Source organism: Hyla sarda, chromosome 9 (assembly GCF_029499605.1).
Source record: "Hyla sarda isolate aHylSar1 chromosome 9, aHylSar1.hap1, whole genome shotgun sequence".
Classification (NCBI taxonomy): domain Eukaryota; kingdom Metazoa; phylum Chordata; class Amphibia; order Anura; family Hylidae; genus Hyla; species Hyla sarda.
Window position 1 is genome coordinate 18,914,150 of NC_079197.1, and position 144,179 is coordinate 19,058,328.

The 144,179-nt window shown below is 44.2% G+C and overlaps 3 protein-coding genes across 17 annotated transcripts in view; 2 read left to right on the plus strand and 1 right to left on the minus strand.

The window, feature by feature from the left end:
- Positions 1-7,748: 7,748 nt before the first annotated feature.
- CAMSAP1 (calmodulin regulated spectrin associated protein 1) lies at positions 7,749-86,687 on the plus strand. Of its 5 annotated transcripts, none has more exons than XM_056541290.1 (19): positions 7,749-8,050; positions 16,474-16,636; positions 29,619-29,881; positions 35,632-35,793; positions 38,868-38,948; positions 44,145-44,177; positions 50,614-50,755; positions 60,005-60,144; positions 60,230-60,326; positions 60,669-60,834; positions 62,330-62,421; positions 64,189-64,273; positions 66,550-68,890; positions 71,680-71,852; positions 74,770-74,984; positions 82,603-82,705; positions 82,788-82,903; positions 83,538-83,656; positions 84,425-86,687. In XM_056541290.1, exons 2-19 carry the CDS (start codon positions 16,474-16,476, stop codon positions 84,725-84,727), a joined length of 4,794 nt encoding a protein of 1,597 aa, XP_056397265.1. In that variant the 5' UTR covers positions 7,749-8,050; the 3' UTR covers positions 84,728-86,687. The 5 variants fall into 5 exon arrangements, with proteins under 5 accessions (XP_056397265.1, XP_056397268.1, XP_056397266.1 ...); XM_056541293.1 differs by having other exon boundaries at positions 71,716-71,852; XM_056541291.1 differs by having other exon boundaries at positions 7,749-8,004.
- Positions 86,688-97,846: 11,159 nt separating this feature from the next.
- On the plus strand, positions 97,847-129,013 carry LOC130291873 (uncharacterized). Of its 5 annotated transcripts, none has more exons than XM_056541295.1 (8): positions 97,847-97,944; positions 100,262-100,466; positions 103,918-104,022; positions 105,293-105,814; positions 109,874-110,053; positions 117,839-118,372; positions 122,566-123,294; positions 125,452-129,013. In XM_056541295.1, exons 2-8 carry the CDS (start codon positions 100,460-100,462, stop codon positions 128,736-128,738), a joined length of 5,364 nt encoding a protein of 1,787 aa, XP_056397270.1. In that variant the 5' UTR covers positions 97,847-97,944; positions 100,262-100,459; the 3' UTR covers positions 128,739-129,013. The 5 variants fall into 5 exon arrangements, with proteins under 5 accessions (XP_056397270.1, XP_056397272.1, XP_056397273.1 ...); XM_056541297.1 differs by having other exon boundaries at positions 125,455-129,013; XM_056541298.1 differs by lacking the exon at positions 100,262-100,466 and having other exon boundaries at positions 97,870-97,944; positions 103,918-104,066.
- Positions 129,014-140,209: 11,196 nt separating this feature from the next.
- The window catches only part of KCNT1 (potassium sodium-activated channel subfamily T member 1), a 343,981-nt gene continuing 340,011 nt past the window's right edge, over positions 140,210-144,179 (minus strand). For all 7 annotated transcript variants that reach the window (XM_056540054.1, XM_056540052.1, XM_056540058.1 and 4 more), the window contains one exon: positions 140,210-141,637. In XM_056540054.1, coding sequence (XP_056396029.1) covers positions 141,514-141,637 — 124 coding nt within the window. In that variant the 3' untranslated portion in view covers positions 140,210-141,513. The remainder of the gene's footprint in view (positions 141,638-144,179) is intronic.

Genomic DNA, 144,179 nt, shown 5'->3' on the forward strand with positions numbered 1-144,179 from the left:
TCTGCTATTGCAATTCTGCCGCAGAAATTCAGCATTTCGCCGATTTTGGAGACCTGTCTTTAACTTTGCGTGAATTCCGCTGTGGAATCCCATTAAAGTCAAAGGGGCTTTGAATTTCAGCAGAACTCTGTGTTTTGAGAACACAGAAATTCTGCCCAAATTCCAGCTTTGTTGAATGGAATTTGCAAGGAATTGCGCCGTGTGAACATAGCCTTATAGCGATAAGGCTTAAAGAGTACATGTCATGATCTTGTAGAATTTTATAACCCCCCCCCCCCCCCCCGCCTTTATTTTATTTATTTTTTCACAGACTGGGAAGGGGCGTTACCCAGCAGGTGTGACATCATCTGAAGCCATACAGGGGAGAACTTCCTCCATCACTCTGCTACACACAGCCCAGAGCAGTTCACTGTGAGATGAGCTATGACTGGCTAAGACTGCACACACTCCCCTCAGCACTCCAGACTGCATTTCCTGATTTTTGGACTTCTGCCAGGCCAGCAGGAGTCCGAAGTCTGTGCAAGAGAAATGTGCTCTGGACAAGTAGGGAGACACCTAGTGGCAGCTTTTCTAAACACAAATAAAGCAAGGAAAACTTCATTCTAACTTTTTTTTTTTAACAAAGTACATTAAAGATTTAGTATTTATCATAAGGAGTGCAGTAGCAAAAAATAGTTTTAACCCCTTAAGGACCAAGGGCGTACAGGTACGCCCTTGGACCTGCTCTCCTGATATAACGCGGGGTTACACAGTAACCCCGCGTCATATCACGGCGGGCCCGGCGTCATAGTGAAGCCGGGACCCGCCTCTAATAGCGCGCAGTGCCGATCGCGGCACCGCGCGCTATTAACCCTTTAGCCGCGCGCTCAGAGCTGAGCCGCGCGGCTAAAAGTGAAACCGAAGGTGGCCGGCTAGCTCAGTCGGGCTGTTCGGGATAGCCGCGGCTAATCGCGGCATCCCGAACAGCTGACAGGACAGCGGGAGGGCCCCTACCTGCCTCCTCGCTGTCCGATCGCCGAATGACTGCTCAGTGCCTGAGATCCAGGCCTGAGCAGTCATGCGGCAGAATCGTTGATCACTGGTTTCTTATGAGAAACCAGTGATCAATAATGAAGATCAGTGTGTGCAGTGTTATAGGTCCCTATGGGATAACAATGATCAGTGTGTGCAGTGTTATAGGTCCCTATGGGACCTATAACACTGCAAAAAAAAAAGTGAAAAAAATAAGTGAATAAAGATCATTTAACTCCTCCCCTATTAAAAGTTTGAATCACCCCCCTTTTCCAATAAAAAAAAAACACAGTGTAAATAAAAAGAAAAATGAACATATATGGTATCACCACGTGCGGAAATGTCCGAATTATAAAAATATATCATTAATTAAACCGCTCGGTCAATGGCGTGCGCGCAAAAAAATTCCAAAGTCCAAAATAGTGCATTTTTGGTCACTTTTTATATCATTTAAAAATGAATAAAAAGCGATCAATAAGTCCTATCAATGCAAAAATTGTACCGTTAAAAACTTCAGATCACGGCGCAAAAAATGAGCCCTCATACCGCCCCATACACGGAAAAATAAAAAAGTTATAGGGGTCAGAAGATGACAATTTTAAACGTATTAATTTTCCTGCATGTAGTTATGATTTTTTCCAGAAGTCCGAAAAAATCAAATCTATATAAGTAGGGTATCATTTTAATCGTATGGACCTACAGAATAAAGATAAGGTGTCATTTTTACCGAAAAATGTACTACGTAGAAACGTAAGCCCCCAAAAGTTACAAAACTGCGTTTTTTTTTCAATTTTGTCGCACAATGATTTTTTTTTCCGTTTCACCGTAGATTTTTGGGCAAAATGACTGACGTCATTACAAATTAGAATTGGTGGCGCAAAAAATAAGCCATCATATGGATTTTTAGGTGCAAAATTGAAAGAGTTATGATTTTTTAAAGGCAAGGAGCAAAAAACGAAAATGCAAAAACGGAAAACCCCCCGGTCCTTAAGGGGTTAATGACAGTGCCCATTTAATATGTGGAAGTGTCGGACAAGTAGAAGGACGAACTCAGAAAACAAGGATTCCTTTTTGGAGGCAAAAACATAAATCCTGGAGACCTACAGTAAAGGGAGCAATTCCCCCGGTGAGAGACACAGAATTCAGATGAGCGAGGCCGATGAATATTTGATAAGCGGCACCGTTATGCCGTAATATCATGGTTTCTCAGGTGAAGAGTCCTAACTGGTAAGGGAGCTTGCTGGTCTCAGGTGGGCCAGTGGTTATGTGTAACGTGACTATTTTGGATAGATTTTCATAGTCTGATCCAGTGGTCTCCAACCGGGTGCGGTAAAACTACAATGCCCAGACCACTGGGCTAATCCCTACCGTTTGTGGAGATAAGTAGCAACATGGGCATCTGGTGGCAGCTTCTCGTTGTCCTCGCCATAGGCATTATGTGCCAGTCTATCCGATCGGAACAGAGCTGGTGGGAGACGTCTGTTGCCATGTTTAGTCTTAGGGTAATGTGGTAACCTGGGGTTGTAGGGAATATGGGGTGTAGCTGTGTAGTAACTAAAGGGTGTCTGGTTAACCCTTTCTATTCGTGACACCAGGGTGAGGGCTTCTCTGTAATGCTTGTCCTACCGCCACCCGTCCCAAGAGCGGTAGGGAGGTGTTAAATAAGTGAATGTCCACAACCGGAGAGTTTGTTGAAAACGGTTGAAACCTTTACTGAAGATTTTATGCAGGCTTTATAACAGGAACAGTCTCTTTACAAGCAAAGTCTCTTAGAGATTGACAGTGGTTGGGACCTTGAGCGTTTTAAAGCCCAGAGACCGATATGTGCTCTTCCACTGGATTTCGGGGATTTAGTTTCGGTCCAGTAGTCACGCTAGCTTTAGCGGGGATTTACGGTTTAGTTCAGGCTGAGGCCGGCAGGCTTCAGGCCTAGGGTTGTCTTTGCAAGTTACGCAGATCTCGACTCTCCGATGATCCGGAACCCTAGATAGCGATCATTGGCTGTAGCTCCCTTATATGGGCAGGGGCTGGCCTTATGCTGATTGGTCCAAAACTTCTGTCAATTATCTGTACAAAGGATCATGGTCTGACATGTGACCTCTGAAAAGTCCTAAAGCATAACCCAAAGGAATTAACATAGTCACATGACTGAAGGTCCTGCGATGCTATAAAGGTAATTATATTAATATACATTATTAAATATATACACATAAACACTATAAAATTAGAGAAGGAGGCGACTAGGGGCTGTCCCTACCTGAACATAGTAACTCTGACTTTGGGGACCACCATACAAGGTACGGTATGCAATACGGTACCGGGACACCACAGTAAGGTCACACATACCGTATTTGCTGCTGCGTATTTTCCTGGGTGGCAAAATTGGCTGCAGAAAATATGCAGCAAAATACGGCACGTGTGACCCTACCCTTACAGTGCCATGTCTCCTCAGGATCCTGTAGATCAGTGTTCGCCCAGCCTGAAGCTTTTCAGCTGTTGCAAAACTACAACTCCGGCTGTCCGGGGGATGATGGGAGTTGTAGTTTTGCAACAGCTAAAGAGCCACAGGATGAGGAACGCTACTGTAGATCAATAGCTTAGATATCTACATCTGAATTGATAATAAACACGTTTTTATACACGTCGTGTGCACGTGGTTCTTCCTATAAGTCACCAGGAAGGTAGCGACGCCCTGATGTAACTTCTGACGTCACGACCAGGGATTTAGTGGTGACTCAAACATTGAATTCATAGACAGCCGGCCTGATAATGTTGTCTGGATGGGGATCTGTTGTGCACCGGAATCTGAGCACGCTGTGTTTCCTGCCATTAGGCCTAACTACATTATACTACAGTGGTCTTCAACCTGCGGACCTCCAGATGTTGCAAAACTACAACTCCCAGCATGCCCGGACAGCCGTTGGCTGTCCGGGCATGCTGGGAATTGTAGTTTAGCAACATCTGGAGGTCCGCAGGTTGAAGACCACTGTTATAGTACATTCCCTTCGCAGTAATGTTGCTGCAGCAGTCAGGCCTTCACGTGAGCCATAAAACAATAGGAACGTAGGCCGGATTCCTGATGGAGCCTCGGGCCAACATGCTGGGGTCCAGGAGGAGGAGGAGGATATATGAGGAGCTGTATTATTCCTAGGGAGATTATCTAAGAATCTGGAGAGAATAATATATGGGGGACACTATTGTGTAAGGGAAGGGGGGCCATGATTGATGGGTACAATAATGTATGGGGGGATAGAGGGGCCAATAATATATGGGGAAAACTAATGTATTAGGGGAGGGGACAATGCTAGATGGGGACACTAATGTATGGGGGGGGGCAGTAATATATTGGAGACACTAATGTATGGGGGGCAGTAATATATGGGGAAACTGATGTATTAGGGGAGGGGACAATGCTAGATGGGGACACTAATGTATGGGGGGGGCAGTAATATATGGGGAAACTGATGTATTAGGGGAGGGGACAATGCTAGATGGGGACACTAATGTATGAGGGGGGCAGTAATATATTGGAGACACTAATGTATTAGGGGAGGGAACAATGCTAGATGGGGACACTAATGTATGGAGGGGGGCTGTAATATATTGGAGACACTAATGTATGGGTGAGGGGACAATAATATATGGAGGACAGTGATGTATGGGTGAGGGGACAATAATATATGGAGGACAGTGATGTATGGGTGAGGGGCCATAATGGATGGGGGACACGTATGGGGGGAATAGAGTGGCCAATAATATATGGGGGACACTAATGTATCGGAGGGACAGTAATATATGGGGAAACTAATGTATTAGGGGAGGGGACAATGCTAGATGGGGACACCAATGTATGTGGGGGGGGGCAGTAATATATTGGAGACACTAATGTATGGGTGAGGGGATGATAATATATGGAGGACAGTGATGTATGGGTGAGGGGGCAGTGATAAATGGGGGACACTAATGTATGGTTGAGAGGTCAATAATATTTGGGGAACTCTAATGTATGGGTGAGGGGGCAATAGTATATGGGGGACACTGATGTATTGGGGAGGGAACAATGGGGGACACTGTGTGGAGGGGGCAATGTTATATGAGGAAATTATTCTATGGATGAGGGGGCAATGATATATAAGGAACACTAATGTCTGGGGGAGGGGCAATGATGGGGACACTAATCAATGAAGGGACATTATGTATGGGGGAGTAGGCAAAAATTATGGGGAAATTAATGTATGGGTGAGGGGGCAATAATATATGGGGACACTATTGTATGGGAGAGGTGGCAATGATAGATGGGGGGGGCAATAATATATGGGGGACACTATTTTATGGGAGAGGTGGCAATGATAGATAGGGGGAAATAATATATGGGGGACACTATTTTATGGGAGAGGTGGCAATGATAGATGGGGGGGCAATAATATATGGGGGACACTATTGTATGGGAGAGGTGGCAATGATAGATAGGGGGGAAATAATATATGGGGGACACTATTTTATGGGAGAGGTGGCAATGATAGATGGGGGGGCAATAATATATGGGGGACACTATTGTATGGGAGAGGTGGCAATGATAGATGGGGGAGGGAGCAATGATAGATGGGGACATTAATGTATGGGGGGGGGCACTGTGTGGGGGAGGGGCAATGATAAATGTAGGGATCACTATCTCAGCTTATTAAATCATCACATGACATGCCCAAGGCCGGACAGGGCATGCTGGGAGTTGTAGCTTTGCAACTGCTGGAGGCACCCTGGTTGTGAAGCACTGACTGGACGGTCACTTAGACTTCACCGCTGTTGTTAGGTTTGAAGAAAAATTGGGCTTCTAAAGGGTCAGACACCTATATGTATACACATCTCTCTCTTTCTCTCTCTCTCTCTCTCTCTCTCTCTCTCTCTTTTTCTTATTTATAAATCTGCACAGATAAAGTTATTGTGATTGTTTTCTCCCTTCACTAATCTTTTGTAGTTTTTGATTAAACAGGACTTTTTTTTTTTGTGTATAAGGGTACATTCACACGTACAGTATATACTGCATATTTTTGCTGCATATTTTGTACAGCTGATTTTTCTACCCATTGAAGTTAATAGGAAGTAAAAACAGCTGTAGAAAATATGCATCAGATCCTGTATATGGGAATGTACCCTGAGGGTGTGTTCACATCTACAGTATCTTGCACAGATTTGATGCGCAGGATTTGAAGTTGTATTCAGTCATTTATTTTATATTGAAATCTGCAGCATAAAATCCTGCACAGGATACTGTACGTGTGAATAGACCCTAAGGGTAGGGTCACACGTAATGGATCCACTGAGACCTGACCCCTATTGTGCCTTGTGCTGAAGCAGAGCGTCCACATTGGAGGCCTGCGGTTCGCCGAGTGCACTCAGACATCGTGGTGTAGCCGCAATGTCTGAGTACCCTGCGCATGTGCACGCGGTGTGGACACTCATCGCGGCTGCTCCGGGTTGTCTCTGAGTGCACTCGGCGACCCCCAGGCCCCCGGTGTGGCTGCTCAGAGTGGCAGATTGCGGGGATGGGGCATTCAGAGAAGTGGGTCAGGCGGGTGGGTTCGGCAACAGCAGGAGGCGCAATATGGGTTGGGTCACCGGCGAATCCGCAGCGTAAAATACTCTGCGGATCCGTTACGTCTGACCCTACCCTTCACACATACGTATTTTTGCTGCAGATTTTGCTGCCCACTGACTTCAATGAACATCAAATCTGCAGCAAAAATATACACGTGTGAACGTACCCATAGGGTACGTTCACACGCACGGATTTTTTAGCGGGTTTTCCGCTGCGTATTTAAAAGTGGGCGGGCTCTTCTCAGCTGTCCGCAGCAGATTTTCCGTGGCACAGTCCCTACTGACTTCAATGGGGCTTGCGGCAGATTTTCCGCAGTGTACATCCCGCCGCGGAAAATCTGCTGCGGACAGCCGAGAAGAGCCCGCCCACTTACAAATACGCAGCGGAAAACCCGCTAAAAAAATCCACACGTGTGAACGTACCCATAGGGTTAACACATACAGGATCTGCTGCATATTTTGTGCAGCTGATTTAGCTACCTATTATCTTCAATGGGCAACAAAATCAGCTGCACAAAATATGCAGCAAAAATATGCAGTAGATCCTGTACATGTGAACGTACCCTTAGGGCGTATTCATACCACGATTCATGAATATGGCGACCGCATAATATTTTATATTATAGAACCGTATTTCCATAGACCGGCATTGGGAAACCATATTAAAAAAAAAAGAAAGCAAATCTGTTTTGTACAGTTTGGCGTGGTTGCGGTTCAGTCTGATTTTTGGTGAACAAAAAAAAAATGGGTCCTACCATGGTTTTGTCTATTGTCTCAAAACCGTGCATTCACTTTTTGTGGTATTGTCAGTACCGTGTAGGGTTTTTGTCCCTTATTTGGGCAGGCTGCTGTGATGGAGATGCTGGCTTCCTGCACACAGTCTGGGTACCACACAAGGCTCTGACAGCGAGGGCGTGGCCTATGCCCTTAAAAGGCACAATAGAGACTGACAATAACCTGAGTGGAAGGACGCATGCGCACACGGGCATCGCATTCCTAGATGTTTCGCTAGCAACCCTCCGCGCTTGCGCAGTCGACAGCGGCAGGCTCGCGGTCTTTAGCAACAGTCGGTTTCTTGCGCATGCGTCCCTTAACAGCAGTCGCTTGTTCCCAGGTTGAGCGCTAGCAACCAGGTACGCATGCGCAGTGGCATCCCCCGGGCAACCCAACGGATCTGTCAGTGTCTGCGGCACCGAGCGACCCCCGGGGGGGAGGGAAGGGAAGGGGGCGCCGGGATCAGACGGGAGGACGACGGGCGGACTGTGAAGAAGACGCAGGAGGAAGGCTCGGCGGTGTGCTGACAGGAGGGAGGGGTCTCCGGCTCCGCCTCCTTCTCCTCAGTGAGGGAGCCCCCGGCCCGGTGACATGTAGGCCTCGGCGCTGGCCCGGGTCTGTGAGGTGAGAGGGGGCAGCGACCGGTGATCATTGCCCGGAGCCCAGAGAGGTAAGAACCGTCTCCTCCTCCTCAGGGGGTATGGAGCCTGTTCAGACCGGTACAGGGAGGTGTATGGGCTGTGTGAACAGGTGACATGATCATGGAGGCGGCTCCGGAGCTCCTCACAGACATCTATGGGGGAATGATAGAGGAGGGGGCAATAATGTATAAAGGGAGGGGGCACTAATGTATAAAGGGAGGGGGCAGTAATGTATGGGGGGCAATAATGTATAAAGGGAGGGGGCACTAATGTATGGGGGGCAATAATGTATAAAGGGAGGGGGCACTAATGTATAAAGGGAGGGGGCACTAATGTATGGGGGCAATAATGTATGGGGGAACAGGGCACTAATGTATGGGGGCAATAATGTATGGGGGAACAGGGCACTAATGTATGGGGGAACAGGGCACTAATGTATGGGGGGAGCACTTATGGGGGAATGGGGCAGTAATATATGGGGGTACTAATGTATGGGGGAATAGGACAGTAATATATGGGGGGCACTAATGTATGGAGGAATAGGACAGTAATATATGGGGGGCACTAATGTATGGGGGAATAGGACAGTAATATATGGGGGGCACTAATGTATGGGGGAATAGGACACAAATGCATGGGGGGCAATAATGTATGGGGGCAATAATGTATGGGGAACAGGGCACTAATGTATGGGGGGAGCACTTATGGGGGAATGGGGCAGTAATATATGGGGGTACTAATGTACGGGGGAATAGGACAGTAATATATGGGGGGCACTAATGTATGGGGGAATAGGACAGTAATATCTGGGGGGGTACTAATGTATGGGGGGAATAGGACAGTAATATCTGGGGGGGTACTAATGTATGGGGGAATAGGACAGTAATATATGGGGGGTACTAATGTATGGGGGAATAGGACAGTAATATATGGGGGGCACTAATGTGTGGAGGGGCAATAATAGTTGGAAAATACTACTGTATAGGGTCTAAGAGGGGTCATTAATATATAGGGACACAAATGTTTTGGGGGGAGGGGGTGAGAAGGGTCAGGAATATATGGAGGGCACTAATCTATGGTGGAGGGGAACAATAATATATGGGGGACACTACTGTACTGTGGGGCTGAGAGGGGTCAGTAGTAAATGGGGGGGATGAGAGCACTAATATGGGGAAAAGGGACATTACTACATGGGAGGCTGGTGAAAGGGGCACCAATGTATAGGGGTAGTAATATATAAAGGGTCTGGGGCAGGGGACACATATATAGGGGCACTAATGTATTCGGGTACATCGGGTGTAATCGGGTGCTAATGATTGGGGGTCACTACTATATTGGGAGGCTGTTAGAAGGGGCACTAATGTATGGGGGTAGTAATATATAAAGGGTCTGGGGCAGGGGACACGTATATAGGGGAACTAATGTATTGGTCACTACTATTTTGGGAGGCTGTTAGAAGGGGCACTAATGTATGGGGGTTAGTAATATATGGGGTAGGGGGAGGAGATGCTAAAATATAGGGGGTACAATGGTGTCCTGGCCAGGGGCAGGGCCACTAGTGTGTAAAGTTTTTAGTATTAGGGGCTGGTGTGGGGCACTAATTTATAGGGAGGGGCTGGGGGAAGAGGCAGCAACGTATGGTGAGGGGGCTGAAAGGACAGGTGCATATAGAATAATGAAGCTTTATTGATTTGTCTGCCAGACACAGTGATGTAGGGGTTACACAGTATTGGCACTCTAAGTGGGCGGTGCACAATGATGTCATCACCCTGGGCGGAGCATGGAAAGTCTATAAATTATATATCCTGATATAGACTTCAGTCAGGTAAAGTTGTATATCCTTGTATTGGTCTGTTCAGACGGAGGGACGAAACATTCGCAGCAGATTTTGCGACCATTGACTTGAAAATCTGCAAAAGTGGCAGATATGCGGATTTTCTGCGCACCCATTGAAGTCAGTGGTAACACAATACGCTGTGGAAAATCTGTGCTTGTGTTTTTTTTTGTAATAAGTATCTTTTTTATTTTATATTTTAAATGAGTATCTTTTTTGAAAGTGAGGTCTCCAGAACTGGGCACATTATTACAGATGTGCCCTCCTAGATCTCTATACAGCAGTGTTTCCCAACCAGTGTGCCTCCAGCTGTTGCAAAACTACAACTCCCAGCATGCCCGGACAGCCCTTGGCTGTCCGGGCATGCTAGGAGTTGTAGTTTTGCAACAGCTGGAGGCACACTGGTTGGGAAACACTGTTCTAAACAAAGGTGCAAAGGAAATCTCCCCCCAACATGTCACTCTATACTCACTCTAGGCCAGTGTTTCCTAACCAGTGTGCCTCCAGCTGTTGCAAAACTGCAACTCCCAGCAACAACACACCGAGCAGCTGCCCATAGGTACATGGAATGAATGGGAATGAATGGGTGGATGTGTTCAGTAGGGGGGGGGGGGGGGGACGGGTGTGATCAGATGGTGTGCAGCGGAGTAGTAGAGAGGTGTTAGTCTTAATGATCCGAGCCCTATAGACTCTATATGGCCTATGCTAACTCTATGGCTGTGATGTCACTGTGTGTTGTTGGTAACCACAGACATAAAAGAGGCTCCCAAAGCTCATGTGTTCGTCTATTAAAATGCAGTTTACTAATACACAGGCTATGTATGGTGCCGGACAGGATGAGATCATGACATATTAGGGGTTATTGTTCTGGAAGTAGTGGTCTGTGTAGACTGATGACTAAGGTGGGGCCTGCAGCCTCGGCTCCACTGGTAGAGCGAGAGGTGCGGGCTGTGCACGGGGTGGGAATTGTCTGTTTTGGCCCTGTCAGCAGCTGCCTTTGTATTCTTGACGTGTGTAAAAAATCTGCTCCCAAAACACACAATTACCTCACACCGCGAGCCCCGCACAGTCACAAATCCCCCCCCCCCCAATCCCCATACAAAGCATCAGTCTTTCCGTTCAATCAGTTTTGCATATTATGTGATCCCTTCAACCTGGAGCTCAGGCAACAAAGAATCGGGCCCCGGTGCGATCAGCTACTTCCCTCTTTGTTGTTCACGGGTAATGGGATGAGTGGGTGAAGTTTAATGAAGACGTCTTGTGTCGTCCTTTGTGTTGTGTGATGTGTCCAGGTAGATCTGTAGATCCTGTGTACTGCACTGTTTTTGGCATTACCTCCCAATATTGTGAGAAACAAAATAGGTGTGGAGGTCGGAGTCAGGGGTGATGGTGAATGGGAGGTACAGTTGTATACTCTCGGAATTATTATAATCCACTTGGAGCGGTGCTCAATCAAAAAATGCTGGCAGCAAAGTCCAAATGATCCCAACGAGAATAGAAATGATGGCACTTCGCAATGTGGATACGAAATGGAAAATGTATTCACTCACATGAATCAGGCTGGTAACATAGGTTCCGATCTGTCAGCTCCCTCCTTGTACCTATATGTTACCAGCCCAATTCATGTAGAAAATGTATTCACTCACAACAGTAGAAAGGAGATGAGGAGCACTCACCAGGTGTTTCGAACAGGGACTTGTTTATTTCATACTGAAGACAGTAGTGGGTTCATTTGCAGGGGAGCAGGATGGAATAAATGCGGGGGGGGGGGGGGGGGGGGGGGGTATTCAAGCTGGTGACGGACCGTTTGCGCGCCGAAGCGCTTCGTCAGGCTGGTACTGACGAAGCACTTTGGTGCGCAAACGGCCCGTCGATAGCTTTAATACCCCCCCCCCCCCCCCCCCCCCCCCGCATTTATTCCATCCTGCTCCCCTGCAAATGAACCCGCTACTGTCTTCAGTATGAAATAAATAAGTCCCTGTTCGAAACACCTGGTGAGTGCTCCGCATCTACTTTCTACTGTTGTCGATTATACTGTATTGCATCGCGTGTTAAAGGAGTACTCCGGTGCTTACACATCTTATCCGATATCCAAAAGATAGGGGGATAAGATGCCTGATCGTGGGAGTCCCGCCGCTGGGGACCCTCGTGATCTTGCACGCAGCACCCCAGTTAAAATCAGTCCCCGGAGCATGTTTGCTCCGGGTCTGATTACCGGCGACCACGTGGCCGGCGGCGTGTGACGTCACGCCTCCGCCCCCGTGTGACGTCACGCTTCGCCCCTCAATGCAAGCCTATGGGAGGGGGCGTGACAGCTGTCATGCCCCCTCCCATAGGCTTGCATTGAGGGGCGGAGCGTGATGTCACACGCAGCCGGCCCCATGGTCGCCGGTAATCAGACCCGGAGCGAACACGCTCCGGGGACTGATTTTAACTGGGGTGCTGCGTGCAAGATCACGGGGTCCCCAGCGGCGGGACCCCCGCGATCAGGCATCTTCCTATCCTTTGGATAGGGGATAAGATGTCTAAGCGCCGGAGTACCCCTTTAAGCACCGGACAGGTTGCAGGTGTGACTTCCAGGGTTCACGTTAGACGATCGGGAGAGTGTCTTGTTCTGAACAGCAGCAGGTGGTTGGTGCTGAGACCACGCTCTTTTCTTGTGTGTCATTTTGAATACATTTTCTATTTTGCATCCATATTGTGAAGTGCCATCATTTCTATTCTCGTTGGGATCATTTGGACTTTGAAATACATTGGTGACCAGACAACCTCCTATGAAGTTACCCTTGGGGTCACTGGAGTTTTGCTGGTCCAGGTTTTCCAAATTTTTTAAAAACGTTCAAATATATACCATAAAGAATATAATGAATCGTTACTATTTTCTTTGAGAATTCATGGACTGCTATACAGTGGTCCCTCAACATACGATGGTAATCCGTTCCAAAAGAACCATCGTTTGTTGAAACCATTGTATGTTGAGGGATCCGTGCAATGTAAAGTATAGGACAGTGGTCTACAACCTGCGGACCTCCAGATGTTGCAAAAGTACAACACCCAGCCGTTGGCTGTCCGGGCATGCTGGGAGTTGTAGTTTTGCAACATCTGGAGGTCCTCAGGTTGAAGACCACTGGTATTGGAGGTTATACTCGCGTGTCCCCGCCCCACTCCGGACCGTCACCGCTGCCCGGGATGTCGCCTTCCATCGCTGTCCCGCGTCCCTGGGGTGTTCCCGACGCTCCGGCAAGGCCTCTGCTTCCCCGGGATCCTCGCTCTCCGTTGCTGCCATCACGTTGCTACGCACGCCGCTCCTATTGGATGACGGTACGGCGTGCGCAGCGACGTGATGAAGACGATGGAGAGCGCCGACTATGCAGGGGATCCCGAAGAGGACGCGCCGGAGCCCCGAGGACAGGTAAGTGATCGTCAGCGGACCACACGGGGCACCGTAAACGGCTATCCAGTGGCAGGTGAAGCAGTCTGCGCTGCAGGATAGCCATTTATGCGATGGCCCCGACATGCAAAAGCATCGTATGTTGATGCTGCCTTCAATCAATGGCCTCTGAGAGACCATCGTATGTTGAAATTATCGTATGTCGGGGCCATCGTAGCGGGGGGTTACTGTACTCTCCTGGTGGACACGGTGCACACATCCATTCCGGATTTTCCTATAACTGCCCTGTACTTTGTACGTATTGGGTCATATGACCCACTTTTTCATGTATTTTAACCTGTGTGGTTTGTATAGTGTGTTAGTCTACGATTAAGCACCCAGGTGCGAAACGCCTGTAAGTGACTTCTGCTGGATTATTCTAATAAAAGCAAGATTTTACCTGCACACCTTGCGCTGGACGATCTTTCCTTTTCAAGTGTATATCCACTAGGGTATTTCATTTTGTAAGGCAAACAATAAAATGTAAAATTTTTTGCAGACTTTGCTTACGCCCTGAGTCTCAGTGATGTAAAAGATTTATATAGAAGGCAAATTTCAAGAAGATTGGATAATATTTAGAGGTTGCACACGTTGATCAGTTTTGGAAAAGTAGGCAACAAATATGATTTTTTTCAAAGTTAATTACTTTTATTGGGAAAATTAGAAATCACAAACTTAAAATAATATAAAAACTAGACACTAAGATTAATAGGTAGTATGAACGTGTTATATTAACTTTGAACAATGCCGTCCCTTCTTTTGTTTGCTTGGTGATTACTTTTCTGTGATGCTCGACTGCCCTCAACAAGAATTGTTTTTGTTCGTCCCTGACCGATGCGTTAAACTTTTTTTATCAGAGCAATTCCTATTTCCGCGGTATCATTGACCACCTTAAGGGTATGTTCACACGGGTGGATTACCTGCGGAATTACCTGCGGGCCCCGAGAACTTTCTATACTTTGATTGAGGGATGTTGTGACTATCAATGTTTCCATTTTGGAAGGGGGGGGGGGGGGGCTCATGGGTATCTTGACGAAGTTTCAAGAGTTAGGCTTTGTCTCCATTCACAGGTTCCATTCAGATGATAGGAGTCTAGCAGAGAAATAAAAAAAAAAAAAAAACTGCAGGTCCATTTTTTATTCTCCGTACAACTTTTGCAAAATGGACACCAGACGGAAACTCAAAGGACCCATTTTGAAGTCAATGGGACCCATTGGTGTCTGTTATGCAATGGATTGTCCGCGTCAGGTCTTATGCGTCTGTGACGGAGCTCTGACCACAGTTGTGAACTTAGCCTTACCTGTAGCTGCGGAATTTATGTGATTTTATTTGCCCAACTTTTTATCCAAAAGGATGGCTATGATATCATTTTACAATATTATTTGGGCAAACAACTATCGCAGGCGGCCAAGTATGATTGTGTTTTCCACACACGTGCTGGGTCCTCTGGAGATTGGGAGATGCTCCATACGCACTCCCCACTCCGGCTTATACATAGTCGCCCTCTATTAAAGGGTTTTTCGAATGTAGACGTCCGCTGTCAATATACCATATTAGACCGTATAGGCATCATGGAGGATCTATTTTCAGAATGGAGAGCAGATCTGTATGAGCCTCCCCTCTCCTTGTGTTACAGATACCGCTGTTTATTTAAAGGGCCACCACTTAAAGGACATCTATAGGGGAAAATAACTTATCCCCTATCCGAAGGATAGGGGATAAGTTATAGATCGCGGGGGGGGGGGGGGGTCTGAGCGCTGGGGCCCCCCACGATCTTCGGTACGGGGCCCTGGCAATATACAGGAAAGGGGGCGTTCCGTCCCCGCATGACGTGGCGGCCGACAAGCCCCCTCCATGAATCCCATAGAGATACATGGAGGGGGAGTGTCTGCCGCGGCTTTCTGCTGGGGACGAAACTTTACTTCCGGCAGACTGCCGCGGCCCCGTCCAGGAGATCCCGGGAGGCCCCATAGCTCGGACCCCCGCGATCTATAACTTATCCCCTATCCTTTGGAGTGCGCTGGAGTACTCCTTTAACACTATGCATTGGCCGTTGCAAGGAAAATACATGGCTGTCTGCATCTTTACCCAGGAAAATCATTCATCTACATGCTTAGGTGTGCCAGGAAGGAATCCTAAACCTATTAGCAGATTGCCCCAGGGCCATTCCTCATGTCACAAACCTTCACCTCTTCAGATGAATGTTGGAAGGCTACCTGATTTGTTGGAATAATTATTGTGAAGTATTCTTAACAATGCAAACAAGTAGGGGGAAATGGATTTTCTCTATATACCCCTTAACAATTGTACAGTTGGAAAAATTATCTGAATACTTTGATCAGTGCCAAACTATCCCATACGGAGAAACATATTTAAGAGGACAACCCGAAAATGTCATTGAAAGTGATTTCCTATGGGAGTGGTGTACTCAAAGAAAAGGGCCTTTATGCATAATGAATGGGGGACTAAAAATCTGTCAAATGAAATGGCGTGGATAAGGGGTTGGCCTTTAAAGGGAGGTGGTCTTCTGGAGAGGTTTCACTGTATATGAATGGCCAGCTTTAGGGTGGGTTCACACTATGTTTGTAGTGTACGGGTGCCGGATCTGGTTGGGAGGAGCGAAAACCGTCCACTCCCATATCCCAGCCAGATCCTGCTCGAACCCCATTCACTTCAATGAGCCGACTGGAGTCAAAGGCCGACTCCGGTCAACTCTTTTTTGCCCCGTATAAGTTTTTCTGACCGTACCAAAAACCGTGGTATACCACGGTTTTTGGTCCGGTCAGAAAACTGTATGCGGGACAAAAATGAGCCGACCGGAGTCGGCCTTTGACTCCGGTCGGCTCATTGAAATGAATGGGGTTCGGGACGGATCCGTAGTGTGAACCCACCCTTAGCCATACAACAAAATAGGGTGATGATCAATATGGCCACCTCTACTCAATATGGCCACCTTTACTGCAACCCTTGGGGGGGTTGTCACCCAGTTATAGGCTGATTTGCTTAGTGATAGAACAATAGAGCAACAACCTTTGTACAAGCAGAAATGCTGGCCATATTGGTAATTCTGACCCGAACGTTCACGATAACAGATGTAGTTCAGAAGGTTATTACTGTACTACTCATAGACTTTCTTGTTCAGGATATCGGACTTTCTTAATTAATGTGTTTCTTTTTCTTTGAACTAGATGGTGGATATTGGCGTCTGTGCCTCTGGAGAAAGCACTAGAAGAAAAATGGATTCTTTTGCAGACTGTCCAGTGGAGGTGGTACCTCCAGACATGTACGACTCCTTCAGGGCAAAAATTGCTGCTAATTTACAGTGGATTTGTGCTAAAGCTTATGGAATAGGTAAGAAACTTTTTTTTTTTTTCTTTTTACTGATATTCGTGCATTGTGTGTAGTGAAATCTTGAGTTGCTGTGACCTTTTTGTTGATCTTAAAACTTTCTTGCCTCTGGTCCTCAAAGGGGCATTTGCTTTTGTGTAATGCAACTTAGATGCCCTCAGTATAGTGGGAAAACTCCTTTACACGGATCCTAAATTTGGCTAAAGCTGAGAGCCGTGCCCAGCTCATCCCTCAGCACCACAGAGAATCCTACAAGGGATGGTCTGGAACCAGGAAAACATTGGAAAATTCATTGCATTATCGAGCACTCCTGAAGAGAAATAATGTGCATTATTTATTTATTATTTAGTAAAGTTTAGACCCTCACTTTAGATCCTTCTGTAGTCTCTCTTTAAGTCTTTAGGTTTGCAGAAAGGTTGTCTGTAACGGCACCATTCTTGACCATTGGCTGTTTGTCTTTTTACTTGAATGTACCGAAGATGTACCGTATATACTCGAGTATAAGGCGAGGCCCCTTATTTCTCCCCAAAAACCCAGGGAAGAAGGGAGAGGAAAAAAAAAAAAAAAAAAAGGTTTTCTGTGCTGCAGGGACCGTCCGGTGGGGAGGTATAGTCGTTCTGGGCTGTCCATCTTCACCAGGGGGGGCCTCTTCTCTGCGCGTTGGGCCCGGAATAGAGACATTGCCTTGACGACGACGCACAGGGATGTTGGTCATGAACGTCCCTGTGCGTCGTCGTCAAGGCAACGTGACTATTCCGGGGCCGGGCCCCGGTGAAGATGGACAGCCCGGAACGACTATCCCTCCCCACCGGACGGTCCCTGCAGCACAGATGGTGCGGACCAGCTCACCCGAACGTCCCGCCGAGCGGAGGTGAGTGCAAAACTAAAGGGGGGGGGGTCTGGATGATGTTGAAGGCTGCAGTGGTCTTCAATCTGCAGACCTCCAGATGTTTCAAAATTACAACTCCCAGCATGCCCGGACAGCCGATGGCTGCCCGGGCTTGCTGGGAGTTGTAGTTTTGAAACATCTGGAGGTCCGCAGGTTGAAGACCACTGAGGGCGGAGAGTTCACTCGAGTATAAGCCGATTTGGGGTTTGGGTGTTTTCAGCACAAAAAATCGTGCCGAAAAACTCGGCTTATACTCGAGTATATACGGAAATACTAGACACAGGGTGTCATAGGCTCTGCGATCAGCAGACAGATCAGTAAACACTAGTTCGTCGACTTGTCCTATAGTTATGACGGGTAAAAAATTCTTGTTCGTTGACTACGTATTGTCCTGCTGTGTAATAGTTGATAGATGATGAAACTTAAGGACCCAGTGCATATGGCAAGGAGACTCCGCTAAATGCTTATTGTTCTGGATATTTGTAAAGTGAGTTATAGAAATATGTAAAGACATGCCTGACTATTGCAGATTAGCCATTAGAACATCCCACCTTATAGTATGACTTCATTTTCAGGGATTTGGCTTCTAGCATTGATGGGGTTTTGCCCATTCCAGCCGATCTTAGGCTTCTTTCACACTATGAAAGTGCCTCCGTTAGAAATGGATGTTAAAGGGGTACTCCGGTGGAATTTTTTTTTTTTTAATGAACCGGTGCCAGAAAGTTAAACAGATTTGTAAATTACTTCTATTAAAAAATATTTAATCCTCCAGTACTTATTAGCAGCTGTATGCTACAGAGGAAATTCTATTCTTTTTTTTTTATTTCTTTTTTTGTCTTGTCCACAGTGCTCTCTGCTGACACCTCTGTCCGTGTCAGGAATTGTCCAGAGCAGCATAGGTTTGCTATGGGGATTTTCTCCTGCTCTGGACAGTTCCTGATACGGGCATCAGGTGTCAGCAGAGAGCACTGTGGACAAGACAAAAACAAAATTCAAAAAGAACAGAATTTCCTCTGTAGCATACAGCTGCTAAGAACTACTGGAAGGGTAAAGATTTTTTTAATAAAAAATAGTAATTTACAAATCTGTAAAATTTTCTGGCACCAGTTGATTAAAAAAACGGAGCCTAATGGGAGTCACAACGGGCAAAGAGGATCCCATTCACTTGAGTGGGATTCCCCTAATGTCCGTTATAGCTCCCGTTATTGCGGCCGAAGATAGCCGGAGAAAAAGACGGCACATGCTCAAATTTTTCTCCCGCTATCTTCCTAACGGAGGTCACCTACCGGGCACAGACGGTAGTGTGAAAGAAGCCTTAGTGGAGATTATCATTATGTTGAAGTTTTAGGGTACATGCATTGTCTTTGAGAATGATGGCGATAGCTGAGTGCTGTACTCGATATATTTGGCACTCAGATGGATAGTGCATGGAGCACGAGCCATCTACCGCTCCAGGATGCAGAGAGAGGTTGGACCCCCCCCCCAAAAAAAGACTCTTATTTCCTGTCCTGTGGTTAGGGAATAAGTTAAGTGTGGATAACCCTTTTTATAATGTGAACCAGTGCGTGCGGTTCTTAGGTATTATTGGAGTTGTCACCTAGCTTTACCAGGCTCCGGAATTACAAATGTGCCTCTGCAGCGATAAAGGAAAATATTGTAACATAACTATGCAGGATTTCTAATTGTTCTAATTCACTTTTCTTCTTTACTTTTTAATTGAACAAAAATAGAAGTGATGTCATGTTCTGCACCATCATGGCTGTGCTGGACTGACCTTTCTTTATGCTGCAGCTGAGACTTTGTTGTGGCCGGGATTGTTTTCAGTGTAAACCGGTTATAGCAGAATGTAGTGTTGGGATCCTTTTCTGCATACTTTTGAGTGGTTGTAGCTATGGCGTTGTTTTTTCATACATTTTTTATTAGCTATAAGCAAGTTTGGATCTTGAAGGGAGGAAATCCCTTTTTAGTGTGGAAATTTGCTAAGAAAATTTATAACAATTCCTCCCTGTTAAAATATGGCCATATACTTTTCTCTGTTTTGATATATCCTTGGTTTTGGCTCCTATGGGAGAGTTCTGGGTATAGTGTGGTGGATGATGCTGCTGTTGTAGTCAGCCATTGGAGTCTGTGTTATTCTGCTATCTTTGTGTTCCCCAAATTATAGCTTCTAAACCTTTCTCTGTAATTCTTCTTCTTCTTGTGGTTGTATTTTACTTGGCTTTCTTGTACCAATAGACATGTGTGAGCAACGCATGCGGCCGCTCTGTTGTTTCTTATTTGTAGGGAGATTCTATAATTTTAAAGGAACCGGTCATCTTATTCATGCTGCAGTTCTCGGGACTGTCCCCGGTGGATTCTGTTGGCCTTGATTTATAAAGCGCTTTCTATACCCAAACAAGGAGAGAGATCTATCAATCAGAGTAGGTGGGGAGAAGCCCCTGGGGACTGCACTGATGACTTGTGGTTCAGGCAGCATAAGGCTGGATTCACATCACGTTTTTGCCATACTGTTTTCAATCTGTTTTTCTAAAGAAAACTGTATGGCAAAAAAACGGATGGAACAGTGTGGGAAAAAGCAAACCTTATGCGTTTTTTAGAAAAACTCATTGAAAACAGTATAGCAAAAACGTGATGTGAACCCAGCCTTAGAGTGAAGATAGGCTCCCTAGAAGGTTGTTGTCTGACATTAGAGAGTACCTTTAAATTTGCCTTAAATGGGTTCTCTTGGCGTATAAAATTCTAAAATAAAGGGTAACTGACCGCAGGGTCACCCCTATTGTGGGTGACCCAGTTTTGAACGCTTCTTAACGGGTGAAAAAATCGGTGCTGCCGTTCAGAAGATATTCATAATTTATCTACACTGGAGGTGGCTGGTGCTTTATGTGCAATGCGATCTCCTGCCCACTCCAGACAATAACCCCGCCCCTTCTAACAATTACTCCTCCCCCTTCATGGACATGCTTAGAAAGAGGGGATGACTATTTGTGGTGTGGGCAGAGTTATCAGTAGAAAGGGGTTGGGGTTTATTCCGGAGCAGGTAGGAGAAAGCATTTCACATACAGCGGCCCATCTCTAGTGCACATAAGAAGAAATGACCACTTTAGCAACAAGACGAATATCTCCTGAACGGCTGCACTGATTTTCACCATGTTAGTTCAGGTGACCCTGTTTGTGCAGGTGACCCTGTTTCAATCTACATGTATATTCAGTTTAGTGTGGGTGACCCTACCAGTTTTCCTTTAATCTATTTGATCAGCTATAACATTGAAATCACTGACAGAGGAAGTAACATGTGTTATCTTATGATATTGGCACCTGTCGAGGAGTAGGATACATAATGAACCCACAGTCAGTACCTCAAGTTGATATGTTGAAAGCAGGAAATAGTGAACATCAGAACTGGTCCTGGGAGCAATGTAATAAGGCGGCCTGGTTTGACGTATCACAGTTTCCTTTGATATCATGGGGATGGCTGAGTGAGTATTTGTCACTACCTGTGGAAAAGATGGCACCAGGATCCACTAAGAATAGAAGCCTGTGGAGGCAGTGTGATGGTTTGCTGGAAACCTTGGGTCCTAGCGTCATATTGTACCTAAATATTGTACAGACCAAGTCTCCCTTGGCATCCTACAATGGCAGTGATCTATTTCAGCAGGATAATACCCCAGATGCACTGTAGATACTATTCAGGAATGAGGAATGTGACAAAAAGATCAAGGTGGTGACTTGGCCTCCAAATTGCCCTGATTTCAACTCTGATCGATTTATCTTTGGGATATGCTGGAGAAACAAATCTGGTCCCTGGTGGCCATACACTTAAAGGACAACTGTAGTGGAACACTTCTATATATGCCCGTGCCCGGGCCTCAAAAATAAACAAAATAAGCTTATACATACCTTCCTACGAGCCCCCGTTGGTCCGGCACAGGCCTCACGGTCCGGCAGTGCTGACCTCATTCCACCTCCTGGGGACGGGGACGCCGCAGAGCCATCGGCGTATCACCAGCCGCAGCGATGTCCTGTCCTGGCCGGTGATAAGCTGAGCCCACTGTCATGTAAGAAGCCGGCCAGAGCTCCTTACATGACAGTGGGCTCAGCCTATCACCGTTTATGGTTTATAGTTTGGAATTCCAGGACAAAAAAAGGGAATTTATTATTGATTACATTAGATATATGGTATAAAAAGGCAACATTTTGTGCAAAACGCAAGTTAAAGTCACAATTTTTTTACTTTATTATTATTATTTTTTTCTTTATACCAGAAACTCTCTACTAAGTGTTCAGGAAATATAGAGAAGGTATAGTCACCTTTTTAAATTACGTCTGAGAAGCTCGAACCACCAGGAACAATGGTGGTTTAAATAGAACCGTAGGTTTCAGTATCGGGGTTTCAGGTGAAATCATTGGGACTGCTGCCTGTATTCTTGTGGTCTGCAGGTGTCCTAGGTCAGTGGTCTTCAACCTGCGGACCTCCAGATGTTGCAAAACTACAACTCCCAGCATGCCCGGACAGCCAACGGCTGTCCGGGCATGCTGGGAGTTGTAGTTTTGCAACATCTGGAGGTCCGCAGGTTAAAGACCACTGTCCTAGGCCATGGACTACCACGATGGTCTTTTCCTAATGCATCTCAAGGACATGGCAAAAAGACAGAGGTGCAGGTCGCCTTGAAATCCAGGTGTATAGTATGATAGAGACAAGTTGTGTGTTCTACTATATACAAAGTCCATAGAAAATGTCTTGTTTAAACTTGACCTTTGCTGTGTAATGATTACCTATGGCCATAGTATTCCTGCACGTGTACATTCATACACATTGACCTGTGTGGACACAAGGCATTGTGGGTAGATTCCCTTTTTTCAGGGCACTTTTACCTGTCTCCTCTTTGACCTTGAGGCTCACACAGGGTGTTAGTGTGCGGAGCGTGGCCTGTTTGCTTGTGTGTAATGTATGGCGTTATGGTAGATAACATGTCTGGGGTCCCTGATTCTCTAGTGCTGTTAGTTCTGTTCACTTCTCGTATGGACGCTGAGCGCCCTACATTCTGCCAATGTAAATTAGGTAGTAAGTGAAGCTCATGGTAATGTGATCTGAGCTTAGCTTTGGATTGTACAGCCAAGTCTCAGGTTTATGATCGTCATTTTCTGTATTAGAATTGAGCAAGTGAAAGAAAAGTTCAATATACTTTCCAAATAAATTGCTTATGATTAACTGTAGTCATTGAATAAGAACCTTCATTGTTCACTTCGAGTGGATACAAATCTGACTTGGTCATGTTATTACTAGGACAGCTTGTTATGGGACAAAAAGCTCTCATAGAGTGGTCTGTGGTTTCAGCAACGCACTTGTATAGGTGAAGGGCATTGAAATACTAGCGATCCTAGGCTATATGGCACAAACGGCTACCTGTACGAGCACTTTAAAGGGTGCCTCTCATCAAATAAACTTTTGATATATTTTAGATTAATGAATGTCGAATAACTTTCCAATAGCATGTTAATGAAAAATACGCTTCTTTCTATTGTATTTTTCCCCGATCAGTCCTGTCAGCAAGCATTTCTGACTCATGCTGGAGTCCTAAACACTCAGAGCTGCCAGCCTGCTTTGTTCACAGCCAAACAGGCTGTGAACAAAGCAGGCTGGCAGCTCTGAGTGTTCTCCTTTGTGAACAAAGCAGACTGGCAGCTCGTAGTGTTTAGGACTCCAGCATGAGTCTGAAATGCTTGCTGCCAGGACTGGTAGGGAGACCCCTAGTGGTCATTTCTTCAAAGTGGAAAATTAAATAGAAAGAAGCATATTTTTTAATAACATGCAATTGTGAAGTTATTCTGCATACATTAATCTATAATATATCAAAAGTATTTTTTTGATGAGAGGTACCCTTTAAAGGGAATGTGTCATCAGAAAATAACCTACAACCAGTATCCCACTCAGTTCATTAAAGCCGTACTCCACCCCTAGACATCTTATTCCCTAATACAAAGTATAAGGGGATAAGATGTCTGATCGCGGGAGTCCTGCCACTGGGAACCCCCACGATCTTTCCTGCAGCACCCTGTCATCTGCTGCATCGGGTCTAGGGGTCCCGTCCCGGCGTCTATCTGTATGGATCCTCCGTCTGTGGCTGCTGTATCTTGGTGATATTATTTCTTCTGCTGGCACCTTACTTATTTTTGATATTTTGTGATAGATTTGTATATGAATTGATTACATTGTAAAGCTATAAGGTGTTCAAGCAGTACATGTGTATATATAATCTCTATTTGTATTAGCAGCCACATTGAGTGTATACATCACTGGGACGGGACATTGGTGAGAGGGGGGGGTTCATGGCCCCTCTCCCATGTTGGGTTATGCTCTGTTGAGCTTTTTAATTGATTTTAGCCCTCTCTTTTTTTGGTCTTATTGTCATGTGAAATAAATAAAGCATTATTTGTACAATATTTTCACTGTTGTGTGCACTCTATGCAGTATTCTCTTGTTCTGGTATAGTGTAGGTTCTAAATATACTGAGCAGTAGCACCCACTCTATATTTATTGATGTTGTGAGCCCTCCCATTTTTTCTATAGTAGTATCTGCTGCATCGAGTGAATTTTGCTCCGTGCCTGATGACGGGGACGATACAGGGTCCGGAGTATTGTGACGTCACAGCTCTACCCCCTCATAATGTCACACCCCGCCCCCCTCTATACAAGTTTATGAGAGTGGGCGTGATGGTTGCCATGCCCCCTCCCACAGACTTGCATCGAGGGGCGGATCATGACTTCATTAGGGGGCGGAGCCGGGATGTCACGATACTCCGGCCCCTTTCTCCCTGTCATCAGGCACGGAGCGAAATTGACTCCGTGCAGCAGATGACACAGGGTGCTGCAGAAAAGATCGTAGAGGTTCTCGGCGGCAGGATCCCCACGATCAGACATCTTATACCCTATCATTTGGATAGGCGATAAGATGTCTAGGGGCGGAGTACCCCTTTAAAATAAATAAATAAATAAATAAATATAGGTGACACTTAGTATAATGTCACAAGGGATGTGCTGTAGATTTTCCTCTGCAGAATTTCCAGGCAAGAAAACCACGTGGGGAGATTCATGAAAACCTGTACAGAGGTAAAGTTAAGCAGTTGCCCATAGCAACAAATCAGATTACTTCTTTAATTTTTCAGAGGCTAAAAAAAAAGAAAAGAAGCTATCTAATTGGTTGCTATGGGCAACTAGTCAACTTTTCCTGTGCACATTTTTTTAATTTTTTTTATTTATTATAAATCTGCTCCACAGTGCATTACAATAGCAGCAAAGTGGACTGGATTTGTAGAAATTCTTTACACATATTACATACAAAACCAGAAGAAAATCCCTGTATAAATTTGCCTGATATGCAGATTTTAAATGCCAGTATGTGCTGTAGATTTATTATGGAATCTTCCCATTGACTTTGGGGAAGTCTCATTCAGTACGATGTCTCCAGTTGTTGCAGATACACAACTTGAGACTCCTGTCGGCTCATTTTTGCCCCGTGTCCGGTTTTCTGACGGACCTAAAACCGTGGTATGCCGTGGTTTTAGGTCTGGTCACAAAACCAGATACAGGGCAAAAATGAGCCGACCGGAGTCACCGTCGGCTCATTGAAATGCATTAGATATGGGCTGGGTCCGGCTGGGATATGGGAGCGCCCGGTTTTCGCTCCTCCTAACCGGATCCGGCAGCCGTAGAGTGAAATCGTAGTGTGAACCCGCCCTAAAACAGCCTTCTTTACTGACCATGTCCGACCACCACAAGCTGCCATATGGGCCTGGAGATAAGTGCAGGTCCCAGACAATTATTTCATATCCTGTACCTCCTTTAATGATCAGGCCTGTTTGGGCTTTAGAAAGCAATTTGTTCTCGCCCTTGCGCCTCTGTATTTCTTTAGCCATATCTTCTCTTTTTTTCCACTAATTTTAGCTGTTTACTGAAGAGAAAAAAGCAAAATCTTTCCGGTCTTAAAAGGATTGATATGTTTAGAAAAAAGGTTCTAAATTGATACAAAAAAAAGTGCATGACATAACTTTTATTATGTAATGAATAGGCCACATTTGCCAACACCATAACACATCGCTTTTTATGGAGCCCTAAAGATGTTTCTAAAGGGTTTTATGGGCTGTCTGGCGGTTGTCATATTAGGAAACATCTATGAATGTACAGTCATCTCACATACTTAGCAAAGCCAGATCAGACTATTCTGCTGGTGACACAATGTTTACATCCTTTTGAAAAATCACTGTATGTATTATGAAGTCCACCATATTCCCATGCACTGGATCTATAGCCCGTCTGTACAGTACACAGAACAATAGAACCAGTCTGACAACAGATTTCTAACCTGATTCTTATCAGTCACTGTGGTAGCGATTATTGATGACTGGAAACATTCTCCTGACTGCTCTTAAAGGGGTACTCCGGCCCCAAGACAACTTATCCCCTATCCAAAGGATAGGGGATAAGATGTCTGATCGCGAGGGTTCCGCCGCTGGGGACCCCCGCAATCTAACATTTAGCACCCACCTGTAAGTACTGCCGGAAGCGCTGGAGAGTCTGTCTTTTGCCTCCCGACCACGGGGATGGAGTATCGTGATGTCACAACTCCGCCATCACGCCCCGTCCCATAGACTTGCATTGAGGGGGCGGGGTGTGACGTCACACGGGGCCGAGATGTGACGTCACGATACTCCGTCCCCGTGGTTGGGAGGCAAAAGACTGAGAATCTCCAGCGCTTCCAGCAGTACTTACAGGTGGGTGCTGCATGCTAGATTGCAGGGTCCCCAGCGGTGGGACCCCCGTGATCACACATCTTATCCCCTATTCTTTGGAAATACGGATAAGATGTCTTGGGGCCGGAGTACCCCTTTAAACAGCTCAATCCACTGATACTTTTGCTCGTTTTCTTAGACGACTGTTTTCCAGTTCTGTCCATTGAAGTATAGGAATTTTTAGGCCTGATTTTTTTTAATCTAATTATTGTAGACAGTACAATGCATTAGATTCTTTTATAACAGTGATAGTGATCAGAGTTGGACATTGTCATTCATTCTTATATAAACCTAAAGCGCCAAAATTAAAAGGAAGGGTCCTGCTATGCTCCTATCCACGGTCACAGAAAAGGCCTTTGATGGAGTTGACCTGTCAGGGCTGCCCCCTGTCCCCTTGCTATTTATACTTATGCTCAAACCTTTTTTACGACTGGTCCGTCAGAATGTAGACCTCTCAGGGATTCAGCTTGGGCCTGTGGAACATAGTGGCAGCATATGCTCATGATCTTTTTACTTAAAGGAGTAGTCCAGTGGTGAACCCAGTGGTGAACAACTTATCCCCTATACTAAGGATAGGGGATAAGTTTGAGATCACGGGGGGTCCGACCGCTGGGGCCCCATGCGATCTCCTGTACGGAGCCCCGACAGCCTGCGGGAAGGGGGCGTGTCGACCTCCGCACGAAGCGGCGGCCGACACGCCCCTTCAATACAACTCTATGGCAGAGCCGAAGCGCTGCCTTCGGCAATCTCCGGCTCTGCCATAGAGATGTATTGAGGGGGCGTGTCGGCCGCCGCTTCGTGCGGAGGTCGACACCCGCTATCTGGCCGGAGAGCCTGGCCCCCGTACAGAGAGATCGCAGGGGGCCCCAGCGGTCGGACCCCCCCCCCCCCCCCCCCGCGATCTCAAACTTATCCCCTATCCTTAGGATAGGGGATACGTTTTTCACCACTGGACTACCCCTTTTAAAATGCCCCTCACCAATTATAAGATCAATCCCCAGATGTCTGAGGCCTTGAATGTAGCCTCTACCCTCCCTAAGTTTTTGGGGCTGGTTTTGGCAATTCATTGAGAGCTGCATATGGAGCTCAGTGAATGTGAGTCTTGGGCCGGTGTAGTGCCATGTTTTGTGTTTTGTCATGGATTGTGTTACATGGCTCAGCGGCACTTCATATACTACACCGGCACTAGACATGTTAGGAGGACATTCTGAGAAAGAATCAAAAGAACTCCAGGGGGCACTATACAAAGTCTACTCACTACTGTTTGTTTTTAATAACTTACATTTTCGCCTGATGTAGTAGAGTAAATTGATATTTAAACATGGCATAGCCCCTTTAAATGGGAGTTGTTGGGGGGGGAGAAAAAAACTTGATATGTTGTAGAGACATATCAAAAATTTTGATCCCATTTTCCACCATGTATAACTATGCTTCTGGCGCCATCTCCACATCACCTGTCTCCAGAGCAGTGTTTCCCAACCAGGGTGCCTCCAGCTGTTGCAAAACTAGAACTTCCAGCATGCCCGGACAGCCTTTGGCTTTCCGGGCATGCTGGGGGTTGTAGTTTTGCAACAGCTGGAGGCACACTGATTAGTGGGAAACATTGGACTAGACCAATATTCCCCAACCTTAGGCTGTCCAGGCATGCTGGGAGTTGTAGTTTTGCAACAGCTTGAGGCACACTGATTGGGAAACACTGCAGTAGGGCAATATTCCCCAACCTTAGGCTGTCCAGGCATGCTGGTAGTTGTACTTTTGCAACAGCTGGAGGCACACAGATTGGGAAACACTGCTCCAGAGAGTCCCAGCTCCATAGAATCACATTACATTTGGTCTGGTGCTGTAGAGGGGCCTTGTGGAGATGGAGCAGGAAGCATCTCCTGCTGCATAGCCGAGAACGACGTCTCTATTAAAGTAAATTGGGCACTGAAATTAAAATGAATCCGGTGCATTTTAAAGGGGTTGTGTGAGATTAGAGAAAACATGGCCCTCTTTCTGGAAATGGTCACATACAGTCATTCTTAAAGGAGAACTCCGGTATGGGTGGGAAAAAACAACTTATCCCCTATCCTAAGCATAGGGGATAAGTGTTAGATCGCGGGGGGTCCGACAACTGGGGCCCCCCGCGATCTCCTGTACGGGGACCCGGCTCGCTCCTGCTCAATGCAGGAGCCGAGCGTTTTCGACCACAGCCGAAGCTGCGGCCGACATGCCCCCTCCATTCACTTCTATGGCAAGGCTGGAGATTGCCAAAGGCAGCACTCCGGCCCTGCCATAGAAGTGTATGGGGGGGGGGGGCGTGTCGGCCGCAGCTTCGGCCCCAGTTGTCGGACCCCCCGCGATTTAACACTTATCCCCCTATGCTTAGGATAGGGGATAAGTTGTTTTTTCCCACCCATACCGGAGTTCTCCTTTAAACAGATTATATCTATATAAATGTGCATTGTCATATTATGCAGTTTGCGATCTCTATTGTATACTAATAAAGACTAGTTGATAAGTAGATATGGCTTTTTGAAGATGGACAGACGGCCGCAGGTTTAACATTGAGGTCTGGCTCTCCTTCCATCTGTCCGGGACTGTTTTTTTAAATCCGAGTATAGCTGGAGCCTATTCACCCAGAATAAATTTTCGATACCTCAGGTCATAGAGGGGCGAGCCTGTGTAGTCTAGGTCCCATCTGATGACATCAGGGCAGATGGGCTGACACAATGTGATGAAAATGTGGGCAAAGAACCTTTAAATTTACCTGTGTATGAATGAATATAGCAGTAATGCCATTAAAAATAGTCCATATATACAGTGTCTATGTACGTCTTGACACCTACAGAGTGCTGCTGTATAATCTGTGTTTGCTAACATGCTGCCACCATAGAAGCGTGCACCAATACAATGTTGTTAGGCTACGGCAGCCAGTTGCTGTCTTTCACATTGAGGCAGTGGTCCTGTATGTGCCATAGTCCTGTTTGTTTTGTGTTTATTCATCTGTAGACTAGTAGGCCAAATGCAGCCTGGAAGTGTCACTGGGACCAAATAAATGCTTCATCATGTATGAATGGAACCTTTCTCTGCTCAGCCCTCGCTGAGATCCTCAGTTATGATAAGCTTATGAATCTCCTTTTTGTTCTTCTGCATTTGTCACTGACCACAGCTTTATCTCCGTGTGCTTTTTATGGTGAATTAGTTTAAATAAAAATAAATGTCGCTAATTGCAAAAGTGCTAATTGAATTTCTAATGGGGATGATTTGCGTAGTTTGATCAGACGATTAGATGTGTATTAATCTCCACTGTGTTTTGCTTTGTTCCAGACAATGTTCCGGAGGAGCTGAAGGACCCCTTTTACATAGATCAGTATGAGCAGGAGCACATCAAGCCACCAGTCATCAAGCTGCTACTCTCCAGTGAGCTGTACTGCCGCGCCTGTAGCCTGATTCTCAAGGGGGACCAGGTGGCAGCATTGCAGGGGCACCAGCCCGTGATCGAGGCTTTGTCACAGAAAGGGATTTACGTCATGGAGAGCGAAGATGTACCGGTGTCTGAAGGAGACCTCAGCTGCGCTCCGATCAAAATGGTCTGTATGAGGAGATAGGATAAAACTTTTAGAGGTGCATTGTGAATAAAGTTATACATCTGCAGGCGGTGTATGCAGTCCTGTCAGTACAATCTATACATCATGGTTTTTATACCCAGCAGTCTAGTAAAACCAGGCCATAGGGTGTCCTAAATACTGAATAAAGCAATTTATTTTAAGAGGTTTGTTTCTCAAAGCTGGTAATATCCATTCTGTTAACGATGCTGAGCTTTAGTCAGTTATGAATGAAAATAAGTTTTGGAAGACAGATATCTAAAAAAAATAAAAAATGATAAATAAATAAAAAATCAGGTTTGTTATTTATTATTATTATTATTATTATTATTATTATATATATATATTTTTTTTTAAAGAATGGCAGTCTCCAATTTCAGTAGTTGTGCTGTGTACTAAGGATTACTGGATGAGGACGATCATGTGTAAAGACTTAGATTTTTGGGTTTTACTAAATTTCTATATGTATAAGCGCTCATGCACACTACGCAATTACCGCAAAGAAATTCTAGGCAGAGATTCCTTGTGCATCAAGCACCACTGGAATGAACTGGCACTATGACTATAGAATTCCACAGAAAGAATAAAAGAAAATTCCATGGTGTCAACAATGCAGCAGAATCCTATTGAAGGCAATGGGAGGCTGCTGCACAGGAATGTCCGCTAGTGATTTCTTCAAGCAGAAATTCCATAGTGTGCATGGGCTCTTAGGGTTTTCTGTTCTTATTCAGTCACACTAAAGCAAGAAACCCTACAAAGCGTTGGCAGTAAATCTGGCCCACGGAGCGCGGTCATACTTTTTCCACCTTGGGTCCTGGTTTCCAGAAGGAAAACTGTAGATCCAGTACACTGGAAAAGGCATAGTAGGAGCTCCTGGGGGCACCTGTGGGGGTCTCGGCCTCTAGGAGAGGTACACAGTGCCATCTGTTAGGCATCAGGGTGGGTCAGAGAAGGAGAAGTTATACATTCTGACGCTTGTCTGGAACAGGATAAGGCTGCCTGCTGTTTTGTACTTACGGTTCCCGTATACTGCAGGGAGGGGGGGGGGGTGGCGTTTTCGGTCGTATGCGGTTTCCCGACCGCAGGCAAAAACGTTGTCGACCACGTTTTTGCCTACGGTCGGGAAACCTCATACGGCCGAAAATGCAGCCAACCGGAAGCTGTGGTTCACTCCGGTCGGCTCATAGACATGCATTAAATACGGTTCCCGAATACGGCTGAGTGCGGGCGCCGCGATTAAGCCCCGCCCCCTCCTCCCAGCCGTATACGGGAACCCTAAGTACAAAACGTAGTGTGAACGTAGCTTAAGGCTGGGTTCACACCACGTTTTTGCCATACTGTTTTCAGTTTTTCAAAAGAAAACTGTATGACAAAAAAACTGGATGGATCCGTATGGAAATGTATGGGAAAAAGTAAACCGTATGCGTTTTTAAACCATATACTGTTTTTAAAAGAGCATACAGTTCCGTCAGTTTGTATTTAAAAAAAAAAAATAATAATAATTTTTGAAAATTTTATAAAAAAAAAAAAAAAAAAAATGTTTACTTTAGGATGCAAATGCACATGTAAAGTAAAAACCGTATACGGTTTCCCGTATGGAACCGTGTACATGTGCGTTTCCCATTAACGTCCAGGTTAAAAAAAATAAATAAATAAATAAAAGTGTGCAGTTGCAATACGGTTTTTAAGCCGGAGACAAAACCGTGGTCAACCACTGTTTTGAGTACGGGAAAAAAACCTATTGCATGCAAACCGTACACATCCGGGTGCATAGGGTTTTTAATTGTTTGTCTTTTGTCTATATATACAGTTTTCAATACGGTTCCATACGTTTTCTATAGTGAAAATGTATACAGGAACCGTACTTTGAAAAACGTGGTGTGAACCCACCCTAAGGGCATCACTTTTATACCTTGCAGCTGTTGATCTGGCAGACTGAGAATCTCTACTGTCCCAGGACCAATTGCTAGATCAGTGTCTTCCAAACAGTGTGTCTCCAGCTGTTGCAAAACTACAACTCCCAGTTGTAGTTTTGCAACAGCTGGAAATACACTGTTCTAGAGTACTGCCTCCCATAAAATATAATCTGTTCCTGATTGAATCCACTACCTTCTCTGTGCAGATTTGGCATGGTGGCAGGCAATACCATTTAAAGGGGTACTCAGGCCCTAAGACATCTTATCCCCTATCCAAAGGATAGGGGATAAGATGTCTGACCGTGGGGGTCCCGCCGCTGGGGACCCTCGCAATCTTGCATTTGGCAGCCACCTCTTTGAGCTGCATGCCGCTCTGCCAGGTCACGAACTGCCGGGTGCCAACCACGGGGCCGGAGTATCGTGGTGTCACGACTCCGCCCCCATGTGACATCACACCCTGCCCCTCGCTATGCAAGTCTATGGGAGGGGGCGTGACTGCCACGATACTCTGGCCCCGCGGTCGCCACCCAGGAGTTTGTGCGCTGGCAGTGTGGCGTGCATCTCAAAGAGGTGGGTGCCGAATGCAAGATTGCGGCGGGACCCCCGCGGTCAGACATCTTATCCCCTATCCTTTGGATGGGGGATAAGATGTCTTGGGGCCAGAGTACCCCTTTAACAAATCTCATGATACCATTGGGAATGTCTGGTAAATCTTGTCACTGCTGCTTGTGTAACCACATGACCAGTTTATCAGCTTTCTATAAACGCACATACCTGTGCTCCCTTTATTGTGACATGTGGGTGTATTCAGTACTCCCCAAGTGATCTGCAGGATAGCATTGACCTGCCCAAGTAAAGACGCAAAGCCGGTTTACTTATTGCCACATCCTGATGGGTCGGGTTCCTCCTCTTGTCAGTTAATGGGTTTACATTAGATTTTATGTCCTATTTGTTTTCGGGGTCAAAGCAGGTGCTCAAACTTGCAGGTTTCCCACTTTTAGTAATGGGTTAAGCTTGTATGTAGGAATTATGGCCCATATTTATCAATCTACCTGAAAACAAAACTCTGTGGTTTTGCCTATAACAACCAATCACAGCTCAGCTTTCATTTCTTAATGTTCTCTGGTGAAATGAAAGCTGAGCTATGATTGGTTATTGGAAAAACCTGACCGTTTTGGTTTTGGGCATATTGATAGATCTGATAGATCCAACTTTTAGGCAGGGACTATATGGTAACCTTGGCATAGTTAACACAAGCATACATCTGGGCTTCAGTGATGTGTCTGGACTGAGCACAGATAGAGATGCCACAGCGCTATTTTTATTCTTGCACACTAAGTATTCAGAGTAGAATTTGCTTGCAGCACAATCCCATTGATTTCAATGGGATCCTGCACAGTACAGACGTTCCGTAGTGGATCTGGATTCTGCGGAAAGTATGAACATGTTCATTCTTTTAGCTGAATTTTGCCCATAAAAGCCCATCAATGGGACTAAATGCAAGGGTTAATTTCTGCTGCAAAATTAACACTGATACACTGAGCCCCCTCAATATGCAGGAGGTGTCATCTGTATCTTACAGCTGACCCTTGACTCCAATTTTAGTCCAATCCCAGCAGTTTAACCCTCTAGACCAGTGGTCTTCAACCTGCGGACCTCCAGATGTTGCAAAACTACAACTCCCAGCATGCCCGGACAGCCGTTGGCTGTCCGGGCATGCTTGGAGCTGTAGTTTGGCAACAGCTGGAGGCATCCTGGTTGGGAAACACTGCTGTATTTACTTGTTTAGGACACAGATCAGGTTGTGGCAGCTGCCCCCTAGCTGAGAAACGTGGTACTGTGGACTAAGCACACGCTGCCTGGACTACTGTCTTTATAGGTCACTCCTTATACTAAACGTCCCCCAGGGATGGTGAGGATAAAGATTTGACCATATGTTACATGTTGCCACGCGTTTTATGTGGTAATATCTGCTGCATGGTTTCCTTTAGCGGGAACCTTCCACTAGTTTTACGCTGCACAAACTATGGGCAGCATAAAACTGGTGCAGGCAGCGTGAACCTAAAACACTATGATTTATTCTGAAATGCTCCGGCGTAAAAATGCCGCCGGGACCAAAGTAACTAGTCATTGGGGTGGGACCCAGCAACTGCTCTCTGCACTACTGAGTGAGTGACAGATAAGAAGAGGGATGTCACTCAGTGCTTGCAGGGTTTAAAACAGCCGCCAGGATTTCCCCTGTGACTCCTTATGCAGGTCCGGTTGCCTTTTTTTTTAAATATGATTTCTCAGCAATGCCCGAGCATTTTGGAGTTAAAGGGGTACTCCGGTCCTAAGACATCTTAAAGGGGTTCTCCGGTGCTTAGACACCTTATCCCCTATCCAAAGGATAGGGGATAAGATGCCTGATCGCAGGAGTTCCGCTGCTGGGGACCCCCGTGATCTTGCATGCGGCACCCTGTTTGTAATCAGTCTGATTACCAACGACCACAAGGCCGGCGGCGTGTGACGTCACGCCTCTGCCCCCATGTGACGTCACGCTCCGCCCCTCAATGCAAGCCTACGGGAGGGAGCGTGATGGTTATCACGCTCCCTCCCGTAGGCTTACATTGAGGGGCGGAGCGTGACGTCACACGGGGGACGGAGGCGTGACGTCATATGCCGCCGGCCTTGTGGTCGTCGGTAATCAGACCTGGAGCGAACACGCTCCAGGGACTGATTACAAACGGGGTGCCGCGTGCAAGATCCCGGGGGTCCTCAGCGGCGGGATTCCCGCGATCGGGCATCTTATCCCCTATCCTTTGGATAGGGGATAAGATGTCTAAGCACCGGAGAACCCCTTTAACCCCTATCCAAAGGATAGCTATCCAAAGGATAGGGGATAAGATGTCTGACTGCGGGGGTCCCGCCGCTGGGGACCCCTGCAATCTTGCATTCGGCACCCACCTCTTTGACCTGCATGCTGCGCTGCCAGCTCACAAACTGCCGGGTGCTGACCACGGGGCTGGAGTATCGTGACGTCACGACTCTGCCCTCGCTATGCAAGTCTATGGGAAGGGGCGTGTCGGCACCCGACAGTTTGTGAGCTGGCAGTGCGGTGTGCAGCTCAAAGAGATGGGTGCCGAATGCAAGATTGTGGGGGTCCCCAGTGGCGGGACCCCCGCGGTCAGACATCTAATCCCGTATCGTTTGGATAGGGGATAAGATGTCTTGGGGCCGGAGTACCGCTTTAATCATAGTGTATCAGACTTGCATTTCCTTCACTAGTTTTATGCTGCCTGCGGTTTAGGCAGCATAAAGCTGGTGAGAGTTTCCCTTTTAAAGAAAAACATTTTTATTGCTTTATTTCAGTATAACTTGTGGTATGTTTGTCAGGGGAGAAAGTATAACGTCACTGACCAAAAGATTACATCAGGTGATGGTTTAAAGGGGTTCTCCACTGCCCTGCCTCCCGGAGCTCCGCTCGCAGCCTCTGGAAGTTTATTACTCTGAACATTGTGTGCGGGCTTCAGTGTTCGAGGCCGCCCCCTTGTGACGTCACGCCCGCCCCCCGCAACAAAAGTCTATGGGAAGGGGGCGTGACAGCGGTCACGAGGGGGCGGCCTCGAACACGGAAGCCCGCACACAGCGTTCGGAGTTATAAACTTCAGGACGCTGCGAGCCGAGCTCCGTAAGGCAGGGCAGTGGAGAACCCCTTTAAATCTATAAAAGAATTCCAAAGCCCCCATATGTTCTTAGTGCTGTTTGTCATGCGTTCTTCAAGAACAGGGCAAATAATCCTTTTAACATTGTATTCTTGGTTTTGTGTTTCTTTTCCAGAGTGCACACATGTCTATGATCGATGCGCTGATGATGGCGTATACTGTAGAGATGATGAGCATCGAAAAGGTTGTGTCCAGTGTCAAGCGGTTCTCAACATTCAGTGCCTCCAAAGAGCTGCCGTACGATCTTGAGGATGCCATGGTTTTCTGGATCAATAAGGTAGAGTCTGAACGGTGCTGTACTTATCGTTGTCTTCCACCAGGCTTTGGATTGGGTTTTGTAGTCAGCCTAAGGTATTTTGTCTATGAAAAGCAACATACCGTGAACTTTTTATTTTTTAATTTTTTTTATTTATTTTTTCATTTAATTTTTTTTTTTTAAACTAAGGCAGACTGTATAAGAAGTCCTCCCTATGGTAGGCACAGAGACCTCCCAAAGGCCTCCGGCTGCCATAGCAACTATTCACTACCCCCACAAATGCGTTGCAAGGATGCCAAAGGTGTGGAACCTGTCAAGTAACCCTCTACATGCTGAGATCATCATTGACTGCTGAATGCAGAGGGTTAAACTGCTGGATTGGACTGAATTAAAGATGATACCTGCTGCATATGGAGTGATCTCAGCTTTTGAGCCCGCTCTATATGCAGTGAGCGCCCATGTAGCGTAAATGCATGTATGGGCGGTCACGATGGAGTCTCTGTCAGCAGGATAATGCCCCAACCACACTGTATAGATTGTATTCTTGAGCAGAATATGTACTTGGCCTCCAAATTCATCAGATCTCAATTTGATTGAGCATATGTGGGATGTGTTGGAAAGGTAAGTCCAATTCATGGAGGCCACACCATACTCTGTCCAAACAGAGATACCCATGAATATTGTAACACACTGCAGTGGGCCCCATTTCCTTCAGTGGCCTAAATGTATCCAACTAGTGACTATGTTCAGGTCGCCTTCCTCTTGTACAGTGATCCCTCAAGTTACAATATTAATTGGTTCTGGGGCGACCATTGTATGTGGAGACCATAACTCTATGGGAACCTGGTAATTGGTTCTAAAGGCACCAACATGTAATCCAAAAATAGGAAAAAGTGAGGATTAAAGAAAAATAAGTAGATAACTAATATAGATAAAGCAAATCCTTACATATAAAAGTAATAAAGATCTGCTGGGAGCTGTAATCACTGTCTATGTCAGTGTTTCCACAGCAGGGAGCCTACAGCTGTTTTAAACCAAGCAAATACTCCTAAGTGTCTCAGGGCAAAACAATGAAAATTACAATTTTAGGGACACGTCCCCAAGGACTGCCCTAGACTAGAGACTGCTTAACTAAATTATTAAAACTTAACTTTTATTACAACCACTTAATTATAAATTGTGCTTTTGGTACCATAGTGAAAAAATGTTAAAAAGTCCGGTCATCCACTGTGTGACTACAGAATAGGTCAAAATTGCCCATATGTCTTGTGATCAGTGTCACAGTGGGAAGGTCTAGTTAAGCCAGACAGTGTCGCCACCGCTGACTAGAGAAACCCCCACCCTGTTCAAATCTTGCTATTGTGTCACTAGGATGCCGATTTATAAAAACATTATAGCCCCTCCTGCTGACGTTTCGCCAGTGTACCCTGGCTTTTTCAAAGAAGTGAGGGTAGTTTAGGGCAGTCCTTGGGGACGTGTCCCTAAAATTGTAATTTACAGCTGTTTTAAAACTACAACTCCCAGGCTGTCCGGGCATGCTGGGAGTTGTAGTTTTGCAACATTGGGGGCGACCTGCTTGGGAAACACTGGTCTATGTAGAGGACAGGAGCTTCTTCGGGGTCCTGTACAATGCACGCAATGGCCTAAAAAAGTAACATGGAGCCGTCCTCACCTGGTGTCCAAAGGAGCAGCTAACCCTGGTACAGGTAAAGTGTACAGAACATGTAATACCTCCCTGTACTGTAGGGGGCGCTAGCAGACACCAGTCAGTGCATGCACTTCAGTAATACAGGTAAAGAGTACAGAACATGTAATACCTCCCTGTACTGTAAGGGGCGCTACCAGACACCAGTCAGTGCATACACTTCAGTAATACAGGTAAAGTGTACAGAACATTTAGTACCTCCCTGTACTGTAGGGGGCGCTACCAGATAGGAATTCAGTGCATGCGCTTCAGTAATACAGGTGTTTTAACAGTGAATGTTCATTCTGATTGGTCAGATCTTCCGGCCATTGACACGTTTCACAGATCTGGACTGTCAGTACATTGTATGTTGAGTCTGGTTTCAAGTTACAATGGTCCAGAAAAGACAATTGTATGTTGAAACTATTGTATGTTGAGGCCAATGTAAGTTGAGGGATCACTGTATAGGTTTATTTTAATGGACTCAGTAGCTTGGTGTACTGCATTATTGAGTTTAGCAAAATAAATGTATACAAATTGTAAGCAGACTTAATGTAGTCACCAGCTGATTATATTCAGGCCATTAAAGGTAGTCGGCCCGCTTCAGTATGTCACAGGATATATCGGCATCCCTGTTTCAACAGTATACGGATCCAATGTATAGCAGCGACGCACTACGTTAATGCAGTGTGAGCCCAGCCCTACAGGACTTAAACGGGTACTCCAGTGGAAAACGTTATTTTTTTTTTTTTTTTTTTTTTAAATCAACTGGTGCCAGAAAGTTAAACAGATTTGTAAATTACTTCTATTAAAAAATCTTAATCCTTCCAGTACTTATTAGCTGCTGAATACAACAGGGGAAATACTATTCTTTTTGGAACACAGAGCTCTTTGCTGACATCAGGAGCACAGTGCTCTCTGCTGACATCTCTGGCCATTTTAGGAACTGTCCAGAGCAAGAGAAAATCCCCATAGCAAACATAAGCTGCTCTGGACAGTTCCTAAAATGTACAGAGATATCAGCAGAGAGCTCTGTGTTCCAAAAAGAAAATAATTTCCTATGTAGTATTCAGTAGCTAATAAGTACTGGAAGGATTAAGATTTTACAAATCTGTTTAACTTTCTGGCACCAGTTGATTAAAAAAAAAAAATATTTTTTCCACGGGAGTACCCCTTTAAAGGATCTACTGGTAGCTTTTTGGTGCAATATACCATAGGACACCTAGAGGTCCATACTTCAGTAAGTCAAAGCTATTTTGGTGGCATGAGGAAGACCTACACAGTGTTAGGAATGTATTTTTAATGTTGTGGCTATATCAGTTTGCCTTATTTAATTCTCTTAGAATTTATCAGCAATACTTAAAACCTACTGCTGTATACTTCAATGCTTATTATATTCAATGTATTTCAGGTGAACATGAAAATGAGGGAAATTCTGGAGAAAGAGCACAGGTTAAAACAGCAGATAATCGAGAGCCCAAGTCATCAAAAGGTATTAATGCTTTGATAAAGTAAACATCTCAGGCTTCCTATATGTCACTGTTTCCCAACCGGGGTGCCTTCAGCTGTTACAAAACTACAACTCCCAGCATGCCCGGACAGCCGAAGGCTGTCCGGGCATGCTGGGAGTTGTAGTTTTGCAACAGCTGGAGGCACCCTGGTTGGGAAACACTGCTGTATGTACTTGTTTAGGACACAGATCAGGTTGTGGCAGCTGCCCCCTAGCTGAGAAACGTGGTACTGTGGACTAAGCACACGCTGCCTGGACTGCTGTCTTTATAGGTCACTCCTTATACTAAAGAATGAATTGTGGTGGTTTACAATCTGGGCTTCTCCAGATGTTGTGAGATGACAACTAGAGATGAGCGACCTTACAGTAAATTCAATTCGTCACGAACTTCTCGGCTCTGCAGTTGATGACTTATCCTGCGTAAATTAGTTCAGCTTTCAGGTGCTCCGGTGGGCTGGAAAAGGTGGATACAGTCCTTGGAGACTCTTTCCTAGGACTGTATCCACCTTTTCCAGCCCACCGGAGCACCTGAAGGCTGAACTAATTTACGCAGGATAAGTCATCAACTGCCGAGCCGAAAAGTTTGTGACGAATCGAATTTACTGTAAGTTCGCTCATCTCTAATGACAACTCCCAGCAAGCCACAAGTGATAGACCACTGGTTTTGTTGCAGGGATTTAGATGTATTGTTTTTTATAATTTTTTCTTTTAGGCAGCGATCAGGATGGGGTACAGTCTCCTGATATACCCCTCATCCTGTTTCCTAGGTCAGCATAGGTGTTAGTTATGCAGTTGCAGAAGAGCAAATTCTGGTTTTGTGTCTTCAGTTTTGTCATATGAAAAGATAGAAGAAAATATATTAAAAAAAAAAATGTAAGAGGTGGACTTTAGGTCATTAATATTATAATTTAAAGGAGCACTCCAGTTTTTTTTTTTTTTTTTTTACACATGTAATGCACACCCACCTCCAGCCTTACTGCAGCTGCGTTGTGACCACCAGTCTGACGATTAAAAAATAATTCTCTAATGTGTAGACAGGAGCTCAGGCTGTCCTGTATTAAAGGGGTATTCCGGGCAACAATATTTTATCCCCTATCCAAAGAATAGGGGATAAGATGTCTGATCGCGGAGGGCTCGCTGCTGAGACCCCCCGCTATCTCCCTGCAGCACCTGCATTCTATGCGGGTGCTGAATCTCCAGTTTCGGAAGCCTCCAGGTTTCTGGGACTGGGGACGGGACGTCATGCTACGCCCCCTCCATTCATGTCTATGGGAGGGGGCGTGACGCCCGTCACGCCCCCTCCCATAGACATGAATGGAGGGGGAGTGGCATGATGTCACATCCCGGAAACCCGGAGGTTTCCGAAACTAGAGACTCAGCCCCGCATGCGGGTGCTGCAGGGAGATAGCGGGGGGGCCTCAGCAGCGAGCCCTCCGCGATCAGACATCTTATCCCCTATTCTTTGGATAGGGGATAAAATGTTTTTGCCAGGATTACCCCCTTAATTCCTGTTACTACATGACACCTGGCGGCTCTCAGACCCCTCCATTTTCCTCCATTTGTTCATCCTTGTCCATACACTCAAGGAGTGCAGATTCTGTGGGGTATATTGTGTGATGCAGCCTGACCCCCCCCCCCCCGCGATCAGACACTTAACCCCAATCTTGAGGTGTCTTACACTGCAGATTTTTTTTTTTTATTAATTATTAAGATGAAGTTGATCATTAAATCATATTACAGATTAGCTATAGCTCCACAGATCACATCTGTACGAGTTATAAAATGTAAGAATTCCTTACAGCCGTGTGTTATGATACCAGTGTCATTTGCGGAACTCGCCAACAATTCTTTCCTGTTTAACCAAAATAAAATAACAATGTACTAATCTGGGGCTTGTGCTTTTTATGTCCAGCTTCTAATCTGACTTAATGCACACATTGTTTTATTGATGGTATGTTAGCACTTTGTGTCTTGATTTGCCTCTATTCCGATCAGAATTTAACACTTTAGTCATGACTATAAAATTCAGCCATATACTTCTGATAGCCAAACACTAAGTCCCTTCCTTATTCCGACACTCTTGGTTTGGCAAGGAGAGGAATGAGATACTTAGACACCTCTTATGGAGTTTTTCTCCCTGATAATAAAGACATTGTACATGTTGAAATCAAACTGCCCAGTCCTTCTTTTCCCTGACATCTTCCATTTGGGGAGACTCATAGACCCCTATATACATTAGATGGTCTTGTCAGAATTGGCAGGTTTGTTCAACATGTACGTGTACTGGATCCTGATACTTGACCTAGTAAAAATATATGGTTGAGTATGTAGTAGGAGTATATTTAAAAGAAGAAAAACTACCATAAGAGGACATAGTTTTATATTAGAGGGGCAAAGATTTCTGCTGTAATATAAGGAAGTATTACTTTACTGAGAGAGTAGTGGATGCATGGAATAGACTTCCTAGGCTAGTTTAAGCATGCATGGGAGAAGCATAAGGCTATTCACATATGAGATAGACATAAGGCTATATCCTTCATATAAGAGAGAGGCATAAGGCTATTCTTCATATAAGAGAGAGGCTTAATGCTATTCTTCATATAAGATAGAGATAGGCATAAGGCTATCCTTCATATTAGATAGATAGGCAAAAGGCTATCCTTCATATAAGATAGGGATAGACATAACGCTATCCTTCATATAAGATAGGGATAGACATAACGCTATCCTTCATATAAGATAGGGATAGGCATATGGCTATCCTTCATATAAGCGAGATAGGCATAAGGCTATCCTTCATATAAGATAGTGTTAGACAGAAGGATAACCTTCATATAAGATAGGGATAGGCATAAGTCTATCCTTCATATAAGATAGGAATAGGCATAAGGCTATCCTTCATATAAGACAGGGATAGGTATAAGGCTATCCTTCATATAAAGATAGGGATAGGTATAAGGCTATCCTTCATATAAGATATGGTCAGGGACTATTAATTGTATTGAGAATATTGGGAAGATTAGAGGGGCCAATTGGTTCTTATCTGCCGACACATTCTGTTTCTATGTAATTTATGATGAGCATAGAAGCCCCCCCCCATGCACCATGATGTCCAGTGTTGTCAAGATCTGGCTTCTTTTTTGTGACGCCTCCTTCCCCTGTACTGCAGATTGTAGCTCCACTCTGCAACATAGCGGCTCTCTTTCTCATGTGATACTGCTCAGTACATGGGGGCAAGGCTTGACTCTAAAGAAGCCACCGTACACAGATCATCAGAACACCCCATGTCGCCGGGCTTGTAAACGTCCCCCCCCCCCCCCCCCTTGCCTTACCAAGAGCGAAGAGTCGCTAAAATGTGTGTCACTCACTTTGGTGGAACCAATATGTTCTTCCATTACATGAACAGCGTGTTGATTTTCAATTAAAAATGTAATGCTTCATTACAAAGTAATAGTAATACAATTGCTGCAGATTACAATAGAGGCGATCAAAGCAGACTTTGTGTACATACACTTATTTATTTTTTTTATAATGGTTGATCAATGATTATGATGCTGCTTAAAGGGATCCTGCCACCTGTTCCATGCTGCTTAAATCACAGGCAGCATGAAACGGATACAGGCAGCACAATGCCGACCCATTATGATTTACTCTACCACACTTAAAGCGGTACTCTGGTGGAAAACTTTATTTTTATGAACTGATGCCAGAAAGTTAAACAGATTTGTAAATAACTTCTATTAAAGGGGTAGTCCAGTGGTGAAAAACTTATCCCCTATCCTAAGGATAGGGGATAAGTTTGAGATCGCGGGGGGTCCGACCGCTGGGGCCCCCTGCGATCTCTCTGTACGGGGCCCCGGCTCTCCGCCGAGATAGTGGGTGTCGACCCCTGCACGAGGCGGCGGCCGACACGCCCCCTCAATACATCTCTATGGCAGAGCCGGAGATTGCCGAAGGCAGCGCTTCGGCTCTGCCATAGAGTTGTATTGAGGGGGCGTGTCGGCCGCCGCCTCGTGCGGAGGTCGACACGCCCCCTTCCAGCGGGCTGTCGGGGCTCCGTACAGGAGATCGCGGGGGGCCCCAGGGGTCGGACCCCCCGCGATCTGCAACTTATCCCCTATCCTTAGGATAGGGTATAAGTTGCTCACCACTGAATCACCACTGGACTACTCCTTTAAAAAATCTTTACCCTTCCAGTACTTTTTAGCATCTGTATGCTACAGAGGAAATACTTTTCTTTTTTTGTCTTGTCCACAGTGCTCTCTGCTGACACCTCTGTCCGTGTCAGGAACTGTCCAGAGCAGCATAGGTTTGCAATGGGGATTTTCTCCTGCTCTGGACACTTCCTGATACGGGCATCAGGTGTCAGCAGAGAGCACTGTGGACAAGACAAAAAAGAAATTTAAAAAAAGAAAAGAATTTCCTCTGTAGCATACAGCTGCTAAAATGTACTGGAAGGATAAAGATTTTTTTTTAATAGAAGTTATTTACAAATCTGTTTAACTTTCTGGCACCAGTTGACTTAGAATTCCCCCCCCCCACCGGAGTACCCCTTTAATAGCTTTAAAAAGCTGACTGCGCCTCGGTAAGTCATTGGGACTGTTCCCAATAGCTCCTTTATGCCCCTCTGGCCAGAAGTGATGCGTTTTTCACTAGCCGTGTGCGTCACTCATAGGCGGCAGAGCAGGAAGCACCCGCAAGGACCAGCGACACCTGAGTGTTTTGGGGTAAATCATCTAACAGTGTTTGCCAGCCAGTGTGCCTCCAGCTGTTGCAAAACTACAACTCCCAGCATGTCTGGACAGCCTTCGGCTGTTGCAAACAGTGTTTGCCAGCCAGTGTGCCTCCAGCTGTTGCAAAACTACAACTCCCAGCATGTCTGGACAGCCTTCGGCTGTCCAGACATGCTGGGAGTTGTAGTTTTGCAACAGCTGGAGGCACACTGGCCGGTAAACTGTCATAGTCCCCCATGATCCTGCATCGATTTCAGGTGACAGGTTCCCTGTAAAATATTTTATGCATGGACTGCTGATCTGTTAATTGGTAAAGAATGGAAAGTTCTGGATACAACACTTTAGGACTGTATCTTATGTATTTTGCAACGTAATGTTTTACCTTTTTTAAACTGCAAGACTTTCCTTTCTTCTGCCTAACTTGTTTTCCTTGTCTCCTGAAAAGTCTCCTTCAAAATGGTATTGGAAGTTAGTACCTGTAAGTTAAGTCCCTCTCTGTAAATCCTCCATCCATCCAACCATGGCACACTCTCATTGTAGCGTAACTGCAGTCAGCTTCTCCATACTCTATCCACATCTGCCTCCAAGTAGCAGGAAACAGAATGACAAAGCAGCCCCCCATCCAAAAATGTACAGAAAAACCAAACCAAGCCCAGAAGTTCCTGGCATTATGTTTACTAGCTGTGTATGTACATAATATCCACACAAGGAAGAGAAACTACCACCCTGGCATTGCCCATGACTCTGTGCTTTTGTCTGTCTGTCTTTCTCTGTGACTGCTCCACATCTAACCATCATTCTGCATTAACCATTTGTTCTTTCTGTCTCATTTGTGTCTGTAAGCCTGATCTAATGCATGCACTAGCGCATTGCATGCAGGAACCTGTGGAGTATGCACGAGTGGTATAGTATATATACATAACCTTTTCATTACTAGCAGATCTGACTTGTGGGGGCATGATACGCTCCGCTCCCCCCTTTCTCCCCCACTCCTTTTTGGCTAAGGCTGCGTTCACATTACAGTCGTGCTCCAAGCCATTAAAGGGGAACTCCGGTACATAACATTTAATCCGATATCCACAGGATAAGGGAGAAGCATCTGATCGCTGGGGGTCCGACTGCTGGGACCCCCCGCGATATCCTACCGGGTGCCCCGATGTTATGAACATTTGTGTCCACACCCCCCCCCCCCCCCTCTATGTATCTATATGGGAGAGCCAGAAATATATTGCTCATGTGTCTCCTGCTCTCCCGTAGAGATACATGGAGGGAGGTGTTGACTAGAGATGAGCGAACTTACAGTAAATTCGATTCGTCACGAACTTCTCGGCTCGGCAGTTGATGACTTTTCCTGCATAAATTAGTTCAGCTTTCAGGTGCTCCGGTGGGCTGGAAAAGGTGGATACAGTCCCAGGAGACTCTTTCCTAGGAATGTATCCACCTTTTCCAGCCCACCGGAGCACCTGAAAGCTGAACTAATTTACGCAGGATAAGACATCAACTGCCGAGCCGAGAAGTTCGTGACAAATCGAATTTACTGTAAGTTCGCTCATCTCTAGTGTTGACCACAGCTTCATATGGTGATTGGCAGCCTCCTTGCACTGAGCTGAGATTGCTCCGGGCAGGAGATTGTGGGGGTCCCAGCAGTCGAACCCCCTTTTGATCTGTCACTTATCCCCTATCCTGTAGATGGGGATAACATGTTATGTACAGGAGTTCCCCTTTAAAGGAGTACTTTGGTGAAAAACTTTTTTTTTTTTTTTAATCAACTGGTGCCAGAAAGTTAAACAGATTTGTAAATTACTTCTATTAAAAAATCTTAATCCTTCTAGTACTTATTAGCTGCTCAATACTACAGAGAAAATTATTTTCTTTTTGGAACACACAGCTCTCTGCTGACATCATGACTACAGTGCTCGCTGCTGACATTGCTGTCCATTTTAAGAACTGTCCAGAGTAGGAGAAAATCCCCATAGAAAACATATGCTGCTCTGGGCATTTCCTACAATGGACAGAGATGTCAGCAGAGAGCACTGTGCTCGTGATGTCAGCAGAGAGCACTGTGTTCTGAAAAGAAAAGAATTTGCTCTGTAGTATTCAGCAGCTAATAAGTGCTGGAAGGATTAAGATTTTTAAATAGAAGCAATTTACAAATCTGTTTAACTTTCTGGCACCAGTTGATTTAAAAAAAAAAATAATAATAATAATAATAAAAAAGGTTTTCCACCAGAGTACCCCTTTTAACCCCTTAAGGACCGGAGGTTTTTCCGTTTTTGCATTTTCGTTTTTTGCTCCTTGCCTTTAAAAAATCATAACTCTTTCAAATTTACACCTAAAAATCCATATGATGGCTTATTTTTTGCGACACCAATTCTACTTTGTAATGACGTCAGTCATTTTGCCCAAAAATCTATGGTGAAGCGGGAAAAAAAATCATTGTGCGACAAAATTGAAAAAAAAAACGCTGTTTTGTAACTTTTGGGGGCTTCCGTTTCTACGTAGTACATTTTTCGGTAAAAATGACACCTGATATGTATTCTGTAGGTCCATACGATTAAAATGATACCCTACTTATATAGGTTTGATTTTGTCGGACTTCTGGAAAAAATCACAACTACATGCAGGAAAATTAATACGTTTAAAATTGTCATCTTCTGACCCCTATAACTTTTTTATTTTTCTGTGTATGGGGCGGTATGAGGGCTCATTTTTTGCGCCGTGATCTGAAGTTTTTAACGGTACCATTTTTGCATTGATAGGACTTATTGATCACTTTTTATTCATTTTTAAATGATATAAAAAGTGACCAAAAATGCACTATTTTGGACTTTGGAATTTTTTTGCGCGCACGCCATTGACCGAGCGGTTTAATTAATGATATATTTTTATAATTCGGACATTTCCGCACGCGCTGATACCACATATGTTTATTTTTATTTTTATTTACACTGTGTTTTTTTTTTTATTGGAAAAGGGGGGTGATTCAAACTTTTAATAGGGGAGGAGTTAAATGACCTTTATTCACTTTTTTTTTCCACTTTTTTTTTGCAGTGTTATAGGTCCCATAGGGACCTATAGCACTGCACACACTGATCTTCTATGTTGATCACTGGTTTCTCATAAGAAACCAGTGATCAACGATTCTGCCGGATGACTGCTCATGCCTGGATCTCAGGCACTGAGCAGTCATTCGGCGATCGGACAGCGAGGAGGCAGGTAGGGGCCCTCCCGCTGTCCTGTCAGCTGTTCGGGATGCCGCGATTAGCCGCGGCTATCCCGAACAGCCCGACTGAGCTAGCCGGGAACTTTCACTTTCACTTTTAGCCGCGCGGCTCAGCTTTGAGCGCGCGGCTAAAGGGTTAATAGCGCGCGGCGCCGCGATCGGCGCTGCGCGCTATTAGAGGCGGGTCCCGGCTTCACTATGACGCCGGGCCCGTCATGATATGACGCGGGGTTACTGTGTAACCCCGCGTTATATCAGAAGAGCAGGACCAATGACGTACCGGTACGTCATTGGTCCTTAAGGGGTTAAAGGTATGTTTGGCACCGAACAAAGGAGCTGAATGTACCCTTTGCACAGCAGACAATGCCGGGTCCAGACGGATCCCATTGACTTGAATGGGGTCAATCAGGTTGAGCGGAGAAAGAGAATATCGGACATGCAGTATTTTTTTTTTTCTCCGCTCAACTCCTGTCCGTTCACAACAGAGCTCCACGGTATTGTAAATGCAGCCTAATGTTCCATAGTAAACTTTTTAACCCTGAAAATGTTTGCCCCCAAATGGACATTTTCAGTATCTTGTTTTCCTGCCTATGCCGCCAGCCCACTAACCCATGATATAGGATGACCTATGGCGAGTAGGACTATAATTGCCTGTCTTCCCTCACACATATTGGTAGAGGAATTCATAGAAATCCTTCATAGAAGTATTTTGTGGGATTGTTTAAAGTGATATTTTTTTGCCATTGATCTTTATTCAAATACTAAATGTAATGGTTGGGTCAGTCAGATGTCAGAGAGAGGAGGAACACGGGTGCGCTTCCCCCTACCATTTATAATTTGCTGCCATGTTAAACTACATTAATTGTTGGGCTTTGGGGAAGCTGGATGCAAAGCAACCTGCTGACCTTTGGGGTCATTTTCTTTTGAAAGGGTGTTGTGGGAAGAGAAGTCTGTTAGGCCAGGTCCCCACTAGGTGGAACATTTTTGCAGCAACATCTGTATGAGTAAGGGAGCATTCACATCACTTGTTTTGATTGCACACTTAAAGGGCTATTCCAGGAAAAAACTTTTTTTTATATATCAACTGGCTCCAGAAAGTTAAACAGATTTGTAAATTACGTCTATTAAAAAATCTTAATCCTTTCAGTACTTATGAGCTTCTGAAGTTAAGGTTGTTCTTTTCTGTCTAAGTGCTCTCTGATGACACCTGTCTCGGGAAACGCCCAGTTTAGAAGCAAATCCCCATAGCAAACCTCTTCTAAACTGGGCGTTTCCCGAGACAGGTGTCCTCAGAGAGGATTTAGACAGAAAAGAACAACCTTAATTTCAGAAGCTCATAAGTACTGAAAGGATTAAGATTTTTTAATAGAAGTAATTTACAAATCTGTTTAACTTTCTGGAGCCAGTTGATATATATAAAAAAAGTTTTTTTTCCTGGAATACCCCTTTAATTCTAAGAGCCTTAAAAAAAAATTAAAAAAAATAAGATATATATATATATATATATATATATATATATATATATATATATATATATATATATATATTTATAATATTAAATAACTAGTCCTGGTCCCTGACAATCTTCCATTCCAATCTTCTCTCCCTGCTTTTGAGACAAGCGCTCGATGCAGTTGCTGTTGTATCCGTGCCACAGAGGACCCAATCTGTAATGTCAATGCATCCTTAAAGGGGTATTCCAGGAAAAAACTTTCTTTTTTATATCAACTGGCTCCAGAAAGTTAAGCAGATTTGTAAATTGCTTCTATTAAAAAAATCTTAATCCTTCCAATAATTATCAGCTGCTGAAGTCGAGTTGTATTTTTCTGTCTGGCAACGGTGCTCTCTGCTGACATCTCTGCTTGTCTCGGGAACTGCACAGAGCAGAAGAGGTTTGCCATGGGGATTTGCTTCTGCTCTGGACAGTTCCCGAGACAGGTGTCATCAGAGAGCACTTAGACAGAAAAGAACAACTCAACTTCAGCAGCTCATAAGTACTGAAAGGATTAAGGTTTTTTAATAGAAAGTAATTTACAAATCTGCTTTACTTCCTGGAGCCAGTTGAGATATATATATATAATGTTTTTTTCCTAGATAACCCCTTTAAATGTAGATAGTGCGCTTTAAAAATCCACTACAAATCTGCAACAGAATAAGCCAGTAGCTTATTGCTTTTATTTCCATATAAATGATACCTGCAGCTTGTGGATGAGAAGTATAAAATCTAATCCGCTGTCCAATCTACTGGTATCATTGTTTGGAGTAGGAGACGCCAAGCAGTCTCCTATATAGTGTAGACATGGTTCAAGTGTAACCTATAGTGCAGTGGTCTCCAACCTGCGGACCTCCAGATGTTGCAAAACTACAATTCCCAGCATGCCCGGACAGCCAACGTCTGTCCGGGCATGCTGGGAGTTGTAGTTTTGCAACATCTGGAGGTCCGCAGGTTGGAGACCACTGCATTAGTGTGTGGTGTCACTTGATGATTGACAGCCTTACCTGCCTACCTAGATAGCTGTAGTCCTGATTAGGACTGCCCACTGGACTGCTAAAGCCTTAATGGGCTTGATTTAAATTAAAGGACATCTGCAGCGTGATTAACACTTATCCCCTATCCACAGAATAGGGGATAAGTGTTTGATCGCGGGGGGTCTGACCGCTGGGACCCCCTGTGATCTCCTTTATGGGGACGCGGCTGTCCTGTGCAGGGAGCGAGCATGACGTTACAGCCGGCACGCCTCCTCCATACATCTCTATGGGAGAGGCGGGGAGGCAGCGTTCGTGCCTCCCCGTCTCCCCCATAGAACTGTATGGGGACGGGGAGGTGACGGGGCGTCACCGTCGACCTCTAGGTCGACGCTACGCGCCTTAGCGCTCACCATGAGCGCTAATGGCGGCGCCCCGTTAGGGAGATCGAGGGGGGGTCCCAGCGGTCGGACCACCCGCATCAATCCTGTGGATAGGGGATAAGTGTCATACCGCTGCAGTTGTCCTTTAATAAAAGAGAATTTATACTGAATCACTTCTCACAGCAAGACGTTAATCTCCTTAGCGTCTGCCAGTGACAGACCAGACAGTCTGCTCAACATGACCGCTTCCTTTTACATCAGAAACAATAACTAAGAAAAGGTTCATGAGTGATCGTGCTGCTCTACCTGCAGGATTATTATTATTATTTCTTTTTTTACATTTTGTAGTTTGTTACATAGATAAGTGACTTTATGGATATTCCCTTTGGAGTCGCATCATCCATGTATTATGTTTGTTCTACCTATAGGATTATTGTCTTTTTAACATTTTATAGTTTGTCACTTTGGAGGGACATCATCCATGTATTACGTTTTAGTTTGATAAAGATCATAAAAAAAAAAAATTCCATTTAACAATGCCCTCAGAATATTTCCATGTCATGTGACTTCTCAACGGGGCGCGATCCTTTATAGTGTTCGGTTTCCTCCTGCCTGTTGTGTTCATATTGTGATTCTTACCGTAGCGTTCTTACAGTGTGGATATTTGATACTTTTCCATCACTAGCAATGCAGTCCACCCGCTTCTGTACTTTTTTTTAGTTTTAGTTGTTTAACGTAAAGTTTATTATAATTTTTTTAACATTTGTTTTTTACCGGATTGTGGTTCAAGAAGAACAATGTTATGGAGCCTTTGTAGTAATACTTGACATTTGCCATTTTAGGTACGTTACCGCCGCGATCACCCATCAAATAGACAGCTCCCCTTCTTCCCATTGCTAGACGACCTAATGAAAGACATCAGCGATGGCGCCGCCCTTCTGACGGTTATACACTTCTACTGCCCAGAGCTGATGAAGTTGGATGGTATGCTGTGTACCTGAAAAAAAAACAATCCCAAATTTGTTAAGATGTTTGGTTCATGTGTTCTCCTTATTGTAACTTTTTAGGGCTCTTTCATGTCACCTCTGTGCCCTCCGTGGTACTCCTACGTCAGCATAGTGTCAAAATGAGATGCTGACTAGTGTTGGGCGCGAATATTCGCATTTCAAATTTTTATCGCAAATTCAAATTCGCGAATGATGCAAATACACTTGTCAGAGGTTATCAACAACATCCCTAACAACCAATAGTAAAATTGCCCACCCCCTCACTGTTTTCTTTCGCGAATATATAGCAAATACGCCAAATTCGCGAATATTCGTCAATATATTGGCGAAATATTGTGAATTCGAATATGGCCAATGCTGCTCATCACTAATGCTGACGTATCTGTGTGCGGACAGGCACAGGCCCCATTGATGTCAGCGGTCCAATCGTAGTCAGCTAGTTGCCACATTTAGGTCATTTTCCAAGCTTATATGTGGGTTTTTTCTTCGACTCGAGTGTGGATAGCTGCACTTTTGAAGTTCAAGATAAAACATATATATATATATATATATATACACACACACACACACACACACACACACACACACACACACACCCACATACACCCACATACACGCTCGGAAATTGACCAGTTGGCTAAGTTTGGCAGTCCGTACACAAATACGTCAGGACCCCAATTTGACATTTTGCTGACGTGTCTGTGCCATGAAGGGCACAAATGTGATGTGAACAAGCCATTACTTGGTAACCATTTATATCTGTGCCAGCCTTGGGGCGAGAGCTTTACCGTCCGCTTATGGTTACCCTCGAATAAATGTAAAATTGCATTACCACGACATAGTTAAAATCTTTGCTGTTGTTGTACGTTATAGAGGGTTTTTATCTTCAAGAAATATTTAGGTCCCGTGTGATTTGTGGTGTGAACATTTTATAACTTTTCATTAAAAATTTTTTTTTTCTCTATCGGCTCCATTGGGGGACACAGACAGTGGGTGTATCTTGCTGTCTCTAGGAGGTGTGACACTATGGTGATAAAAAAGTGTCAGCTCCTCCGAGCAGGATACACTCTCCTTCAGGCTCTGAGCTAGTCAGTTTAAGCTTAGTGTCTGATGGAGGTGGACGTGGTCTGGATTGCTCCATACCAGGTCTTCTGATTTTTTGTTTTCCTAGTTAGGGACGTGTTAGTTTTTTTTATTCCTTTTCTTTTCTGTTTTCAGGTGGGGACTCAGGGACTGCGGTTCCCCGTTTCAACATTGCGAGTGAGGGGGCACAGACATTGCGTATATGCTTTGTTTACCCCCCCCTCGCCAAAGGTCAGCGCTTGGGTGGTACCTCACGGGTCCGGGTCCCTCTATTTCCCTGCTCGCCTCGCTTGCACATAGCAGCCAGGCGTGATGCAGGTAACTAAAGCTGACTGAAGACTTCACTGATTACTCCAGTAGGTAAGTTCTTCTGACTGAGGTAAGTACTTCACCCCTTTTTCTCCATAGGTACGGACTCGCCGCATCTGGAGACCCCCTGTTTTGGGGCTAGCTTACAGGGGCTGCACTTTATTTTTGGGGGAGCAGTGGCACCTGAAGGGACATCATATAGGGGGCACTTCACTTGTGTGTGTGTGCTTGGTGCGACTACGTCCACAGCGCCTTATTCCGGCACTTCACTTATGTGTGCGTGTGTGTGTATGGTGGTACTTCGTACACAGCGCCTTATATGCGGCTGTCAGCCGCGGCGCTGTCCCAGGTCGGGCGCTCTCAGCGCCGGCTTACTTTCACTTTGCTGGCAGCGCCTTATACGGGGCTGAGAGCCGCGGCGCTGCTATGAGCCGGGAGCTTCTGCGCCGGCTTCTTTCTTTTCTCCGGCAGTCTCTGCCGGCTTTGGCCGCCCACTCTATTCCCCCGAGCGCACAAACGGCCGACAGGTGCGCTCGGGACAAGGAGCGGGCGCCATGACAGTTCTCTTCGGCCGGTCTGTAGCTCCGCCCACAGGGCGCGAAGCAGCCTCCAATCAGGGCCGTGGGCGCGATTTTCAGTAGGAAGGGGTCAGTTACTTCGTGCCTTGCTTCAGGCACGCCCCTCTCTTCCTATTGGCTGGCTTGTTTCACTCTCTAGCTGCACAGAGCGAGTCTCCTCAATGCAGCTGACAGGGGACACAGACAAGGGTGAGAAAGTTCCCTTCTTTTCACACATTATGTCCGTACCCAGAGCTGTTCCTCCCTCTAAACAGAGACCTGGAACTTCAGTGACTTACTATCTCTGTAAGCACTGGAATACCAAGATGTCTGGCTCTGCCAAGCCCACTTGCCCTGCCTGCTCCACTGCTCCCCCAGACCCCCTGGTACCCCCTGATGCCTTTTCGGTCCCGGTGGATCCAGCCGCTCCCCCAGCCTGGGTTTCTTCCCTGACCCAGTATATGGCTGACTTGACCCAAGTCTCCCGCTCGGTGGCTGAGGCCTCCCGGGAAGTGGTGTCCGCCTTGAAGGGGTCTTCCCTGCGCAGGACCTCTGGAAGGGCCCGTTCCTCGTCTCCACATACTTCACGCTCTCACAAGCGTCCTAGGGGTGCCTCGTCTGACTCTTCCAATGAGTCTTCAGATAGACGCGAGCCGCCCCCCCCCCCCTGTCATCTGGGCACAAACGTCGCTCCTCCAGAGGACGTTCTCTGAGTCGCCGCTCTGCCACACCAGAGTCTCCCCCCTCCAGGACTGCCTCTACTCATTCTCATTCCCCTGGTGAACTGGTGGACGAGGCTTCCGAGCCGGCATCTGACTCAGAGGACCGCCCGGACTCGGTTGCATCGGTGAACTCTTTGGTTACAGCCCTAAGAGACACTTTTTACTTAGAGGACCCAGGATCTACGGATGTCAATCCAGGAGTATCCTTTCATCGTGCTAAGCCAGCACCTCAGAAGTTCAGTTCTCATGCTGACTTTGACGACATTCTGGAAACCGCATGGAAACATCCAGACAAGAGGTTCCCGGGAATCAAGACAATTCAAGAACGTTATCCATTTGACAAGTTCTTTGTCACTAAGGTGGTCTCCCCTCCCTCAGTGGATCCACCAATTTCCTGGATCAGTAAAGCGACTACACTGCCTCTGGCAGATGCCGCTGCCTTCAAGGATCCCACGGACAAGAAGATAGAATCCTTAGTGAAGTTTGCCACTGAAGCTGCTGGCTCTTCTCTTCTTCCCATCTTCGCCTCGACATGGGTGTCCAAGGGCCTGTTGGAGTGGCGCCAAAAGGTCCGTCAGGATATCTTAGTGGGATCTCCCCCGGAGGATCTGTCTGCTTTGGCTCTCCAATGCTCGAAAGCCGGGGATTTTCTTTGCGCAGCTTCCATGCAGGCAGACCGTTGTTCTGCCAATGCTGTTGGTCACCTAGCGGCTCTCCGCCGCTCTATGTGGCTTAAAGCTTGGAATGCGGATGCCGCTTCCAAAAGATCTCACTGAGCTTCCCTTTACGGGTGGCCGTTTTTTTGGCAAACGTCTTGATGAGATTATCTCCGAGGCAACGGGAGGTAAGAGTTCCTTGTTACCTCAAAATGAGGCTCGCCCTATTTCTCAAAGGAAGTCCTTTTCCTTTCGGTCCTTTCGGACCTCCAGCTCCAACAAGGGGTCCGGGCAGGTGCCCTCGCGGGACAAGAAGGCTCCCTCATTCCTGGCTCGTCCGTCTTGTAAGTCAGACTCCAACCGGTCTGGCCGTTTTGCGCCCAAATCAGGCAACCGCAAGCCCACTTCTGCATGAAGTGAGGCCCCCACCCGCGGTTTCTTCTCAGGTGGGAGGTCGTCACTCTTGGGTCAGGGACGTGGTGTCCAATGGTTACCAGATCGAATTTGCATCCCTTCCGAGGGATCGCTTTTTTCGCTCCTAGGCCCCCCGGTCTCCTCCTCTGGCGAAGCAGTTTTGTGCGGCTCTCCAGTCTCTGCTTCTCTAGGGGGTTATTGTTCCTGTTCCTCCAGGGGAACGGTTTCTGGGTTTCTATTCAAATCTTTTTGTGGTCCCCAAGAAGGACGGTTCTGTGCGTCCAATTTTGGAACTCAAGCGTCTCAACCATCCTCTTCTCATCCGCCACTTCCGAAAGGAATCTCTCCGTTCGGTAGTGGCGTCCCTGGAACAAGGGGAGTTCCTTTCATCGGTGGACATCAAAGATGCCTACCTCCATGTGCCAATATTTCCGGGCCATCATCTGTACCTCCGCTTTGCGGCCCCAGAGGGGCACTTTCAATTTGTAGCCCTCCCCTTCGGTCTACCCACTGCTCCTCGGGTCTTTACAAAGGTCCTTGCGCCGGTGATGGGCCTGTTACGGTCGAGGGGAATCTCGGTGATGCCCTATCTGGACGACCTTCTCATCAAGGCTCTAACTAGGGCCCAGACTCTGGAGAATCTGGACTTTCACTCTCCACACTCTGACTCGTTTCGGGTGGTTGGTCAACCAGGACAAGTCAGACCTCCGTCCTACCCAGTCTCTAACCTTTCTGGGACTTCACTTCGACACGGCCTCTACCCGAATTCGTCTTCCGCCGGACAAACGTCTGGCGCTCTGGTCGGAGGTCTGCTCCCTTAGGACTCAAATATCAGTCTCCATCCGCACTTGTATGGAAGTCCTGGGTCGGATGGTGGCAACTATGGAGGCCGTACCTTTTGCCCAGTTTCATTACCGCCCCCTTCAACTGACGATTCTCTCTCGGTGGAACAGGTCTCCTCTGTCCCTCGATCGTCAGATTGTTCTCCCTCTCAGGGTCCGTCAGTCTCTGCTCTGGTGGCTCCTCTCCCCCCTTCTTCTCCAAGGGCGGTCGTTTCTTCCCCTTCACTGGCAGGTTGTTACAACAGATGCAAGCTTGTCGGCTGGGGTGGCGTGTTCAGGGATTGGACAGTTCAGGGACTCTGGTCTCCCCAGGAGACCCTTCTTCCGATAAACATATTGGAATTACGGGCAATTCTTCTTTGTCTTCTTCATTAGGAGTCCCATCTTCAGTCCCGTCCTGTCCACGTTCAGTCGGACAATGCCACGGCCGTGGCGTACATAAATCATCCGGGTGACACTCGCAGCTCGGCAGCCATGGCCGAGGTGACCAAGATTCTCTCCTGGGCGGAGAGCAAGGTTTCGGCCATTTCGGCCATTCACATCCCGGGGGTGCTCAACTGGGAAGCGGACTTCCTCAGTCGGTCCTCACCCGACCCGGCCGAGTGGTCTCTACATCCAGAGGTCTTTGCCCAACTCTGCGACCTCTGGGGCATCCCGGACGTGGATCTCTTCGCGTATCGGCACAATCGGAAGATCCTTCCGTTTGTGTCCAAGTCACGGGACCCTCAGGCTCTGGCCATGGACGCCCTAGTGATTCCTTGGGCGGGGTTTGCCCTACCCTATCTGTTCCCTCCTCTTCCGCTTCTTCCCAGGGTGCTGAGGAAGCTCAAGGCAGAGGGCGTCCCCGCCATTCTGGTAGCTCCTGATTGGCTCCGAAGGTCGTGGTTCGCCGACTTAGTCAGGCTCCTGGACGATGCTCCACTGCGCCTTCCACTCCGTCCGGACCTGCTCTCTCAGGGTCCTCTTTGCCACCCCAATTTACAGTCGCTGCATTTGACGGTGTGGCGGTTCAGACCGCGGTTTTGAGGGCCCGCAGTTTCTCTTCCCAAGTCATTCGCACCATTCTCAAGGCTCGTAAGCCCTCCTCTGCAAGGAGTTACCACCGTACTTGGAGGTCTTATTTTCGTTGGTGTGAAGCACAGGACTTCTCCCCGGTGACCTTCTCTGTTCTCTTCTTCTCTCCTTTTTGCAGTCGGGGTTGGAACTGGGGTTGTCTCTCAGTTCCCTACAGGGTCAGGTTTCGGCCCTTACTGTTATTTTCCAGCGGCCCCTGGCTTCTAATCCTCATGTCCGGACCTTCCTGCAAGGAGTGGCGCATGCTGTTCCTCCTTATTGGTCTCCCACTCCTCCTTTGGACTTGAATTTGGTTCTGAGTGCCCTCCAGGGTGCACCCTTTGAGCCCCTTAGAGAGTTGTCTCTCCGCCTCCTTTCTTGAATAGTGGCGTTTCTGGTGGCTATCACCTCCATCCGAAGGGTGTCTGAATTGGCAGCTCTTTCCTGCCGTTCTCAGTTTCTGGTGATCCACCAGGACAAGGTTGTTTTCCGGCCAGACCCTTCCTTTTTACCTAAGGTGGTCTCGGCCTTTCATCTGAATGAGGATATTGTCCTCCCGTCATTTTGCCCGGCTCCTTCTAATCCTAGGGAGCGCTTACTACACAAGCTGGATGTAGTTTGGGCTGTTCGGGCTTATCTCTCCATCACTTCTTCATTTCGTCAGTGATTCCTTTTTCGTCCTTACGGAACGTCGTCGCAAGGGACAACCTGCTTCCCAGGCCACCATTTCTCGGTGGAATCGGTCTGCCATTTCGGAAGCCTATCGCTGTAAGGGGAAGATTCCTCCTTTCGGGGTTGTGGCTCATTCCACACGTTCTGTTGGGGCATCCTGGGCTCTCTAGAATAGAGCCTCAGCCTCGCAGATTTGCAAGGCGGCTACCTGGTCGTCTTTGCACACTTTCTCGAGGTTTTAACGGGTTCATACTTTCACATCGGCTGATGCTACCCTGGGGCGTAAGGTGTTGCAGGCGGCAGTGGATCAGCCGTCTGCCTGATTACTTATCTGCCCACCCAAGGAACGGCTTTGGTACGTCCCACTGTCTGTGTCCCCCAATGGAGCCAATAGAGAAAAGGAGATTTTTTAACACTTACCGTAAAATCTCTTTCTCGAAGGATCCATTGGGGGACACAGCTCCCGCCCTTTTTTTTTTTTTTTCTCCTTTGGTTCTCTGTCCGAGGGTGTGTTCAGTTTTGTTTTTTCTTCTGGTTTTTGGACAGTTTTGGGTTTTTCCTTGACCTATTGGTCTCCTCCTATTGCTCTGGAACTTAAACTGACTAGCTCAGAGCCTGAAGGCGGGTGTATCCTGCTGGGAGGAGCTGACTTTTTTTGTTACCATAGTGTCACACCTCCTAGAGACAGCAAGATACACCCACTGTCTGTGTCCCCCAATGGATCCTTCGAGAAAGAGATTTTACGGTAAGTGTTAAAAAATCTCCTTTTTTTTTTTATTACTGAAATCTACCATAAATCTACTAGTAATGTTTTATAAAAATCATGAGATGACTTTCTTTGTTTTTAAGTTGGTAGAGAAGTGTTCCCCAATCAGTGTGCCACCAGCTGCTGCAAAACTACAACTCCCAGCATGCCCGGACAGCCGAAGGCTGTCCGGGCATGCTGGGAGTTATAGTTTTGCAACAGCTGGAGGAACGCTGGTTAGGTAACACTGATGTAGCGATGTGCCTAGTCAGAATCCATATATTACACCGATGCCTCCTTATATCTTCAACCAGGATTTTACTGGGAGCTTTTATGCTCTGCCTGGTGTCTTCCCCTGTTGCCCAAACCTAACAGCCACACACTTGTCCTCGGGTTGCGTGTGGTATTGCAACTCAGTACCATTGAAGTGAACTGAGCGGAGATATAATACCACACACAACCTTAGGACAGGTGTGATCCTGTTTTTGGAAGAAATTAGCTCTGTTTTTCTATTTGTGGATAAAGAAAATAAAATAGTCAGCTTCATATCCAGTCATCCCTTGCATCTAGATATGTTTGTTTAGTATATATAGCTGCTGTTGGATCTTGTTTTGGTTTTACTTGTGTTGTAGTTATGGCTTCTGTGGCTTTAAAAAAGGCTATCCAGGTTCTAAATTATTTAAACAATTTTTTTTTTTTATGTCTGTTATTTTTAAAGGGGTATTCCAGGGGGAAAAAAAAGTTTTTATACATCAACTGGCTCCAGAAAGTTAAACAGATTTGTAAATTACTTCTATTAAAAAATCTTAATTCTTCCAATAATTATCAGACGCTGAAGCGGAGTTGTTCACAACAGTGCTCTCTGCTGACATCTCTGCCTGTCTCGGGAACTGCACAGAGTAGAAGAGGTTTGTTATGGGGATTTGCTTCTATTTTGGACAGTTCCTGAGACAGGTGTCATCAAGGAGCACTTAGACAGAAAAGAACAACTCAACTTCAGCAGCATAAGTACTGAAAGGATTAAGATTTTTTTATTAGAAGTAATTTACAAATCTGTTTAACTTTTTCATATATACATTTTTTTTTCCCCCCTGGATAACTTGGATACGTTCACACGCACGGATTTACAGCGGATTTTACGCTGCAAATCCGCTGGTGAAGGCCCGCTCTATGCTGGCTTTACATGTGCCTGCTCGTAGCTGCAATACGCCGCTACCAGCAGGCACACTGCGATGTGCGAGTCGCAGTATACTCGCACATCTCGGGAGCTCTCTGCCTAGCTCAGAGCACGGAGAGCGGTCGCGATGTGCGAGTAAGCCGTGCACATCGCTGCACTGTCTGCTCGTAGCGGCGTACTGCCGCTACCAGCAGGCACATATAAAGCCAGCATACAGCGGGGCCTTCACCAGCGGATCTGCAGCGAAAATCCGCGCGTGTGAACGTACCCTCAGGGTGCGTTCACACGCTATTTGTTATTGCGGGTTTTCCGCTGCGTATTTGAAAGTGGGCGGGCTCTTCTCGGCTGCCCGCAGCAGATTTTCCACGGAGGAATTTACGCTGCGGAAAATCCATAGCAAGCCACATTGAAGTCAGTAGGGACTGCGGCAGATTTTCCGCAGCGTAAATTCCGCCGAGGAAATTCTGCTACGGATAGCCGAGAAGAGCCCGCCCACTTTCAAATACGCAGCGGAAAACCCGCGAGAAAAAATAGCGTGTGAACGCACCCTCAAAGTTCCGGTCGATGACTGATCTCTTTTGAGGCGTTGATGACGTGTCCTCTGCAGCCAATCGGTGGCCTCAGTGAGCACGTTCTATACTCCTAGCATCACCGCTCAGTGATAGGAGCCATGGTGCCAGGAGTACCGCACAGGGCCACTGATTAGCAGCATTTTTCATGTGTGGTCCACTTCTCCAAAGACGCTGGGCCATCATAAATAAAAATATTATAATTTTGATAACCCCCTTAAATGGACCTTCCCATGTATACAGCCCCTTTTACATGTGCTTACCCATAAGCAGACATTTTTTTCTTTTTTCCTGAAAGATATAAGCGGCTTCTTCATCTAGCTGCTTTCTTATATATATGAAAAGCTTCAGACTGTAAAATAATTTTCCTTGTAGGGTTAAATGTAAGTTCCACAGTCCTCTGACACGGCTGTTCTCTCTCCCACAGACATCTGTTTAAAGGAAGTGCCATCCATCGCTGACAGCCTGTACAACATTCAGCTTCTGAAGGAGTTCTCCAGTGAATACTTAAATAAGTGTTTTTATTTGACCTTGGAGGACATGTTATATGCTTCATTAGTTCTCAAGGTAGGATGCTCATGTGAAGGTAAAAAAATATAGATGCAAGCTGGGAAATATGTTATGGAGTAATTGTTGTTGTTTGTTTCTTCAGCCCAATATAATGGTTTTCATCGCTGAGCTATTCTGGTGGTTTGAGAATGTGAAGCCTGACTTTGTTCAGCCCAGAGATACACAGGAATCTAAAGAAGGTGCGTTCGGTGTGACTTGTCTTGTCTGACATACATTACTGCATAATGCTTTACGAGTTATGTTGTATACATACATGCGTACTGTACAAACTTGTTTCCATTCACTGACAGCAAATATCTTGAAAATCACGATTTGCATTACAAAGTATATTAGGAACTTAGAGAACTGTTTAGTATTCAGTGATTAAAGTGTATTTACTCATAGTGATTTAACAAGGTTTTTATATAGGTTTTACCTTTATATTAGGGGTTAAGTGATATGTTTGAAATATAATGGGTTATTGGCCAATATTCTCCTTTAATTCATAAAGTTTGACCACTTCTTTTTGTTCATCTCTACAGCGAAAGCCGTATTGCCACATAAAAACAGTCGCCCTCAGATTCCTATTTCCAATGCAACAAAACGGAGCTTTATGGCGAGCCCTGCAAGCACGACAGAATCCCATTCTTTGGCTCACAACATGTCAGACTCCAGCAGAAATTATTTGCAACCTGAAGAAGTGGAGAAGTGAGTATTTATTTAGATATTTTATTTTAATAGGGACTAATAGTTCGTCATTGTCCAATCTGGACCGTTCTTTCTTTAAAGAAGTTGACTGTAATCTCTTGAAGTTGTGGGCGGATATTTATTTTAAATAAAAAGGGGTGCGAATACAAGACTCGGGGTGTTAGCATGACTCAATCCTCTTCAGTCTCATATTCACCCCTCTGAGCCTGATTCACACCACCTGAGCTTGTTTCATGGTTCACCATATAATGAAAAACCCAAAGGAGGATGAGGGGTCCTCAAATATTAACCAACAAACCCCTGGGCCAAAGCCCAGAGTCACTTACGCCCCTATTTATATAACCCCCTAAAACAGTGGTTCTCAAACTTTTTTGCCTGAGTACCCCTTGACACCCCATTCCCAAAAAATTGTACCTCCATATTAGAGACATTTTGTAATGATTATAGTATAATTCCTATGCTTTTCTTTCCTATATAACAGGCCCCCTGTTCTTCTCCCTATCGCCCCAGTCCCCTGATTTACAGGTGATGTCTTCTCTAACCGAAGTCGTTCGCTTTTCTTCACTATCTGGCCTAGACCGCCATTAAGATTTCTCCCATACAAGACTTCTCCACAGAACCAGCCAAACAAACATTTTAGGCTTTCTGCAGTACAATACCCACCTGTTTATGAACTACCCATGTTTATTGTCACACACAGTAATAGTACCTGCTTTCCGTCCCCATAAAATTGTTAGGCCCCCTCTGAGCCTCCAAATATAGCTGTAGGCCCCTAAACTTCCCTCATATAAAGTTGTAGGACACCATACTGCACCCCTTTTTGAAATAAGGTTCCCTCCCACCGGACTATTTAGGGAAAAATGCTTATTGTCAGCTGAATAGTAAAATCCTTATGGGGGAGATTTATCAAAACCTGTGCAGAGGAAAGTTTCTGAGTTGCCCATAGCAACCAATCAGATCGCTTATTTAATTTTTGAAAAGGCATCTGGAAAATGAAAGAAGCGATCTGATTGGTTGCTATGGGCAACTCAGCAAGTTTTCCTCTGGACAGGTTTTGATAAATCTCCCCCTATATCTCTAGAGTGATGAGGGGTATAGTGTAGCAATGGGGGGGGGGGGGGGGGGGGAGGAAACAGAAGTGTGTAGGAGCACCAGGGCACCTGGGACTTTAGTCGTATAATTTTCTTATACTGATCACAGGTTCACATTCAGTTGGTTGTTCCACTTTATTTTGCTAGAGTACTTTGTTTTTCAAGGAATAATTTAGTCTTTTTACTATAGATCAGCAGGGGAAGACAGGCACATATATTTACTTCTAGCTTTATTTTATTCACGGGTGAAGTAGAAGTTACGTTGTAATTGAAGATCTGTTCTGGGTCAATGCTGTTTAATTATTTCTGTCCTCTTGTGATTTTATCCGTATCCCTGCTGTGTGTTCTGTTTCCCCCACAATTACACTTGGTCCATAATTAACATATTATTAATCTTTATTCAGTGGGAAAGGAAGCGCCGCCTTCAGCCCATCCCATCCTCTGCTGCCCTTAAGGCAAAAGCAACAAAAGTCTGCACAGTCTGATGATAGCCCCAGTAAGTATGCGATTATTGTACTGTCACACAGTGATCATTCCTAAATTGGTCTTTATTTTTGATATCTAGCATCTTTTGAAACTGGCAGTACCTAAAGGAATTTGCAATATTGGCAGAAAAACATAAGACTTGATTAAAAATTCTGCGTTAACTTTTCTATGTATATTTGCATTTTTGCATGTGTTAAAGGGGTACTCCACCCCTAGACATCTTATTCCCTATCCAAACGATAGGGGATAATATGTCTGATCGCTGGGGACCCCCGCAATATAGCATGCAGCACCCACACCCCACCTCCTCAATGAAAGTCTATGGGAGGGGGCGTGGCAGCCGCCCTCTTCCATAGACTTGCATTGAGGGGGGACGGGGTGTGGCGTCACACGGGGCAGAGTCGTGATGTCACGATATTCCGTTCCCGTGGTCAGGAGCCAGAACCTCCAGCGCTGCCGGTGTGGCCGGAAGCAGATACAGGTGGGTGCTGCATGCTATATTGCGGGGGTCCCCAGCGGCGGGACCCCCGCGATCAGACATATTATACCCTATCCTTTGGATAGGGGATAAAAGGTCTAGGGGTGGAGTACCCCTTTAAAGGGAAACGGACAGCCAGTTCATCAGCATCAAACCCAATACAAAGGGTTATAGTGCGGGTTAAAGGACAACTGCAGCGGCATTACACTTATCCCCTATCCACAGGATAGGGGATAAGTGTTTGATCGCGGGGGGTCTGACCGATGGTACCCCCCCCCCCCCCCCCCCGATCTCCCTAACGGGGCGCCGCCATAAGCGGCGCTAAGGCGCATAGTGTCGACCTGGAGGTCGACAGTGACGCCCCGTCTCCTCCCCGTCCCCATACAGTTCTATGGGGGATGCGGGGAGGCACGAATGCTGCCTCCCCGCCTCTCCCATAGAGATGTATGGGGGAGGCGTGCCGGCTGCAACGTCATGCCGAGGCTGGCACGTCCCTTGCACGGGAGAGCCGCGGCCCCGTACAGGAGGTCTCCGGGGCCCCCAGCGTTCAGACCCCCCGCGATCAAACACTTATCCCCTATCTTGAGGATAGGGGATAAGTGTTTGTAACGCTGCAGATGTCCTTTAACTGGATTACAATGGTTTATAACTTACCCTGACCAGTGCCGTCATTCCAGAGATGTGTGTATTATCCTCATTGCTAATATGTAAATGTCGTCATACCCAACATCCCTGCCTCGTCCTCCTGCTTCTATATGTTGCCCATCTTTTGAATATGCAGGAACCCCTTTGCCCATGTGAGTGTAAGGAGGGCGAGCATATAGGAGCAGAGAGGATGCAGGCAGGGAGGCTGGGTATGCCGGTGCCCTCCTCCAGTTACATATTAGCAACAAGGGCTAATGCTCCCTATATCCCCAGAACGACTGCACCAATCCATGTAAATTATGCGTCATTTTAATACGGTTCACCCGCACTATAACCCTGTGTATTGGATTTAGTGTGAGTGAACTTGCGATCAGTTTCCCTTTAATATTGCAGGTGATGCTGATTGAAATGCACTTTACCTGGAAATATCTGTACAGCCGTTTCTGAGCCATCTGTATATTAATTTTTTATAGGCAAATTTTATTTTCTGTGCAATGGAAGCAAAGCACTTTAGTCCAGTTGACCACATTATGAGTTGATTCCTCCCAAAACTAAGTAATTTTTCTTGTTATGGAATGTATAGAAGAACACATTTGGAGCCTAAAAAAATGTCATACTTCACTCATGTTTATCTAATTTGCCTTTTATTTTTAGGTCACAGAGATCGGTCTAATTCATTGACCCGTTCTGATGTTCCTCCTCGATCGTCTGTAATGGCTTGGGCAGAGAAGAAGCCAAGGTTTGTATATATGCTGTATTTTAGTCTCAAAAACTATATTAACTTGACAGAGAAGCAGGTTTAATTTTAATTTTTTTCTTCTTGAGGATTTAAAAAAAAATATACTATACTTAAAGAACATTTTGGCAAAATCAGACCCCCACGATGCTGGAAAGCTGCCCAGATAAGCACTGCGCTTCCTGCAACTTTGTTTGACTGATGCATTGTCAGCCAATGGGTTTTCTTTGAGCACCTGCACCACTTTGCTTGTCCCTCCCTGAAGGGGTTATCCAGGATTAGAAAAGTAGGGCTGATTTGTACTTTTTATTGGTGCCCATGGTGGCATAGATAGAACTTTTTGATTGCGTTTTATTTATTTTTATTGCATTTTTTTCTGGGATGTGAGGCGACAAACAAAACCTACCGTAGTTCTGGCTTTTGGGATTTTGCCATTCACCTTGCTGGATCAATAATGTACTGTTTTAATAGCTCGGACAATTTTGCACATGACAATACAAAATGTTTATTATTTTTATTATGTTTACATATATTTTATGTGAAAAATAAGAAAAGGGGATTTAAACTTTTAGTATGAAAGGGGTTAACTCCTTAATGACCACAAGCGTATATTTACGCTCGTGGCCAGCTCCCGTTATGTGAAGCATGCTCAGGAGCGATTCGTACCTGTGGGGTCCCGGTTGTAATCAGCAGCCAGGACCCGCAGCTAATACCGGACATCGCCGATCGGGCTGATGTCCAGTATTAACCCTTTAGATTGCGCAATAAAAGTTGATTTCGGCGTCTAAACCGGGAGAAAATACTGCCGGTTAGCTCAGCGGAGCTGTTTGGGTCCGCCGCGGTGAAATCGTGGCATCCCAAACAGCTGAGAGGACAGCGGGAGGGTACTTGCCTTACTTCCCGTTGTCCGATCTGCGTTTGTTTCCTCCAAGCCTGAGATCCAGGCTTGAGCAATCGGGCACAGATAACACTGATCAATGCTATGCTGTGGCATAGAATTGAACAATGTATGCAATCAAAGGATTTCGTATAATATTCCCCTATGGGTGCTAAAAAAAGTGTGTAAAAAAAATAAAAATAAGTGACTAAATGTGATTTAACCCCTTCCTGAATAAAAGTTTGAATAACCCCCCTTTTCCTATATATATATATATATATATATATATATATATATAATATATACTTAGCCCTGAGCTAAGTTTTTTTTTTTTTTGAGGCTGATGATGAACAATGCATGGGGATGGGGCATCGCAACGCCATGCCCGCCCCTCTCAATGCAAGTCTATGGAATGGGTGTCACGCCCCCTCCCATAGACTTGCATTAAGGGGGCAAGGCATGACATCACAGGGGGAGGGGCAGTGACTTCACAATGCCCTGTCCCCATTCAACGCCCATCATCAGCCTCGGAGAAAACTTGGCTAATAAAGATAAGGTGTCATTTTACCAAAAAAATGCACTGCGTAGAAACGGAAGCCCCAAAAATAAAAAATAAAAAAGTATGATTGTTAAAAGGTAAGGAGGAAAAAACAAAAGTGGAAAACACTGAGTCTTTAAGGGGTTAAAGGAGATATCCAGGATTAAAACATTTATCCCCTATCCTAAGGATAGGGGATAAGTTTTAGATCACGGGGAGGTTCGACTGCTGGGGACCCCCCCGCGATCTCCCGGAAGGGGGCGTGTTGACCACCGCACGAAGCTGACACTCCCATTCAATACAACTCTATGGCAGAGCCGGAGCGCTGCCTTCGGCAATCTCTGGCTCTGCCATAGCGCTGTATTGAGTGTCGTTTGCCGCTTTGTGCGGCGGTTTACACGCGATCTCTGGCCGGAGAGCCAGGGCCCCGTACAGAAGATCACAGGGGGGTTCCAGCGGTCCCTGCGATCTGAGGATAGGGGATACTTTTTTTCTTTATATTTTTTTTAATCCTGGATGTCTACTTTAACAGCACCATGACTTACGTGCATGTCATGGGTCGTTATTACTTGACATTGTTAGACATTTGTTGATGCTGCTGATATTTCTTAAAATTGTATCTCCCTAAATTCCTCCCCATCTGGCTGTAAACAGTTTTTAGTATGTTTACACTCCATCCTAGTTACTACTTGTGGGCTGCCATTTATGGTGATGCGTACTCAGAGTATTTTTAAGGAATTCAAAAGTTGGCTCTGCTGTATTTGTGAATCATATCCAGGGACTGATTCCTTTTTATACTCTACCAATTCCTTTTGGAAAATCATACATTTATTCTAATAACTTATTGTGTCTCCCTTTTTCCAGGCCACTTTCTCAGCCTCCATTTGCTCTGCACTGTGCTGATGATGTTGATGCGACGTCTGGTGATAGCATTAGTCTTGCTCGCTCAATAAGTAAGGACAGCCTGGCTTCAAATATTATAAATGCAACTCCCAAGAGCCAACCCGCAAATCCTACTGTACACATCACTTCAAGAAATCTGCTGGGAAATGTAGATATAGAAGATGAGGAGGAGGAGGAACTTGTTGCATATATCAAAGAAGGTGAAACTTCAAGTCATGGAGATCTTGAGCTGCAGAGCATCTCCTCCCGGGCCTCTAGTCAGCCTGGCACATCAAGATCTTCAGGAAGGATATCTGCAGATGTAGATGGCAAGACGGAGAGTTTCTTTTTAGAGCCTTTAATGCCTGCTGTTCTCAGACCAGCAAAAGAAAAGCAAACTGTTCCCAAAAGAGAGGAGTATGGGGAAATCAGACAGAAAGGCTTTGCGTCCAGACGGCAGAATGAGGCGTCGCATTCTTTTCCACGGAAGAAAATAACCACTATTCATGCTGGACGGGAGCTGAACAGAACGTTTACCCCGGTCTGTAGTACGGACTTACCTGTTACGGATTCTCCAAGAATAGATCCCCTGCAGCTGTCTTTGGAAAATGGTAACGGCACATTTAAGCCCCTTGTGACCAGCAGTGTTGAGCCATCGGAGCAGCTTAGTGGTGGGTTTTTTCTTCATGATTCTAAAGCAGAACCTGTGGAGGAGGAAAAACCTGAACAGCTCCTTGTAGACGAAGAACAAGATCCAGAAAGCACTTGGACAGTATTAAGAAATGACTCTGATTCTGACAATCTGGATCTGGAGGATTGTGAACCGGACTTGCCCCCTTCCCTCCCAGTGTGTAAATACATAGGTGAAGAAGAATCTGCTAAATTGCAGGAGGATATGAAGGTAAAGGAGAATGACGACAAAGATGATGCCAGCGGGCGCTCTAGTCCGTGTCTGAGTACAATCTCCCAGATTAGCAGTGTCTCCATGGCTAGTGGGAGTGTTCGAATGACCAGCTTTGCAGAAAGAAAGTTTCAAAGACTGAATAGTTATGAGACAAAGTCAAGTACAAGCAGTTCACAAAAGACCACCCCAGACGGTTCCGAGTGCTGCCCTCCTCCCCTGACAACTTGGAAGCAGCGGAGAGAGCAGAGTCCGGGAAGGCATAACAAAGACCATACAAATGTCCTTGCTTCTGAACTTGTGCAACTTCACATGCAGTTGGAGGAGAAGCGGAGGGCTATTGAGGCCCAGAAGAAGAAAATGGAGTCGCTGTCTGCAAGGCAACGCTTAAAACTTGGCAAAGCTGCTTTCTTGCACGTTGTCAAAAAAGGAAAACCTGAAGGACCTTCTCATCCTTTGAAGCCAGAACATTTCCCTAAGGATTACACTAAAGAGAACTTGGAGGAGACTGATGCAGTAACTTCTATGGCAGAAACGCACCTTGAAAAAACTGACATGGGAAGTGAAGTTTCCAAAGAACCGAAGCTTCAGGAAGTCTTTGAGCAGAAGCCCAAGGAGCCAGATTTAGGAGACCTGTGCCACGTCATCACAGATGTTACTCCCGATGAGGCGGACTCTGAGATAGATGTCAATGAGTGTAACCTTTCCATTGAAAAGCTAAATGAAACAATCAGTACACTACAACAGGCTATAATGAAAATTTCACAGCAACAAGAGCTGCTCATGAAGGCACCCGGCTCTGTACTACCAGATCTTAAAAATATCACCCAAGACCATAAGTTAAAACCTCCTGTTCAGTTTATGGAGCCCCTTTCTCCAACTGGAGCTGGGACCGGACCTCGTAAGAGATTTGGTCAGGGTCGTAACTCCAGGCTATCACGGGCGACGGAACATAAAACCACCAGGGAAAAAACATCACGTGTAATCACACCCACCCACAGTATAGAAACGTTACCCCATTTAAAAACTGTTCCACCCCTGAGATCGCCCTTCCCCCCTTCTGATATTGTGGAGAATGGTGCAGAGCAAGTCAATGGTCCCCAGGATATATCCACTAGTAGTTTCCGGCTGCATGAGGGGAATAACCAGAGGACATTTGTTCTAGCCACCTCCCAAGATGCAAATATTCTTTCTGAACAGACGCATAGAGACTCTGTAAATGGCATACGTGTGGGATCTTCAGAGACGTCGGACAAAGAAAATGTTTCCATCGACGATAGGTTGAAAAACAAAAGTAGCCTGATTGAGGTCGATCTCTCGGAACTGAAAGATCCTGAGGAAGAGGACGGAGTAGAACATTCTGAAAAGTCCACAGATGTAACAGGCGAAGATCAGAAGTCTGGTGTTGGGTTCTTCTTCAAGGTAAGTGGTCCACATCCACTGTTGTTTTGTCTGTAATATGACAGGGATTTTGGTTTCCTTGTAGAGTACATAGACCTAACAGGCCGTATTCCGTGAGCTCGCTATAATAGCAGATTGTTGGTGGTCCCAGGAATGACGTGTCTTGCAATCAGGTTTACGTTTGGGAGCAGTGATATATATACAGTGATCGCTCAACTTACAATGGCCTCAACATACAATAGTTTCAACATACAATGGTCTTTTCTGGACCATTGTAACTTGAAACCAGACTCAACATACAATACTACAGACAGTCCAGATCTGTGAATTGCGTCAGTACTGGAGGTACTGACCAATCAGAATGGGCATTTTACTGGTAAATAGAGGTGCTATTACTGAAGTACATGCACTGACTGGCTGTCTGGTAGCGCCCCCTACTGTACAGGGAGGAACTACAAGTTCTGTACTACTCCTTACCTGTGCCAAGGTTAGTTGCTCCTCTGGACACCAAGTAAGGGGGGCTCCATTTGGGACACTGTGTGTACTGTATAGGACCCTGAAGAAGCTCCTGTCCTCTACATAAACCATTGTTTCTCAACCAGGGTGCCTCTAGCTGTTGCAAAACTACAACTCCCAGCATGCCCGGACAGCCAACGGCTGTCCGGGCATGCTGGGAGTTGTAGTTTTGCAACAGCTGGAGGCACCCTGGTTGAGAAACCCTGACATAGACAGTGATTACATCTCCCAGCAGATCTTTCTTACTTTTATATGTAAGGATTTGCGTTATCTGTATTAGTTATCTACTTATTTTTCTTTAATCCTCACTTTTTCCTATTTTTGGATGACATTTTGGTGGCTTCAGAACCAATTACCAGGTTTCCATAGTGTTATGATCTCAACATACAATGGTTTCAACATACAATGGTCGTCCTGTAACTTGAGGGACCACTGTAGAACTATAAGATACTCATAGGATTGGGATTCAGTGAATGCAGTAGCACTTGCTGGACACCATACAAAATTGTGTGCCAAAAAAACCAGCGACCGCCTCTCTGCGTAAGTGACCGAGAGGCATCATGTGGTTATTACAGCTGCGATCACATGGTGCCTTTTGGCAATCGGGCTAAGATGTGACCTAGTCAGCATACGATGCACGCTTTTGAACGTCATCCTGTAAATACGCAATAAAGAACAATACTCTGAGCCTCCTATAAATTCTGCGTGTTATGTTTTAAAGGGTTATGTCTTTATTGTAAGCTATGTATAGAGAGATACGTCACTCTCTAAATATTTGTGGGTGCAGGAGTAGGAATCCCAATCCTTTACAATGTGTAGATAAAACTTAGCACACCACTTTTGAATTGAATAGAGGTAACTTTATGTGCAATCCCAAAAAAATTATGACGTTTTGGTCCACATTGAACCTTCATCAGACCGGATTGCTGCGGAGGTATAAGCAATGAAGTTGGCATATATCCGTGTAGAAGGATATATATGGTGTTGCAACCTGTAGTCTCTAGAAGCATGTCATGACATTTTTTCAAATTGCAAATAAAGTTACCTTGATTCAATTCAAAAGTGGTGTGCTAAGTTTTATCTATTTACTGTAAACTATAGCATTTTGTTAGGGTTTGCCCAATGATCCATTGGGCCCCCAATTGATCCTGAGAATGAGGTTTGATGAAACTCTAGTTTTTTTTTTTTTTCTCTGCACAGCGCCACTCTGAGCCACCTGGCTGTGCAGGGAATTGCAGCCAGACCTACTCAATTGAGCAGAGCTGTGCAGTGTGTGGCCTGGATCAGTGCTTTTCTGGGAAAGACTAAGAAGGGGCCACAGAACTTATACCAACATTTCCTCCCCTCATTGTTTGGATCATTGGGGGGTCTCAGAGGGTTAGACCTCCAACAGTCTTGAAGCGATGGCTTATTTTAATTATATGTTATCAGTTTAGAACAGTGTTTCCCAACCAGTGTGCCTCCAGCTGTTGCAAAACTACAACTCCCAGCATGCTGGGAGTTGTAGTTTTGCAACAGCTGGAGGCACCCTGGTTGGGAAACACTGGTTTAGAAGATAGGGATATCTGGTATTATTTCTGGTAATAGTATTCTTATAAATGTGCAGTAGACTAAAAGGTTTGAAGTTTAAAGGGGGTTATCCAGGTAAAAAACTTTTTTTTTTTTGGCTCCAGAAAGTTAAACAGATTTGTAAATTACGTCTATTAAAAAATCTTAATCCTTTCAGTACTTATGAGCTGCTGAGGTTGAGTTGTTATTTTCTGTCTAAGTGCTCTCTGATGACACGTGTCTCGGGAACTGTCCAGAGTAGAAGCAAATCCCCATAGCAAACGTCTTCTACTCTGTGCAGTTCCCGAGACAAGCAGAGATGTCAGCAGAGAGCACTGTTGCCAGACAGAAAAGAAGAACTCAACTTCAGCAGCTGATAATTATTGGAAGGATTAAGATTTTTTTAATTGAAGTAATTTATAAATCTGTTTCACTTTCTGGAGCCAGTTGCTATAAAAAAATTTTTTTTTTTTCCTGGAATACCCCTTTAATGAAATTCTCTAACAGTCTCCCTCCTGCCAGTACCCCCTATAGCTTGCTGTGTATGCCCCTTTAACATTTTTCTTGTCAAGGAAATATCGGAGCACTAACTTTTTAGTAAATTGTATTTTTGCTTTGTGACCTGTGTGCTCTCCTCCTTTACACCTAGACTTTAAACACACTTAATAATGTAATGTTTATATCACAAACGATGCTATGGGTGGGATGAACCATTCTAGATACAGACCTGTATTCTTTTCATGCAGGCTTTGCATGATAACGGTCTGAATAAACTCTTCCAGGATGAGCAGAAAGCAGAGGATGAGCTGGCTAAGAAGCGGGCAGCCTTTCTCCTGAAACAGCAGAAGAAAGCAGAAGAAGCTCGGCTCAGGAAGCAGCAGCTAGAAGCAGAGGTAGAGCTAAAGAGAGATGAAGCTCGGTAAGTGAGATCAGAATGTGGCTATGGGTTTAACTTAAAGGAGTACTCCGGTGCACACTTTTTTTCATTTTATCCCGTCCGGGCTGCAAAATAAAAGAAAACACACTTTATCTTACCTGCCAACGAGTCCCCGGAGCTCCGGTACAGGTGTTCGGTCCCCGGGCTGTATTCTTCTTACTTCCTGTTAGCCCGGCACGTCACACGGAGCTTCAGCCTATCACTGGCCGCAGCGATGTCCCGCCTCGGCCGGTGATAGGCTGAAGCTCCGTGTGACGTGCCGGGCTAACAGGAAGTAAGAAGAATACAGCCCGGGGACCGAACACCTGTACCGGAGTGTACCAGAGCTCCGGGGGCTCGTTGGCCGGTAAGATGAAGTGTGTTTTCTTTTATTTTGCAGCCCGGACGGGATAAAATGAAAGAAGTGTGCACCAGAGTACTCCTTTAATGGTAGTTTTTGTCTCAGGATTTGATTAGCTGTTCCTAAACCTAAGTCTGGTGAGTAGTACAGTGGTCCCTCAACATATGATGGTAATACGTATGACGAGGGATCTGTGCAATAGCAATACAGAAAGTTATACTCTCTCGTCCCTGCCACTCCGGACCGTCACCGTTTCCCATGCATCGTCGCCGCTGTCCTCACGTCCCCGGGTCGTCCTAGCCGCTCCGGCCCATCACCACTGCCCTGGATCGTCGCTCTTCATCGCCGTCATCACGTCACTGCGCACGCCGCTCCTATTGGATGACGGGACGGCGTTAACGGCAACGTGATGACTACAAAGGAGAGGGACAGCCATGCAGCGGAGCCTGAATAGGACGGTCTGGAGCGGCGGGGATAGGTGAGTGTATTATAGTGTAAATATACCTTTCCATCCAACGCTTTCTATGGCCATGTTATTCCAAGGTACAGTATCCACTTTTGTTGGTGTAACTTTTAGACCCATTAGCCATCAGTGTGTTAGAGAAGGTGCTGGGGTTGGATCCTTACAGCGATGCTGGGTATCCTAGACTGACAAAGCATACCTCTAATGACAGCACTGTGCACAATAGTGATTTTTCAAAATGACATTCAAAATTTGGCGGGTAAATTCCTGAATTGGGGCGCTGTTCTCTCCCCGCTTTAACTATGAGTTCTATAGAATCACATTACACTGAGTCTCGTGCTGGAGTTGGGTACTATAAAGGTGGAGCTGGAAACTCTGCCTCACAGCGCATAGAAATACTGTGCAAAATCCCTGAATATTAAATGAACGGAAGTTAGACAAATTATTATTGTGCACATTAGCGGTACCCTTTAAGGAGCTAAAAGGACAACTCTGATATTACATAATAAAAAAACCATTCAGTAAATTTATCAAAGTGACTTTATCACGTCTATTCAGCTAAGGCCGACACTCCCCCTCCCATAGACATGAATGGAGGGGGCGTGATGTGATATCATGAGGGGTATGGGCAGTGACGTCGCAGTCACGGCCTTCGGCTGTTCAGAATGCTGGAGCACCGGAGTACCCCTTTATAGCCAGCTCCTTTTTTTTTAATTAATGCCTCCCTGGGTTACCTCTTTATTGGTGTCACTGGGACCCCCTGTTGTCTCCCAATTGCAGACACTCACAGGGAATAAAAAAGTGTCTGCTATTGGAAGATGTTTCCTATTGGGGAAAAAAAGGCTCAAAATTCTTTCTAAATGACGGAATACTGTCCTGTACTCACTCAATATTGCTAAAAAGCAATATTACAGTAGAATCTCCCAGTGTTGTTTAATCTCCCCTTATCCCTCCCCTGTATCATTTCATCCCCCCTTTATACTCTTTGCTACCTTATCCCCCCTGTGCCTTGTGCGAAATTATCACCTCTTACCCCCTGTGCCACATCATTTCCTCTTATTCCCCCATAATTACCTTTTGTGTAAATTCAACACCCCCCTCTTTATGAAGTGGCACAAGGGGATAAAGGGGGAATGAAATGGCACGAGGGGGATAAAGAGGAAATTATACGGCACAGGGGTAATAAATGGGGGACTGGTTTGGCACGGGGGGGGGGGGGGGGGATTCTGTGGATGTACAGAAGCAGGAGACCACTGTTTAAGCAGAGGTCTTTTTCTTCTGTGCTGGAGCTTCGGCAGGGGGGTGAAGCAGGGACCTTGGCCCCTTACTGTGGTATTGGCTGTACCCCCCCTGACGGCGGCCCTGTGTACAAGGTAGGGCTGGCACATAAGCCTGGTTGTCCCCCCTATTGGGAGTGTTTTGTCCCCTTTCGGGTGTGTCTGCATTCGCTATCGGGAATGTCCCCTATTCGGAGGATGCAAATAAATTGTCTTATGGGACATAAAAACTGTCCACTATTGGGAGGTGTCCGCTATTGGGTGTCCACTAAGGGAGATTTTACTTTATAAATGTTTGAGATGTGAATATATGTTCAGTGATTGAGGCTGACTTTAGTCTGACAGTATTTAGTTAGAATTTTTGGTTAGTATCCTGGTTTGTAGGCCAGACCAGGAGCACATACAAAACACAGGTTTCCAATGGATTTCCTCCCACTTTGTTTCACTCCAGGCTTACAAATTCTTATGCAAAATGCTGCTGTGTAAAGGAGGCCTGAATTCATAGTGGGTGTCTGGAATTTGAAGAAATTAATTTAATTGTAGGAAATGTTATCAAAGACAAAAAGTATCCATCTCCTCTATTAAAACTGCAGATTCTCCAGTGGTCTTTTATTTTTCTGCAGCAATCACATGCTGTACTTCCAATGGAGCCAGTTGTTTGCTTCAGTGGTGATGCTGGCATTTGTGGCCCCAGACCACTGCTGATTTGTGTTAGTTTTTTTTTGTGTTTGAACATTTTCTCTTGTGCGGACACCCTATTCTAATTATGTGCATATTTTAATGTATATTAAGAATCTCTCTCTGTTATTTCCAATTTAGTCGCAAGGCTGAGGAAGATCGTATACGGAAGGATGAAGAAAAGGCAAGAAGGGAATTAATAAAACAAGAATATCTTCGAAGGAAGCAACAACAAATCTTAGAAGAGCAAGGATTAGGAAGGCCCAAACCAAAGCCGAAACCTAAGAAAACTCGGCCTAAATCTGTCCACAGAGAGGAATCCTACAGTGACTCAGGAACTAAATATTCCTCTACACGTAAGCTTTTGTTTTACAGTAGGTCTCTGTCCATAAAAATGGTTAAAGGGGTATTCAGGGCAAAAACATTTTATCCCCTATCCAAACCTTCTGTTTTCCGGGACTGGGGACGTGAGGTCATGCCACGCCCCCTCCATTCATGTCTATGGGAGACATGAATGGAGGGGGCGTGGCGTGACGTCCCCAGTTACGGAAACCCGGAGGTTTCTGAAACCCGCATAGAATGTGGGTGCTGCAGGGAGATCGCGGGGGTCAGACATCTTATGCCCTATCCTTTGGATAGGGGATAAAATGTTTTTGCCCAGAATACCCCTTTAAAAGAAAAACTTTTGATTTGAAATAATTTCATACTCTGCTGGGAGCTCTTTCTGATTTTTGTGTGAAATATGGGATTGTTGCTGGAGTTTTTAACCGCTTCACAATGAGTCCCTTTGTCTTAAAATATCTGGCACTGTCATGTGGGCCTTAATCACAGCATTGTACATTGGCGCATTCTGCTGTAAGGCTATGAAGAGAGCGCATGAGCTGTGCTTGCTTTATAAACTGTGAGTGGCAGCTAATGGTAGCATGGCAATCACGCTGATGTCTCTTTAACCTCTTAAGTGCCATGATGAAAGACTACTAGAAGAATGTTACTGTAAGGAAGCAATGCAATAACATAGCATTGTTCAGTATAAGCAATTTAATGACTGCTTATACTGAAATGCCACCAGCTTAGTAAATTCACCGCATTTTTTTCCATTTTTTGTTTTAAAGGGGTACTCAACTTCTAGACATCTTATCCCTTATCCAAAGGATAGGGGATAAGATGTCTGATCGAGTAAGAATTCTGCTTCGGTCAGCCGTTGTCGTGACATCATGCCACCCCCCTGCATTAATTTCTGGGAGGGAAGCATGTCGCTCAACCACAGCCGTCACGCCCCCTCCCATAGACATAAGTGGAGGGAGCATGACGTCTGTGGTCGCCTGTAATCCGGCACGGAGCTCCCTCCATACAGCGGCCGGACCCTCCGCAATCAGACATCCCCTATCCTTTGGATAGGGCTTGAGAAATCTAAGGGTGCAGTACCCCTTTAACCCCTTAAGGACGCAGGACGTAAATGTACGTCCTGGTGAGGTGGTACTTAACGCACCAGGACGTACATTTACGTCCTGTGCATATCCGCGGGCATCGGAGCGATGCCCGTGTCATGCGCGGCTGATCCCGGCTGCTGATCGCAGCCAGGGACCCGCCGGCAATGGCCGACGCCCGCGATCTCGCGGGCGTCCGCCATTAACCCCTCAGGTGCCGGGATCAATACAGATCCCGGCATCTGCGGCAGTGCGCGATTTGAATGAATGATCGGATCGCCCGCAGCGCTGCTGCGGGGATCCGATCATTCATAACGCCGCACGGAGGTCCCCTCTCCTTCCTCCGTCCGGCTTCCGGCGTCTCCTGCTCTGGTCTGTGATCGAGCAGACCAGAGCAGAAGATGACCGAAAACACTGATCTGTTTTATGTCCTATACATAGAACAGATCAGTATTAGCAATCATGGTATTGCTATGAATAGTCCCCTATGGGGACTATTCAAGTGTAAAAAAAAAATGTAAAAGTAAAAAAAAAAGTGAAAAATCCCCTCCCCCAATAAAAAAGTAAAACGTCCGTTTTTTTCCTATTTTACCCCCAAAAAGCGTAATTTTTTTTATTATAGACATATTTGGTATTGCCGCGTGCGTAAATGTCCGAACTATTAAAATAAAATGTTAATGATCCCGTACGGTGAACGGCGTGAATGAAAAAAAAAAAAGTCCAAAATTCCTACTTTTTTAATACATTTTATTAAAAAAAAATTATAAAAAATTTATTAAAAGTTTTTTATATGCAAATGTGGTATCAAAAAAAAGTACAGGTCATGGCGCAAAAAATGAGCCCCCATACCGCCGCTTATACGGAAAAATAAAAAAGTTAGAGGTCATCAAAATAAAGGGATTATAAACGTACTAATTTGGTTAAAAAGTTTGTGATTTTTTTTTAAGCGCAACAATAATATAAAAGTATTTAATAATGGGTATCATTTTAATCGTATTGACCCTCAGAATAAAGAACACATGTCATTTTTACCATAAATTGTACGGTGTGAAAACGAAACCTTCCTAAATTAGCAAAATTGCGTTTTTTGTTTTAATTTACCCACAAAAATAGTGTTTTTTGGTTGCGCCATACATTTTATGATATAATGAGTGATGTCATTACAAAGGACAACTGGTCGCGCAAAAAACAAGCCCTCATACTAGTCTGTGGATGAAAATATAAAAGAGTTATGATTTTTAGAAGGCGAGGAGGAAAAAATGAAAACGTAAAAATTAAATTGTCTGAGTCCTTAAGGCCAAAATGGGCTGAGTCCTTAAGGGGTTAAATAATAAAATAAGTAAAAATAAAACACATTTTATATTTCTGTGTGCTAAATTGTGGGAACTACTAAATTATAGCATGATTGATCCCATACCGTAAATGGTGTAAAAAATAAGCACAACACTGCAGATTTCTCGATCGGCTCCATTGGGGGACACAGACTGTGGGTATATGCTGCTGCCACGAGGAGGCTTGACACTAGGCAAAAAGAAAAGTCGGCCCCTCCCAGCAGGATATACCCGCATACAGGCACCTGAGCTAATCAGTTTTAGCTTTGTGTGAATAGGAGACACACAGGCCTAGAGCTCTCCAGACCTGGTCGCTTATTTTTCTTATTTTTGAGTTTAGGGATGTATAGTTAGAATTTTGTCTCCCTTTTATTTTTTTTTAGGTGGGGTCTCAGGAACATAGCGTTGATTGTTTCCCCATTTGCGAAGAAGGGGCACAGGCATAGTTATGCACTGTCAACCACTTCTCGCCATCGGTCAGCACCTGGGGTTGTACCTCTGGGCCCTGCTCGTCTCGCTGTTTCAGCCCGGCATGATGCAGGTGTTTTACTAGCTGACTGATGACTTCATTAGGTAAGTTTTCTAAGGACAAGGTGAGTATTTCTCTACCTTTCTTTTCAGGTTTCTAGCCCTTCTCAAGATTCTAAACATCTTTAGCCCCCCCCCCCCCCCCCATTTGAAAATCTGGCAAAATTCGCCTTTGAAGCAGCAGGTTCATCTTTACTTCCTACCTTCGCTTCTGCTTGGGTTTCAAAAGCCGTTTCTGTCTGGGCTTCTCAACTCTGCCAGGGCATTTTGTCCAGGGTCCCTTCAGAAGATTTGCTGGATCCTGAACTTCAACTTTCCAATGCCAGAGACTATTTGTGCTCTGCTTCCATGCAGTTGGCCGTTGTACAGCATTTGTCACAGGTAATCTAGTGGTACTTCGTCATTCCATGTGGCTCAAGGCCTGGGACGCTGATGCTGCTTTCAAGAAATCTCTCGCTGAGCTTCCTTTTACTGGGTCTCGACTTTTTGGAAAACGTCTGGATGAGATTATCTCAGAGACGACTGGAGGTAACCACAGAATAAGTCTCGCTGTACCGACTCCCGAAGGAAGTCGACCTCCTTCCTATCCTTTCGGTCCTATGGCTCGAGTAGGGCGACCAGACCGGCACCCTCACAGGATAACAAGGCTCCTTCTTTCAACACCCGTCCTTCCTGGAAATCAGATAACTCTTCCAACCGTTTCACGGCCAAGTCGGGCTTCTGTAAGCCTCCCTCTACCTGAAGGGATGGCCCCACCCGAAGATTCTTCTTGGGTGGGAGGGCGTTTGTCCCTTTTCTGGGACATTTGGTCCGCCCACGTGCAGAACTCTTGGGTCCGAGTTGTCATTTCCAACGGCTATCTGATCAAGTTTACTTCTTTTCCAAGGGATTGCTTTTTTCATTCCACTTCCTTGGCAGCGGCCTTTCGAGTTACTCTTTGGACCCTTCTCTCTCAGGGAGTGATCGTCCCAGTTCCTCCCAAGGAGCGTTTTTCAGGCTTCTATTCAAACCGGTTTGTGGTTCCCGATCCTAGATCTGAAGCGTCTCAACAGTCACCTCCTACGTCATTTGCGTATGGAGTCTCTCCATTCTGTAGTGGCATCCATGGATCAAGGGGAGTTTTTGTCCTTGGTGGATATCCGAGACTCCTACCTCCACATCCCCATTTTTCCAGCACATCAGCGATATCTTCGCTTTGCAGTTCCAGAGGGACATTTTCAGTTTGTGGTCCTTCCCTTTGGACTGTCCACGGCTCCAAGGGCCTTCACGAAGGTCCTGGCGGCAGTGATCGCCATCCTGCGAGCACTGGGTATGCCCGGAATTCCCTACCTGGATGACCTCCTGGTCAAGGTCCCAAGCAGGGCCCAGAATCAAGAGTCTCCGTCTCACTCATTAGACCTTGTCCCGATTCAGCTGGGTGATCAATCAGGACAAGTCCAACTTGACTCCCACCCAATCTCTAATCTTCCTGAGCCTCAAGTTTGACACTACGACTGCCCGGATTGGGCTTCCGCTGGACAAGCGCCTTGCCCTATTATCAGGAGTTTGGATTCTCCGTGTCCTTTTCCAGTTTCCATTCGGTTTTGCATGGAAGTCCTGGGTCGGATGGTGGCGGCCATGGAAAACGTTCCTTTCTACAAGTTTCATTATCGCCCTCTTCAAATTTCTCTTCTGTCCTGATGGGACAAGTCTCCGCTATCCCTCGATCACAGGATCATTCTTCAATCCAGGACTCGCCAGTCCCTCCGGTGGTGGCTTTGGTCCCCTCTTCTTCGCCAGGAGTGATCTTTTCTGCCCCTCTGCTGACAGGTCATCACGATGGATGCCAGTCTCAGCAGTTGGGGAGGAGTCTTCAGAGAGCGGATGGTCCAGGGCCTTTGGTCCTCCCGAGAAGCCCTTCTCCCCATCAACATCCTGGAACTCAGGGCAATCTACCTTGCCTCCGCCATTGGGAAGGCCTTCTCCAAGACCGTCCTGTTCGTGTCCAGTCAGTCAATTGCCAGGGCGGCACACGCAGCTCAGCGGAGATGGCCGAGGTCTCAAAGATCCTTCTCTGGGCGGAGCTCAGAGTTCCCTCCATCTCGGCGATTCACATACCTGGGGTGAAAAATTGGGAGCCGGACTTTCTCAGCCCCCGGCGAGTGGTCTCTTCATCCAGAGGTATTTGCGAAAATTTGCAACCTCTGGGGCACCCCGGACGTGGACCTGTTTGCATCCCGCCACAACCAGAAAGTTCCTCTTTGTGGCGAAGTCCTGGGATACCTTGGCCCTAGCCGTGGACACCCTGGTTATTGCCTGGTCGCACTTTGCCCTCCCCTATCTCTTCCCTCCTCTTCCTCTCCTTCCCAGGGTCCTGAGGAAGCTCAAAGCGGAGAGCGTTCCCGCCATTCTTGTGGCTCTGGATTGGCCCAGGTGGGTGTGGTACTCCGACGTGGTTCGTCTAGTGGACGACGTGCCACTGCGCCTCCTAGGTCGTGCCGATTTGCTCTCTGTGTCCCCTTTGCCACCCCAATTTACTTTCGCTGAATTTTGATGGCGTGGTCGTTGAAACAAGGGGGCAAGGGGGTTCTCTCCCCAAGTAGATTGCACTAAAATAAAGGTGCACAAGCCCTCCTCTGCGAAGATTTACCACCGTACTTGGCGGTCTTTTTTTCGTTGGCTTGAATCTCACTCCTTTTCTCCAGTTAAGTACTCTCTCCCACGATTTCTTTCCTTTTTACAGTCAGGGCTGGAACATAGTTTGGCTCTCAGTTCCCTTAAGGGACAAGTTTCGTCTCTCTCCATTCTCTTTCAGCGTCCCCTGGCGTCTAATCCTCACATCCGGACTTTTCTACAAGGTGTGGCTCATGCGGCCTCGCCTTACAGATCCCCTACTCCCCATTGGGATCTAAATCTGGTTCTCAGTGCCCTGTAGGGTACTCCCTTCGAACCTCTCAGGGACGTTTCTCTTCGTCTCCTTTCCTGGAAAGTGGCCTTCCTCATTGCGGTCACTTCTATTCGGATGGTTTCAGAGCTGGCAGCCCTCTCCTGCTGCTCTCCCTACCTGGTCGTACACCAGGACAAGGTTGTTTTTCTTCCGGTTCTGTCCTTTTTACCTAAGATGGTAGCCGCCTTTCACCTAAATGAGGACATTGTCCTTCCGTCTTTTAGTCCTGCTCTGTCTCATCCCAGGGAACATTTGCTCCATGGGCTTGATGTGGTATGGGCTGTTCGGATTTACCTCTGTCACTTCTTCCTTTCGCCTGTGTGACCCCTTCATTGTGCTTACGGAGGGTCGTCGTAAGGTGCTTCCTGCTTGGAAGCCAACAATTTCACGGTGGATCCGTTCTGCTATTTTGAAAGCTTACCGCTGCAAGGGGGAGACTCCTGCTTTCAGGGTCTTGGCTCATTTCACTCGTTCTGTCTGAGCCTCCTGGGCTCTCCGCAACTGGGCTTCAGCCTTGCAAATTTGTAAGGTGGCCACCTGGTCGTCTTTACACACTTTAACAAAATTCTACCAGGTACATACCTTTGCATCTACTGATGCTAGTCTGGGTCGCAAGGTTTTGCAGGCGGCTATGGTCCAGCCTTCTGCCTAAGTAAAAAAAAAAACTTTTACCCACCCCCTGGGACTGCTTTGGTACGTCCCACGGTCTGTGTCCCCCAATGGAGCCGATTGAGAAAAGTAGATTTTTTTATGCATACCGTAAAATCTTTATCGGAGGATCCATTGGGGGACACAGCACCCACCCATTTATCCTCATGGTCCTGGTTAAGTTACCTGCCCGAGGGTGTTTTCAGTAAATTTTATTCTTTGGTTCCCTTTTTTTTTTTTAATTTTTTTTGTTGTTCTTGCCTTTCTGTCCTCTCCTACTGCTCTGGGACTAAACTGATTAGCTCAGGTGCCTGTGGGCGGGTATATCCTGCTGGGAGGGGCCAGCTTTTCTTGTTGCCATAGTGTCAAGCCTCCTAGTGGCAGCAGCATATACCCATGGTCTGTATCTCCCAATAGGTCCTCAGAGAAAGAGATTTTATGGTAAGCATAAAAATTCTTCTTTTTTTCTTCATATCATAAATCAGAATTTTTTTTATAAAAAGAGATCAAAAAGTCCCATCTAAAGCAAAATGGTACAAATAAGCAGATCATAGTGCAAAAAAAAGCCCTTAAACATCCCCGTAGGCATAAATAAACGATAGCTTGTAAATATGGGTTGTAATCGTATTGATCCACAGAATAAAGATAACAAGTCAGTTTTCCTGAAGTGCTCGGTGTACAAACATTACCCCCCAAAATTTGCAATTTTTTTTTGTTTTTTTTAGTTCATCCCTGTACACACACACAAATAGTTATGACACCTTTCATTTTACCATAAGATTTATGTTGAAAAAAAAAATCTTAAGTACAATTGGTCCTGCAACAAAAAAAGTTATGTCTCTTAAAAGACAAGGAGGAAAAAAGGAAAAAAATGGCTGTGTCCACAAGGCCAAAACCTGCAGTGTTCTTAAGGGGTTAATGGTAGGGAAAAGGTACAGAAAATATTGGTCGTAAGCATACAAACCTAAAACTGGTGCTTTTATCACCCTATTAATGTGACTGCAAACAAGCTCTTATTTTTATTTTTTATGTATACAATCCTTTGTGTGGGCTCTAGAAATTGTTTTCATGATATTTATTCAAATATTTGATGGTGTTTTTTTTGTCTTTACAGCGGATAACCTGAGCAGCGCACAGTCTGGTTCTAGTCTCTCTTTAGCATCTGGTGCAACTACAGAGGCTGAAAGTGTTAATTCTGGTGGAACGCCCTCACACAGGTATATGCTTTACAGATATTTTCCTGCAGGCATCAGTTTCTTCTGTATTCTTAACCATGGCGTTTACTTTTCATGACTGCAGGGTGGACTCTGTGGAAACACTGTCTGTGACAAGCAGGCACCAAAGCAGAACCGCAGAACGGGATTGGGAGAATGCATCCACCGCATCTTCTGTTGCATCTGTGGCAGAATATTCAGGTTCATTGAAAGTTTTAAATATTTGCCTGTGAAAATGGAAGTTTTTTTTGTTTTTGTTTTGTTTTTTTGTTGTTTTTTTTCTTCATTATAGTTGTGGTAGGTACATTTTCTGATGTACATTGAAATATAAAGGTTGCAAAAGAAATGGTTTTAACCCTTTAAGGGTTCAAACAGCCAAAAATGTGGGGAATGTCCATTCTGCACATTTGAATGATCCATCGAGCGTTAGGACCACTCGGAAATGCGCCGTCTTATAAACGACTGCATTTCAGAGCAGACATTCCACCCTGTGAACATAGCCTTACACGCTTGTTTGTGATAGTTTTCTAGATACCAGTCTTACCTGACCAGTCTGTTTTCAGCTATTGCAAAACTACAACTCCCAGCATGCCTGGAAAACCCTTGGCTGACCGGGCATGCTGGAAGTTGTCTTTTTGCAACAGCTGGAGGCACATTTATTGGGAAACACTGGTGTATATATATATATATGGTAAAGCTTTATAAATGTTGTTGTGTGGTAATGTGTGCTTCACAATCTTTATTGGCTCTGATTGTACATTTCTATATGACAAATTTCCTTTATATTCTAAGTTCTAAAATAATTAGAATGTTGACAACTTTAATTATTTTAAAGGTCCAAAACTTTATAAAGAGCCCAGCAGCAAGTCAAACAAACCAATAATACACAATGCTATTGCCCACTGCTGCCTTGCTGGGAAGGTGAACGAATCACAGAAGAACTCCACCTTGGATGTAAGTGTAGAATTTAATATGTGTGTTTTGTAATACCATGTTCACATATTCACTATTCTTTTTGAATTTAGGAGTGGATTCTGCCCCTATGTCCTTACAGAATCTGATGACTTTCAGTAGTTTATCCAGCTTAGAAAAATATCCCCTATACAAAGGGTAGGGGGATCAGTGTCAGATTGTGGGGGGTCTGACAGCTAGGATACCCTGTGATCTCATGCCCGGCACCCTCGCTCTCCTACCCAACAGAGCACGGTTTTGGTATGCATCCTTTATTTTTCTTTACGGGAGAGCTGAAGCTCTGTACTCGGGTATCTCCTGCTCTCCAATAGAGATGCATGGAGGGGGCGTGTTGATCACAGCTTCATGCAGAAGGAGGGCCGGGGCCCTGTAAAGGAGATTGCATGGGTCCTGGTGTTCAGACCACCCGCGATCTGACACTTATCCAACTTTCCTTTGGATAGGGGATATGTTTTTCTAAGCTGGACGACTTTAAAGCAGGTGTATAGCAGGAGTATATTATACCCAAATCACACCCAGTGGATCAAACCGGTGTAAAATAATAGACTTTAAAATTGATATCATGTTTATTATTACTATGTTTTAGCCATTACCAGATTTTCCCAATTGAATGATCTGCCAGCATATGCTAAAAAGTCCAAAGTGGACACGTGAATATAGCCTTAGGTTTACAGGGAAAATTTAAAATTCACTGATTTTTTATTTAATTTTTTTTGCATTGTATTGTTTTCTCATCGTCATCAAATGCAGGAACTAGAAAAGTGCGATTCCAACCACTACATCATCCTGTTCCGTGACGCCGGTTGTCAGTTTCGAGCACTTTATTCTTACTATCCAGACTCTGAGGACATCTGTAAACTGACTGGAACGGGCCCCAAAACCATCACCAAGAAAATGATTGACAAACTTTACAAATACAGTTCGGACAGAAAACAGTTTACTGTGATCCCCGCCAAAACCATGTCGGCCAGCGTCGACGCACTGACTATCCATAACCACTTGTGGCAAGCCAAGCGACCTGCATTGCCAAAGAAGAATCCGCTGTACAAGTGACACTCGGCTGAAAACACTGGTTTTAGAAGAAAATGTTTACGCCTTTCCTGCAGTGGATATAAACAGTGCGGCACTTTGAATGTTTTCTTTCTTTCTTTTTTTCCTCTTGAGTTTTAGTGTATTTTTTTTTCTTTTTTTTTCTAAAAGGGAAGTTTTAAAACTCGTTTTACACAGACAATGAGAAATCGTTCTCCTTCCTTTTTCTTCTTTGCTGCAAGGCCCATTTCAGATTTCTTTACACCAAAACAGTGGAATCAAAAGAATTACTCATTGACCATTTATTATTTTGTCCCCCCCTTTTTTTTTTTTCTCCATCATCACCATTTCCCTACAGGCAATTGGGTGATGTTTGCTGCGAAAAAATCAGAACTGACTAATTCTTCCCCATGAGGAACATAATGCATGTCGCAAAATTATTACCAAGTTGGTTTCTATTTACTTGAGGCGCCCCTAAACTGCTGTAAAATGATGAATCCTGGAAACAGGGAGGCAACTAAAAATAATAATTTGCAGCAGTTGGAGGGAAAATGAAATAAAAAACAAAAATAAATTATTGGAGCAAAAATAAAACATTGGATTGAAGGAAATGAAATCTCCGAAATGCAACTGTATTTACTGCTAGAATTAGTTTTTTCTTTTGTGCTGCTGATGTTTGCGAATATTCCTTAAAGTTGATCCTCTAGGAAATGTTCACACTACCAACCAATGGCTGTCCTGTAATCCACAGTTTATACTATGAAAAGATACAGTGATACACACCTGAAATATTGATTTTTGGATGTAATTTTTGTTTTGGGTTTTTTAATTTTATTATTTTTAATCTCCCCCCCCCCCCTCCCCCCCCATCCCTTGAGGTACAGTGGTATTAAAATATTTGCTCTAAATGATACATCCCGCAAAGTGTATTGGCATAGACGTAGATCAGTTCCACTCTGAGCACGGTACTTCTGTCTGTATAGAATATAATGGTGCACTTCTATATAAAAACAAAAATATGGAAAAAAAAATCAAAAACCAGAATCAGTCTTTCTTTTTAATGGTTTTATGATCTGTTAAGATTGCAATCTTTGCTGTGTTCTCGAACAAGAAGCACACGGTATAAACCAGAGCATGTGTGCGGTGATACATGTTTTTTTTATTTAAAATTTGGAGTGACTTATTTATATCTGGGAAGCTATTTTTGATTTTGTTTCTCCATTAAAAAAGACAAATTCCAGTTCTCATGTTTTCAAATCAAAAATTGCATTTAAAAAAAAAATATATATTATTATTTTTTGTTTTTTCCACGCTTACAATTGGGACAGTTTGTTACAGCGCTCAGCTTGGACTTGAAGGAAAGCTCGACCTCCATGGTTTTATTATTTCATGCACTTTGGATACATTATTTTTCTGTTTCACTAAACACGATGTGAGCTCCTTTTTTTGTTAAGTTGTCGTTATAATTAAACATAACACCGGAAATAGTTAAATATATTTTTTTGAGAGTATTATATATATTTTCTTTTTCTGTTTGCACTCGTCTGAAGTATTACTTGAATTACTTTGGTACAAAAAAAAAAAATTACTCATATTTGCTCTTAAATCCGCCTGGTGTGGAACTACAGATCCCAGCATTACACTCTGGATTTGTAGGTCCCTCAGTGTACGGCAAGACACTGCGTTGTTGTTAAATGTCTTGGGAGCAGGTTTGGTTCAGCAGATGTCTCCACCTTACGTGCCCCCACTCCCAGTTATGCCCCTTCTTCCATGTTGCTCGAGACTGCTGCAGTTCTGTATATATTCGTTGTCGATGTTTCTGTATATAACCGAAAGCTTTATAAGTCTACAGTGCATAAAGAGAATTTGTTATCATGCTCCCCCCTCCTCTGCCTGTGATCCCCATCCCTTTCCCCCTTCACCATGGTTATTTAACTCATATTTATTTTATGAAAGCACTGAAATTAAATAAAATTAAATACTCTATCTAGTTCTTTCATTTTTTTTATTCATATGTATGTACTGTGTGTCGTATGTTCCATTACATTTTTTTTACATATATTTATTTTATATATTAAAATATTTAAAATATTTCAATATATAATTACTATATGTTTTGTCCATTTCAGTTATAAAAAAATTATAAACAATTAAAATTTACATGTCAATATTATATACATCGTATTTTAAGGGGCATGGAACATCTTGGCTATGAGGAAAGATTAAAGGAATTATGTTTGTGTAGCCTGGCGTTTAATACAGGGTGGGGGGGGGGGGGGGGTATAGGATCAACTTGTTTAAGTATATAAAGGGCCCATACGCAAAATATGGGGAAAAACTGTTCCAGGTAAAACCTCAAAAGACAATGAGGCATCACTCCGTCTGGAGAGAAAAAGGTTTAGTCTCCAGGGACAATGGGGGAGATTTATCAAAACCTGTCTAGAGGAAAAGTTGCTGAGTTGCCCATAGCAACCAATCAAATCGCTTCTTTCCTTTCTGAAAGAGCCTGTGAAAAATGAAAGAAGCGATCTGATTGGTTGCTATGGGCAACTCAGCAACTTTTCCTCTGGACAGGTTTTGATAAATCTCCCCCACTAAGCCTTCTTTACCATTATAAATGTGTATTTATGGAACATTCTACCTCAGGAACTGGTCACTGTAACCGTTGTGGGCTTCATAACAGGGTTAGATACGTTCCTAGAACAAAATAACATTAACCTAGGATCCCCCATCTTGGCATACCCCTTCCCTTCACCTCATTGGTTAAATTTGATTTTTTTTCATCTGTACTAACTATTTAACTATCTGTATATACACTGCTCAAAAAAATTAAGGGAACACTAAGATAACACATCCAAGATCTGAAGGAAATACTTTCGTCTTTACATAATTTTTGTGTGATTTTGTTGTCAGCACATTCAACTATCGATGGAAATCAAATTTACCAACCCCTGGAGGTCTGGATATGGAGTCACTCAAAATCAAAGTGGGAAACCGCACTACAGGCTGATCCAACTTTATGTAATGTCCTTAAAACAAGTCACAATGGGGCTCAGTAGTGTGTGTGGCCTCCACGTGCCCGTATGACCTCCCTACAATGCCTGGGCATGATCCTGGACACACTCCAGCCACATGAGGTCTAGCATTGTCTTGTATTAGGAGGAAGCCAGGGCCAACTGCACCAGCATATGGTCTCACAAGGGTCTGAGGATCTAATCTCGGTACCTAATGGCAGTCAGGCTACCTCTGGCAAGCACATGGAGGGCTGTGCACCCCCCAAAGAAATGCCCCCCCCCCACACCATTACTGACCCACCGCCAAACCGGTCATGCTGGAGGATGTTGCAGGCAGCAGAACGTTCTCTATGGTGTCTCCAGACTGTCATGTGCACAACTCGCATTGATGTGCCATCCTTGATGAGCTGCACAACCGAGCCACTTGTGTGGGTTGTAGACTCCGTCTCATCTACCACTAGAGGGAAAGCACCGACAGCATTCAAAAGTGACCCAAACATCAGCCAGGAAGCATAGGAACCGAGAAGTGGTCTGTGGTCACCACCTGCAGAACCACTCCTTTATTGGGGGGTATTTTGTTAATTGCCTATAATTTCCACCTGTTGTCTGTTCCATGTAAAATTGATTGTCAATCAGTGTTCTTCCTGAGTGGACAGTGGGATTTCACAGAAGTGTCAGTGACTTGGAGTTACATTGTGGTGTTTGTGTTCCCTTTATTTTTTTGAGCAGTGTAAAAGACTCTATTATCCCTGCAAAGCAGCTAAGATCCGAACCTGTTTTTCTGTAGAACAAAATAGATTTTTTGATTGCCAGTATTAGTGAGGCCTAAACTACCTTGTGACTGGTTAGTGGTGTTTAACTCCGCGGTGGCTTTTGGTGATGTGCTGAATATGAGCAAGAAATCTCATTGATCATGAAAACTTCTGTCATGGTGCTGTATTGTAGTCATTGTGTAGAAACATCCATGTGATTGAAATGCCCAGAAGATTTTATTGCTGAGGTTTTCTTTCCAGGGCACCAGATATTTATTTGGAAATCGATGGAGGTCTCAACTTGGATGAATCTTCCCTTCAATTAATGTGAAAGTATATTCCTTGCATTACCATCACTTTATGATTGGTGGGGGGTCTGACCTCTGGGACCCTCCCATCTCACCCCCCTTCACTTAAAGTGGTTCCCCTGCCCCTAGACATCTTCTCCCCTATCCAAAGGATAGGGTATAAAATGTCTGATCGTGGGGGTCCTGCCGCTGGGGACCCTCATGATCTCCCTGCTGCACTCAGCATTCGTTTAGAGCCTCTGGTGCAGCGCTGGAGGCTAGTGGCGTCACGGCCACGCCCCCTCAATCCGTTTTTTTTTGAGGGGTCACTTACATTGAGGGGTGTGGCTGTGGCATGACTGTGATGTCACGAGCCTCCGCCCCGCATAGCCAGTCATTCAGCACAGAGCAAAGTTCGCACCGGATGTCTGGGGTACCGCAGCTGAGATCAAGGGTGTCCCTTTGGATAGGGCAGTGATTCCCAACCCGGCCTGTGACTCATGGCACCGCAGGGGGGAAGGGAAGTATGCATGTATGCTCTTTGCTGCGCGTGTGTGCACACAGTATCCCCCTGCGGCCCAGTGAGTGAGTGCCCTGGCAATGCTCTGCCGGATTCCTGTGCCGGTGTAGTGACCCGTGTCCCAGCATCCCCCTCCCCCGTGCAGCACAGTGATTGAGTGCCCTGGTGGTACCCTGCTGGATTCCCATGTCGGTGTATTGAGCCAGTGTCCCCCTGCGGCGCAGTGATTGAGTGCCCTGCCGGAGCCCTGTGTTGGTGGAAGTTGTGCTGGATTCCCTCGCAGGTGTAGTGAAGAAAAATGGCTTTCTTCAGGTACTGTACCCTTTCCACCCCTCTGTTACCCCTTCTTAACCATGTCCACACTCCCCCAATTCCTGTCACCCATGTCCACCCCCCCCTCTCACCTATGTCCACCTTGTCCATCCCTGTCACACATGTTCACCCCCCCCCAGTCTACCCTGTCTCCCATGTCCACCCCCCCTATTCACCCCTCTGTCCCCCTCTTTTATCATCCTTGTCCACCCTCCTGTCATCCCTGTTCACCCCCATATCTCCTGTTGTTCATTGCCCTGTCCATTCCAGTCACACCCCTCTGACCACCCCCCAGTTTACACGTGTCACCCATGTCCACCTACCCATTCACCCCTTTGTCACTTCTGTCCACCACTCTTTTAACCGTTTAACCAACCGTCATCCATGTTAAGCTTGGCCATCCCCCTATTCACCCCTGTCATCTGTGTCCATACCCCTGTCACCCATGTTCACCCCCATTGTCCACCCCTCTGACCATCCTTGTCCCCCATGTTCACCCCTCCATCCCTTTGTCACCCCTGTCCACCCGTTACCACCTTGTCACTCCTGTCTCCCCCGACGGCCCCGTCACCCATGTACACTACTCTATACCCCTCTGTCTCCCATGTACACCCCTCTGTCACCCATGTACACTCCTCTACACCCCTCTGTCTCCCATGTACACTCCTCTGTCTCCCACGTACACCCTCTATGCCCCCTGTCACCCATGTACACTCCTCTGTACCCATCTGTCACTCCTCTACACCTGTCACCCATGTACACCCCTCTGTCTCCCATGTACACTCCTCTACACCCCTCTGTCACCCATGTACACTCCTCTACACCCCTCTGTCACCCATGTACACTCCTCTACACCCCTCTGTCACCCATGTACACTCCTCTACACCCCTCTGTCACCCATGTACACTCCTCTACACCCCTCTGTCACCCATGTACACTCCTCTACACCCCTCTGTCACCCATGTAAACCCCTTTACGCCCCTGTCTCTTGTAAAAGGGGAATCTGGAGGCTGATGCTGGTAAAGTCCGGAGCCTAATAGGTTTGCAGGTTTAACGGTGAAGAGTTGTGGTTGGAAGAAATGGTGATGATGGCCCCGACCAGATGGAGAAGAGAAGGGAACGACGTTGATCAGTTGTGAGTTGCTGTATAAAGCTGCACTGTAAACTACATCTACCCACAGATAAATAGGTTTTGTGCATTGCGTAATTTTCTATTTTTTTTTTTTTTTTTTTTTTTACTCGTTTCGGCAGGGGTGCCCCGCCAAAATGTGTGTGTTTTTTTAGAGGGGTGCTTCGAGCCGAAAAGGTTGGGAAACACTGGGATAGGGGATAAGATGTATATGGGCGGAGTAACCCTTTAAATGGAGCCATACTTGAGCTCTCCTCACAGTGGGAGGTGGGTGCATCACTGCGCAAAGGAGGTCTGGGGGTTAGTAGGGGTCTGATCTCAAGATGCACAGCTATTTGCCATTACCGGGAATACCCCTTTTAAAGTATCACTCTTTGATAAAATATGAATACAAATAAAATACAATAATAAAATTTAAAAACAGCGCCAAGAAAAACAATTACAAACAAAGGAAACGCAATGTGCAACATTTCGGAATATCATAAAAATGATACATTAGAAATACAGGGTGGGCAATTTATATAGATACACCTTAATAAAATGGGAATTGTTGGTGATATTAACTTCCTGTTTGTGGCCCATTAGTATATGTGAGGGGGGAAACTCTTCAAGATGGGTGGTGACCATGGCGGCCATTTTGAATCCAACTTTTGTTTTTTCCGTAGGAAGAGGGTCATGTGACACATCAAACTTATTGGGAATTTCACAAGAAAAACAATAATGTGCTTGGTTTTAACGTAACTTTATTCTTTCATCAGTTATTTACAAGTTTCTGACCACTTATGAAATGTGTTCAATGTGCTGCCCATTGTGTTGGATTGTCAATGCAACCCTCTTCTCTATATACTGCTATATACTACTATATACACGCAGGAGAAATGCTAGCACAGGCTTCCAGTATCCGTATACACTGCTATATACTACTATATACACCGCAGGAGAAATGCTAGCACAGGCTTCCAGTATCTGTATACACTGCTATATACTACTATATACACCGCAGGAGAAATGCTAGCACAGGCTTCCAGTATCCGTATACACTGCTATATACTACTATATACACCGCAGGAGAAATGCTAGCACAGGCTTCCAGTATCCATATACACTGCTATATACTACTATATACACCGCAGGAGAAATGCTAGCACAGGCTTCCAGTATCCGTATACACTGCTATATACTACTATATACACCGCAGGAGAAATGCTAGCACAGGCTTCCAGTATCCATATTCACTGCTATATACTACTATATACACCGCAGGAGAAATGCTAGCACAGGCTTCCAGTATCCATATACACTGCTATATACTACTATATACACCGCAGGAGAAATGCTAGCACAGGCTTCCAGTATCCGTATACACTGCTATATACTACTATATACACCGCAGGAGAAATGCTAGCACAGGCTTCCAGTATCCATATTCACTGCTATATACTACTATATACACCGCAGGAGAAATGCTAGCACAGGCTTCCAGTATACACTGCTATATACTACTATATACACCGCAGGAGAAATGCTAGCACAGGCTTCCAGTATCCGTATACACTGCTATATACTACTATATACACCGCAGGAGAAATGCTAGCACAGGCTTCCAGTATCCGTATACACTGCTATATACTACTATATACACCGCAGGAGAAATGCTAGCACAGGCTTCCAGTATCCATATACACTGCTATATACTACTATATACACCGCAGGAGAAATGCTAGCACAGGCTTCCAGTATCCGTATACACTGCTATATACTACTATATACACCGCAGGAGAAATGCTAGCACAGGCTTCCAGTATCCATATTCACTGCTATATACTACTATATACACCGCAGGAGAAATGCTAGCACAGGCTTCCAGTATCCATATACACTGCTATATACTACTATATACACCGCAGGAGAAATGCTAGCACAGGCTTCCAGTATCCGTATACACTGCTATATACTACTATATACACCGCAGGAGAAATGCTAGCACAGGCTTCCAGTATCCATATTCACTGCTATATACTACTATATACACCGCAGGAGAAATGCTAGCACAGGCTTCCAGTATACACTGCTATATACTACTATATACACCGCAGGAGAAATGCTAGCACAGGCTTCCAGTATCCGTATACACTGCTATATACTACTATATACACCGCAGGAGAAATGCTAGCACAGGCTTCCAGTATCCATATACACTGCTATATACTACTATATACACCGCAGGAGAAATGCTAGCACAGGCTTCCAGTATACACTGCTATATACTACTATATACACCGCAGGAGAAATGCTAGCACAGGCTTCCAGTATCCGTATACACTGCTATATACTACTATATACACCGCAGGAGAAATGCTAGCACAGGCTTCCAGTATCCATATACACTGCTATATACTACTATATACACCGCAGGAGAAATGCTAGCACAGGCTTCCAGTATCCATAGTTTCAGGTGCTGCACATCTCGTATCTTCACAGCGTAGACAATTGCCTTCAGATGACCCCAAAGATGAAAGTCTAAGGGGGTCAGATCGGGAGACCTTGGGGGCCATTCAACTGGCCCACGACGACCAATCCACTTTCCAGGAAACTGTTCATCTAGGAATGCTATCCAACACAATGGGCAGCACAAGTGGTCAGAAACTTGTAAATAACTCATGACAGAATAAGGTTACATTAAAACCAAGCACATCATTGTTTTTCTTGTGAAATTTCCAATAAGTTTGATGTGTCACATGACCCTCTTCCTATTGAAAAAACAAAAGTTGACTTCAAAATGGCCGCCATGGTCACCACCCATCTTGAAAAGTTTCCCCCTCACATATACTAATGGGCCACAAACAGGAAGTTATATCACCAACCATTCCCATTTTATTAAGGTCTATCCATGTAAAGGGCCCATCCTGTAGATCCATCTGTATGTCTGATACTGAGATTTTTTATTTTATTTATTTAGGTACTTATTTTTGCCTATATAGTGCACTATAGAGAAATATGTAGAAACGATTGTGTGTTCCTTGTGCTTACCTGTTTAAGCTGATCAGGCAGGCATGAGTTTGCAACCACACTGATAGCAATTCCACCTCTGAAATGATTTCCCAATGCTGTCTACTTATCCCATAAATGATTTTGCTTTGCAGAGAGCGAGAGGGTGATGTAGTCTGATCACTACACCTGGTAATCTAATTGGGCTGCTGGTGTTGGAGGCTACGCAGGTGAACTCTAATATTAGACTCATTAGTGGGTTGAGGTCAGTTCACATTATATGCAGTTTTGATGTGTTTTCTTATTCATAGTGTGGTTTTTACATAAATATTGCCATAAGTCATTCACATGTTTATTTTTTATTGCATTCTGGCAGATTTTGATGCGATTTTTCCAGAAACGCTGTAGAAATTTGTAATATAGCACAAAACGCAGCAAAAACTCAATATGTGAACACATCCTCAGAGAAGGTGTGAAACTACTATAGAGCTGTACGATAGAGCTGAAGGGGAGGTTTTTAAATACTAAATATCCTGATCCCATAGGGATTACAGCAGCAGTATACAGATAGAGCTGGAGGGGAGGTGTATAACTACTATATATCCTGATCACACAGAGATAACGGCAACAGTATACAGATATAGCTGGAGGGGAGGTTTATAACTACTATATATCCTGATCCCATAGATAGCAGCAGCAGCAGCAGCAGTATACAGATAGAGCTGGAGGGGAGGTTTATAACTACTATATATCCTGATCCCATGGATAGCAGCAGCAATATACAGATAGTTGAGAGGGGAGGAATCAGATGTCATCCTGTAGTTCACCGGAAGTTAACCACTTCCTTTTACACATTAAGCCCTGTGATTTTCTGTGGGTCAGACTTTTGACCAAGTGACCCAGTTACAGTAATGAAACCGTGGACGCAGCTGTGCTGGAATAAAACATATGGCGCTGTAGGAAAAGTGATAGTGAGTGTGCATGATATGGCGGGAAAAAAGCCATGAGTGCTTCTTTAACAGTATCAGATCAGTGCACCTTACATAGGGAATTTTAGAAGATGGACATAAGGTAAGGCCATGGTCAGACGGCCCGTAAATGCAGCCCCTTTTTCTAATTTCTTACCCCCCCCACACACACATCCATCACCCATACATGATCATCTTTACTTTTAATTTCCTCACATTTCTGTATCCAATAGCTCTGGATGTAAGCTTATTTCCGATCACCACAAACAAATCCGTTGGCTGTCCGGGCATGCTGGGAGTTGTAGTTTATCAATGTCTGGAGGGCCACAGTTTGGAGACTACTGGGCTAAGCTGGAAAAATTGGGTCATCTGATCCTTTGCTTGTAATCCAGGCAGGACTTTGCAATCTTTGCCTGCTTCTCTCTTCAGAACCCGGTCGATAAAATTTTTTAGGCTTTTGTCAAAACTTTTATTATTATTTATTATTTAAATTTATTAAATGTATTAATTAATTTATTTAATTATTATTTTTATTTTTTTATTAACAGGTACACTTTAAAGGGGTACTCCGCTGCTCAATGTTTGGAACAAACTGTCCCGGCGCCAGGAGCTCGTGATGTCATAGCCACGCCCCACCCCCTCAATGCAAGTCTATGGGAGGGGGCGTGACAGCCGTCACGCCCCCTCCCATAGACTTGCATTGAGGGGGCTATGACGTTACAAGCTCTCGGTGCCGCCTCCAGTGTTCGGAACAGTTTGTTCCAAACGCTGAGCAGCGGAGTACCCCTTTAAATATTTTCATGGTTACATACCCTGCTGTGGTTTTCATAATTCTTTTCCTGACCACCAGATGGCACTAGCAGCCTATAGTATGCCTGAGCCGCCCCCCCCCGGCCGTTGTGTTCAGGTAGATTACCTAATTCCTGTGCTAGTCAATGTTCAAGCTACTTGCACTTCCCTATATGTTTTTTAATATTTAAATTCAGATAAATATAAACATATTAATGATCATAAAAATATGAATGTCAATTTTTCTCAGAATAGGTACTGTAAGATAATTATATATAATTTTTATTACAGTAGACAGTAAAATATGGTATTAATCACACTTATTGTTTGTATACGTACGTATTATATACTGGATGTCACCTTTAATGTGGGCTTCACTGCAGTCCTCGCGACTTCAGTTTCTCACCTTCTGGGTAGCTTCGCCATGATACTTGAGTCTACGTGGGAGTCAATTGTTCTCAGATGACCTGGTTTCTGCTCTGTTTGGGTGGTACCAGTGTTGCTGGGTGACCTGTATGTAGGTGTTTGGTATGAGGTTATCTATTGGTTCTTATGCCTAAAACAAAGTGTTTCCCAACCAGGGTGCCTCCAGCTGTTGCAAAACTACAACTCCCAGCATGCCCGGACAGCCGTTGGCTCATTTTTTCCTTCCATACTTTCCTTATTTTGATATAAAGGGGAAGGTTTTCTAAGCTGCACGATGGGCATAGAGATATATATATATATATATATATATATATATAAATAGAGAGAGGTGTGTGTATATGTGTATATATATAATATATATATATAGGGCTGCACGATATATCGCAAAAGCAATCGAATCGCCATTTTTGCTTTTTGCGATATGGCCCCCCGGGAAAACATGTGATTATCTGCTCGGGCTGGCTTCCGTGGCAGGGGCCGGCCAGAGCAAGTAAAAACTAATTTAAATACTAAAAGTCAGTGTTTCCCAACCAGGGAGCCTCCAGTTGTTGCAAAACTATAACTCTTAGCATGTCCGGACCGGTAAAAAGTCCAGGCATGCTGGGAGTAGTAGTTTCACAACAGCTGGAGGCACCCTGCTAGAAAAACACTGAGCTAAGGGCGCAGAGAGAATAATAAAAAAAAACTTCTGCTTACCTAGTCCCGGTCCCTGCAGATTCGTCTCCGTGCGCTCCGGAGTTTCCTCTCTTCTTAGTACAGGGTGAAGGACCTTTCCCTTTTCAGCCAATCACTGGCCGCAGTGGTGTCACGTGTCAAGCCAGTGATTGGCTGATGGGGAAAGGTCTTGTACTGCAGCAATACACTAGGTTTCCCGGGTCCCGCGGAAGATTTGAAATCCGCTCGGGAAACCCAGTGTATTACTGCAGTACAAGAATGAGACAGGAGGGGGAAATGTGACAAGGGGAGATGTGAAATAGGCGGTGGGCAAAAAATGGGTAGGTAGATGTGAAATGGAGGCGATTGGATATTTAGGCCCAAAATCGCAATCGCACATTTTCCCCATATCGTGCATTCGGGCATGCTGGCAGTTGTAGTTTTGCAACAGCTGGAGGCACCCTGGTTGAGAAACACTGTTCTAAGCTGATTTGTGACAAGAGCAAAGTTAAAGGGGTACTCTGGTGGAAAACATTTTTTTTAAATCAACTGGTGCCAGAAAGTGAAACAGATTTGTAAATGACTTCTATTAAAAAAAAAACTTAACCCTTCCAGTACTTCTTAGCAGCTGTATGCTACAAAGGAAATTCTTTGCTTTTTGAATGAATGTTTTGTCTTGTCCACAGTGCTCTTTGCTGACACCTCTGTCCATGTCAGGAACTGTCCAGAGCAGCATAAGTATGCTTTGGGGATTTTCTCCTGCTCTGGACAGTTCCTGATACGGACAGAGGTGTCAGCAGAGAGCACTGTGGACAAGACAAAAAAGAAATTAAAAAAGAAAAGAATTTCCTCCTTAGTATACAGCTGCTAATAAGTACTGGAAGGGTAAAGATTTTATAATAGAAGTCATTTACAAATCTGTTAAACTTTCTGGCACCAGTTCATTTAAAAAAAAATGTTTTCCACCAGAGTACCCCTTAAAGATCTGTACTGGAGACAATTTTGGTTGTTACTCGCTACCTCAGGAGCAGATATCTGAGCTTTGTAGTAAAATATTAACAAATCCTTAAACGGTATTGTCATGTCTGTACATGAAGGCTGGAGATGCTTCATCAGTTCTGCCGCCCAGTCCCGCTGCGCAGGAGGGTTAACTCCTTCAGTCCCTGTGCTATAACCTGATGGCACCACCTGTAATAGAGAAGACTATGCTGCTATCCTCTACATGTGTCTGGGTTACACCCATAGGAGTAGATTAGGGAGTTGCATGTAATATACATCTATGATTAAATCTGTTCCTTTTATAGGTTGGAATAGACACCAGCTGTGGAGGTCATCTTGTTCCATAAGGGTTTTCTATCGTCCCATAAGATGGCACACGTTGTTTTATGATTTCCTGAGTCTGGTACGTCAATAGCAGAATTTTTTGGAAGATTGTGTCCATTAGGAGGTCTCTTGGATTTTAACACCGTGTTCATGGGGGTAGAGAGTCAATAATGTGGTGTCCACAGGGGTAGAGGGTCTATAGCAAGGTGTTCATGGGGTATAGAGGGTATATAACATGGTGGTCATGGCGGTAGAGGGTCTATAACATGGTGTTCATGGGGTATAGAGGGTATATAACATGGTGGTCATGGCGGTAGAGGGTCTATAACATGGTGGTCATGGCGGTAGAGGGTCTATAACATGGTGTTCATGGGGTATAGAGGGTATATAACATGGTGGTCATGGCGGTAGAGGGTCTATAACATGGTGGTCATGGCGATAGAGGGTCTATAACATGGTGTTCATGGGGTATAGAGGGTATATAACATGGTGGTCATGGCGTTAGAGGGTCTATAATACAATGTTCATGAGGGGAGATGGTCAATAACACAGTGTCTATGGGGGTCTATATAAAAGGTCTATAACATGGTGTCCGTGGAGGTAGGGGGTTTATCACAAAGTGTTGATGAGGGTAGAGGATCCATATTCTGTTATCTATGGCAGTAGAGGGTCTAAAATACATGGGGTAGTGGGCCTATAATTTTGTATCCATGGTGGTAGAGAGTCTATAATATGGTGTCCATGGAGGGTAAAGGGGCTATAATATTGTGTCCATGGAGGGTAAAGGGGCTATAATACTGTGTCCATGGAGGTAGTGGGCCTATAATACCGTGTCCATGGGGGTAGTGGGCCTATAATATTGTGTCCATGGGGGTAGTGGGCCTATAATACCGTGTCCATGGGGGTAGTGGGCCTATAATTCCGTGTCCATGGGGGTAGTGGGCCTATAATACCGTGTCCATGGGGTAGAGGGTCTATAATACTGTGTCCATGGGGGTAGTGGGCCTATAATACTGTGTTCATGGGGGTAGAGGGTCTATAATACTGTGTCCATGGGGGTAGAGGGCCTATAATATTGTGTCCATGGGGGTAGTGGGCCTATAATACCGTGTCCATGGGGTAGTGGGCCTATAATACTGTGTCCATGGGGTAGTAAGCCTATAATACTGTGTCCATGGGGGTAGTGGGCCTATAATATTATGTCCATGGGGGTAGTGGGCCTATAATATTGTGTCCATGGGGGTATTGGCCTTATAATATTGTGTCCATGGGGAAGAGGGTCTATAATACTGTGTCCATGGGGGTAGAGGGTCTATAATATTGTGTCCATGGGGGTAGTGGGCCTATAATACTGTGTCCATGGGGTAGTGGGCCTATAATTCTGTGTCCATGGGGGTAGTGGGCCTATAATTCTGTGTCCATGGGGGTAGTGGGCCTATAATACTGTCCATGGGGGTAGTGTGCCTATAATGCTGTTTCCATGGGGTAGTGGGCCTATAATGCTGTTTCCATGGGGTAGTGGGCCTATAATACTGTTTCCATGGGGTAGTGGGCCTATAATACTGTGTCCATGGGGTAGTGGGCCTATAATACTGTGTCCATGGGGTAGTGGGCCTATAATACTGTCCATGGGGGTAGTGGGCCTATAATACTGTCCATGGGGGTAGTGGGCCTATAATACTGTCCATGGGGGTAGTGGGCATATAATACTGTGTCCATGGGGGTAGAGGGCCTATAATACTGTTTCCATGGGGTAGTGGGCCTATAATACTGTGTCCATGGGAGTAGTGGGCCTATAATACTGTATCCATGGGGGTAGTGGGCCTATAATACTGTTTCCATGGGGTAGTGGGCCTATAATACTGTGTCCATGGGAGTAGTGGGCCCATAATACTGTATCCATGGGGGTAGTGGGCCTATAATACTGTGTCCATGGGAGTAGTGGGCCCATAATACTGTATCCATGGTGGTAGTGGGCCTATAATACTGTGTCCATGGGAGTAGTGGGCCCATAATACTGTATCCATGGGGGTAGACAGTCTATAATACAGTGTCCATGGGGGTAGTGGGCCTATAATACTGTGTCCATGGGGGTAGTGGGCCTATAATACTGTGTGCATGGGGGTAGTGGGTCTATAATACTGTGTCCATGGGGGTAGACAGCCTATAATACAGTGTCCATGGGGGTCGCCATAAATAATCCTGGATAAAATAGCCCTGCATGCAGCACTACGGTAACACGCCATGATGGAAACCTGTCATGTGACAGATCAGCTTCAATGACAGAGCAGAATAATGGAAAGAGAAAGACAGATGTGAACGTGACCCTAGTATAAGAAGTATAATTGTATAATAAGTAAATGTAGTATTAAAGAAATTCCAATGATTTGATGTAGAGGGCAGCGGGGGAGCAGATCATTAACAGATGCAAATCAGCGTAACACGCGACTGACCATGTGTGGCGCCGAGTCTAAGCGTTACCCCTGGAGACTATGTGGGAGACCCAGTATGATGTTAGTCTGACCTGCCCCTAGTTATCATCTCAACCTCCATCAAGTCATTCAGGCGGTATCTGTGCTCCTCGAGCCGACAACATGAACGGTATGTTATATAATACCGCCTGTATACACAGCACTAGAAGGGAATATGTATAGAATGTATCTACAGGTGATTGTATGTGATTATACTACAATGTATCTACAGATGGTGTATGTGATTGTATGTGATTATACTACAATGTATCTATAGGTGGTGGAGGTGATTGTATGTGATTATACTACAATGTATCTATAGGTGGTGGAGGTGATTGTTCTATATATATATATATATATATATATATATATATATATATAATGTATCTACAGGTGGTGTATGTGATTATACTACAATGTATCTATAGGTGGTGGATGTGATTGTATGTGATTATACTACAATGTATCTATAGGTGGTGGATGTGATTGTTCTATATATATATATATATATATATATATATATATATATATATATATAATGTATCTACAGGGGGTGTATGTGATTGTATGTGATTATACTACAATGTATCTATAGGTGGTGTATGTGATTGTATGTGATTATACTACAATGTATCTATAGGTGGTGGAGGTGATTGTATGTGATTATACTACAATGTATCTACAGATGGTGTATGTGATTGTATGTGATTATACTACAATGTATCTATAGGTGGTGGATGTGATTGTATGTGATTATACTACAATGTATCTATAGGTGGTGGATGTGATTGTTCTATATATATATATATATATATATATATATATAGAATGTATCTACAGGGGGTGTATGTGATTGTATGTGATTATACTACAATGTATCTATAGGTGGTGGATGTGATTGTATGTGATTATACTACAATGTATCTATAGGTGGTGGATGTGATTGTTCTATATATATATATATATATATATATATATATAATGTATCTACAGGGGGTGTATGTGATTGTATGTGATTATACTACAATGTATCTATAGGTGGTGGATGTGATTGTTCTATATATATATATATATATATATATATATAATGTATCTACAGGGGGTGTATGTGATTGTATGTGATTATACTACAATGTATCTATAGGTGGTGGAGGTGATTGTTCTATATATATATATATATATATATATATATATATAATGTATCTACAGGTGGTGTATGTGATTATACTACAATGTATCTATAGGTGGTGGATGTGATTGTATGTGATTATACTACAATGTATCTATAGGTGGTGGATGTGATTGTATGTGATTATACTACAATGTATCTATAGGTGGTGGAGGTGATTGTTCTATATATATATATATATACATATATATATGTGATTGTTTATATGAATGTATATAATATATCTACAGGTGGTATATATGATGTATGGTGCATGCTATTGCTTATATGTATATATGTATGTATATATAATGTATCTACAGGTGGTGAATGTGATTTGTTTATATATATGTATACAATGTATCTACAGGTGATGTATGTGATTGTTTATACATACAGTCGGGCAAAAAAGTATTTAGTCAGCCACCAATTGTGCAAGTTCTCCCACTTAAAAAGCTGAGAGTTCTGTAATTTTCATCATAGGTTATAACCTCATCTATGAGAGACAGAATGAGAAAAAAAATCCATAAAATCACATTGATCTTTAAAGAATTTATTTGCAGATTATGGTGGAAAAGTATTTGATAACAAAGTAACAAAAGTTGATGTCAATACTTTGTTATATACCCTTTTACCCTTTGTTGGCAATGACAGAGGTCAAACGTTTTCTGTAAGTCTTCACAAGGTTTTTACACACTGTTGCTGGTATTTTGGCCCATTCCTCCATGCAGATCTCCTCTAGAGCAGTGATGTTTTGGGGCTGTTGCTGGGCAACACTGACTTTCAACTCCCTCCAAAGGTTTTCTATGGGGTTGAGATCTGGAGACTGGCTAGGCCACTCCAGGATCTTGAAATGCTTCTTATTAAGCCACTCCTTCCTTGCCCGGGTGGTGTGTTTGGGATCATTGTCATGCTGAAAGACCCAGCCAAGTTTCATCTTCAATGCCCTTGCTGATAGAATGAAGTTTTCACTCAAAATCTCACAATACATGTCCCCATTCATTCTTTCCTTTTACACGGATCAGTCATCCTGGTCCCTTTGCAGAAAAACGTCCCCAAAGCATGATGTTTCCACCCCATGCTTCACAGTAGGTATGGTGTTCTTTGGATGCAACTCAGCATTCTTTCTCCTCCAAACACGACGAGTTGAGTTTTTACCAGAAAGTTCTACTTTGGTTTCATCTGACCATATGAGATTCTCCCAATCCTCTTCTGGATCATCCAAATGTTCTCTAGCAAACTTCAGACAGGACCAGGCATGTACTGGCTTAAGCAGGGGGACATGTCTGGCACTGCATGATTTGAGTCCCTGGCAGCGTAGTGTGTTACTGATGGTAGCCTTTGTCACTTTGGTCCCAGCTCTCTGCAGGTCATTCACTAGGTCCCCCCATGTGGTTTTGGGAGTTCTGCTCACCGTTCGTGTGATCATTTTAACACCACGGGGTGAGATCTTGCCTGGAGCCCCAGATTGAGGGAGATTATCAGTGGTCTTGTATGTCTTCCATTTTGTAATAATTGCTCCCACAGTTGATTTCTTCACACCAAGCTGCTTGCCTATTGCAGATTCATTCTTCCCAGCCTGGTGCAGGTCTACAATTTTGTTTCTGGTGTCCTTCGACAGCTCTTTGGTCTTGGCCATAGTGGAGTTTGGAGTGTGACTGTTTGAGGTTGTGGACAGGTGTCTTTTATACTGATAAGTCAAAACAGGAGCCATTAACACAGGTAATGAGTGGAGGACAGAGGAGACTCTTAAAGAAGAAGTTACAGGTCTGTGAGAGTCAGAAATCTTGCTTGTTTGTAGGTGACCAAATACTTATTTTCCACTATAATTTGCAAATAAATTCCTTAAAAATCAGACAATGTAATTTTATGGATTTTTTTTCTCATTATGTCTCTCATAGTTGAGGTTATAACCTATGATGAAAATTACAGAACTCTCATATCTTTTAAGTGGGAGAATTTGCACAATTGGCGGCTGACTAAATACTTTTTTGCCCCACTGTGTGTATGTGTGTGTATATAATGTATCTACAGGTGGTGTATATGAATGTTTATTTATATAGGTATAGAATGTAGCTACAGATGGTGTATGTGTTAATTTTTGTGTAAGTATGTGATGCATCTATACGTGGTGTATGTGATTGTTTTTATATATATATATATATATATATATATATATAGAGAGAGAGAGAGAGAGAGAGAGAGAGAGAGAGATAAACAAACAATCATGTATCTACAGGTGGTTTATGTGATTGTTTATATATATATATATATATATATATATATATATATGGGCTTATTATATAATGTATCTACAGGTCATATATGTCATTTATGTATGTGATTGTTGTATGATGTATGTACAAGTGATATTCCACAAAGATTCATTCTTTCATTTTTGTTTTTATTTCAGTCTTTCCTGCATTACTTCTATTCTGGGGATTGCTGCCGGGCTCACGAGCTACCTGCACCACAGCCTATGGGGATAAGATCCGCTACTGCAAGGCTTTTCAGACTGGTACAGGAAGCTTGTCACTTCTGGTTTACATTTAATGCTGCTTGGTTTGTACCATCTCTTGGTGATAAATGTTCCCGTCATTAGAAAAAAAAAAGTTTGATAATTTATAGAATTTTTATTGGTCGGGGTCTGAGTGTTGAGACACCGACCGATCAGTAGAAGGATCTGGGAGAAGTCCACGCTTGGTATGTTCTCTCGGCTCTGTGTCACATGACCAGGATTTATTCCAAATGTAAATCTATAGGACCATCCTATTCACATGGACACAGAGCGGGGGAAAGAAGTGTGCGGCAGCTGGTTCTACCGACCGGCCGGGGTCTTAGACTAGACTTCAACTGATAAAAAACTTTTTATAATAAGACAGTTACACTTTATCGGTATGAGAAGTGACAGACGTCCCCACCATTTAAAGTGTACCCGTCGGATCCAACAAAATTTTTTTTTTTTTAATATATCACTCAGCACCTAATTCTGACCATGTACATCTAATTTTTATGTGTCTAGCACCTTTTATTAATTTTTTTATTACACTTTTAATTTAGCTCACTAGTCTGAATTCCTCTCAAAGGGAGGGGGTGTGGCCTCACTGTGCAGGTCTCCGCCCCCTCCCTCAGTATGCGGTCTTCTCACATCTCCCCTAGCATTAGCAAAACTACAACTCCCAGCATGTCCTCACTGACAGTAGCCGGACACAAGCTGACAGTGGGAGGATTTTTCCTCCAGCTGTGATTCCTGCACTCACAGCTGTCAATCAAGGAAGTGTGTCCATGACATAGGTGATGACTCATGGACACAGCAGGACTAGTATGTGTCCAAGCAGGTAGGGGGGGCAGTTGTTTGACTGGCTTTTTCAGTATGAAATACTGAAAATTTTCTAATGAAAGCAACTACAAAACCTGTTGGTTATACATGCTTTACAACATATCAGAAGTTTTTGTATCTGACGGTGCCCATTTAAGTAGTTACACTTTTATGATGTGTTACGGTTTATTTGATTTACAGAATTGCAGTAAGAGCATACAGCAGGGGTCTCAAACTGTGGCCCTTCAGATGTTGCAAAACTTCAACTCCCAGCATGCCCGGACAGCCAACGGCTGTCCGGGCATGCTGGGAGTTGAATTTTTGCAAAATCTGGACGGCCGCAGTTTGAGACCACTGCCGTAAAGACGATTAAAGATGAATTAACCCTTATGGTCCCAGTGAGAGAGTAATGGAGAATAATCTGGTCTTGTCCAATGAGTAACACTTCACTCTTTTACTTGAATTTCAGATTACATTGAAGGTATCGAGATTCTCATTTTTGAAGAAAGGGATGTCGGACGCATTAATTCAACAGTGTTTTCCAGCCCCAATTTAAAGTCTGTGTTGAGTCTGACCTTGAAGGGCAGTAAGATCCACACCATAGAATCGGGGGCGTTTCAGCAGTTTCGGAGTCTAGGTAATATGGAGCTTCAGGATAACAGCCTGACAGCCCTGTCCCCCTCCTGGTTTCATGACCCAGCGACCTTGAGGAATCTCACCCTGGCCAATAACTTGATAGGACGACTGCGTCCCGAGATGCTGCAGGGATTTTCCAACTTGGAACGGCTCAATCTCAGCAGAAACCAAATCACCTCCATTCACTCTGAAAGTTTCTTAGGCGTGTCCAAGATGCTGTCCCTGGACCTGTCTTACAATAAGATTTCATCAGTTCAGTGGCAGACACTGAGTCCTTTAAATGGCACCTTAAGACTCGGCGGCAATCCCTGGAATTGTTCCTGTGCACATAGGGATTTCATACTTTTTCTGAAAGGTAAGAAATTTTGTGAAAAACTATTGTCCTACATGGCTGATACAGGGCTAGTCACATGGCTCCTGACTAGCTAACCTTACTATGAAACAGTAGTCCAGTGGTCCAATAGTTAAAGGGGTACTCCGCTGCTTAGCGTTTGGAACAAACTGTTCCGAATGCTGGAGCCGGGAACTCGTGACGTCATAGCCTCGCCCCCTCATGATGGCTGTCACGCCCCCTCCCATAGACTTGAGGGGGCAGGGCGTGATGTCATGAGGGGGCGGGGCTATGACGTCACGAGCTTCCGGCGCTGGCTCCAGCGTTTGGAACAGTTTATTCCAAACGCTGAGCAGCGGAGTCCCCCTTTAAGGATAATTGGCCCGTAACTCTACAGTAGGTAGTGTCCCCAAAGGATACACGAGAGGTCCCAGATTCCCTGCTGGCCGTCATCCGCAGCTGTGGTCCGTACATAGATGTACTATACATGGTCAGTACATAGATGTACTATACATGGTCTGTACATAGATGTACTACTATACATGGTCTGTACATAGATGTACTACTATACATGGTCTGTACATAGATGTACTATACATGGTCTGTACATAGATGTACTACTATACATGGTCTGTACATAGATGTACTACTATACATGGTCTGTACATAGATGTACTACTATACATGGTCTGTACATAGATGTACTACTATACATGGTCTGTACATAGATGTACTACTATACATGGTCTGTACATAGATGTACTACTATACATGGTCTGTACATAGATGTACTACTATACATGGTCTGTACATAGATGTACTACTATACATGGTCTGTACATAGATGTACTACTATACATGGTCTGTACATAGATGTACTACTATACATGGTCTGTACATAGATGTACTTACTATACATGGTCTGTACATAGATGTACTACTATACAGGGTCTGTACATAGATGTACTACTATACAGGGTCTGTACATAGATGTACTACTATACAGGGTCTGTACATAGATGTACTACTATACAGGGTCTGAACATAGATGTACTACTATACATGGTCTGTACATAGATGTACTACTATACATGGTCTGTACATAGATGTACTACTATACTTGGTCTGTACATAAATGTACTACTATACATGGTCTGTACATAGATGTACTACTATACATGGTCTGTACATAGATGTACTACTATACATGGTCTGTACATAAATGTACTACTATACATGGTCTGTACATAGATGTACTACTATACATGGTCTGTACATAGATGTACTTACTATACATGGTCTGTACATAGATGTACTACTATACAGGGTCTGTACATAGATGTACTACTATACAGGGTCTGTACATAGATGTACTACTATACAGGGTCTGAACATAGATGTACTACTATACATGGTCTGTACGTAGATGTACTACTATACATGGTCTGTACATAGATGTACTACTATACTTGGTCTGTACATAAATGTACTACTATACATGGTCTGTACATAGATGTACTACTATACATGGTCTGTACATAGATGTACTACTATACATGGTCTGTACATAGATGTACTACTATACATGGTCTGTACATAGATGTACTACTATACATGGTCTGTACATAGATGTACTACTATACATGGTCTGTACATAGATGTACTACTATACATGGTCTGTACATAGATGTACTACTATACATGGTCTGTACATAGATGTACTACTATACATGGTCTGTACATAGATGTACTACTATACATGGTCTGTACATAGATGTACTACTATACATGGTCTGTACATAGATGTACTACTATACATGGTCTGTACATAGATGTACTATGTTATGTGCTCTGTCAATGTGACACAATTTCATACCAGCCTGATGGGTAGTTATTAATTGCACCAGGTTGTTCCATGTGAACACAGATCCTGTGTCGATATTCTCTCACTTGATTCTCCTTTTCCTCCCCGTCCCTCCTAATTACCAGGTATCAGATAGAAGGTTCCGGTGCCGGCTCCAATCACAAGGACTGGTGACCTGCAGTAACAGGCAGGGGACTAATCAAGCTAGGGTTAGATAAGACCCCTAGATAATCCTCCCCTTAACATGTCACATTGGTATCCTATATGCACCTACTTGTACTCTATTTTTACTTACCTGGAATACTTTATGTATGTACATTATAGGTCTATCTCTGTAGAAGATTTTGACCTTGATTGCTCACTTCATGATTAGGGGTTTTCTGGTGGAAAACATATTTTTTTATTTATTTTTAATCCAACTGGTGCCAGAAAGTTATACAGATCTGTAAATTACTTCTATTTAAAAATCGTAACCCTTCCAGTAGTTATCAGCTTCTGTATGCTCCAGAGGAAGTTGTGTGATTCTTTCCAGTCTGACCACAGTGCTCTCTGCTGACACCTCTGTTCATGTCAGGAACTGTCCAGAGCAGTAGCAAATCCCAATAGAAAACCTCTCCTGCTCTGGACAGTTCCTGACATGGATAGAGGTGTCAGCAGAGAGCACTGTGGTCAGACTGGAAAGAACTACACAACTTCCTCTGGAGCATATAGCAGCTGATAAGTACTGGAAGGGTTAAGATTTTTAAATAGAAGTCATTTGCAACTCTGTTTAACTTTCTGCCACCAGTTTATTTAAAAAAAAAAAATGTTTTTCACCAGAGTACCCCTTGAAGAGGAGGCTCCTGATTAAGTGGAAAACCATGAAACGTGTCAAGCTTCTATATCTCCTGTTTGAGACTTTTTGTGTCCTGACATTTTAAATTGAATAATAAAGGAAAGACATTTTTATTTGACTATTGGAAGGCTGGACTACTTTTTGTTTACTTGGACTGAGCAATCCCATTTGTGGAATACTTGTGCGTTCCTGTCTCCTATCCCAGATGGTGAGACGATTGTGAATTTATTTTGTTTTTACTTGATATTTTGTTAGAGGGGTTACCTGGGGAGCAGAAAAGATATAACCTCTTCTTTCCATGGTGCTTCCCTTCTCCCCTCGGCACACATTGGAAGTATACTTTTCGAGACGAGAGGGGGTGAGTACCAAGTTGTCACCATCAAGAGTGGGCAAAACCATGTCTAATAGGGGCATAATGCCACAGCAACATTATTAACATTGTTGGCAGGAGTGGTTTCACCGCATGTGATAATCGCAACTTGGTAACTGTCCCCTCTCGTATGGGACTAATATGGAAAGGTGAGAAAAAAAGGCAACAAGAGGTGCGCCCCTAGTGAGGACCGTTTTTCGGGTGACAGAGACAGAGATGGGTCCTTAGGGCACAACACCTACAGTGGCGCCTGGAGAAAGTAAAAGCCGGACTGCTGCCACGAGGCACTTCCCGGGGTGAAGTCAGTCTATCCGATGGAAGTGCAATGTAGAAATTTTTGGAATAAAATTCCTCTAAATGGATGCGCTGGTCCCCAAGGGTGGTATAAAGATTTTATTTGCAACGCGTTTCGATCCCGGACGGGTTCCCCGTCCGGGATCGAAACGCGTTGCAAATAAAATCTTTATACTACCCTTGGGGACCAGTGCCTCCATTTACAGGAACTTTATTCCAAAAATTTCTACATTGCCTTTAAACATCCCCCACTGCAGCATAACTAGGCCAGTATGCCATTCGGGCCCTAGGAAAGCTACATGGCATCCTTTATGGGAAACATTTTGGTTACCAATCAAGTAAACACTGATTTCCCTAACAAGTGCAACTGTGCTTGACAAAATCCTCAGATCCTGGTCCTAACTCCTTGTTTGACTGACATAATTAAAGGAGTGCCATTAGTTTGGTCCCATCATCAGACTTTGTGGTCAACCCTGGGGCTCTTTAGAATGTTTGGTAGGTGGTGGTTCACCCCGGCAGCTCGTTCTCCATTCATTCTTTAGCTGAATGTGACTACGGCGGCTGGCGAAACAGAGGTTGGAAACCTTTGATCTCCGGATAGGAGAGGGGCCAAGTGGTTGGATGCCCACTTTTTATGGCATATCCTATGAATGGTTTATCCTTTTTAACCATTCCAGAAACAGTTTGTGACTAATTCCTGTGCTGTTGAACTTATTGTAGAGATGATGAATGCATCCAGATTGTCCGACCCAACCTCAGTGACATGCCGCTATCCACCAGACCTAACAGGAGCCTTTGTGTGGAATGTGACGGAGATGAATTGCTCTTCGCCTGGTTTACTGCCCAGGCCAGAAGCTGTTTTCCATAGAGTGGTGTTACCCGTGCTCTTCGTGGTGTTGGGTGAGTGCCATCTTTTTAAAATATATATGCTTAAATGGTAATAAACTACAAAAATGAATGTCCTCAAAGAGTATACATAGGGTATTCCTGTATATTAAAAGGTTTTATATGTTGATAGGGCTGGTGTAAAAAAAAAAAAGTAATACTTACCATTGTCCTTCCCCGCAGCTCCTGTTCCAGCTCCTTCCGGTCTCCCGCTGCTCATCCAACAAAATGTCTCTGCAGGATCTGCTTGCTCAGCCAATCATTGGCTAAAACAGGACTCCACTACAGGTCCACCTGAGACCACTTATCTCTAAAGCAGAACGAGCAGAGCAGTGGGGGACCGGAAGCTGCTGGAACAGGATCTGTGGGGGATCGGGGTTAGTTAAGTTAGTTAAGTATCACTGTTTTATACCAGCCCAAGTAATGTATAAAAAAATTGTTATACCCCTTTAAAGGAAAAGTATTGGGGTATATAAATGAATAAGTTCAGTAAAGTGCAATAGAATCCAGATTGTCAAATAATCAGCATTATTGGATGTTCATAAGACCTTGTATACATCTTGCATGAAAGGGGTAGTAAACTTTAAGGATGAAGAAATGCTGAAATAACTTTGGGTATTTAATCTGAGACATTTCCTGGAATCAGGTGTCTGATTATTAGGATCTATGGACACCAATATCTACATCCTACCTGGCTTGAATAGGGGTAAATACAGTATTTGTGGATATTCAGTGGTGGTTTACATCACAACACGGCATATGACAGAAATCAGAAGGGCCATGGTTTCTTCAACATCAGCCCCAGATATTGCGTGAACCTTGCATATACAGACAACTCAGTGTATTCCTATCAAAGATTTCACATAAGTCTGCATGTAGGCCCTTGGATAAGATGAAAAACAATCTACTGCAATACCTGACACAGCAATTGGTAGTAAAGGCAGAAATACCAATAACCTGTGTATGATCATGTGAAAGGTATACAATGCTTTATACATTTTTACTCCTTTACTTAAAGGGGTACTCCGCCCCTAAGACATCTTATCCCCTATCCAAAGGATAGGGGATAAGATGTCTGATCACGGGGGTCCCGCCGCTCCAAGTCTTATGCCTCCCGACCACGGGGACGGAGTATCGTGACATCACGACTCCGCCCCTGTGTGACGTCACGCCCCGCCTCCTCAATGCAAGTCTATGGGAGGGGGCATGACGGCTGTCACGCCCCCTCCCATAGACTTGCATTGAGGGGGCGTGATGTCACATAAGGGCAGAGTTGTGACGTCACGATCTTCCGTCCCCATGGTCGGGAGCCAGAACCTCCAGAGCTTCCGGAAGCAGATACGGTGGGTGCTGCATGCTATATTGTGGGGGTCCCCAGCGGCGGGACCCCAGCGATCAGACATCTTATCCCCTATCCTTTGGATAGGGGATAAGATGTCTTAGGGCCGGAGTACCCCTTTAAGTTACTTGAGCTATACAGACTGACTGTATATTGTATGCCAAAACAAAATCATTGTTTATTTTATTGCAGTGCTTTTTTTGTTCATTTTGCTGATTTTCCTTCTTTGGAAGAAAAAACAAGATCAAAAACAAGTACAACCAGACAAAAGAACAAAAGGAGAGGCCAATACTGGATCCAAGGGAAGATCTCCTCCTACGTTTGGTGGTGTTGTCATTATGAACCCAAACCTGATGGGTATTAAGTCTGCATCAAACCAAAACCCCTCGTCATTGGGACGGGCTAAGTCGGCGGCTGCCATCTTACAGCAAGGTGATTTCCACCCAACAAAGAGAGGTGAAATCTCACAAGGTACTAATGCCCTCAAAGGCGGCAACAATCCAAAAGACAGCTCTGAGATCAACATGGAAATATGGTATTACAACAGCCTTCATGGTAAAGTCTATCAACCTTTCAATGTCCATCCTGTGCCATTGTCCTCGGTCAATGTAAACTCAACCCCTATGGAAGAAGCTTCCACCCGCACACCAGTAGTGTCCATGGGACCAGTAGAGGAAGATGACTACTCAACCAGATCCACCTCAAATATCGATGAGCCTTTTGTCTACTTATGCATGAATACCACTCGAGAAGAATCCAACACGACCAATCCTGTCAAAAAGAGTACGGATAAGTCACATGTCATAAGACGGGCATTATCCTGGCCGAATGTCCAATATAAGAAGGATTCCAGGGCTTCATATGAGGACTTTTTAAAAACCCTCAATATTTCACCGAAGCCAATAACCAAACAAACGTCCAAAAAGTCACTCCAAAAACGTAATTATGGGGATCTCCCAGATACCATTCAAGTGCTCGAAGAGAGAAAAGGTTTTCTGAGAAAGGTGAACATCATGAAAGATCCAGCATTGGGTGGTCCTTCAAAGAACAAAGTGGTGGATAACAAGATTGTGGGCAGGGAACAAGGTAAAGTGTTGGATGACAAGAATGTGGATAGGCAACAAGGTAAAGTGTTGGATAAGAAGAATGGGGATAGGCAACAAGGTAATCCTGCCAGGAATGTTTATCAGAGGTCAAGCAATAGTAGACAGACCCCGAGAAGCAAAGATACCATGCCGGACTCTGGTATGAGCAGACATGGTCTTCCCAGTCGAGGATCAGAAGCCCGATCAGAACTTCGACGGACGCATGACGATGATCAGTTACTGGAGAATAATGAATATAACTTCATAGATTTGTTACATGAAGTGGTGGAAAATCATGGCCGGTGGACAAGGGAGCGGTGGAGGCAGACCCAACAGCAACGAATGTCCAGCAGAACGTCTCCTCAGCACAGATGAGGACGATTAGGATGGCCCCTTCTGGGCGTACCACCCGGTTTCTGAAGATTAGACTTGTTATGGAGAGAGTCTTGTTTGTACAAATGATTTTCTAAATTCTGATGTTTTTTTTCAATTTTCTCTTATTCCTACACTGAGATATAACATGTCTCCTTCTGGTTTCAGTCATTTGCAAGACTTTGTGTGGATCCAGTCATGACCCTGTTCACACACATACTACAGTATATGTCACTGTTCAAGCCAGGTGGGGTGTAGATATTGATGGGGATTTCACACACAGTTATTACCTCCATAATAGTGAATTATTGCAGAATAAAATGAGTCTACTAACACATGAGAACTGTACAGGTATACTGTATATTAGAGATACAACAGGTCTGTCATGTTAAAGGGGTTACTCCACCCCTAGACATCTTATCCCCTATCCAAAGTATAGGAGATAAGATGTCTGATCGCGGGGGCCCCGCCACTGGGGACCCCCACAATATAGCATGCAGCACCCACCGTATCTGCTTCCCGAAGCTCTCGAGGTTCTGGCTCCCGACCACGGGGACGGAAGATCGTGACGTCACGACTCTGCCCTTGTGTGATGTCAGGCCCCGCCCCCTCAATGCAAGTCTATGGGAGGGGGCGTGACGGCTGTCACGCCCCCTCCCATAGACTTGCATTGAGGGGGCGTGACGTCGCACAAGGGCAGAGTTGTGACGTCACGATCTTCCGTCCCCGTGGTCGGGAGCCAGAACCTCCAGAGCTTCCGGAAGCAGATACGGTGGGTGCTGCATGCTATATTGTGGGGGTCCCCAGCGGCGGGACCCCCGCGATCAGACATCTTATCCCCTATCCTTTGGATAAGGGATAAGATGTCTAGGGGGGGAGTACCCCTTTAAGCATGCTGCTCTGTCTGTGGGAATAAAGTGGTTGAGCAGGAGAAGCTGAGTAGATCATGTATGAAAAAGTTTCAGTACGAGTTGTAGTGTAATGTAAATCTCCTTGATGCTATTCAGTTCAGTGGGCGGTCCTACCCAGTGATTGACAGCTTTCCCTGGACTCCTAAGCATTGGGGAGTCTGGGATTCACATCAACAAATTACAAGTTCTACTGATTTCCTTCCCAGAAAACGGTATATCCTTCTGGTCAGCACATCGGACAACATTGGTCTATGACTCTGGTGGGCGGTCCTATTCAGTGATTGACAGCCTTTCCTGTAAGAATGAACCCGCCCTCCAGACTCCTCACCAATCTGCCTGCTTCTTGTTAGACATAACAGATCTACGTTCTATAGATAGTGTGAGGACTTTCCTATGGCAGGTGGGCTTCGGTGGGCTCTTATCAGTGTAAATTGTTAAAAATCTGTGTAATGTAAATAATTGTATGCACTATTGTTTATGTACATTGTTTTATGTGATAAATGCTAGGCTTAGATATATAAGGATTTTTTCCTAGACCTACAACTATGAAGCATGTTACATGTTAGATTACTGCTACCGAACCTGACAATTCCAGTAGGATGGTAGGACGTCTAATATGTAAAGTGGCCTCCTGACTCCTCTGATAGACGATGGAGGGAAGGATCGAGGAGTTATGTTTCAAAATGGCCACTCTTTTGTTATCAGGGGAATTAAAGGGAACCAATCAGTAGATTCTAGCATATAAAACGCTTGGCAATGCGTTATATATGCTAAAATCTTTATCCTCACAATCCCTGGGGTTTGTGCCCCCAGGGATGGTGAAAATATTAAGTCCCTTTGGGCCGCCCGGCAAGTAGTACCCTGGGTCCCGACAGCGTGAATGACGGCTCGTGTCACCGCTCTGTTCTGTCTGCGTAGGGAGCAGGGCTGTGACGCGAGCCGTCATTCAAGCCGGCGGGGGGGGGGGGACGACGACGACGACGACTACTTGCCGGGCGGCCCAAGGGGACTTAATAACTTAAAGGGGTATTCCGGGCAAAAACATCTTATCCCCTATCGAAAGGATAGGGGATAAGATGTCTGAGCTGCTGCAGGGAGATTGCGGGGGGGGGGTCCTAGTGGCGGACCCCCCGCGACCAGACATCAGACATCACCTTTCGATACGGGATAAGATGTTTTTGCCCAGAATACCCCTTTAATATTTTCACCATCCCTGGGGGCATAAACGCCCCCCAGGGATTGTGAGGATAATAATTTTAGCATATATAATGCATTGCCAAGCGTTTTATATACTAGAATCTACTGATTGGTTCCCTTTAGGAGCCCTATTCCACAGGGGCGATTATCAGCCAAATAGGCCAACTTCATCCTGTGTAATGGGGCCAGCGATCAGCTGACCATCAAGAAAACGGCTGTTCATTGGCTATTAAAGTAGACCCGACCCATCAAAAAATGAATCGTCCCATCAGCTGCACATTTCCATGTGTAATAGGGTAAGTGCAGCGACAGTGATCATTCCTGTGACCCTTCTTCCCCGGAGCTCGAGCAATGAATAGGCTCTATAAACAAGCGCTGATCTTTGAGCCATCTCCATTCCTGGCACTTTAACCCCCCAGGTCTGCCATGTAAGTGCTTGTATTCAGTGGTGCCTGAGGGATAATGCTGGGAAGCATAATACACTGCCCTACAGTAGTAGTGCAATTTATTAAATAAACAATCCGCACATGAAAATCACCTAGGGGGATTAGTTAAAAAACTAAAAATAAGGTTTAATGAAATAATAAAAGGAAAAGAAGTCCCCCCCATCCCCAAGATAAAAATGCACATATTCCCCTTTAAAAAATATATATTTTTGAATAAAATAATTTAAAAAATTCATATTTTGGTATTGCCACTTTTATAACAACCCAAACTATTAAAGGGGTACTCCGGTGGAAAACTTTTTTTTATTTTATTTTATTTTTTTTTTAAATCAATTGGTGCCAGAAAGTTAAACAGATTTGTAAATGACTTCTATTAAAAAAATCTTAATCCTTCCAGTACTTTTTAGGGGCTGTATACGACAGAGGAAATGCTTTTCTTTTTGGATTTCTCTTCTGTCACGACCACAGTGCTCTCTGCTGACCTCTGCTGTCCATTTTCGGAACTGTCCAGAGCAGCATATGTTTGCTATGGGGATTTTCTCCTGCTCTGGACAGTTTCTAAAATGGACAGCAGAGGTCAGCAGAGAGCCCTGTGCTCGTGACAGAAGAGAAATCCAAAAAGAAAAGCATTTCCTCTGTCGTATACAGCTGCTAATAAGTACTGGAAGGGTTAAGATTTTTTAATACAAGTCATTTACAAATCTGTTTAACTTTCTGGCACTAGTTGATTTAAAAAAAAAAAAAAAAAGTTTTCCACCGGGGTACCCCTTTAAAATATGACCTCAGTTATTTAACATGGGGAAAACTGCTAATAAAAGAACAAAACAAAATAATGCAAAGTGGCAGTATTTTGTGAATCTGCCTTCCAAAGAATTGAATAGATTCAGATTTTAAAAAAAAATTAACATTCTATGAAAATTATACCAATAAAAACTTTTTTTTTTTTTGCTAAAAAAATAGTCCCCACCCAGCTTCGTAAAGAAAAAAAATTAAAAAGTAAAAAAAATTAACTCCACATAGTGGAATTTCAGTCTCACTTTAAATCCGCTCCATAATAGCATTCTTTCCAATTGGGAATGTTAACATCTGTGTGCAGAAATAAAATGTGACATTACAGTGGGCAAAGTGCAAATCTAATACTTCTGCAAATTCTGGGGCAGATTTTTTGACAAAAAAAACCCCTCTGAGTGAACATAGCACATAATACAGTGCACATTATACACCAAGAATCAGATAAGTATATATATAGTATTTCTTTAATATGTAGGTTACTTTTTAATAGCTAAATATATGATATTTCAGAGTATTTAGCAGATAATAGATCTTTTTTTTTGTATATTTTCTTTGTATATTTTATATAAATCGAGTTCAGCAGTGGATGTTGAATTTATTCACAGTAGAAATAAAGATTCGGCAACTATTTTATATACCTGGTGTCAATTCTTCACGGTTTTCAAGATCTCTGCTTGCGGTCAGTGAATGGAAATTGTCTTTGTTTTAGATTCCCGATGTTTTAAACCCCAAACTGATTATGATGCCTTAGATAAGACAGCAGTGAGGCTGCTCTGACTGAACATATAAAAAAAAAAAAAAAAGGCTTCCTGTTACCTTATCTGAAGAGGTCATAAATCTAATGAACAGTAGTATGAGCTCTCCCCTTCACATCACTGATCTTGCCCTGAGCATACAGGAGTGGAGTGGGGAGGCAGGGGCAGGAGTTTTGCATTCAGAGAGTGTGATGTGACGTCATAGCTAGAGATGAGCGAACTTACAGTAAATTCGATTCGTCACGAACTTCTCGGCTCGGCAGTTGATGACTTTTCCTGCGTAAATTAGTTCAGCTTTCAGGTGCTCCGGTGGGCTGGAAAAGGTGGATACAGTCCTAGGAAAGAGTCTACTAGGACTGTATCCACCTTTTCCAGCCCACCGGAGCACCTGAAAGCTGAACTAATTTATGCTGGAAAAGTCATCAACTGCCGAGCCGAGAAGTTCGTGACGAATCGAATTTACTGTAAGTTCGCTCATCTCTAGTCATAGCTTCAAGCCAGACAGCTCAGAGCTGATATCGAAGACCTGTGCACTATGGGTAATAGCATTAAATTAGTAAAATGCTTTTATTATACTTTTTACACTATATATAGGTTGTTTCTTCTGCCAGACAACCACTTAAATGATTTCTTCCAGCCTTTGGCTTAAAGGGGAACTCCGCTGCTCAGCGTTTGGAACAAACTGTCCCCTCCCATGGACTTGCATTGAGGGGGGCGGGGTGTGACGTCACGAGGGGGCGGGGCTATGACGTCACCGGCTCCAGCGTTCGGAACAGTTTGTTCCAAACACTGAGCAGCGGAGTTCCCCTTTAAGAACGTAATCATGTGCTGTAATAATTCCGGATTCCTTGAGGTTATTCCTTTTACAGTCACCCTCTTCCATTGTTCCTTGTCTTTTGATAGGTGCCCTGTTCTTCTCTATGAGCGTGTGGCTGATCTTCTGCATCCTCACAAGCCGCTGTAAGAACAAAGTGACCAATATGACCGACCCTGAACGTCCCATACACCGGCGCTCTGAGAACACAGAACTGCACCATGACCTTAAAGGAAGGTTGGTCACCCACGTACAGGATGAGACACTGGTTGGGTCATTGAATCGATATCCTCAGACCATTGAAGGCTCTGAAAGACCCAAAGTGCAAACAGTGCTCCCTCCTCCTCCTCCTCCTCATCAGAACGATGGATTTCTCCATTCAGATTTGAGAAGCAGTAAATCGGAGCCAATGGGTTTCTCCATAGATGTGAACACTTCAGTCAAAGTGCAACCGGCTACAGAATTATATGAGCAGCACCCGATTCACCCGGCAGCACCCGATGGTACGGTTACTATGCAGAATATAGAGGCTGTAGGAAAAAGTGACAGTCATGGGTGGCAATGGACTTGTACTGGGACCAGTGTATATGGGAACCGTGATGATGGACGTTCTAGGGAAACAGGTGAGAGTTATTTGCTTTTTATGTGTTTACCCTTGTACCATTGTTTCCTATCCCTTGTACCATTGTTTCCTATCCCTTGTACCCTAGTGCAGTGGTCTCCCAACTCAAGCATGCCATAATATGTTTGTGTAAAAGTGTCCTTAGGGCTCGTTCACAAAGGCGTATTTGATTAACCTCAATGGGGTCTGCGTCTGGTTTCCCACAGTGAACATTTTGTGCTTTAAATCTGCAGTGGAGAGCCAAGCCCTATTGAAAGTCGCAGCGGGAAACAGGAATCAAATCTGCCAGTGTGCACGTGGTGTAAGGGCGCTTTCACTCAAACCTAATATGGTTGCATGACCTGAACTAACATCCTAGTGATCTATGAAGCTTTGGGTTGTTTGGGTCATTAGATCTGCAGGCAGGACTTGGGGCCCTAATACGGGTACAAAAATGTGACCGTACTACATCCGTGTAATATCCAACCAAAGCTGACAGGCAATATATTAGGTAGGGCCTCAGAAATGGCCTAACAGGCATATAGATGGCTATGGCAGGCCTGGGGAGTTGGGGGTAGTCAGGTAGGTAGGAAGACAGAAAGGTAGGTAGGAATACAGTCAGTCAGGGAGGGAAGAATACAGTCAGACAGGTAGACAGCAATTTATCTCTTGCTATGCAGCATATAGTTTTGTGGCAGGGGGACAGCCAGGTAGGTAGACAGCTAGGTTGCCAGGTAGGTAGTCAGGTAATTAGGTAGAAATACAGCCAGGTGGGTAGGTAGCTAGAGAGCCAGGTAAGTAGGTGGTTAGTTTGCCAAGTAGTTTGGTAGAAAGATAGCCAGTTAACTAGGTACTCAGGTAAGTAGCTAGGTAGGTATGAAGACATCAAGGTAGTTAGATAGAGAGCCATGTAGCCAGCTAGGTTGCCAGGTAGCTTGGTAAATAGCCAGATAACTAGGTAGTCAGGTAGGTAGCTAGGTAGGTGTAAATACATACAGGTAGGCAGGTAACTAGATAGCCAGGTAGGTAGGCAGCTAGGTTGCCATGTAGTTTGTTAGATAAAACGCAAGGTAACTAGGTATTCATGTAGATTGCTAGGTAGGAATGAAGACATTGAGGAAGTTAGATAGATAGCCATGTAGGCAGCTAGGTTGCCACGTAGCTTAGTAAATAGATAGCCAGGTAGGTAGCTAGGTAGGTGTAAATACATACAGGTAGGTAACTAGATAGCCAGGTAGATAGGCAGCTAGGTTTCCAGATAGTTTGGTAAACATAAAGCAAGGTAACTAGGTAGTCAGGTAAGTTGTTAGGTAGGTATGAAGACATCAAGGTAGGTAGCTAGATAGACAGGTAGGCAGCTAGGTTGACAGTTAGTTTTGTAGATAGTTAACCAGGTAACTAGTTAGCTAGGAAGGTATGAAGACATGCAGGTAGGTAGGTAGGTAGCCAATTAGGTAGACAGCTGAGATGCTTGGTAGTTTGGCAGATAGATTGCCAGGTAACTGGATAGGTAGGTTACTAGGTATGTACCTAGATAGCCAGGTATGTAGGCAGCTTGCTTGCCAGGGAGTTTGGTACATAGGTAGGCAGGTATTCAGGTAGGTAGCTAGGTATGAAGACATCCAGGTAGGCAGGTTACTAGACATCTAGGTAGGTAGGAAACTAGATAGTCTGGTAGGTAGGAAGACAGGACAGGAGGTAGGAATACAGGCAGGTAGGCAGAAATATAGTCAGGTAGGTTGGTAGGAAGGAATACAATCAGACAGGTAGACAGCTAGTTATCTCTTTTCCCTTATCTCTATAGAGCAGAAGGAGCTCCTCCTGTTCTATAACATGATACCTGCAGATTGTACTGTATTATATATATATATCATCTGTTCAGCTCCTCCTGCTCTATAACATGATACCTGCAGATTGTACTGTATTGTATATATCATCTGCTCAGCTCCTCCTGTTCTATAACATGATACCTGTAGATTGAACTGTATTGGATATATCATCTGCTCAGCTCCTCCTGCTCTATAACAGGATCCCTGCAGATTGTACTGTATTGTATATATCATCTTCGCAGCTCCTCCTGCTCTATAACATGATACCTGCAGATTGTACTATATTGTATATATCATCTACTCAGCTCCTCCTGCTCTATAACATGATACCTGCAGACTGTACTGTATTGTATATATCATCTACTCAGCTCCTCCTGCTCTATAACATGATACCTGCAGATAGTACTGTATTGTATATATATCATATGCTCAGCTCCTTCTGCTCTATAACATGATACCTGCAGATTGTACTGTATTGTATATATCCTCTTCTCAGCTCCTCCTGCTCTATAACATGATACCTGCAGATTGTACTGTATTGTATATATCATCTGCTCAGCTCCTCCTTCTCTATAACCTGATACCTGCAGATTGTACTGTATTGTATATATCATCTGCTCAGCTCCTCCTGCTCTATAACATGATCCCTGCAGATTGTACTGTATTGTATATATCATCTTCGCAGCTCCTCCTGCTCTATAACATGATACCTGCAGATTGTACTGTATTATATATATATATCATCTGTTCAGCTCCTCCTGCTCTATAACATGATACCTGCAGATTGTACTGTATTGTATATATCATCTGCTCAGCTCCTCCTGTTCTATAACATGATACCTGTAGATTGACCTGTATTGGATATATCATCTGCTCAGCTCCTCCTGCTCTATAACAGGATCCCTGCAGATTGTACTGTATTGTATATATCATCTTCGCAGCTCCTCCTGCTCTATAACATGATACCTGCAGATTGTACTATATTGTATATATCATCTACTCAGCTCCTCCTGCTCTATAACATGATACCTGCAGACTGTACTGTATTGTATATATCATCTACTCAGCTCCTCCTGCTCTATAACATGATACCTGCAGATAGTACTGTATTGTATATATATCATCTGCTCAGCTCCTTCTGCTCTATAACATGATACCTGCAGATTGTACTGTATTGTATATATCCTCTTCTCAGCTCCTCCTGCTCTATAACATGATACCTGCAGATTGTACTGTATTGTATATATCATCTGCTCAGCTCCTCCTTCTCTATAACCTGATACCTGCAGATTGTACTGTATTGTATATATCATCTGCTCAGCTCCTCCTGCTCTATAACATGATCCCTGCAGATTGTACTGTATTGTATATATCATCTTCGCAGCTCCTCCTGCTCTATAACATGATACCTGCAGATTGTACTGTATTGTATATATCATCTTCTCAGCTCCTCCTGCTCTATAACATGATACCTGCAGATTGTACTGTATTGTATATATCATCTGCTCATCTCCTCCTGCTCTATAACATGATACCTGCAGATTGTACTGTATTGTATATATCATCTTCTCAGCTCCTCCTGCTCTATAATATGATACCTGCAGATTGTACTGTATTGTATATATCATCTGCTCATCTCCTCCTGCTCTATAACATGATACCTGCAGATTGTACTGTATTGTATATATATCATCTGCTCAGCTCCTCCTGCTCTATAACATGATACCTGCAGATTGTACTGTATTGTATGTATCATCTGCTCAGCTCCTCCTGCTCTATAATATGATACCTGCAGATTATACTGTATTGTATGTATCAGCGCCTCTTACTCTGTAACATGCTTCCTGCCAATGGGACTGTATTTCCAAGGTGACAGGTTCCCTTTACTGTTTTGTAACTGTACTAAGGAAAAGTGGATGTATTTGCCCATGACTATTGTTGATGTCACTGGAAATGGCCTAGTGCTCCACTTTTCCATTTCTCCACTTTTAATACATCTCCCCAGTTACTGATCATGACGTGATGTCAAATCCTAGAAAATGTCGCTAGGATATGTCTTCGCTTCATCATCAGTGAATGAGGAGATGTATCAAAACTTCATGACATCATCAGAAAATAACACAATATTCCAATACTAATATTCTAATACTAACAGGCATTGTTCACATTTGTGTCAGGAGTTTCTCTTGGCCTTTTTGATATTGATGGTGCAGTCTACATTGCTGTCAAAAATACAAAAATACTGCAACCAGTAGAATCGTCATGACCCTGAAAAGACAGGATGTCATGGCATTGGCCCAAACAGGAAAAAGTTCTTGACTTTGTCCTATTTACTTCTGCAATGATGTTTCTGACTTTTTAGTTGTGTTGCTTTATTTTTTTGTAGGGCTTTTAACTTATATAGAAACACACATTGACCCAATGAACGATTCCAAAAATGTATCCAATACTGGAGAAAGCAGAGTCGAAGAAAGTGCGCCCTCAATTCAACGTGACGTATCTGGCAGTAATGGAAGCCCTTTGACCTTTGGTAAGAAATGTAAGACCTGGAGCACGTTCTGCGTTCCTCAAGACAAGTTCACTGTAGATCCTTTAGAGAGTCTTCATGTTCCTGATGCCTTAAATATTAAGGTAGATTTCAAAATGGAACCTATTGAAGGTATATGTAAAAGAGAAGGACTAGAAGAAACTTCAAGCACACATCAAGAGGATAGCCAAAGAGAAGCCTCCAAGTCACTCAATACACTCCATGCAGACGTGAGACCTTGTATCATTGGTGAAGGACAACAACACAAAGAGGTGGCCAGTGACCAAAGCCAATTGGAACCCAAAGAGCACGTGTCAGATTCCAGAGCTGTCGGCGGTCCGTGTCGACATCAACACCAAGAGCTGTCGAGAAAGAACAAGACCGGCAAACCTAAAGAGAGAAGCTCCGTGTCACATGAAAAACTAGCCAGAGAAAAGCTTTGGAAATACCATAAGAATTGTTGCAGTGAGTTTGAGCCATGCCAGACGGCATCCAACGTCCTAAGACGGCTTAAAACGCCGGAAAAGGGGGAGCAGAAAACCACGGAAGTAACTCAAGAGCCGCCATCCGATGAAGACCTCCTCCAAGGTAATGGCCGAATTACAGTCAATCTTTTTGTCAAAATCTCACAGAGGAAATCGAGCAAGAAAACAGAAAGGAATCCGTGGAGATAGTAGAGCCTTCTAAGGGTAATGTTACTTTTCAGAAACATTTGTGTGGATCGTTTGCTAAGGTTCTGGTCACATTTGCATTAAAGGGGTACTCCACCCCTAGACATCTTATCCTCTATCCAAAGGATAAGGAATAAGATGTCTGATCGAGGGGGTACCGCCGGTGGGGACCCTCGCAATCTCCCTGTTGCACCCGGCGTTCGTTTAGAGCTTGGGGTGCAGCGCCGGAGGCTCGTGACGTCACAACCACGCCCCGCTTGTTACGTCACAGCCTCACCCCCTCATTGCAAGTCTATGGGAGGGGGCGTGACGCCCCCTCCCATAGACTTGCATTGAGGGGGCTTGGATGTGACTTCACGGGCAGGGCGCCTATGCTTTGGATAGGAGATGAGATGTCTAGTGGCGGAGTACCCCTTTAAGACTTAGATTTCTGATAGAGCAGTTTATGGATTATTTTGTATTATATTGAATTTAACAGGATCTCTTAGTTTTCCCTTTTTTTGGGGGTACTTTGTTCTAGGGAATAGTATCTCTGTTATATGATGTACAGTGGTTTATTATAGTGGCTCGAGGAGCGTCATGCCCTGCACACGGCTTTGCCCACATCACCATGTTACAGGTGGGGGAAACTGTGCATTTCTGGTAAAAAGACTCTTTAAGGACTCTTTTGAGGCAAAATCCGTACCAATTTGTCTGATTTATAAAAAACACATTCTGGATTTTTATTCACTGAGAAGAAGTATTATGTACCAAAAAACACAGCTGTACCCCCCTCACCCCTATCTGATATGTATTTTTGTTGGATTAATCTGGGGACACAGAAGACTATGGGGGAGATTTATCAAAACCTGTCCAGAGGAAAAGTTGTTGAGTTGCTCATAGCAACCAATCAGATCGCTTCTTACATTTTTGAAAAGGCCTCTGAAAAATGAAAGGGAGTAAGACAAAAATCCTATTTTTTTTTTCCATTGGTGTGTTATTTTCCGTTCACACAGGAAGATTTTGCTGCAAATTTTCTGCAGCTGATTTTCTGCTTTTTATTTTCTGCTTCCTATTTTATCATTGACTTACGGGCAGAAAATAAGCAGCTGAAAATCTGCAGAAAAATTAGCAGGTGTAAATGGACTTGTATACTACGGTAACTTCTTGCAGATTCCTGCGTTTTTCCATTACCATAAGACGAATTTCACAAATGTTTAAAATGTTTTTAATGCTGGATTTACACCCAACAGGTTTTCCCTTTTTGTTGTGAAATGTCATTGATGTTTTTCTGAGCATTTTTCTTTTTAAATAGCCAGATGTTTAATTTCTATAGCAAAATATTTAAAAAAAAATCCACATACAAGGCTTTTTTTGGGGGGGTCTCGTCATGTTTTGGTTATGACTTTTTTTTTCTGATGTTTTCACATTGGCAACTTTATAGGACCTTAAAAATGCCAGTAAACAGGCGGCACAAGGAAAGAAAGAAAAACAAAACCTTCAATAACAAAAAATGGCATTGAAACCTCCTAAAATGCATGGTATCTATTTTATGGCTCAATCAAAGAGTTTATTGAGTAACAAAGAGAACAAGATATTCGACAGTCAGAGAATACGGGCGTACAGATATATCCAGTGCATTAAAGAAAATATCTCTATTTAGTATGCATTTAAAGGGGTACTCCGCTGCTCAGCGTTTGGAACAAACTGTTCCGAACGCTGGAGTCGGCGCCAGGGCTGTCACGCCCCCTCCCATAGACTTGCATTGAGGGGGCGGGGTGTGATGTCATGAGGGGGCGGGGCTATGACGTCACAAGCTCCCAGCCCCGCTCCAGCGTTTGGAACAGAGTACCCCTTTAAACAGGTGTGCGTAAAGGAGACCTAAACAGTCTTTTCCGTTCTAGATATATCTATTTGTTGTGCAACTTTCTAATATAAAGTTCTCTGTGTTTAAATTCCTTGCCGTTTTAAAAATCTGTCTTTACCGTCAGTCGATGGAAACCATTTTTATATGAAAATAAAAGCCCCCTTCATTGATTCAGATCATATACACACATTTTACTTGCCTTTATTTTATCTTAATTTTTTTCTCCAGCAGAAACACCGTCTCTACCTCTTTTGCTCTCCGAACCACCTGAAAGTCAGATCCTGGCAAATCCAGCAATTTCTTCCAAGAAGATTTGTTCCAGTTTGCCCAATCTGGGTGTATATGGTGTCAATAATCCCTGTGTCAATTCTGCTAATTCACCATTAAGAGAACCAGTGGATGTTCAAGATAAAACCAGAAAAGAGAATATCTCAGAAGATCTATCCATGTGTAGCACAGATCTTCCAGTCATTGACTTACCAGCAGGGGACATGGAAAGCCAGGAAAGGCCATCAGAAGCTTCACCATCTAAGACAAATTTGCCCAAAGTCGATGTCCTATCTAAGGGTTTAATAAAAGCAAGAGGTGGATTAAATGATGAATCTAGTGCTCATGGGTCAATTGGACAGGAAATTTCACCTACGAATTCTGCAAGAAGAAGGACTAGCGTAGAACAAGGTTCTGGACCTTACAAACCAGATCTACAAGTCTCAAATGGTCAAGTGCAAGATCTCATAAGCCATAATAGTTATAGTCCGGTTCTTCCAGACATCAGTGCTGGAGGATTCTGTGACGGAACCATAAAAGAAGATGAGATGTCACAAGTATTACCACCTAGTGATCTAGAACTGCCAGCCATTAACCTCCAAACAGAGGGTCCTTTAAGGAACGAAATCCATCACAAGATGTCACCTGGCGACCTTCATCTACCGATCATTGATGATTCATCAGGAGATAATACAATAAGACAGAATCCATTAGAACAAGAATTGCCTGTGAATCTTGATGATTCGGTCAGTGAGGTCCAGGTACAGAGTGTTGAAAAGTTCACTGACGTATCCCCAGGACTCCCAGATGTTCATACTCTTCATGAGGATTGGTTACCGAATAAAGTTGATCTTTTCACCACTCTAATAAATGAAAGTGACCCTAATGCTACTCTGCAGGGTGACCAAAGTTTACCAGCTATGGCTGAACCACCAGAAGATAAAATGTTGGCAGAATGCAAAACTTTTAAACTAGGAAAAAACAGAACTAACAGGAAGGTTAAATCTAAAAGTTGTCCTGTCCTATCTGAAATGCTTGATATCGAAGATCAATATAGAAACCCAAACTTTAAGAGAGAGATGCTAAAATCTTTGTGTGGTCATCCAGACACTAAGAACAAACCTGATGTCAGACACACACGAAACAACGACATGGTCCAACCCCATTCCACAACATGTGAAAACAGTCAAGAGGTTCTATCTGTACCAATGAAGACCATGAACAATGGCAGCCAAGAGTCCCCATTGTCTAATAAGGAACAGGAGCTCAGTGCTGGTGGTTTTTCTGACATGAACACTAGTATCGAAACCCAACTTGCACCTTCTGGTTCTTATTCAATTTCAACTCAAGATGGTGATGAGATTTCAGAATGGCCAAACACTGTGGACATGCTAAAACAGTCAAGTACCATAAGCTTGTCCTCAAAGTATGATATCCTGGATAGTTCTGCAGTTCCTCAATGTGAGGACATTGGTAATTCTACCATTCCGTATGATGGACACAACGTGAACTTTAGTATTTGTGGAATGGACAGCATCAGTGATACAAATGCTCTCCAACAAAATGACCATACAGATGAAGATGTCAAGTATAAGAACACCTTAAGTCCTAGGGAAAAATACACGAGTGAGAAGATTCTTCAGAATGGTAGAATACTGGAAGAGATATCTGTAAGAAATTCATTGTTACTATCAGAAGAACAGATGACAAATACTCAGAGACCTCCTCAAAGTGATATTCTAGATAGAGCAGAGATCAATGATCAAACCATGGATCCTACAGATCTAATACCGACATTAAGAGAAGGCGAAAGTGTTAAACTAGGAAAGACGAGAAATAACCAGAATGTGAAAACGAAAAGTTGTCCTGTTATTTCTACAATGCTCAATGTTCAAGATCAAGATAGAAACCCGAACAATAACAGAGAGTTACCTAAATCTACGTGTGGTCAGCCAGACACTAAGACCTGTTTGCCGTCAGAAGAACAGAAGACAGACGCTCAGAGACCTCCTCAAAGTGATATTCTAGATAGAGCAGAGATGACCGATCAAACATTGGATCATGTAGATCTAATACAGATGTCCGATTGTGATGAAATACTGACTGGTAGAAAGGAAGTTCAGGATCCATCAGCAGACGTTCATTGTCATCAGTTTTCTTTGGTCTTTAATGAACAAAAAGAAGATCCTGATGGTCATCATCCTCCAAATGAAGCGACAAAAGTCCAATCAGGTCAACTTAGTGTTCCCGAAAGTAAAGGCAAAACCATTGAAAACGAGGAGAATATTGAAAGTAAAGAGCGAATCATCAATAATATCAGGCACAATAATTCATTGACTGAATCCTATAATGGTAATCTAGATATGTCACATGTCAATCATATAGCTACAGATCAGTCAGATGATCAAAACAATGGCAAATCTACAGATATGTTTACATGTAGTCAACAAAAAGTGCAGAACAATTATCAAGAAGATGGCTCTGCCAGAGATGAAGATGGGATTAAGCAAGAACATAATTCTTATGATGTAGAAGACCAGAAAAAAACATCAACTCTTTGTTCAAACTTGTCAAGAAGTAAAGTTGTGACAAAAAAATTCAGAAAAAATATTGGTGCCCAAAAACTAGAAGCAAATAAAACCTTCAAGACTGGTAACATCATTGCTCCACGCATTCAAGACATTGGTCAAGATTTTAAAGATTTTGTATCGATCAGACTTTTCCCAAGACCTTTCCAGTCTGTGTTTCCAGTATCTGCAAAGACCGGATGTATAGAGGAACGGCCTTCAGTCAACGGCGCAGAAATCATAAGCCCTCCACATATGTTGTCCGACACCTTAAGTCAAACAAAAGTCACATCTAATGACCCTGAGGAGAAGACGATGGCTGGTGCTATAGAATACCTCACCTACTTGTATGCCAGAGGTCAGAGACTAAACATATCCCAAGATTCCCTGGGATTTCCAGGCAGAGATGACAAAGCTGTAGATGATATTCGGGTCTTAGCAAATCTACAATTCTGTAAAGTGTCTGGAGGGTTAATAGCGGATGCTGAAATCCCAAAAACCATCCAAGAAGCAGCTGAAGACACTAATTCGACTTTTTCTGTACCAGATAACCCATATGTTCCTCCAAGTAAGGAAGAATTGAAAGCAGATGATGAACTAGCCGTCCTGAATATCATGTGCACCTTAAAGAAGAGTCTGGAACTTTCCCCCAATTATGACACGGACGGAACGGATACCTGATCATCTAAGGAGAAGGAATCCAAAATTCTCTAGAAATGTTTAAATTAAAAAAAAAAATTTTTGATGTCGAATAATAGTCTATGCTACTTAAAGGAGTAGTCTACAGAAAAGTATCTTCAGTCCATTGTGCCCGGGCTGCAAAAATTAAAATAAAACGAATTTTAACTCCCCTTCCTCCATTCCCTCGTTCCACCGCTATAACTGTTCAGTCCTCTGGTCCGGTCTTCTTCCGTCACACTGGGCTTAGCCTATCAATGGCAGCAGTGATGCCCCGCCTCAGCTGGTGATAGGCTAAGCGCAGTGTGACGGTCTGTGCACAGGGGTATGAATGCTCAGGTGGGGTGAGAGTGCTTCATGCCCCCTCAGCTTCATATTCACGCCTTATTGAGAACGCCTATCCTGTCCTCTTTCCCAACCTCATATTCCGACATGGCTGGCAAGCTTGACAGACAAAATCACCAGGAGATGCAGAGTGGAGCTTGTGAAGTAAGGCAGCGGAAGTCCCATAGACTGTCATGGGACTTCAGACAAAACCAAATAAGGGTGGTTGAGGGTTGAATTAACTATTCTATATTTTTAGTTGACATATAAGTAACATGTGACCAAGTTTCATCGAAATATCTACAGCCGTTTGGAAGTGTTGCTGGAACATACATATGTACATTGATTCACACCCCTAAAACCCAATTTACCCCTTTTCTTATATTAAAGGGGTATCCCAGGGAAACACTTTTTTATTTTTTTTTATATCAACTGGCTCCAGAAAGTTAAACAGATTTGTAAATTACTTCTATGAAAAATCTTAATGCTTCCAATAATTATCAACTGCTGAAGTTGAGTTGTTGTTTTCTGTCTGGCAACAGTGCTCTCTGCTGACATCTCTGCTTGTCTCTGGAACTGCACAGAGTAGAAGAGGTTTGCTATGGGGATTTGCTTCTACTCTGGACAGTTCCCGAGACAGGTGTCATCAGAGAGCACTTAGACAGAAAAGAACAGCTCAACTTCAGCAGCTCAAAAGTACTGAAAGGTTTAAGATTTTTTAATAGTAATTTACAAATCTGTTTAACTTTCTGGAACCAGTTGATATATATAAAAAAGTTTCTTTCCTGGAATGTCCCTTTACGTTGCCGTCTGCCTGCTATTCAAAAAAAAAAAAAAAAAAAAAGTGCAGATAGTCAACCAAATAGTAAAATCCTTCCCTGTGGGGAACGTATCGAAAAAGAGTCAAAACAGCCTTGGAATTTGGACACATGAGGCTACAAAATGGTACATTTTAGAAATTTTATTTGTATTTTTTTAAAGCAATTTTTGCTATAAAAAGTGAATTAATCTTTTGTTGAGGTAGAGCCTGGTATATTTACACCCAGCATTCTGATAATAAGCATCACTTTGTATGGAATGAAGGTATAAAGAATGGCATGGATATATTTATCAATTTTATTTGTTCTGCAAATGAGCTGTTAAAGGGGTACTCCGCCCCTGGCATCTTATCCCCTATACCCTATCCTTTGGATAAGATGTCAGATCGCCGGGGTCCCGTTGCTGGGGACCCCGGGGATCGCTGCTGCAGCACCCCGCTATCATTACTGCACAGAGAGAGCTCTGTGCGTAATGATGGGCGATACAGGGGCCGGAGCAGCGTGGCGTCATGGCTCCGCCCCTCATGACATCACGGCCCGTCCCCTTAATGCAAGTCTATGGCCAGGGGCGTGGCGACCGCCACGCCCACCCCCAAAGACTTGTATTGACGGGGGCTGGCCGTGATGTCAGGAGGGGCAGAGCCGTGACGTAACGATGCTCCGGCCCCTGTATCGCCCGTCATTACGTGCAGAGCGATCTCGCTCTGCGCAGTAATGATAGCGGGGTGCTGCAGCAGCGATCCCCGGGGTCCCCAGCAAGGGAACCCCGGCGATCTGACATCTTATCCCCTATCCTTTGGATAGGGGATAAGATGTCTAGGGGCGGAGTACCCCTTTAAATTGCGGAAAAATCCTTCACATGTGCGGTACAACATTTGAGAGATGTATAATAGGCTAGTGTTTCCCCAACCAGAGTGCCTCCAGCTGTTGCAAAACTACAACTCTCACAGTTGTACAGCTGTCCGGGCATGCTGGGAGTTGTAGTTTTGCATCATCTAGAGGTCCACAGTTTGGAAACCAATATGGGGCACCTTAAAACATTAAGCTAGAGAACAAGAATATTCTATTTGGAGATTATATGTCCTACATTATGGTACCTTTAATCTTTACTCATTCACACTATGGATATATTCCGGGCAGAGATGTCATCTGGAATGGGCACAGGCACAACAAGCCAGTCCTGGGACCACTCGGAAATGCACCTTCTTAATAAACGGCAATGCATTTCTGAGCGGATTCCTTCAAAAGAATGAACATGTCTGGGATCCATGTCCGGCATTAGCGGTGAATCCTGGCTAGCTGCTGGCAGCCATTACTCACCAGCTTTAAAGAGAGATCAGCTCCCGAACTCACCTTAAAGGGTAACTCTCATTAAAAATTTTTTTACTATTGCACTCCTTATGGTAAATAAAAAATATTTCTAATATACTTTGTTTAAAAAAAAATGAAGTTTTCTATCTTTTATTTGTGCTTATACATTTCCCCCCATCTTATACACAGACTTAGGATCGAGGTCCAAACACAGAAAGTGCAGCCTGGAGTGCTGAGGGGGGTGTAAATTTATGCCTCGTGTCCTCTAGGGGGTTAAACAAAAAAAAAAAAATAATGAAAAAAATAAAATATTTCTCTTGTTGCATTTTTTGGTGTGTTTAGGCCATGACTCCTTTTTCACCAAAGCCACCTCCCATTTAAGTTAGGCCATGCCCTGTCATTGGACCCCCGGTGTTGGCGGTGGACGTGTCTAAAAGGTATGTAAAATTCATAATGTGGCACAAGTCATATTTGGTGTTAATTTATGCAAAAAATCTGGGGCTAACAGCCTCCCATTGTTTTCATTGGGATTCTCCTTGTACTGTGGATATTTAAATCCCCCAAAAAACTTCTGCATAAGAAAAGGTGACCTGTTGCCCATAGCAACCAATCAGATCGCTTCTTTCATTTTTCAGAGGCTTATTTGAAAATGAAAGAAGCGATCTGATTGGCCACACAGGTTATGATAAATCCCCTCCAATGTCTCCAAACTGTGGCCCTTCAGATGTTGCAAAACTACAACTCCCAGCATTCCCGGACAGCCAACGGCTCTGGGGCACCAGTTTGGAGACCACCGCTTTAAAGTGATAAAGTCCTATATTAACCCTATATTACATATTTAACCCTATATACCCTATAACCTTATATACCCTATATAATCCTATAAGTCCTATATTACCCTATATACCCTATAACCTTATATACCCTATATAATCCTATAAGTCCTATATTACCTATAACCTATATTACCCTATATACCCTAAAACCTTATATACCCTTTATAATCCTATAAATCCTATATTACCCTATAACCTTATATACCCTATATAATCCTATAAGTCCTGTATTACCTATAACCTATATTACCCTATATACCCTAAAACCTTATATACCCTTTATAATCCTATAAATCCTATATTACCCTAAATACCCTATAACCTTATATACCCTATATAAACCTATAAGTCCTATATTACCCTAAATACCCTAAAACCTTATATACCCATTATAATCCTATAAGTCCTATATTACCCTATATACCCTATAACCTTATATATCCTATATAATCCTATAAGTCCTATATTACCTATAACCTATATTACCCTATATACCCTATAACCTTATATACCCTTTATAATCCTATAAGTCCTATATTACCTATAACCCTATATACCTTATATACCCTTTATAATCCTATAAATCCTATATTACCCTAAATACCCTAAAACCTTATATACCCATTATAATCCTATAAGTCCTATATTACCCTATATACCCTATAACCTTATATACCCTTTCTAATCCTATAAGTCCTATATTACTTATAACCCTATATACCTTATATACCCTATATAATCCTATAAGTCCTATATTACCTATAACCCTATATACCTTATATACCCTATATAATCCTATAAGTCTTATATTACCTATAACCCTATATACCTTATATACCCTTTATAATCCTATAAGTCCTATATTACCTATAACCCTATATACCTTATATACCCTTTATAATCCTATAAATCCTATATTACCCTAAATACCCTAAAACCTTATATACCCATTATAATCCTATAAATCCTATATTACCCTATATACCCTATAACCTTATATACCCTTTATAATCCTATAAATCCTATATTACCTATAACCCTATATACCTTATATACCCTATATAATCCTATAAGTCCTATATTACCTATAACCCTATATACCTTATATACCCTTTATAATCCTATAAATCCTATATTACCTATAACCCTATATACCTTATATACCCTATATAATCCTATAAGTCCTATATTAACATTCTATATTTGACCCAAAGAACAGGACGCAGTTTGATCCGGCTGCATGCAGCATCTTTATTATTGTAATACTCTCTTTACATATTAAGAAAACATTCTGTACAAAATCTCCAGTCCCGTACATCATCTCAAATCTTATCTCACAAAATAGGATTCCGTAAGAAAAAATACATGCTTTATTTTTTTATTTTATTTATTTTAATTTTTATTTTTTTGAGGGGATGGGATGCTTTATTGAATTTTTTTAAGTTCCTTTTTAGGAAAGGCAAAGGCGATGAGATGCTGTATATATCTAGATACGATGGTTCCTTTATATGGTTTATTCACAATCTACGAAGCGAACGGATGAAATTAAGAATCGTCATTTGCGTTATAAAACAAATGAGGATTTTAATTTAATTTTTTTTTACATGCAGTCCATGATCTGCTTCCAGGTGCTTGATGGGGGGGAAATTTATGTATGTTTTATGGCTGCAACTCGCATTGACCTCATGTTTCGGCTACCCTCCCCAAAGGATAGAGCAGTGGTCACCAATCTGCGGACCTCCAGATGTTGCAAAACTACAAATCCCAGCATGCCCGGACAGCCAACGGCTGTCCGGGCATGCTGGGAATTGTAGTTTTGCAACATCTGGAGGTCCGCAGGTTGAAGACCACTGGGATAGAGCAGTGTTGGATTGCAGGGGTCCGACTGCAGGGAACCCAATGATTTCCTGCATGGCTCCCCGGCTCTCCTTGTGCACAAAGCAGGGGTTGGAACCCAACCTCCGTGCGTCTCTATGGGAGAACTGAAGCGCTGTACTCGTGTATCTGTCTCTCTCATAGAGATGCATGGAAGGTCAGTGTTGACCCCCATTCCGTGCACAAGGAGAGCCGGAGCACCTTGCAGGAGATCGTGGGGGTCCGACCAGTCGGACCCCCTGAAATCAGACACTTATCTCCTGGATAAGGGATACATTTTTTAAACTGGACAACTCCTTTAATTTTCTAATCTTGTTAGACCTCTGCTGTTCCTTGTTGTTCCTCCTGGAACTGTGTGCATTAAAGGAGTAGTCCAGTGCGAAAAACGTATCCCCTATCCTAACGATAGGGGATAAGTTTCAGATTGCGGGGGGTCCGACCGATCTCCTGTACGGGGCCCCAGCAGCCCGCGGGATAGGGGATACGTTTTTTAGCACTGGACTACTCCTTTAAATTGGGGATATCGTTCCTCTTTTCAAAGGGGTGTGCGCCAAAGTACTCAGGTACGCAGGGATTGGACAGTGTCAGACTATATAAAGACTAGAGATGAGCGAACTTACAGTAAATTCGATTCGTCACGAACTTCTCAGCTCGGCGTTTGCTGACTTTTCCTGCATAAATTAGTTCAGCTTTCCGGTGCTCCGGTGGGCTGGAAAAGGTGGATACAGTCCTGGGAAAGAGTCTCCTAGGACTGTATCCACCTTTTCCAGCCCACCGGAGCACCTGAAAGCTGAACTAATTTACGCAGGAAAAGTCAGCAACTGCCGAGCCGAGAAGTTCGTGACGAATCGAATTTACTGTAAGTTCGCTCATCTCTAATCCCTCCCTGCTTCCAGCTTGTGATGTAAACAAGGCTCCAATACTAGTTACTGTGTCAGACTGGCGGGCGTCCGAAAAATCGCATATGCGAATTTTCGCACATATTGATCCCTCCCCTTCTTTTAGCTCTTTTATCACACGATATTGCACATGGACATTTTATGGTGAATGCGCAAAAAAAGGCAGCGAATATTGCAAATATGCGAATTTTGCGGATATATTACGAATATTATCGTCCATATATTCGCGAAATATTGTGAATTCGAATATGGCCTATGCCGCTCAACACTACTGGCCACCCCCAGGGTATTCCAAGGCCGGCTGGCGGTGCTAGTCTGAACCCAGCCTTAGTCTATGTTCACACAGGGGAATTTGCAATTGGAATTCCACCGAAAAATTTGGCTCTAAAATTCTGCAAATTTTAGTGCACATTATCTTCAGTGGGGATTCCGCTGTCCCATTCCGAAAAATTATAAGACTTGTCTTAAAAATTTTGCAGAATCAGAGCCCCCTATTAAAGCTAAAGAAGATCTGCAGCGTAAGACACTTATCCCCTATGCGCAGAATAGGATAAGTGTCCGAACGCAGCGATCTCCTGTACTGGACCCCAGCAGGAGACATGTTGGCCGCGGCTGACACCCCCCCCCCCCCCCTCCATGTATCTTTATGGGAGATGCCGCATTTGTGCAGCTCCCATAGGGGGGTCGACCTCAGTAAGGTCAACGACACGTATTAGCCACACACAGGCCGGGTCCTTGTACAGGTGATCACGGTGGTCCCAGCAGTCGGACCCCCGCGATCAGACACTTATCCCCGATAAGCGTCTAACACTGCAGTGCTCCTTTAATGATATTGTGAATTCCAGCTGAATCTGTGTTTTGAAAGAACAGGAATTCCGAATAACTAGAAAAATCTGCCGTCTGCTTCTCTTTGTGGAAATTGCGGCATGTGAACAGAGCCTTATACTTCTTCCTCCTGGACCCACTGGATATTTCCCCCTATTGTTGCTTCACAGGTATAGTCCGAAAAGCTCATTGTTACAGATGACGGTAACTTTATCATGAGTGTGATATGTTAAAGACTAGCGGCTTCTAAAGAGGATCTCATTAGTGTAAATTAATAATTGCGTTATTTTTTTATTTTTTTCTTCAAAGTACAAAATTTTGTTTTTATCAAAATGTTTCCTACGGATAAGAGGGGAGATTTATCAAAACTTGTTTAGAGAAAAAGTTGCTGAGTTGCCCATAGCAACCAATCAGATCGCTAATTTCATTTCTGAAAAGGCCTGTGGAAAATGAAAGAAGCGATCTGATTGGTTGCTATGGGCAACTCGGCAACTCTTCCTCTGGACGGGTTTTGATCAATCTCCCCCAAGGCGTCTGATATGAAAGAGGAAAAGTGCGGTCATGGACCCAGGTTTAGGGTCATAGAATGTTAAGAGTTAAATAATATAATTCTGAAAACAATGATATGATACAGTTTTATCACATAACTCTGCTGCTATACAGGGGATTCGTACTAGAGATGAGCAAACTTATAGTAAATTCAATTCGTCACGAACTTCTCTGCTCGGCAGTTGATGACTTATCCTGCATAAATTAGTTCAGCTTTCCGGTGCTCCGGTGGGCTGGAAAAGGTGGATACAGTCCTAGGAAAGAGTCTCCTAGGACTGTATCCACCTTTTCCAGCCCACGGGAGCACCTGAAAGCTGAACTAATTTATGCAGGAAAAGTCATCAACTGCCGAGCCGAGAAGTTCGTGACGAATCGAATTTACTGTAAGTTCGCTCATCTCTAATTCGTACCCCCAACCTTGTAAACATATAGGGGGAGATTCATCAAGACCTGTGTAAGGGAAACGTTAACCAGTTGCCCATAGCAACCAATCAGATGGCTTCTTTCACAGGCCCTTTTCAAACTGAAAGTAGCGACCTGATTGGTTGCTATTGGCAACTGGTCAACCTTTCCTTTACACAGGTTTTGATAAATCTCCCCGTAATATCAGATTAATATAAAGTGTCCCTGTTATTTCAACCATTTTTATGAAGCGTTAGGCGGCATTCACACCACGTTTTTGCAATACAGTTCCCGTATACGTTTTGCAATACAGTTCCTGTATTGAAAACCGTACGCATTGGCTCTCCATTGAAAACCGTATACCAAACGATGCATCCAGTTGCATCCGTTTTGCGTCTTGTACGGTTTTGTCCGTTTTTTTATCCCGTACCCAAAACCGTAGCCTACCACGGTTTTTGGTCCGGGAGAAAAACCGTATTGAAACTGTATATTTTATTTTTTTTTTTTGAACATGGGAGTCAATGGGAACCGTACGGAACTGTATGTGCGTATGGTTCCATCCGGTATGCACCATACAGTTTTTGACTGTGCACACCGAAAGTTTTTTTTCTTGGAATTTCAATCAAACAAGTGAAACTTTATTTATAATGGAGTGAAAAGTTAAAAAACGGATGCAACCGGACATCATTTTTCAAACCATATACGGGTTAAAATTTGTACACACGTTTTGATACAGTTTAGTCCGGTTTTGAGGAATATGTTTTTCATCAAAAACCTGATACGTGAACTGTATTGCAAAAACGTGGTGTGAACCCGACCTTAGAGAGACATGTAAAAAGTTTTAAAATCCACAATGTTCATTAGAATGACAGGGACCCATAGAGCCCATAGACTTATAATATACACCCCATAGACCAGTGTTCTCCAAAGCGTGGGCCTCCAGCTGTTGCAAAACTGCAACTCCCAGCATGCCCGGACAGCCATCGGCTGTCCGGGCATGCTGGGAGTTGTAGTTTTGCAACAGCTGGAGGTCCAGTTTGGAAACCTAAGCTATAGATATATTATAGGGATGTCCTGTGAAACAAGACGTAGATCACTTCACTTCTCCCCACTCATTCTAGTGGGGGACAAAGCACCAAGACCCCAATTGATGAAGACTTTCACATGTCTCCCTTTTTTTTTTTTAAACTGATAGGGACTCTAAAAATGTTCAATAGCGGTGGGGGTCAGGGTTTCAGGGTATAAGGCACTGGGTAACAAAACCAAAGCTCATTTCTTCCAAAAACAGCGCCACACCTATCCTCAGGTTGTGTCGGGTATTACAACTTGGCTCCATTTACTTCAATGGAACTGAGCTGCAATGCCACACACAACCTGAGGACAGGGGTGGTGCTGTTTTTTTTTAAAGAAATCTAATTCCGCATAGCCCCCTTTTTAACCTCGGATCTAAAGATAAGGGTTTCACCTTCGAAAACTTAAAAAAAAAATTAAAAAAAAAATCCTAAAGCATCTAAAATTAAAAAAAGAAAGGCATCTCTTAAAATAGTCTTAATTAAAAATTATATTTCTTATAAAGCTCCTATGCAGATCAATGTGTCTCTACAAATGTGTCCTAAATGGACCCTGTGCAGCCATAATTCCCTGCATTCGTGTCCTCCTTGTTTCTGAATGTATATTAAGGGGTTATTTAAAGATTCCAACTCCATAGGTGATAGGGATCTGATTGGACCCCACTGATCACATGGGTCGGAGGATCCTTGTCTACCCTTTGGTTTAGTATGCACACTGCTTCACAATTCGGACTGATAGTTGAGCGCCGTATTGGCTTCTCTCTATCTTCAGCTGTCCGATAGTGAATTAATGGAGCTGCAGCGTACATGTTCAACCTCTGCGCCATTCATTGGGTAGACAAATGACCCCCATCTATGTGACCGGTGGGGGTCCACCTATCCTGGTGAAGATTGATGAGCTGTAATCTTGGGGTAGATAGAAGAGAGTGTGACTTAGGAATCAGACTACACTAGGTTTATCTGTTACCATGGATACACATAGATCTGCAATGGAGCTGTAGACGTGAAACGTGTATTCATTTTTCTTTTTTTTTCATTATCAATATTTGCAAATCTGCTTTAATTTTTCTTCTTAGGTGCATTGAAGCAATAGAAATTGTACAAAGCCTTTATTAATTTTTTTCCATCCATCACATGCTTGACTATTCAAGAGGTTGTCCGGCAAAAATAACAACCTGTATATGGTGTCAAAAAGTATAATAAAGAATCTAACTTATATAATGTTATAAGCCATAGTGTACAGATTTATCAGCTGAGCTGTCTGGCTTGTAGCTGTGACGTCATGTCACACGCTTTAAATGCAGTCTACTCTCCCCTCCCTACTTGTCTGCTCAGGAAAAGACCATTGATGTGAAAAGGGGAGCTCATATTACTGCTCATTACTGCCTTTTCCAGATAAGACAGAAGTGAGTCTGTTCGGACAAAAACTACTGTGACTGAGAAAGGCTTCCTGCTATGTAAAAATTTTAGGATCAGTAAAATGAGCTCCTCCTTTTCACATCAATGGTCTTGTCCTGAGCAGACAGGAAGGAACAACCACAGTCAGACAGCTCAGCTGATATAGCAGATCTGTCTACTATGGCTAATAACAATATATTAGTAAGTTGCTTTATTAGACTTTTTGACACCATACACAGGTTGTTTCTTTCACTGGACAACCCCTTTAACACTGGTAAGATTCTACACAAATAGGAAATTGAATGCATTTGTTTTTTTATCATTTTTCAAGCGCCTGGACACCATGCTAAGTATATGATGTGTACATGATACCTCCCCATACAAATATAGAAAGATAGAAGAATGGGGCATAGACACAGTCACGTCCCCTTTACACTATGTTCACTACTACTCACCATTCTCCACTTTGTTTACCTGAATTCTGTGCTTTTAAGACATGGTAAAATTGTACATGATCAAGAACAAAAAAATAGTTTAAAATGCGTGTAATACTGTAAATATTGGCACATATCGATATGTTGCTCCAAATGTTTGGCTGGAATAAGGCACATAGCACCATAGTGAAAGGGGCAGAACACAGTAAACCGTGCAAAAGTCTCATATGCAACATTAATTGGTAAGAAAAGGGACTATTTATATAGTGGGTGTGGCTATCCAGAAAGAGGGTGGGGTCTATTCAAATGAGTTAGCATTTATTATTATATTACCCATAGTAACTCATTTTTATATACATCTTTCTCTCATTGTTAAAGGGGTACTCTGCCCCTAGACATCTTATCCCCTATCGAAAGGATAGGGGATAAGATGTCAGATCGAGGGGGTCCCGCCGCTGGGAACCCCCGGGATCTCGGCTGCAGCACCCACCTGTTGCAGTTTCCGGCAGCGCTGTCACGCCCCCTCCCATAGACTTGCATTGAGGGGCGGGCGTGACATCACACGGGGGCGGAGTCATGACATCACGATCTCCCGTCACCGTGGTCAGGAGCTGAAGCCTCCAGCGTTTCTGGAAGCCGCAACAGGTGGGTGCTGCAGCCGAGATCCCGGGGGTCCCCAGCGGCGGGACCCCCGTGATCTGACATCTTATCCCCTATCCTTTGGATAGGGGATAAGATGTCTAGGGGCTGAGTACCCCTTTAAGTAGGCAATGGACTGACCCAGGGATTTATTCTGATGCCAGATTTGTAGTCAGGAAGGAAATTTTGTCCCTAAAATGAGCTGAACTGGATGGAAATTACGATTCCAGTGTACGCCACACCGTGCATGCAGCGGAATCCAATCGGAAAAGCATTGTCTTTATGAAGACGGTGCAATTCAGAGGGTCCCAGCGGCAGCATGTTCCTGAATCAGTTCTGGCCCTAGCGCTGGCATGTTCCTGCGGGAGCCCACTATTTGTGGCATGTCTGCCTGTGTTTTCCAGGTGGGCATTCCGGGAAATTTCCACCTAAGGTTGCATTTACATCTTGCATTACGATTCCGGCAGCCGGATACGGTGGAAGAATTTCAGAACCATGTCATGCTGGATCCATATCATGCCCCATTGCTTTCAGTGAGCCAACCGAAGTCAGCTAGTGTCTCTGGTCGGCTTATTTTTCGACTGCGCAGCAGACCACAGTATATTTCAGCGACTGGTCATTCATTTATATTAACCATTGCAGGAAGTTCCCTGGTGGACAGTGCTGGCAGAAATAATCAAATCATTTACCGCAGATACAGTCTCAAAGCAAGCCAACCAGAGACACTACCTGACTGGGGGTGGCTCATTGAAATCAATGGGTACGGTGCGGACCTGGCCGGAATATGGCAAGAGGCAGTCTTGACATTCTCTCACCGTTTCCTGCTAACGGATGTAAACGCACCCTAACGCTGTACACTGTTACTGCTCTTTATACCCCAGTCTCCTATAGAAAGGCGAACATGAGACGTTGGTATATCTTAAAAACAAAATCTGATTTCAAAAAGTTTTTTTCTTGTTTTGTTCAACTAAGACTATACTATGAATATGGTTCAGGAACATATGGGGGTCCCCGTGACCCCCTTTTGTGATTTGGAGTTGTCTAGTGCAATCAATAGAGAATAGATTGGGAAATTGGGTTCAGAAATTTTTTTTTTGCTAAAGTTTTCGAAATAAAAAAAAATTCTGTAATCTTGCTGTAGTATGGGATTGGTACAGACCCTGAACCCGATGGCCGAACGTTACTGATATGGTACAAAAAAAAGTTTTTGTTTTGTCATGAAAGGTTCCCGTGAATCACGTGACGAAGCTGCGCCAGATGTCTAGGGAAAGGTGGTCCGTATCTGTCGCTGGCAGTGAAGACCATGGGGAATCCTCTAAGTCTTTGATAAAGTCCGGCTCACATGACTCATGGCCTACAATATGGCAGAGAGTTCTTGTCCATGAGTCAGGCTTGTTCTCATAGCTGCGTCTCGTCTCTTGTCTCTGGATTTCCTGTTTGTTCTGTCTTGTAACTATTGAAGCTTTTTTGGCTTTGGGAGTCATTGGCCACGTGAGCTAAAGGGTCCGATCGGATGAGATATCTGAAGCGGGAAATCACAAGACGTTATTCATACAGATACCAAGGCCCGGACAAGAGGAAACTGCCCAAAAGATCATCTACGACAGTGGTCTCCAAACTGTGGAGCTCCAGCTGTTGCCAAATGACAACTTCCAGCATGCCCGGACAGCCAACGGCTGTCCGGGCATGCTGGAAGTTGTCGTTTGGCTAACGCTGGAGGCCCACAGTTTGAAGACCACTGAACTGCACTGTATAAAATTCAGGAAATAGGGTGCAGGATTAAACTTCCCCCACTTGTTTCTGGCTGACCCCATTCCTACCTTGCACCTGATCCTCTAGTTCCTTTTATACACTCCTGTATGCTTTCTGCCATCACTGCCTACCAGGGAACTTCCTGCACTGGCTATTAAAGGGGTACTCCCTTTTTTTTTTGTTAAATCAACTGGTGCCAGAAAGTTAAACAGATTTGTAAATGACTTCTGACATCTCTGTCCATTTTAAGAACTGGCCAGAGTAGGAGAAAATCCCCATAGCAAACATATGCTGCTCTGGACAGTTGCTAAAATGGACAGAGGTGTCGGCAGAGAGCACTGTGCTCGTGATGTCAGCAGAGAGCTCTGTGTTCCAAAAAAGAAAATAATTTCCTCTGTAGTATTCAGCAGCTAATGAGTACTGGAAGGATTAAGATTTTTTAATAGAAGTAATTTACAAATCTGTTTAACTTTCTGGCACCAGTTGATTTAAAAAAATAAAAAATAAAAAATTTCCACTGGTGTACCCCATTAATATGTTAAAAAGGCTTTATGATCTTTGAACGTCTGAACCCCCTAGGACCTCAAAAGATCTGCAGTGCTGAGTCAGCTATGTGCCTCCCCCTTCTCTGTTCTTCCTCTACACAAGGATCTATCGTAAGCCCCACGCACTTGAAAAACAGTGAAGGGTACACAACGATAACAATACAGAAAGCGCTCCAGCTCCAGCATTCGTAAAACTCTAAAACTTTTTTTCAAGATTTTGTAAAAACGCATCACTGTTAGAGCCGGCGGGTTTCGGACAGTGAACGGTCCTTCATCATGACCGGGTAGAGGTTTCCAAATTACTGTGGGAATCCACATATAAGAGCAACCATGGCCCTCTGGTCTGTGCGGCTAAATGTGGCCAAAAGAGGGCAAATCCCTCAAAAAGGGCAAGATCCTCTGACACTTTTATGGGCACAGATGTGGCAGGAGGCTCCTCCTCATGCTGAGGGATTTTCCTGCTTATTCATTTGTGCACACCAGAAGGTTATGGATGCTCCTATATGTGAATGCCCACAGTATTTGTCCCTTTGGGCAAGTTTCTACCCAGCCATGATTAAGGACAGTTAGGTGTCCAAAACACGTCAGGTCTATCAGTGATGTTTCTTTAAAGGATCTATAATAAAATTTAAGAATCTTCCGTATCTTGGAGCTTAAAGTCTTTCTGTCTTTGTGTTCACATGTTCCTAATCTACAGGAAGCAACAGTGATTTGGCGACAGTGCCGGACTTTTTTTGTTGGACAGAGCAATCAATTTGTGCTGCCGCCCCTTTAATCTTAGGATCGGCACAGATCTGAGTTCGAACCCCTTTAATAAAATTTAAGAATCTTCCGAATCTTGGAGCTTGAAATCTTTCTGTATTTGTGTTCTAGATTCCCTTGTATCCAAGGGTATCTTCATGTGCTCCTAATTTAAAGGAAGCAACAGTGATTTGGCGACAGTGCCGGACTTTTTTTGTTGGACGCAGAAATAAATCTGTGCTGCTGCCTCTTTGATCTCAAGATATGTTGGGATCTCAGAGGTCAGACCCCTAACAGTATGTCAGTTTTATGGCCTAAGAATGAGTCTAAGCCAGTGTTTCCCAACCAGGGTGTCTCCAACTACAACTTCCAGCAGGCCTTAGTATACTAGTCATTGGATACGATCCCTAATGGAAGTCGCACCTGATATCCCTGTAATTCAGTGTTTCCCAACCAGGGTGCCTCCAGCTGTTGCAAAACTACAACTCCCAGCATGCACGGACAGCCGAAGGCTGTCCGGGCATGCTGGAAGTTGTAGTTTTGCAACAGCTGGAGGCACCCTGGTTGGTAAACACTGATCCAACCCTTAAAGGGGTACTCCGGTGGAAAACTTTTTTTTTTTTAAATCAACTGGTGCCAGAAAGACAAAACAGATTTGTAAATCACTTCTATTAAAAAATTTTTAATCCTTCCAGTACTTATTAGCTGCTGAATACTACAGAGGAAATTGTTTTCTTTCTGGAACACAGTGCTCTCTGCTGACATCACGAGCACAGTGCTCTCTGCTGACATCACGAGCACAGTGCTCTCTGCTGACATAACGAGCACAGTGCTCTCTGCTGACATCTCTGTCCATTTTAGGAACTGTCCAGAGCAGCATATGTTTGCTATGGGGATTTTCTCCTACTCTGGACAGTTCCTAAAATGGACAGAGGTGTCAGCAGAGAGCACTGTGCTCGTGATGTCAGCAGAGAGCTCTGTGTTCCAAAAAGAAATTAATTTCCTCTGTAGTATTCAGCAGCTAAT

Bases quoted from the DNA above. Each gene is read 5' to 3' on its own strand.
- LOC130291873 (XM_056541295.1), top strand. The intron at 105,815-109,873 runs GTAAGAAATTTT...AACTTATTGTAG, and splicing joins TTTCATACTTTTTCTGAAAG to AGATGATGAATGCATCCAGA. The intron at 123,295-125,451 runs GTAATGGCCGAA...TTTTTTCTCCAG, and splicing joins CGATGAAGACCTCCTCCAAG to CAGAAACACCGTCTCTACCT.
- CAMSAP1 (XM_056541290.1), top strand. From the start codon at position 16,474: ATGGTGGATATTGGCGTCTGTGCCTCTGGAGAAAGCACTAGAAGAAAA. The intron at 16,637-29,618 runs GTAAGAAACTTT...GCTTTGTTCCAG, and splicing joins TGCTAAAGCTTATGGAATAG to ACAATGTTCCGGAGGAGCTG. The intron at 60,145-60,229 runs GTAGGATGCTCA...TTGTTTCTTCAG, and splicing joins ATGCTTCATTAGTTCTCAAG to CCCAATATAATGGTTTTCAT.